This window comes from Acanthochromis polyacanthus, chromosome 19, assembly GCF_021347895.1.
Source record: "Acanthochromis polyacanthus isolate Apoly-LR-REF ecotype Palm Island chromosome 19, KAUST_Apoly_ChrSc, whole genome shotgun sequence".
Lineage (NCBI taxonomy): Eukaryota > Metazoa > Chordata > Actinopteri > Pomacentridae > Acanthochromis > Acanthochromis polyacanthus.
The window spans coordinates 19692285-19836463 of NC_067131.1; the positions used below are offsets into that span (position 1 = coordinate 19692285).

Below are 144179 nucleotides of genomic sequence, written 5' to 3' on the forward strand. Positions count from 1 at the left end.
AGCTCCGGCATGGATAATCAGCTCGGCGCAGATGGAATCATGCCCCGGGGCTTTTCCAGGCTTCAGTAGCTGGAGAACATTGGTAAACTCCTCCGGAGTGAAGTCTTCGGAGATAGTTTCACCAGGGGGCGTAGGAATTTTCCAGAGTTCGGTCACCTCTTTGTTCACGAGATAGACCGATTCGCGATCTTTTGTCCCGTACACCCTGTTCTTTACCAGTTGCGAAGCAATGGAATTAGAAGAGATGGGGCAAACACGTTGCAATTGTCTGGATCTGCCCGTTAGGTTATTAATGATATTCCATGCCAGCCAGCTAGAGTGCGTAAAGTTGATGGAGTTGACAGCCTCTGACCAGCGTTCTTTCCGCTTTTCATCCAGACGAGCATGCAGAGCAGGGGCAGCATTACTTGATTCCTCGTCCTGTGGTGCCCGTAGAAAAGCCTGATAGAGGTCTTCGCACTCTGCATCCCAGCATGGTCTGTAGTTGTTTCTACGACCGCGTGGGATCGATTGTCTGGCTGCTGTGAAGATGGATTCACAAAAGTCCTGGTTTGCCTCATCAGCATGGCTGGTATCAGGAGAGGGAAGGTCCTGAGCCAGCTTGTTTGTGATGAAGTCATACAGTTTCCAGTTGGCCTTGCGAAAGTTCCAACGCTTATATGGCTCACTTGGTACTGGGACCACCATTCTTGTGGCCATGATAAGCGAGGGTTGGTGTTGGGACCTCGGAAACTTTTCTAAGACACGTCTGTCCAGGTGCCAGCTGTTTGGACCAGTGCTCGCGAATGCCAAGTCTGGATTGGTTCCGATGTTCCAGCGACCAGAGAAGAAGCTAGGAGCATCCTTTGGATTGTGCAGCAGCACAAGGTCGCTCTTGGTTGCCCAGTCAACCAAGCATTCTCCATCTGGGCTGATAGAGTTGTAACCCCATTCGGTATGCTGGCAATTGAAGTCACCAGCATAGAGGCTGGGGTGTGGAAGCACCGGGATGGCTGATGGTATCAGTCGCGAGGGTGGTGGCTTGTAAACATTGACAATCTTGACACCTACAGCGAGCCACTCAATTGCTGAACTAGCACAAGACTGGTCAACAAGGGTCCATTTCAACTTTTCGTGGACAAACGTAGCAAGGCCATGCTTCCTGCTGAGAACCGCTCCAGCTAGTGTGAAATATAGAATGACTAGCTGGTCTGCATTAGTGCAGTGGGTCTCCTGGAGCAGGATGACGAGAGCTTTGTGTCTTGTAGCCAGTTGGCTTATCACACAGATCTTGCTTGCGTGAAGGCCCTCGACATTAAGCTGTAAAGTTGTGGGCAGTAATGGCCCACAAGCAGCATCCTTCGGTTTATCACCTCTTTGCTTTCGGGGCCGAGGGTCTATCCTTTTACCACCCCGAAAGCCTCTCCTGGTTATCATCTTTAGCCTGGACATAGAGCTGACATAGTCAGTTCAACTGGATCCAGTTACCGGGCTTCACCACGCGGAGGTAGATGACTTGAACCCCAAGACCCCAAGACCAAGAGTAACAGACCGAGAAACATGTGCCTGTAAAATACATGAAAATTTCACCAGCAAAGTGAAAAAATTGCACCAACTTGGAGTAACAAATACAATGTCGACAACTGATCTGGTGGCTTTGTCTGTATGTGACAAGGAAAATATTGAGTGCATGTATGGCAGATGTGAAGTCTGCAAAGATCATTCCTTGTGGTCATGGATCCTACCACAAAAAATAACACTGTGTCATGGAGTGAATGGGTCACGAGGTTGACACCTATGACAAAAAAACTGCAGAATGGCACAATCACTGAGTTTGAGATGAAAACCACAATTCTTGAGAAGAAAGTTGCCACCGTTGAGAAACTTATCGAGCTGACAAGGACAGATCTGCCCTGTTTCTGCACTCTTTTGTACAATATTGAGCACCAGTTCACACGTGTCAAGCAACTTAAAGAGACCTTGACTGAGAACGACGTTGTAGTCCATGTTGATTACAGTGAAAACTAGAAAAGCACTCGGAGAGCGCAGACCTCAGCCAGGCCATCTCTCAATTGTAGAGATGACCAATCGGAGTGTGTTTTTCTGTCTGTCTGTTTGTTTGTCTGTTAACAGCATAACTCAAAAAGTTATGGACGGATTTTCACCAAATTTTTTACAGAATGTCCGGAAGACCAAAAGTAACAATTGATTAGATTTTGGAGGTGATCCGGATCACCGTCTGGATCCAGGAATTTTTTGAAGGTCGAAGGACAATTGAGAGAGATGGTTCAAGGCGAACCAAATACCTCACATAACGAATTTCAGATCATTCCAATCCAACCCCTTTCAGTGGTAAGCATAAATAAACAAATAAATTAATTATTGGTTCCCCAAACAGGATTTACAACCAGCCAGAGACATATTCAATATTCTACTCCCCAAGAATGGAAGGCTCCATGTCACATGACACGAAAATGCGCACCACCCAGCACTTTTAAGGCATGCCATGAAAGCCGTTCAGCTTAGTCTCTGGAGGAGTCAACAGGCTGCAGCATCAGCAGGTAAGCGTGTGTGTGTGTGAGTGAGCGTGTGTGTGTGTGTGTGTGTGTGTGTGTGTGTGTGTGTGTGTGTGTGTGTGTGTGTGTGTGTGTGGCGCATCGGCGCCGAGTGTGCACCCTCGGACGCCGACCGCAGCCAGCACAAAAGTCCAGTGGTGGCGAATAGTTCATTAAAATAACGATGCATGATTTGCACAGGGAACGGCGGCGCACTCTCTGGCCCCGGCACTCACCGGCACGGAGCGAGAGAGAGAGACATGCGTCGCTGGGGAATGACGGAGCGTTCACCGGCGCTCCGTCACATTATCCCCTTCCTCCCCGAGGTTGGCGATGTGGTGCAACCTGGAAAGGTAATCTGCCACAACATTGTTTCTGCCTGCTCGATGTTGGATCCGGAACATGAATGGCTGGAGACTGTACAATTGAGAGATGGCCGCCGGCCATCTCTCTCAATTGTACAGAGTCCTTCAAAAAAATCCTGGATCCAGACGGTGATCTGGATCACCTCCAAAATCTAATCGATTGTTACTTTTGGTCTTCCGGACATCCTGTAAAAATTTGGTGAAAATCCGTCCATGACTTTTTGAGTTATGCTGTTAACAGACAAACAGACAGACAGACACACACACACACACACAGACGGACAGACAAACAAACTCTGGTGATTACATAACCTCCTGGCGGAGGTAATTAGCCTATGAAACACTTCTTGTTGCGCTGTCAAGAAGAGCTTCAGGAATCAAAAGGGGAATTATTTAGCTTGAAAGGTTATGTATAAAATTGAGGTAGCTGGAATCTATACAAGTTAGGGACCAAGATGTGAACAACAAAACAATTGAGGCACTGAACTTATATTTATGTACATTTATTAAACTAAGCTAAACAATAACAACAACAATAACACACATTAAGACGAACAACAACAACACAAAACGAATAAGATGGTGAGATGTGAATGATGGGGAAAAGAAAGGAAGATATTTCAATGTAACACTGGGATTAATGTTACACTTAAAATATGAGGTTCTGAGGGAAAAGGGATAAATAGACCACACCTGAAAGCAGCCGTCAATTTGATAGTAGGCTAATTTGTTAGCCTGTAAATATTATCTTTGAAAAGATAATTTGAGAAAGTTGCACCAAGTTCCAGTGACTGAAAGGTACTTGCGTGCCGTGATGATGATGATGATGCTGCCTTGGTGGATGGTCCGGTCAGCCTTGGTTGATGTGGGTCGGAACAACGGCGGACAGAGTGGAGCCTCAGAGTGATGGATAAGCAAGTTGACTTCCAAATTCAGTAGAACTCAGAGTGGTGCTTTCAGGAGAACTCTCAAAATTCAGGAGGACTCAAAAGATTCAGGAGGACTCAAAATGGTGGATTCAGATGTGGTCTTTTAAAGGGGTGCCTTTGCATATCATTAACTCAGTAGGGGTCTGGTACATCCCTTGTCAGGGGGGGCTGATGTCCAGATGTCCCACAGAGTTACATTTTCAGGAAATTTCTGTAACTTTCCAAAATATTAAAATTTGTTGAACATGGTTTATCTAGGAACATTACTGATAAATAGCTGATTAAAATGGTACCAAACATGCTCATATGTGATCGGCAAACATGTTAAAATTATGACATTGCTACTAATCAGGAGGAATAAAATATTAAAAGTAAGGCAAGAGGTAGATTAATCACAAAGTCATTGAAAAGTTCACTTGTTTGTTGGGTGTACATAAAAGGAGTTTTGTCCAGAATTGGGAGATGATTGTCTTTGTTAGTTTTGAGGGGAGTCCAGAGTTCCTTTGTTTGTGAATGGAATGTCTTTGAAATGGTCCTCCAGGTTTCTGAGCTTCTTCCTTTCTGTGGTTCAGGAATCAGTCAGAATTTTTATTCCCATCATTTTGGTTCTTTGGAGGCTTGGTGGTACTTGGGTGTTTTGAGCCAGTCTCTTGCTAAGACAGGTCCAATACACATCCTGGAGGTCTGTATTGGGGGGAATCCTTTAAAGTCAGCTCTCGACATCGCTTCCTGCTGACTTGGTGCTTCACGCCCCCATGCCAGACATGTCCCACATCTGGCGTGGTGTCCTGGTGTCCCTCTTGCTTCGCTGATCAAAAGGGGAGCCTTGTCTCCACTGTGGCTGTGAAGGTGTTAAATCTGTTCTTGTCATGTTCCACTGTTGATAATGGCTGGTGGATCTTACACTGTTAACATACAAACAGACAGACAAACACACTCCGATTGGTCATCTCTACAATTGAGAGATGGCCTGGCGGAGGTCTGCGCTCTCCAAGTGCTTTTCTAGTACTCATTTTGTCTTCTTTATAAACTATTGTTTAACCCTGCTGAAGCAAAACAAGAGTAAAGCTGCTTTTGTGCAGAGATGAGTGATGGCTTGTTGGACATGTTTAGGAAAGCTGGCACCGCGGGGGCAGAAGCATTTATGTGTTTGTCTAAGCTTTGAATGGACGTTGCTTTCCCCTCCTCTAAACTGTGAGACTGTAATGTGTCTTTACGTCAGGCCTGCAAGTTCAAAGAGCTCCTTTGATTTTTGTAAATGTTTATCCGTGTTTCATTCAGGAAAGCTTAGTATAGACTTCTCAAAACATGCACTGTGACTGTGAGAAAGTGTTTTCGGTGGTTAAATTAATCTTATGATAAATGGATGACGGGGTCAGGATTAGTTTGCTGGCACAGTTTACACACAAATGTCTTTGAATGTTTCAGAGCCTCGAGTATAAGTCATGAAGTAATTAGTCATTACTTATGAGACCTTCTAATTATTTCCACTGAAGTTCCTGAGGAAATGTATTATCCAGCTGTGTGAACATGATGAAAATGTGTTTCTGTAAACTTGCAGAGAAATGATAATTTGTATTTTGACTGTAAAAGAATTGTGTGTTTTCCAAATAAAGATCTGTTGGTGATTATCTACAGTCATGTCTAAAGACCACGTATGTAATTTTGCAGGTTCATTGCACGCCAAGCTCCATCAGTTGGGTCTCGTAAAGTCTTGATTGCAATTTGTGTCAGACTAAACAACATCAGGATATATGCAACAGATTGTACTATAAATGCCTGGTGATTTATAATTCTATGATGTAAAAAGAACAAACAACATAAGCAGAGACAAGTCGTCTGCTTGCATCAGTCGTGTTCGTACTAGTTACAGTGTGAGGATTTTGTTGAAAATGTCTGAACACTGATCTCCAATGGACTTGCGCTATCTGCATGAATAAAATATTCTGCAAAATCCCTCACTGAACATAGGTTGTTCAGGTCTAGTTTCTAAATAGTTGCCCTTTCTAAAGGTTGTCTGTTTGTCCTTTTGGTAAACTTCCTTTCTTTATTTTTCTTCAGCCTGCTCCTTTTCGAACAGGGGTGTGTATGGCATAACGTGTGTATGATTGGTCATCTGATGATCATAAATGTGTATTTCTGTGCTACACATCCTTGACAAAATAATTTTTTTGAATTGAATTGAAATTGAAAATATTTTAAAATCTACATTGTTTCGTTCTCTGTGGTCAGTTGGGCTCAGCGCAACCATAAACTATAGTATATATAAACGGATGTAAAAGTACATTGGATGTAGCCTCCGGTCTGGAAAAGCAAAATCAAAGCAAAGGGCCCTAAACCTTCATTCTTTCTAACAGCCTGCAGGGGGCAACTGCTTGGGCTGCAAAAAGAAGTCAGATTGTGTAGAAGACTATGCACAAATAACCGTAATTCCTACCTCAGTAAACATTTTCCAAATTGGTTTATGGCCTCAGCTGCAGTCTCCTTCAATACAGCATGATGTTGATTTTGAAAATCATCATCCTATTAGAGTAAAAGCAGGGTATGCTTTAGGGCAGGATTCCCCGTTGTGATTTGCAGCCATGTGGGTGTAGATAGTTTCCTCTAGTTCTCAGTCAGATCCTCCCCTTGCTTGTCACACCTAGTTCCAAAAAATCGCATAACTAAATCTTACTTTGCTTTTTCCTGCCACATCCTGAAATACTATAAACACTTGGTCTGTTGTAACAAATTGTACCAGTATGTTCACTACTGTGGGAAATTAATGCTTTAAGTGCCTATAATAATTAATCGTTATGCTTAAAGAGTAATTGTAGCACATTGACTTAAGTTATCTTTGCAAAACCATATATTAAGTGCCTATTATCTACATTTATTGCTTATACTGAGTGATTTCTAATACATAGTGTGCCTTTAACCTTTAGTGACAATACAATCTAACAGTAGTGGAAAAATGCTGGTTACTGTGTGACAAGTGGAAAGTACAGACTGTTGCAAAACAAATATGGAATGCTTGTTGTGTAGATCAGAATTTGTTTTGCAGGAGAAGACCTTGAAGCAGGCGGAGGAGAATCGAGTCAACCGAAACTGCACCAGAAGGAACGGAGAGTTGCTCCGTGCATCAAGACAATGTGACCTAGAGAGATGCAACATTGTTAGACTATAAAATACTGGGTCAGGGGAAGACCAGGCAGTCTTGATTCTGCTTGAACTGACTGAACACTTGTTGTTGGTTAAGGAAAGACATTTCAGACCCAGAGCTCTGTATTGCACATTCAATCTTGGTGTAATAAATACTCTTTGGACTTAAGAAGAAATCTCCTGACTACTCCATCAAAAGAACTGGGCGGAAATAGCCTAACACATAGTCTGTTTTACATTTACATTCATTAGGATAGACTGATTTCCAACACTAGCTAATTGCAAATTGTGTTTGTCTGTTGCTTGGTGCTGGTCAGGTGGAATTCAACAGGATTTTTAGAGCCTTTTCAGTGAAAACAGATGCTTGGTGTGGCTGTACCAGGTGCTGATGAGAGCCGTAAGCAACAGACAATAACATTGTTGGCAGCAGAACCAAAACCATGAGCTAAATGACACTTTAAAGGTCAGAAGACCTGAGGGAACCTGTGGTTTTGTTTCCATGATCAGGGATGGATTTTGAGACAGTCTGGCAAACACACATTGAAAGCCCCCAAAGGCAAGACACCCGACTGAGAGTAGGCGCATCAGTTGTGGTCATTCACAGTTACCGTTGTAGGTCATGTTTAGTCTTCTTGTGGTTGCTTTGTGGTTTTTGTAGTCCCTTAACTTTGCAACAAGAAGCATTCACAGGCCCCTGGTCCTGCACCCGGCAGGCCTGTGGTATAATCCTCCCATGTTTATGAGCAACAGCTTTTGTCATAAATGACACGCAGTTATTTGATCCATTAATATGAAACTTTTATTGAACCAGCTTTAAATAAAATACAATATGGGTTGAAGTGTTCCAAAGTGTACCACTAGATGAAAAGACAAGCAAAGCAAAGTCAGGGAAACCTCATTCTGACTTCATCCGTTTCATCATTTACAACTTTGCACCCCCATCACTTTTCTCACTGGCTACTAATCTTAAAAGTCATTGTAATATGATGTCATCACGTTGGAGAGCCCAAAGGGGCGACAGGCAGCCATCCGGTCGGCCGGCAAGTCTGAGCCTGACAGGATTTTTTTATTAGTTCTGCAGTTCCACAAAACAGCAGAGTGAATCATAGCACTGACAGATGACAGCAGACTAATAAATGGCATAGTGAAATGTCCCACCGGTTGCTGTATGTCTGTTAAACACATCCAAGTGCAAAATAAAAAGCGTCTGAAGCAGATGCCATCATCTACTACTATTATTAATGTGCCGAATCTTTCGAACTGACACATATTTATACTCCTTTAACTGACTTACAAAGGAGCAAACCTGCTGTCCTTTTCATTTTCAGAGATGCTCTGTCTGTTGTAACGCTGAAACAGAGTGAGCTGTTCAAACCGTCTGTTTTTTTCTGATGTTTTCTAGTCTTCGACTAGGAACTAAGGAAACAAGCAGTCTCCTTCCAAATTTATGAGCCGACTGACACACTGTGTATTTCTGGACTTGAAGGGACAATGAGAAATCTGGGTTAACTTGTTCACCCGCAGGACAGTTGACTGGTTCTTTTGAGACCGCAGTTTGTCTCTCAGCAGGAGTCCAACCCTCTGTCACTGTATTCCAGTGTGTTTTATGAAAAGCAAACAACTGGACGCCCTGTTGGGTTTGGACGCCTGTGGGCGCCGTCCTCATGGAGCCAGTTCAAGGCCTTTATTTCTTGTACTTACAGAAGGGATCACAGAAGACGAGGTCGGTCTTCCAACATGGACTGACCGTATGCAGGACACTGGATGTGTCTTACAGTTCGGAGCCTTAATCTAATTACTCCTTCCTGTGATTTCCACAAGCTAAAGTCTTTCATTATTCTGTTTTTTTGCCCTGAGGTCAGTGTAGCTATGCATTACTTTAACCACACAGGATATGATGGTTGTATACTGTGTGTTTACTATGCATTGTATTTCTATCGATGGAGATAGCCTGCATGAGACAGAAAGAGTGCAGACACACGCAATGGTCTCAGCTTTAACAATAGGTTTTGTTGGGCTGCTTTACTGGTGACATCAGTTGTTTCTTTTTTAAGGGAGCAAAGCCTGTCGGTTCGTACTTAGACAAGAAACCAAGCTTCAATTTCTCCCACACCTCCAAGCCGATCTATTTTTCTTTCCCCATACAAGCGTAGAATTTCTTTAACCTCCTTTCTCTGCTCTTTTTCATCCCTCTTTTCCTTCCTATGCCCCCATGCCTTTCCCTTTCAACAATCCCACCCACTGAAACAATTTAAAATTTATTTTTCTCGCTTATTATATTTTATTGCTATTGGACCACTTCCTTCCTACTGGCCTGCGTCTTTTTGTTAACTCCACGTGTTTTCTTTTTGGGTGAGACATTTTCATAAGACCTCCAGGGCTCCTTTTGTCTCACACACAGTGAACTTCCACTCTTTTCCTTTTCAACACTAATTTGGAGGGTGCAAGTAAACGAAACCTAACAGTTAAATCCACCCCTCTTTCATTTTAGCTCCTTCAACACCACAAGAGTAGTTGACACCCATCCACCCTGCTAATGGCTGCACTCCCTCATGTCTACTTTTTATGCCAGCATGGAGACGAAAATCTGAGCTTTACTCACAGTGTGATTAGTAAAGATTAACACTGAATGCATATTAATAACAGGTGAAAGCATGAGGATCAGTGTTTTGTAGAATCTTTTGCTATAGAGGTTAGGGCCCCTGACATGATAGCTTTTAATCCAAACCATCTCGTTTTCTTTCATGGAAGTACCACTACCGTTTTTTGTTTTTTGTTTTTTGGTCAAAAGAATTGTACTGGTGTCAGTTAAATATAACCAGATGACTTGTGTCAGACAGAAAATACAACAACTTTTGCTCCTAACCAACGCAGTCTCATAACATTACGTTAATATACAACTAAATTGCATTCTCAATTGTGTTTTGAAAGAAACATAACTTTTCCCAGTGAGATAAAAGCATGGGTTAGGAAGCAGGAAGACATTCCACTTTCAGAGAGCCACAGTGGCCATCTTGAGAGGTTGGAGAGGTGGGCTCAAGTTTCATTTTAAGTCACTGCTTATGTTTTCACTATTTGGTTAGGTTGAGGCACCCAAACTACTTAGGTTAGGTTAACAAAAATATACTTGGGTTCTAATTTTTACCGTTTCACTACTGTACCAACTTGTTAGAAGCTTTGTTAACTTTAAGCATCAAAAGTTCTTGATTAGGCTACAGAAACTACAATGATTTTTGCTGAAATACACCCTTGCAGAACATGTTTGCAGCTTCTCAATTTTATGAGTTACAAGGGTGATGAGTCCCATCCCATAAAATATTAAAGGTCACTTCAGAAATGTCTTGGCCTCACAGGAGAAAGACTGTTCTTGCATTGATTTTTAGCATAGTTGCTTTAACTTTAATGCACGTAGTCCACCTATGTTCAAGCTTCACTAACCCTTTATGGAAGAGTGTCACATCTTGAGCTCCAAGATTCTCCTTAAAAGCATTGATGACTTTATCATCACTCTGAAAATGGTGAACATGTAAGTTTGAATTTAGTTTGGAAAACCAACAACCTCACCCTAACTCGATGTCAGATGGTGCAGGTCAATGAGTAAGGTGCATGGGGCAACAGTTTTATACCACATTTGGCTGCTTCAGCCTTCTATCGTGTGAATGGACACGTTGTCATGGAGCAAACCAGCTCAAACCTTTCCTCTCCTTTTTTCTTTGATTGCTACAAACATTTAAGTTTTTGTGGACAGTGACATAAGGCTTCATAGTATACAGTTATGCTCCGAAATTGGAGTTCAACCCCTTGTTTGTGGGTGAGGCCGAAAACTTTTAATCCTCTTACACACGTGGACAAAATTGTTGGTACCCCTCAGTTAAAGAAGGAAAAACCCACAATTCTCACTGAAATCACTTGAAACTCACAAAAGTAACAATAAATAAAAATTTATTGAAAATTAAATAATCAAAATCAGCCATCACTTTTGAATTGTTGATTAACATAATTATTTAAAAAAACAAACTAATGAAATAGGGCTGGACAAAAATGATGGTACCCATAACTTAATATTTTGTTGCACAACCTTTTGAGGCAATCACTGCAATTAAACGATCATGTCACTCTGGTCAAATAGTTTTCAATCTTTTATAGAGGTACCATCATTTTTGTCCAGGCCTGTTTCATTAGTTTGTTTTTTTAAATAATTATGTTAATCAACAATTCAAAAGTAATGGCTGTTTTTGATTATTTAATTTTCAATAAATTTTTATTTATTGTTACTTTTGTGAGTTTCAAGTGATTTCAGTGAGAATTGTGGGTTTTTCCTTCTTTAACTGAGGGGTACCAACAATTTTGTCCACGTGTGTATGACTATTTTTGCAGAAAAGGCGCAAAAGCCAGAAAGCAATGCAATAGATGGCAAGGATATGTTAGGTAGAAACGAACCTCAAATGCTCTCTGGGAATGGGATTTAGTTCTAGGAACATAATTTCTGGAGACAGGGCTACCTTTAATATATATAGGAAAGCAGCCTCAATGTTTGTCATATTTAATCATTTTCACACTATACATTTCTGGATAATAATGTTGTAACAAGGGGACAAACATGCTACTAATGCATTGAGCTTATTACTACCATCAGCATGCTAATATGCTCAAAGGTACAATGCCAAAATGCCTGTGTTTAGCGGTATATTGATATATTGTTCATAATCTTAGTATAGCATGTTAGCCTGCTAATATTTGCATTCTAGTGCAGCTGAGACAGATGAGAATGTTATTAATTTTGCAACCTATGGGGAAAAAAATGAAATGTCACATAAGTGCCAAAAAACTGCAGTTCCTGACATGACCACTTGTGGTTGGGTTCAAAAATGAGTCCCTTGATTTCAGTTGTGAAAATACTGGCCTTAAACTGTCCAACTTCACAGCAGAAATAAACATGTTTGGAGCCTGGTATAAAAATGGTTTTGGTCTCAATAGCGAATTTACTTGTTGACATGACAAATGTACTTGTGGTGAATTTTATTATGAATCATCCGTTTATATTGCATTAAAGCTTAAAGTTAGGCATCAAGATCACTGGAGTCAATGGGCTTTTCCTCTGGGACCATGAATGTTTGCACAGTAATTTAAGGAAAATGTATCCACTAGTTTGGAGGTATTTCAGTCAGGACCAACGTCATCAACCAACCAAAGAGCCACCCACCTAGTATGACCAAAAACCACTTCTCTGGACACTACTGCTCACATCCACCTTCAGATTTATTTCACTAATTGATATACACTGTACAGCTGAAATGCACAAAATGAACACAAGCAGAAATGCTGGAATGTTGATGAATGCAGAGGTCAGTGGTGGGCAGAGAGGAAGGGCAAAGAGAGAGGAAGAGAGCACAGAGGCACAATTCACACACATGGTTCTAGTTAGCGGGCTCCCATTAAGGACAATGTGGTCTGGAAGAAACTTTACATTTCACAGTCTCAGGGCATTTTTATGACACTTCTACCCACCACCAAAAGGTCACTTTCAGTCACTTGATTTCATATAAAACATGCTGTGCAACTGAAGTGAACATTAGAGAGCAACAATGGAAAATTGGAATACTAAAAAATACAGAGGTCAACAGTGGTTAACGTTGTAATGTAATATACAGTTAGGGGAACAGAACATGTCCAAGTCTATAATGACCAGCTTGCTGAAGGAATCTGTTGCACATTTGCAGTTCTATCTAGAAATCCTAGTCCTGTGTTGTTCATTTTGTATTTATTGACACAAGATGTCCTCTAGTAGCCATGTAAGTTATATTGTTTACAATTAGACAAATTGGCTTTCATTGTATTATCTACCAACATGTCTTTTTTGACTAGAGATGCGTCTTTCATCACACTAACCCTATTTTATATAAATATAAGACAGAAACACATAACTAGCTAATCATAGTTGCCACAGTTTCTTAGAAAGTGGTTACATAATTCCAAAGCAAATGCCACCCACACTTTTTGTACGTACATGTGTTTTAGTCAAATCACTGTACTCAAGTGAATTTAATTATTGTCTCAAACTACATGTTAGATTAATAGCTGGTTTGGCTAATGTTTGACACCTGCAAATGAGGCAAAAAGGCACTCCGAGATGAATTTCAGAAGATATTTAGCAACCATGCAGCAATAAATTCCGGCTCCATCTGCGTGGATAACTCCAGATAGTAGAAGTCTTGGGGGAAGGGAAGGATCCGGTGCCTTTGCGTCTGGGTTTCAAGTTCACTGTTTTAAAAAAGCTCTCCTTTGCTTTTCCATGCTTGAATCCAGAGGATCATTAAATGGAAAAAGAGTCCAAAGTACTTTCACACTCTGATTCATGGTAAGTGAGAAAGCAAGGAGACCGTAGCGTAGGTATGCAGGGTTACAGCTAGTATGGCCTCTGGTTCTTATCTCCAACAACAAAATCACCTCAAGATTTGAAGTAAACTGTGACTGATGTTAATGTGAAACAGGCCAAACACCGGACTCAGTCTGTCTCCATTGGTAGATCAGGTGTCACAATTGTTTGCAGCTTTTTGGATTTACAATATGTGCCTTTGTGTGCGAGCCTGCGACTGTGTTTGGCCTTCGTGTAATGCCACCCTTGTATGTATGTATATGTAAGTGTGTGTTGCTAACAGCCTGTTAAGTTGACGTTGGCACCAGATGAAAGGCCTCGCATGGTCTCACATACTTGCCTGTGGGGGGAGGTCGGGGGGCTAATTGGTGCTTTAACATCAACTCTGTGGAGCTGTGGTCATTACAAACTGCAGCTTGACACACAAAAACAGACTGAGCACAGATGCTGTGAGGCACATAATGCTGGGAACACACTCGAACTAAGTCACATTTGATAATGCATTGGCTCACATTCATAACAACGGATGTCTCTAATTTACTTTGTCTATCCTTCATAAATCTGCTTTCTTTAGATGGGGTTTCCCACAATTCATTGCGGAAGCAAGTTAAATCAGCCTAGGAAATATCAAAGACATCAGGCTATCACAGGAACTAGGCATGATACACTAAATTACATTTTGCTGCTTACATTGAGCCTTGATGTACTACAGTTTAATAAAAAGCCAGCATCTAGGATACTGTGTATTCATGAGTTTAAAGGAGCAATTCAAAATTTTGGGAAGTAGCTTGGGTGGCAAATTGCTCATGTTGCCACATTAAATATAAGCTAGCTTAGCTTGGGACAGTCCCAAAGATTGGAAGCAGCAGAAACAGCTAAAGTTACAAAACTACACAGCTCAATGATTAAGTTAAAACACTGTATTTGTGGCTTTAACAAAGAGTTACTGCACATATCTTTAAATAGTAATGTTAGCCTTCTACCTAGCGGGAGTCAGGCTAGCTGTTTTTCTTTGTCTTTGCTCTTTATGGCAAGCTAATTAGTCACCTTGTGGTGGTAGCTTCATATGTTAAGGATATTTGTGGTTTATTTCATCCTGTTGTTATTCCCAACTCTTGTGGCTATTGTATCTCTGTGCTAACCTCTTATCTTCTGTTGTAGAGATTTGAGGTGGACGACACAGTTTTCTTAAAAAAATACAACTTTTACATGACTCATTTTAAACACTGGTTTCAGTCTCTGCTTAGAGAGACAGAAGGTAAACACAGGAATTATCCACCTGGAATGGACATTTTGTTAACTGGATAGGAATCTCCATCCATGGATACTTGCCGTCTGACCTAATCACCCTGCTCAGTCGTCCACACAGTTTGTTTCCAGAAACTCGACAGCTAGATAGAATGATGTATTTACCCAATGAATCAGCTTGAGAACAGTTGTAAGTCATTTCACTTAACAGGCAAGGAGCTGAGGCAAATGGGAAGTAGAGGTGAAAACACAGCAGGAACATCCTAAAACAACAGTGTATCTCCAGAAACTGATGATATTTCTGTGCTCAGTGCTCTGCTGCAGACTGAGGAGAAAATTGTTGCTACAAAATTGTTGATGGCAGACGCTGAAAATTCCATTCTGTCTAGCTGGTCTCGACAACAGAGGTGGAAATTGCAAAGTTAGCCTGACACGAGGAAGCAGCATCACTCTTGTCTATCACTTGACAAGAAATAGATTTAGTATATTTCCCAAAAGGTCCAATTACTTCTTTAAAATCAGAAATAGCCACAATATTCTGGAGAAACTTTGACTGTCACTGGCTGTTTTAACCGCACACCACAGGACTTTACCCTGCTGACATCAGGTTGCAAATACTACATCAAGTGCTGTATATCTGATCGGATCGATGAGGCTCAGCCAGCAAGTCTAAACGTCCAGTTTCACTTCCGATTGTCACAATGGACAAATCAGGTCTAAATCAGCATGAAAGTCTTCTAATGTGTTCTTACTTTACGCTACACAGGATTTAAACATGGGTGCAAAAGAAAATAGTGATACTCCAGTATAAAAAAACATGTCCTTCTGCATCTTGGTCTCATAATAGAAAAGTTATACTAAAGTTCATATAAAATCGTATGTACAATTGGATCATAAATTTCAGACATTACACATTTTCCCCTCATAAAACATTTGAATACAAAACAATACAGACTATAAATAGGCAATAATTTTTACAGAAGGCACAGTTATTAGTGGTGTATGCTTCTCTCATAGCTGCTGCTCCTCAAACAGTATCTGGGCGTACACTGTGCCGCTACATGATGCCTTGGCCTCCGGAATTGGCTTCACCAGATCCAGTTCCGCGTACGTCAAATTCTCCTCCACTATCTTCGGCTAGACGTGGCGGAAAAAGAGGGAGGGAAGAGAAAAATAATGATGGAGGAGAGGGGGAGAAGGAGTCAGTTGTGAGAAAAGGAAGGTTGAGAAAAGACGTTTATGTAAAACTTCATTAAGCTAATTACAGGGCTGCAGATGCTGTAGATTTACTGGGTAAATCATTGGGTTTGGTAAATGTGAGCAGGTTGTGGGCAGACGCCACCTTGCAGAAGTTCTCAGTTGAGGTTGCCAAAGAATCAAATACCTCATGTGGTATTTTGTGCCATTAAAATGCCGAGTTGCCACAGAGGCACTTCATTCCACTGACAATTACAACATTAAACTTGAGTTATGGGGTGCATTTCATGACATTTTCTGGCAATTTTTGCATACAGACATTCCTGTAACATGTTGGTTCCTTTTCATTCTATTTGCAACAGTAACTATGGTAGACAGTCACTATGAAAGCTTTGCATGGTATGGCAAATTTCAAATGCAAGACTCCAATGCGTGTGTGCTGCTAATAGAGGTTTTCTCCTCAGTGGAACACTACATTTATACAAAACATATGTGCCTATAAATAAAACAGGAAATATGATTACTGAAAGCAAGCAAAGTGTAAAAGGACATGAATGGTACTCACCAACACTATTTTCCTCGGTTGAGGTTTTAAAAGTTTGGGTTTGCGTGTTTTGTCTCCAATGGGAGCTGCAAGGGCAAAACAAAAGTTGATGGTTTGGAATGTATACATTTATATGCCCAACAAGAACCAGACTTCTTCATCACAACCACAAACTTCACCCACACTTCTATCCACATAGTCTTGACACAGATAGCTCAGAATCAGGAAGTCTTTGAAGGGCATCTCCTGGTTTTGAAATTCAAAATTCAGTCCTATTCCATTGTAGTGGTTGGTCGTCTGAATGAAGCCAAGAACCAGTCAACTACGTGACTTAAAGTTGCACTGGATCTTTGTTACTACTTAAACTACTGTTCTACTTAAATTATGGATCAGATAACAATGTGCAATGTAGATGGGATTGTCTCTAGTGATGAACCCTTGTACCTCCTCTCAGCTTTACAAGGTTTTATCTTCTTCCAATTCAATGTTCTGGTTTTATTATTATCATATATTATAAACCAAAGGGCTGCACAGTGGAGTAGTGGTTACCACTTTCGCCTTGCAGCAAGAAGATCTTCGGTTCAAATCCCGGCTTAGGCCTGGGATCTTTCTGCATGGAGTTTGCATGTTCTCCCTGTGCATGCGTGGGTTTTCTCCAGGTACTCCAGCTTCCTCCCACAGTCCAAAAATATGCTGAGGTTAATTGGTTACTCGAAATTGCCCGTAGGTGTGATTGTTTGTCTGTATATGTAGCCCTGCGACAGACTGGCGACCTGTCCAGGGTGTCCCCTGCCTTTGTCCGAGTCAGCTGAGATAACCCCCCCCCCCCCCACACACACACACACACACCACAACTGTAGTGAGGATAAAGCAGTGTATAGAGAATGGATGGATGGATAAACCAAAGGATTATAATAATAGTATTAACAGTCAGATATTTTGGAAAATACATTTGTTTACTCTTTCACTGCATGTTAGATGAGGACATTGAGACCACTGTCATGTCTGCATGTTAAATATAAAGTTAGCTTAGCATGAAGGCTAAGGTCAGGCTCTCTTCTGCCAATAAGAAAATCCACCCATCTGTAGCAAGATGTTTAAATATTTGATAGCTAAACTCAATATATATGGTAGATACCCATAATGTCATTCCTCCAAAGACAAATGACATTACTTTTACTATTCTTACGTATGGGGATATTACAGATATCTACACTCCAGTTGAAGACATCCAAAACTGGATTATGACTAGTTGTGATTCCAGTATCAAATGTCTACATTTTAATTCTGACTACTCAGAATATAATTGAAGATACATTAATTCCCCTCAGTTCAAGGTATTGTCATTATTTATTTACATATCTAAATTCAGTTTGAAGTCAGAATGATGTTCTAGATATCTTTAACTGGAATCATAACATGTCAAAATTTTGTTACAGGTGTGTGAATTATAGTTTTAGGAAGCAAAATGACCTTGCAGATATTTGTAGTTACATCAGAAACTACGGCAAATGGAAGGTAAAGGCGGAGGCAGCTTGCATTTCTAACATACTATAGCCCTGCAACCATGACAAGAAGTTTTCTAGTTAATTTCAACCACTAATCTCTAATGAATTAAGTTCTCCTTCTCCATACCTTCTTGCTCAAGAGCTCTTCCTAAATCACGGCAATTTCTGAACATTTTATCCATCACAGCAGCTGCCAATACTGCTGCTGTTCAAATGCTTTGTTCGAACAAAATGGCTCATGATACATACCAGAAATCATTTTCTGTGAACTGATTACCAAAGAAGACCTATCATGTTAATTAGTGAGCTTTACATGGCTTTTATGATGATATTTAGTGTTTACAGAGATTCATTTAAAATAATTGCCCTGCAAATTTTTCCAAGCACTCAAACCACAGTGTGCCCACTCACATTTTTAAATGTCTGCAGTCTAGTTGGGAGGAGTGGGATGTGATTAAGATGGTACTGAACTCGTAGTGACTTTAAAAATGTTCTTTGCTTTCAGTGGGAAAAGATGATGTATTGCGTTCCATTCACTAATTAAGAAGTACTTTTGGTGTGACTGAGCTGTGGTTCAAGAGTGACAAAGTATTCACTGTCAACTTAAAGAAGAAACGCCATAACTCAAATGTTGATATACATAATATATGTAATGCCAGCATGTGTTCAATTTTGGAGCCTTGCAGAATAAAATTAACCATGAGTAAACCTAAGTTTTGGATTAATGCCTGTACTCAGCTAGTTCTATTTTTGTTCTTCACAGAAAGAATCAGTAAAGCAAAATACCATGTAAGGGATTATATTTAGACTCATTCTGAGTTTTGGCTGTGGAAAAATGAATCAGAGTGAACTTTTCCTGCCTGTTTCAGTACATGTGAATGCACAACAGATTGTGTTTACCTTTCGCTGGTATCTCTGGTGGTATCTCCTCCTGGTAGTCTCTGCTCCTTTTCTTCCTGTACCTCCTCTCCTTCTTAGGTAGAGCAGGAGACACACTGATCACACTGGTGACGGTTTCTCCTGAGCTGGAGTGGACACAGATCAGCAGAGAGTCAGGACATTTGGGTGTTTGTTAGCTTGTATTTGGCAGGATATTGTTTTGAGGGAAGATTATTTGTTCGATAATCTTACCTGTTCTGTGGGCTTTTGACCAAGTGGTAATTGTCTGTTGAGATACAACACATACTAGAGTTTTTAGTGTAAGGAAACTAGTGAAATCAAAGACAGAAAGATGATTTAAAGAGGAGAGAATAGGATGGAGACACTAGAATATGGAAAAAATAAAGTTCAGAGGCCTGATGTTGACGTTGCTGCTGACCTTTTAGCCTCTGCTTCCTCTGTATGTACTGGCAGGTTACCGTCACGGTGAACATGCACATACACAGCAGACCCACTGAGCAGATCAACACCGCACACAGGTACACATCTGAAACAAAGACACACACACACATCAGTCCAGACCAACATCAGCCTCAGGCCTGTTGCTTCACTGCACGCAAAAATCTGATGGAAAGAAAAGCGGTGCATGTTTTACTGAGCTATTTTAAGACACTGTAGTGTATCCTTTGAGGTCGGCTTCTTTTTTCAAGCACTATACAGTGCCTGTTCACTGTCCACCACAAAAACACACACACTCAGACAAGCTGAAAATATTCCGACTTACCTTCAAACAAGCTCCACAGGCTTTCTTTGGCCTTGGTGGCCGGTAGGACATGCACTACACAGAAAAAGAAAGAGAGAAGAGAAACATGTGAAGTCTGTAGTCATCACTGTGTGGCTTTCCTGCCGCCTGATTACATGCTGGCTGGAGTTTAAATAAAGCTAACTCTCAAAGGACAAGAAGCCTTAGTTGGCCTCCCCGCCCCGCCTGATTGTGTCTCTGATTCACTGTCCACAGGGTTGAACCTTTGCTGGAAGAAGAGGATAAATATCTCATTAACTCCGGCGTTGTACACAGTTGGTTCAAAGTTGTGCACCGTCATAAATGTTTACCTCACACTCAGCCATATTCTGACCATAAACTTCTCATTCACGTTTACAACAAACTGTTGTGGTAGAAAAGTTCAACCTGTGCACACTTTGCTTGAAAAATATCCCACCTAAGACTTATTTGCTCTCTCATAACTTGTTAAATGTTGTCTAATCAGTGTAAATACAAATTAAGATTTTAGTCCAGTGTTCAAAACCAGAGTTTGCTAACATTAAGTAAAACACCACAGCACATAATCCCAAAACAACTTCTGTGTGTAACGCTCGACAGGGTGTATGTGTTGTGTTCAGGGTTCAGATTTTGACCTGTGCTGCACCTTGGTAGGCAGAGCCATTTGCTGTAAAACACTTCTTTCAAAGAATGTTAGATGTGAAAACATACTTGACTTTCTAGAACTCTATACCAAACACAGCTTCATATAAAAGCAGACCAAAAAAAACTTGCAGCCAAATTTTTACAAAAACACAGTTTAAAAGAAATGTAGCAATCTCCCGCTAGCCATGTTAGCATTGTAACTAAAATACAGTGTTTAGTACAGCACCACAACAAATTTTAGAGCAGTGAAAGAAACCATTTAACTGAGAACAAACAAGTTAGATTAGTGTCTACTGATTTGGCTAATTTAACTGTCATTGACAGATTGTATGATGTAGCTTGTAAGATAGTTACTATTAGCTCTATGGGCTGTTTTCAAATGGAGTCTCTGGTTGACTTTTTAACAACCAGATATATCAACCTCGATGATTGATATTTGATTTAAAAAAAACACATTACACTGAGTCTTCAATATGCATATTCATCCTCCGTACATGAGATCTAGTTATACAGCACTGCATAATGATGAAAACCAGACTAACATTAAGACCATCTCTAGTCTAATATGGGTATTTTGCAAAATAAAATTTTTTTCTGCACATGGGCCTCTCATTTTGACGCAAACAGCATTTTAGGTCACTCAAATGCCTTTGAAAGAACAGATTTAAACGAAAACATGACAGAATGTTTTATTGTTTAGGATGTTTTAAGTGTCACCTATAGTCATGAGTTCTGGCCAGTGACTGAAAGAATGAGGCCGTAAGCAAGCGACTGAATTAGTTTCCTCCGAAATGTGCCTGCATGGGCTCAGCCTTAGAGATAGGATGAGGGATTTGACTATCTACAGGGAGTTCGGAGAGTCACTGCTCTTTCACAGTTAAAGGCGGCAGCTGTGGTTGTTCGTGATGTGTTAAAGATGCCTCTAGGGCAGCTTCCTTTGAAAGTTTTCTGGACCCTTCCAACTGGGAGGAGACCGTACGGTAAAACAAGAACTTCATGGAGGGATTACATATCTCATCTGGCCTAGGAACATCTTGATCTCCCTGGAACTGGAGGAACTGGAAAATGTTTCTGTGTTGAAAAATATCTGTACAGGGTACCCGCGGATCCTTAAAAAGTCTTAAAAAGTCTTAAATTCGTGTATGTAAAATTAAGGCATTAAAATGTCTTAAATTCATTAGAAATTCCTTAAATACAGTAGTCAGTGGTCTTAAATTGTCGGGTCTGTTTTTTTTTTTTACTCAGGGGGACTTTGAGTGACGTAAAAGTTGCGCCGAAAGTTTAATTTTAGTCGCGCGCAGACTCCTTCTTTCCTTTCTTCCTCGTGTCACCGGTCAGTCAGGATGGGTAAGTGCAAATTTAAGCAGTGTTGGCTGGAGGACAGACGGTTTCAAAGCTGGTTGAAACCTGTTGCCAATCTCGAGGAGGCCAGGTCAGGGCTTAAAGTTTTCCGGCGCCGCGCCGGAAGTGTACCATTTAAAAAATTTCATTCATCTCCGTCCCGAAGGCTCCAAGCATGTGCGTCATTGTGCATTCAGTTGCTCCGCTTTAATCAACTCAATCAAACTCCAAATCCTACATTAAAAAATATACACCTTCTGTCCAGGCATGCGACTTTCTGATAGAACTTTTATCCAATTACAGTTTTCTAACTGCGAGTGCGCATCGACTGCTGGGCGCACGATATGCTGCGCCCTCTTGGTTCGGCATCGTCAGTGCTGCTGAGCCACTGATAAGAAATAACAGTATCCCACAAACAAAAATCCAAATTTGCAATATTTGTTGGTGTTTTTTGTAATTATATTTAAAGGGAATTAATGGAAACACATTGATATATATTGCAAATTATTTTATTTCTGCTTGGACTGTATACCCATTCCACGTGTCCCAGCCCTGTGGCTGCCTGGTCTCTCCAGAGCGCACGGAGCTCCAATCCAGAGTGGTGCAGTGAAGAATTGAGCAGCTGATCACTGGTCAGTAGCGTTGGAGCTTGTGTTTGGCCCAAAGACGCAGATACTAAAGTTTGCTCAGATTTTGTGTGACAGAGGAGAGAGGATGTGTCTCTGCTGATTAACAAAGAGAACAGCCGCTGCCGCGATCCCTGAGCCGCGGTGTGTTGACTCGCCCCATTGGCGTAAGTGCGTGCCGTGGAGAACTGCAGGTAGTGGCGATGCGCGTGCACGCCCCACAGTCCCCATGGTTTCGCCACAAAATAAAAACAAACGGGCTTAGGTATTGAATTTTTAAAAAAAGTAACAAAAACAGAAGGTGTTGATTTTGTTTGATTTCTTAATCTTTAAACATTTTCTATGTTTTACAACGGCAAAAGGAAAAAAGGAAACAGCTATTTAGTTTGCTGGATTTTATTTTGAAAGGAAAAAAAATCAAAGATCAAGCCATACGGATTTGTCCCATTATTCTCCTCAGAACATCTGTTTAGTTAAATATGCACAAACTGAATGTAGCTTAGGTGATATGAACTTCTTTTATTTGAGGACATATAGGATGTTTGTAATAATGAGTTAAATAGCTCTCAGCAGATTTTGTGACCTTATGCATCTGAATGATGTCTAGCCACAAACAAAAAGTCTCCAATCTTCAGCAAATATTATTAGTAAGAACAGGACGAACGTATGGGTTGTGTGAAATGAATAATGGATAGATAGTTAAATAAGAATGTTCTTAGCCTGCTTTTCACCGTTTTTTCTTCCCAAAATATAGATAAAAAATATTTAAATTGAGTTAGTTTTGTAGCAGTTTTGTTGTGGTTGGTGTTGTTTTGAGTTCTTGTTAAATCTACTGAAGAGATAAAAATTATTTAAAGGTATTAATAAGACATGTACTTGATTTTCATGATTTTTTTCCCCTTTACACTAAAATAAAGTTTTGCCATTATAGTGATGTGGTATTGAAACATCAGCACAAAAAAAATCTGACTTGGGGCACTTTCTAAAATGCCTTGAGTTTAAAGTAAGGTATGCCAAGTAAGGTTTTACATTTGAGCAACAATAAAATAGTGGGATCATAATGGGCATTATTTTCACCAGATGACCTCATATTTGCTCTGAATTAATAGAATCTCATATATATTGTGTTTTAGTGAGTTTTAAAACACATTTAAATATGTTTATTGACACTATAAATTGGATCTTAGAAGTTCAGGCTCAGGATTTTTTCTCACTTTAAGCCCTGGGCCAGGTGCATTCTTTGCAAGAAGGATTTCAAACTCAGCACCATGGGAATTAAAGCGGTCAAATCGCACATGCAGGGCGCTAAGCATAAAATGGCGACAGAGAGCCAAAAACAAACGCCGGGCATCTCTCATTTTTGTGTGGGTCCAGCGCCCCAGCTAACAACAACCGCCGCTGCTACCGGTGCTGCTACTGCCGGTGCTAGCAGCACTGACCTGACGGTTATCTTTGGTGGGACAGCAACACTCAAATCCGAGGTGTTATGGATCTTGAACACTGAGTGTGTGTTCAGTGTTTTGTCGTTGACATATAGTACTGTTATTGCACTTGTAATTTTATGTGTTTGACCAAATGCAATGTGCTTTTACTCACGCCAAGTCTCGTTGGCAAAGCAGTGTTTTGTATTGATCAGTATTGTATCAGTTTGTTTAATAAACTGACAATAAGTAAACTTGAATGATTGTCATTGAGGTTCTAGTACAGCGGGATCCCTAGCCATCGCTTGTATTTATAGGATTTTTTTTTTTTAAATGCAGTCTTAAATTTCATTCAAGACAGCATTAAAAAGGTCTTAAAAAGTCTTAAATTTGACTTGCTGAAACCTGCAGATACCCTGCTGTATTTTTTAGTATGTGGCCTTAAGCTTACAACAATTATACATTATATGTGAATAACAGATTTTTCCAGAGGAATTGCATTGTTTAGCTTAGTGTCATTATTTGGAAGAAAGAGTTAAGAAAATAAGGAGCAGGAGAAGCTCATAAAATATAGATGATAGGTTAACTATTGAACCAAATATAGTTTGTTCAAAGGCCCATCATCCTATGCCTTTATCACAAGCTCAAAAGTTTTAAAAATGACAGCTTTTTTCTCCATCCATCCATTCTCTATACACCGCTTAATCCTCATTAGGGTCGCGGGGGGGGGCTGGAGCCTATCCCAGCTGACTCGGGCGAAGGCAGGGGACACCCTTGACAGGTCGAGCTTTTTTTCTGAGAGTATTATATGAGAGTTGATTTGAACTTTGTCTTTATTTGCTGGTTTCAATCACTTACTTTGAAAACCAGCAGCAAGTTAAAAGGAAGGGTTAGAATGTGCAGCAAAATTGTAAAAAGTCAGAGCTCCAAGGAAGGCCCAGTCAGCCATGCCAGCCTCTCTCCCATTCTCTTCATAGTAAGTCTCTCTATAAATGGTTTACTCAACATCCCACGATGCTGTCAGCAGAGACCAACTGTTACACCCCAAAAGTCATATGTGAGGCCTGTGAATTCTGCCTCATGAGAGTCCCTGCAATGTGCTGTCTGTAACCCAGATCACGGATAAAATACCTTTCCCATACTCAAAGCGAAATTTTACCCCACACACTCACTCATTTCTCCACCCCATCTGACCGCAGGACTCTCAACACCACTGTACTCTTGCTGAGCTGGTGGTAGGAAGCTTGTGAAGTGACACCCACCAGTGCATCTTGAAATGCCCCAAACCACCAGCGGCTGACGACGGGCAGGCTCGCCACCACGCCTGCTGGAGACTTTCCCACAGGCAGACTGGCCGACTGACAAACCAGGAAGCATGGCAGCAAGCATGCCTGAAATAATCCAGGAACTACAATATCTGGAGGTGAAAGGAAGCAGAAGGTATTTCTGTGGGTTTATGGAGAAACTAAAGAATAGATGAAAGATAAGAACTGAACTGAAAACAAACTACAAATCACAACTTTTACTGGAGATTGGATGCGACTGGATTTACAGCCGGTGCTGTAAAGCAGAGGGGAGCAGCCTATGTGAGAACTAGGAGCTGTCAGACATCACATAAAGCTGTGGAATGTTTACTGCAAAGCCTTGTGTACTGAGAAAACTAAGAATAAATCCAAGGAAAGAGTTTCTGCAAAATGCTGCATCATGCTTTCTTATAGGGTAACATTTATTAAATCAATAGTTTATCGTACAAACATAGCTATAACAACAAATAGCATGCACATCCATCATCTGGTAATCTGGAAAATTGTCTTCAGAATGTTGTGAAGTTACCTTGGCATTCAATCCCCAGATGTTAATCCACTATCCCTATACTGACCATATGTGACCTACATTCTGCTGTTTGGAAACACTGCTCCTTATGATTTTTAAAGGGATGATTGGATTACCGTTGGATTATTACGTAAGCTTCCACTCAGTAAATAAAAGTAGGTTCACAGGTGAAATGATTTAGGACTAAGGCCTCAGTTTAATGTCAGCTTAAGTATAAGCCAGTGATGAAATCCAATAATATCAGAATTACTTGCATAGTCACCTTTATGCTTCATCTGTCCTTCACCTGGTACGTAGCTTAGCATAGATAGTCAAATTTCATTCACTAATGTTAGCTTAAGAAAAGGATTAATCCTGTAATGTTTCAAATTCAGTTTGTCTTTATTGAATGGTTTTGGCATTTTGTTTCATAACATTTAAAAAAAAACAGCACAAAAGCTGTTAATTCTATTTTTCTGTGAAGTGATGTTTGGGCTGGTTGTCACGAACTTTACTGGTGGCTTTGTGATAATACTTTATTAAAATGCAGGTGATGATATGTGGGCATATGTAAAAGTTTACTGTTATATTGGTTGACAACTCCTTGACAGTGCATCTCAGGTGATTGTTTAACCCGTTGTGCTTCAGTTGCGCTTCAGTGTCCCACCCACGGTACACTTTGGGATCTGCATAAGCAATTTGCTAAATGTCTGAAACTACAAAAACGATTATACAAACACTATACGCCGATGGAAAGCTTAGATTCTCATGAATCCACTGGTATAAACCACTTTCAGATGTGATTACCACAGCGGTAATATAAACACATTTGTCCGACAAACAACGAATATCCATCCATCCATTCTCTATACACGGCTTCAACGTACACAGCGCGACTCACATTTCCGGGTTCATTATTACACACAGATGAAAATGTTCCACAAAAAACGGCCATAATCCAACCTTGGACATCCAGACGAAACAAGCCAGTAAAATATTTTGTCCAAAACATGTCTTGAAGTCGGTATATGATCCACGAATCGGTCGTTTTCAAGGAAATGCACCTCGCGATGCGCGTCCAATATCCCCTGTATTTCTCGTCATATTTTTATTTCCAAATAGAATATTAGCGATTTTTTGTACTGAAAATGGCTGGAATTGACTGCAGCTTATTAACAAATTGCTTTCTACTGCAAGTAAATAAGTAAAGTTTTCTAGTTGTACTAAAATGTCAAAAACAACCAGATATCATTTGGAAAGATTATATCAGGCCTAAATATGGTTTAGAATCAGTGTTGGCCTCCAGTGGGTGTCTTCAACAATGATTTATTGGTGTTACTCTAACTAGTCAGTATTTATACTGTAGTTTGCCTGTTGTAATTTGCTAAACTTGTGTCCAAGGCAGATTTTATATGATAACGCTGGTGTTTTAGTTTTCTCTGTTGTCCTCACTACTCATGGGAATAAAAAACAACTAACGCTTGCATTCAAAAGCATCTGTGGTAAAACAGCAGCCAATACACCAGTGAACACAACCACAGTTTTACTGTACACTTACTGTGTGAGAGATTTAAAACAGACTTGCTCTGATTGTTTACAATGACAGATGATAGACCCGCCCTTCTTTCATAGTAAATTATTCACAGCTTAAATCTCAGGAACATCCTGTTACGATTTTGAGGATGGAGAACCCAAATGCAGACAAACAGACCAACTCAATGGTTATAATGAAAAAAAAAAGGGATTTTATTTAAGAGAAACTCAAAAACCAATAATCGGGAACTGAACTAGGGAAGCGGGACCGGAACCAAATTAAACTAATTAAATTAAATTAATTAATTTAAACTAATTAAATTAATTAAATTAAACTAATGCAGTAGTACAAAAATGCAAAACAAAACCAAACTAGAAAAGCACTCGGAGAGCGCATACCTCCGCCATGCTGTTTGTCTGTCTGTCTGTCTGTGTGTGTGTGTGTGTGTGTGTGTGTGTGTGTGTGTGTGTGTGTGTGTGTGTGTGTGTGTCTGTCTGTCTGTCTGTCTGTCTGTCTGTCTGTCTGTCTGTTAGTTAACAGCATAACTCAAAAAGTCATGGACTTTTTGAGTTATGCTGGTGGCCATCTCTCAATTGTCCTTCGACCTTCAAAAAATTCCTGGATCCAGACGGTGATTCGGATCACCTCCAAAATCTAATCGATTCTTACTTTTGCTCTTCCGGAAATCCTGTAAAAATTTGGTGAAAATCCGTCCATGACTTTTTGAGTTATGCTGTTAACAGACAAACAGACAGACAGACAGACAGACAGACAGACAGACAGACAGACAGACACACACACACACACAGACGGACAGACAGACAGGCAAACTCCGGTGATTTACATAACCTCCTGGCAGAGGTAAAAACTCCGGTGATTACATAACCTCCGTTAGGGGGGAAGCAGATGAGTCCAAAAACACACTCTGAAGGTCGTCTGGGGTGGCGAACACACTCTGAAGGCCGTCTGCGGCGGCGACAAACACACTCTGAAGGCCGTCTGTGGCGACCCGCTCTGGAGCTGCTGCCGGCGGCGACCCGCTCTGGAGCTGCTGCGGCGCCGGCGGTGTCGACCCACTCTGGGACGTAGGCGTCGGAGGCGGTGTCGACCCGCTCTGGGACTTAGGCATCGGAGGCGGTGTCAACCCGCTCTGGAGCTGCGCCGGCGGCGACCCGCTCTGAGACAAAGGCTGCAGAGGCGGAGGCGGTGTCGACCCGCCGGCGGCGAACCGCTCTGGAGCTGCTGCTCTGGGGCGTAGGCGTCAGAGGCGGTGTCGACCCGCTCTGGGACGTAGGCGTTGGAGGCGGTGTCGACCCGCTCTGGGACGTAGGCGTCGGAGGCGGTGTCGACCCGCTCTGGGACGTAGGCGTCGGAGGCGGTGTCAACCCGCTCTGGGACGTAGGCGTCAGAGGCGGTGTCAACCCGCTCTGGAGCTGCGCCGGCGGCGACCCGCTCTGAGACAAAGGCTGCAGAGGCGGAGGCGGTGTCGACCCGCTGGCAGCGAACTGCTCTGGAGCTGCTGCTCTGGGGCGTAGGCGTCGGAGGCGGTGTCGACCCGCTCTGGGACGTAGGCGTTGGAGGCGGTGTCGACCCGCTCTGGGACGTAGGCGTCGGAGGCGGTGTCAACCCGCTCTGGGACGTAGGCGTCAGAGGCGGTGTCAACCCGCTCTGGAGCTGCGCCGGCGGCGACCCGCTCTGAGACAAAGGCTGCAGAGGCGGAGGCGGTGTCGACCCGCTGGCAGCGAACTGCTCTGGAGCTGCTGCTCTGGGGCGTAGGCGTCGGAGGCGGTGTCGACCCGCTCTGGAGCTGCGCCGGCGGCGACCCGCTCTGAGACAAAGGCTGCAGAGGCGGAGGCGGTGTCGACCCGCCGGCGGCGAACCGCTCTGGAGCTGCTGCTCTGGGGCGTAGGCGTCAGAGGCGGTGTCGACCCGCTCTGGGGCGTAGGCGTTGGAGGCGGTGTCGACCCGCTCTGGGACGTAGGCGTCGGAGGCGGTGTCGACCCGCTCTGGGACGTAGGCGTTGTCGACCCGCTGGCAGCGAACTGCTCTGGAGCTGCTGCTCTGGGGCGTAGGCGTCGGAGGCGGTGTCAACCCGCTCTGGAGCTGCGCCGGCGGCGACCCGCTCTGAGACAAAGGCTGCAGAGGCGGAGGCGGAGGCGGTGTCGACCCGCCGGCGGCGAACCGCTCTGGAGCTGCTGCTCTGGGGCGTAGGCGTCAGAGGCGGTGTCGACCCGCTCTGGGACGTAGGCGTCGGAGGCGGTGTCGACCCGCTCTGGGACGTAGGCGTCGGAGGCGGTGTCGACCCGCTCTGGGACGTAGGCGTCGGAGGCTCTGGAGCTGCTGCTCTGGGGCGTAGGCGTCGGAGGCGGTGTCGACCCGCTCTGGGACGTAGGCGTTGGAGGCGGTGTCGACCCGCTCTGGGACGTAGGCGTCGGAGGCGGCGGCAACCCGCTCTGGAGCTGCGCCGGCGGCGACCCGCTCTGAGACAAAGGCTGCAGAGGCGGAGGCGGTGTCGACCCGCTGGCAGCGAACCGCTCTGGAGCTGCTGCTCTGGGGCGTAGGCATCGGAGGCGGTGTCGACCCACTCTGGGACGTAGGCGTCGGAGGCGGTGTCGACCCGCTCTGGGACTTAGGCATCGGAGGCGGTGTCAACCCGCTCTGGAGCTGCGCCGGCGGCGATCCGCTCTGAGACAAAGGCTGCAGAGGCGGAGGCGGAGGCGGAGGCGGTGTCGACCCGCCGGCGGCGAACCGCTCTGGAGCTGCTGCTCTGGGGCGTAGGCGTCGGAGGCAGTGTCGACCCGCTCTGGGACGTAGGCGTCGGAGGCGGTGTCGACCCGCTCTGGAGCTGCGCCGGCGGCGACCCGCTCTGAGACAAAGGCTGCAGAGGCGGAGGTGGTGTCGAACCGCCGGCGGCGAACCGCTCTGGAGCTGCTGTTCTGGGGCGTAGGCGTCGGAGGCGGTGTCGACCCACTCTGGGACGTAGGCGTCGGAGGCGGTGTCAACCCGCTCTGGGACGTAGGCGTCGGAGGCGGTGTCAACCCACTCTGGAGCTGCGCCGGCGGCGACCCGCTCTGAGACAAAGGCTGCAGAGGCGGAGGCGGAGGCGGTGTCGACCCGCCGGCGGCGAACCGCTCTGGAGCTGCTGCTCTGGGACGTAGGCGTCGGAGGCGGTGTCGAACCACTCTGGGACGTCGGCGTCGGAGGCGGTGTCGACCCGCTCTGGGACGTAGGCGTCGGAGGCGGTGTCAACCCGCTCTGGGACGTAGGCGTCGGAGGCAGTGTCAACCCGCTCTGGGACCTAGGCGTCGGAGGTGGTGTCAACCCACTCTGGAGCTGCGCCGGCGGCGACCCGCTCTGAGACAAAGGCTGCAGAGGCGGAGGCGGAGGTGGAGGCGGTGTCGACCCGCCGGCGGCGAACCGCTCTGGAGCTGCTGCTCTGGGGTGTAGGCGTCGGAGGCGGTGTCGACCCACTCTGGGACGTAGGCATCGGAGGCGGTGTCAACCCGCTCTGGGACGTAGGCGTCGGAGGCGGTGTCAACCCGCTCTGGAGCTGCGCCGGCGGCGACCCGCTCTGAGGCAAAGGCTGCAGAGGCGGAGGCGGAGGCGGAGGCGGTGTCGACCCGCCGGCGGCGAACCACTCTGGAGCTGCTGCTCTGGGGCGTAGGCGTCGGAGGCGGTGTCGAACCACTCTGGGACGTAGGCGTCGGAGGCGGTGTCGACCCGCTCTGGGACGTAGGCGTCGGAGGCGGTGTCAACCCGCTCTGGGACGTAGGCGTCGGAGGCGGTGTCAACCCGCTCTGGGACGTAGGCGTCAGAGGCGGTGTCAACCCGCTCTGGAACGTAGGCGTAGGCATCGGAGACGGTGTCGATCCGCTCTGGGATGTAGGCATCGGAGGCGGTGTCGATCCGCTCTGGAACCTGAGCGTAGGCGTCGGAGGCGACGTCGACCCACTCGGAGACGGCTGGTGTGGAGATGTCGTCCCACTCAGGGTCGTCGTCCCCACAACTCGGGTTCGTCGTCCCCCCACTCGGGGTCGCTCGCGGCGGAATCTCAGTGACGCTGGAGAGCAGTGAGATCTGAGCACTGGAACCTTGCTTCCGCCTGGATGACTTTCCTGCAGCCGGCTCATCAGAAGGCTGAAGGTCAGGTTTTGGGTGACTGTGGTCGAATGATTGCGTAAAAGCCTCAGGTGGTATCAGACGGTTCAGAGGGGGGGTCTACAAATTCAAAAACAAAGTCCAGCAGAGAGCGGATGAACCATGGCTTCTGGGCTATTTCCTGATATGCCATCGATGAGTAGTCCTTTTTAGGGAGACTTGTCGCCCCCTTGCATAATCCATAAAGACGGACAAGGGAGTTCAACAGGTCATTGTATTCCCTAATCTGAGCAGAGTCCTGTGGTGTAACGGGTGACTGGGGCTGGCTAACGAGGTCACTGTCCTGACCAAGGCCAGATGGGGCATTCCATAAAAAGTCACACAAGTCACTGGATGAAATAGTGATTGGAGGGGGCCGTGGGTTCTTGTGTCGGAGGACTCGTTTTTCTGAGCTGGGCTTGTATGCCAGCCTAGTTCCAGCGAAAGGAGACTTGCCAGCATTCTTGGCCAAGGGATCAGGGGAGAAGGAATATATGGGGTTTTTGGGTGGATGCGGTTTAGATGGAGTAGTGGTTGAATGAAAAGTCATGGTTCCGGTTCGAACAGTACGCGGAGGGGTAGCTAGATTAGCAGTGGAACGGGCGGAGGATTTATGAGAAGGATAAGGGGCATAGATAGGCTGGGTCATGTATTTCAATGGAGTGTGCATAAACTCCAGGATATGGTCCGGCAGGTGGCTCATTAGCTGGGGCATCTGGGAGGCCACCCTGCGGGCCCGAGAAGCAAGATCCTCTAAATGGTCTTGTTCCCGAGCCTTTGTCCACTCACGCCATAAACAAAATAAGGTGTGGTAGTACTGGTTGTTTTCCTTAGATGAAAAAAAAATGGCAAGGGATTCTGGGGAAGGGATAGTGATGGCCTGTTTGCCAGCTGGGTTCAGTTTTGGCCGGATCATTCTCTTACGATTTTGAGGATGGAGAACCCAAATGCAGACAAACAGACCGACTCAATGGTTATAATGAAAAAAAAGGGATTTAAGAGAAATTTAAGAGAAACTCAAAAACCAATAATCAGGAACTGAACTAGGGAAGCGGGACCGGAACCAGATTAAACTAATGCAGTAGTACAAAAAGGTTCTGTGTAGCTCTGTCGCGCAGCAGCTGTACACGCTGGAATAATTAGAAATTGGATAAATCTGGTGCGCTGTGTGCCATAAAACTGCCTTTCATCCTCATCTCTAAAATGTCTTCTTTTTAGTGCAACTTTTGAATGGCTGAAGACAGTGGAAACATTCATTAAACTCTTTTCTATCATCAGAGGCACAGAGTTGCATTCATTTCCTGACTGTATTTTAGACTTGTGGCTCTTTTTTTGTGCTCCAACAAACCGAACACTGTAAACATCAGTGTTCAGACATGGGCTGGCCTGAATAATGATCCTCTGTGAGTGAATCAGCCGATGCTCTAATGTACTGTATTCTAAATGACTGGAGATGAATGTAAGCACACAACCACACTGTGTGTCCTAGCAAAATTTTGAATAATCCACCCTTTCACTTCCTGTTGTCTCTTTGCATCTTCTGGGAATCGGTGTCTTTCTGTGCACTTGTTCACTGTGTCCTCTTTAAGACATAAACACAGACTTATTTTGTTGGCTTCTTAGTCATATGTCCCCTTTTTCTTACAGAAAAAACTCTAAGGAGACGTTTGTGGTTTTGATTTTTCATTTTTCCTTACTTACTATACTTAAATCTACGCCACATCCGTGTGCCATGTCCCTCGCCGGAACACTCTTGTTAGCTCCCAATCGCCCACGTGTGTTATAGAAAGACCTAAAAGTTAAATTTGTTTTTGCCAAGCGGAGGCTGTGTCCACACCGTGTGCTGCCCTCAGCTTGTCTAGCAAACCCTCTGACCTCTCTGGATGTGTTTAATACAACAGTAGTAAACACAGTAGTCCTATGAATCTGAGACAGATTGTGGAAACACCTGGTCACCTGATGTTATCCCAAAGCAGGAATGCCATTAGTGTGATGTCATAGAAACACACATAAAGTGTCAGTTATCTGCTGTGTCTCATCTGAAGTGGGGACCAGAAGCGATGGTCCCACGGGTGGTTTTAACCCCTCCAATGTGTAGCTGATGTTTATCATAGCTGTCAACAAGTAGCTTGGATGCTGGAAAGAAATTCCACTCCCTGTTGGTTGACTGGACAGAAATACGGCTGTTATTCTGGTGTTTTTAGAGCTTTGGTATGTACGCTGTATTTATTGTAATTACCCACCCCAGATCCTGGACTGCATGCTGGATTTCCAAAGTTATTGATCATTCTTCACTCAAATGGTAGTTGGATAGTTGTCCTGTTTGGTTAGGCATTGTTATTTAGTTTCATTTTAGAAGTAAAATATCAGTTTAAATCTTTTTTTATTCCAATTGTATATACCTTTGTGCACAATTGCATGTAAGATCAACAAAAATGGCATTATACCCCCCAGTCTACAGTTAGCAAGATGCTCTTGACTTCAGAAAATGAAGGAGCATCACAAGTAAGTACACTTACTGATGTACCGTACTTAAGTACAATTTTTACACATTTGTAAATTCCTCTCGTATCTCCACACTATGCTTTAGTTCAATATTAACAGTGTATAAGAAAATATAACGTGTTTTAACCTGAAAAACACACAGAGAAGAGGTACATCTCTAGCCCTGAGTAGTGTCTTTCAGGTTGTGTACACCCCCAACAACCTTAATGTAGTTAAAGAACAGTGTAACCAAAAGTACATTTACTAAAGTACTAAAGTACAGTATTTCAATACAGTTTTAAGGTCCGTAACCTTTACTTGACTATTTCCCTTTTGTGTATACTTTCACTCTTCAAGAACTCAGAGTGAAATATTACACTTTATACTCAACTACATTTATCTGACCACTGTTGTTACTTGTAAGATGAAGATACTATGCAATAAATAATATGACAAGCTCTAAAACGCAACACAAACTTTAAGATTAGCCAGTGGTTTCTGACCTTTGTGACTTCTTGCAAACAGCAGTTTGTAGTCTAAGTTACAGTTTAGATGTCTGACTGGGTAGCACCTCCTCAAAATAATGATTTTTCCTTCTAATCTTCAGTTTCATTACAGTAAACGTTCCAAAGATCCAATATCTATTCAAATCAAAGACTAGAAGAAAAGTCCAAATCTGAAAATAGATTGATGTATGAGAATTCATTTATTTTGTCCTCCACTATAAATCATGTGGTGACCTCTTAGATTTATTTGCTGTCCCTGTTTATTAAATTGTAAATAAAGTCATTCAAACCAGCTTCACCTGCAGCAGATACAACTGTAACAGTCTGCTGACACACCGATGCTCTATTATTCTTAGCCTAATGATTATTTTATGTGTCATGTGTAATAATATATCAGTTACTTATTTTACTTAAGAGGGATTCTTCATGGAGGACTTCATTTGTAATTGAGTATTTTTACATTGCTGTGTTGGTTCTTTCACTTAACTGAAGGATATGAAAGGAGCAGAACTCAATAAAAGTCTTAAAAATAACTTAAAGGATCTCAAAAGAGGAGATCCAATTAAAAGATTAAAAAAAGAAAAGATTTATAGCTTAAAATAAGGTCTGATCCTGCCTGGAGACCGGAGTTAGACATCTCAAGAGTGTATGTAGCAGAAGTTAGAATCAAACTAATGTATGTTAGACATTGCATTAGAACATTTGATGTGACTAAGATGAATGTACAGATGACACAGTTTTGGCAGGAGGTGTAGTTTCCAACAGCCTGCTAAACCAGGGAGGTATTCGTCATCGTTGGGTTTAGCTTCTTGTGACAGTAGTTGTATTTTCTGCATATTTTGACATTCATGTCCTAATTGCAGTATTCATCCAAAAATGTCACAGTAGGCTTTTTTATTATTATCACCAAAACCATAATGGACCAGCGCTTCCTTGGATGAAAATAGCTCCCCACATCCTCGACCACGAAAGGTTAAGAGCCAAACACGAGCCAGCTGCCCACTCAACTGTCACTGCAGACCAGCTTTGGAGCTTTACCTTCTTCAGCACAACTATCTCTTGTTACATTTCTGCTGAGTCTCTCTGGACTCTCGGCCTGCTCTACTTTCAGGAGGGAAACTCCACGTCCAGGCCAATGTCAACAGCTCTCAGTAGGGACTGCTTGTCTGCTCGGGCCCAGACTTGGCTGGGCTTGACACCCTGAAAGTCACAGACTGCAGGAACGGTTCCATGGAAAATGTGGTGAGCAGAGTGTGGGGAGGAAGACTACTACGTTAATAAATTTTGGGATGAAGTGTCCTCAGATTCTTGCAAGGATGAAACATTGTGATTCATTGATTATTTAAGCAATCACTCTTAAAGAAGTAATTTGTCATGGATGCCATTTGTAGTGCTCTCCAACCACTAACCAAAACTCATGCAAAGTTAAGACGAAAGGCAGACAGTTTCAGGTGCTATCCACTCCTGTTGACTGACAGCTGTGGACACAGGACACAGTAAATAACCTTTCACTGAACCCCAATAAATGTCTAATCATAACTTAGCAACCATAACTAGGCTGTAGGTCTGTCAAGCCTGGGATTACTCAAGTAAGTAAGAGTAGTCGGTTTATCATTTTAAGAAGAGGGTGGTATCTCTCTGGCCTTTCTGAAAGCAAAAACGCTAGCAAAAGTGTAAAAAGCAGTGCATTTATCCCATCAAAGATAGCGGTAGCCACCATGACGTCACCCATTGGTTTGTGGACTACCACTTCAAATTCTTGAGTTTGGAATTTGGTCATGGTTGTTTTGGTCTTTTGAAATGTGATAAGCAAAGGGTGGAAGTGGTTGAAGACTTAAGGACAGTACAGACACAAAAACAGGAGCATCTTGACAATCACATGGAAGCCCTGCTTTAAAACATGCAATGCTTCATGTTGTATTTTACTCTGAATAGACCATATTTTACTGAAAGAATATCATGCTGTACTTTAAAAGACTTGAAACTAGCAATTGAGACCATATACTCATCAGGAAAATGTTTACTGAGAACACAAATCAAGTGAGAAGTAGAGTCATTTTCTCATAGACTTCTATACAATCTGACTTCTTTTTGCAACCAAATAGCCACCCCCCTGCTGGCTGTTAGAAAGAATGCAGGTTAAAGCCACTTCAGCACTGACTTAACTTTTCAGGTCATCTTTTATATAGTCCATGATTGGCCTCCCTCCAACACAAGCTGCAGACCAACTAACCAGCTAGTGACAACTAACCTCCTGCTGTCATAACAATGCTCTGATTCCAAGGCTATCATTGACTAAATTGTGGGATTGCAGGTTCCATTAAAAGAATTTTCTGTTCACAACTAGCATGTCTATTGTGTTTAAGTTATCAGGCTAACATTAGCAGCTGTGCTTTTCCTTCAATGTGACTTTATACTCTAGCAAACTTTGCCAATGATTCCATAGAGAGGAATATCATTTGACAAACTCAGTCTGTTAGTCTTCATTCTAGAAGTTTTATGTAGAAGATTTATATATTTTTTCAAGTAATTTACAACACAGTTTTCATTTTGAAGTGAACACAGATTTCTACAAAGTATTCAATCAAGCAGTTCATTTAAAATATATTTAAAAAAAATATTACATCCATATTGAAGCCCTTTAAGTCAGTCAGTAGTGGCTGCACTTACAACACTGAGCCTTTGTAGATGGTCTCAGTAAGTCTTGCACATCGGGGTGCTCCAATTTTATCCCATTCTTCTTTGCAAAACTACTCAGACTCTGTCAGATTACACAGAGATCATGCATGAAAAGCCCTTTTCAAGTCCAGCCACAAATTGTCAATTGTACTGAGGTCTGGATTCCTGATTGAACAACTTCCATTAGATTTTGGACTTATATTAGACAGCACACTCTGCCACCATCATCAAAACACCAAACCAAATAACCTTTCAAGGCACTCTTCCACATTTTCTTCTGAAAGAATGCCATCTGTCACTCCAGTAGAGTTTAGTGATTGGAGAATCATTGGCAAGAAGCGCTGAAGTTGTTCTGGCTGCATGCGGTTCCACGACACCTCATTAAGATACATTATGTAGATTTTTCCTTTAATTTGCCACCCGTCTGTATGTGAAACCTGCTTCTTAGTACCTCTGTCTAGAACTCAGGACTTATTTATCCTCATTTGCTCTGATTTTGGAGCTTTAAATCTGCCACTATTGCCATTGTACACTGCATATGTGCCACATGTCGACTCGCTCCGCAATAGTAGCAACAATTAGCACCAAATTTGGTGACAAAAAGCTTTCTTCTGTTGATAGCCATTTGAACTGAAAGTCTGCCACAAGTCTGGTTTTCTGAAAGTGAAGGGATTTCAGTGCAGTATCTGGTACCAGTGGATGTGTCATCCATTCCGTTGTGTGAACGTCTCGGGTACCAGCGGTGGCATTGAAACCTCACGCTCTCTGCTCCTTCTCCAAGATCATTTATTTATTCACAGCTGCAACTTATTGAGATGCAGGATCCTTTTATCTACAGTCGTTCCTAACCAATGACATTTCCCTCCCAAATCAAAAGCAGGACAGTGCTTGAGCTCACTGGATCCACTTTAACAGCATCTTCAGCCAGATGAATTACATCATCTGACTGTGGTCAGAGAAACTGCTGCTACTGGAGACACAGAATTGTTCCCCCAGGACAAATAGTTAAAACAATTTGAGTTTACTTGCGCCTCTTTGGGGCTCTAAGTGTAGGAACCAGTGAACATCAGCTTGTTCACTTTAAGCTCATATTTGGGGGCATGTGACAGAATTAAACAAACATTATCTGCCACAGAGATGAGCTATGTTTCTTAACATATACAGTCCTTGATTTTCATGCCCACATTACTGACACACAGAGAGATAGCAACACGTCAGTGCTCTTTTTTGCCCGAATTGTTTAATGTTACGGGGAGCTACTCGGTATTCGTCACAGTTTTTTTCTGCGGGCCAATCTCTGCAGACAAAACCTGCGTCTGCTTAGACCTCTTTGTGGTTACACTGTTATCAAAACAGCATTTGTCATTGCTTCTGTTGTGGTTGGAGAAATAGCTGTCAAGTCTCCGCCCTGAAACATCAAAAGCAGTGATGTCATTCTGTGAGAAACTGTGCCACACAAACTAAATATAGAGTTCCCAGTTTTTTCTTCTGCTCTGCACTCCTTATTTTTTGCTCTTTAGGAAAATTTTCACCACCCCAGCAATTCAAGTAACACAAATTGTTTGCTATGAGATGCATTACAAGTGACACAAAGGTGGACTTCTGAAGAAATCTGAAGCACAATGTATGTATGTTCTTCTGATGTTCGTTAAGCCAATGTGGGTGGGTGTAGTTGAGAGTCTGCATTTTTACCCATCTATCACATCTACCCCGGACCACAACTTTATCCGCAAAGATAGAGTCTGTGCAACTTCACTGAGTACCAGAGAAATCACATGCAGACATGTCAAGGTTCATGAGCTTCAAAGGATTTACAAAATACATTACCATTCACCCAGACAATTTCATGTTTTCCATGGAAACTCACACTTTTATTCATGTGCTAATATAATTACACAAAGGTTTTCTAATTATCAGTAAGCCTTTCAACACCATTAGCTAACACAGAACACATGAATGATGGTTGCTGGAAATGTCAACGCAGACGACTACAGGGACATCTTGGCCACAAAAGTCCTGCCGTGGGTGAAAAAGATCACAAAGAAGGGAGACTATGTCTTCCAGCAAGATGGTGCACCAGCCCACACTGCCAAGGTTGTGCAAGAGTGGTTAGGGTCCAAATTGCGTTTCTGGCCGAAGGACATGTGGCCGCCGCAGTCACCTGACCTCAACTCCCTCGACTACAGCGTGTGGGCGCACGTTGAGGGTAAGGCCTGCAAGGTCCGGCACAGTAGTGTCGAGGAGCTCAAGACTTCCATCAACCTTGTGTGGGCAGGAATGAAGAAGGACTATGTCCGCAAGGAGTGCACAGCCTTCAGGTCTCGTCTGGAGCGTGTGATTGCAGCCGAGGGTGGCCACATTTCTGATTAATATTATCATTAACACATATATTGAAATATTTGCAAAATAAAAAGTTATGTTATTGCACCAAAAAATCTTTGTGTTCATTTTCGTGAATGTCTCAACAAGTGTAACAGAACTTTTGCAAAGCCTGGTAGTAGAAAGATATATAGTATAAAGTGCAGTATATCTTGATCAGTCGGTTTGTCTTGTGTATATGTGTCGTTTGTAGATGATTCTCCATAAGCAGCAACAGACACAAGATGCAAAGAATGTTAAATGGACAGAGGTTTTTTTTTTACTTCATCTTTTGTACGAAGTATCAGTGTCTGTATTGATATCAGCAATTCCTACCTGGATTTTACTTGGTTTGGGATTGGAAGAGAAACAATTGGTAGACTAAACAATCTCCTAGACAGTCCATGGGACAGAACTAAACATCAGATGTTGTGGTGGTGAACAATCTACTATTGACTGGTGACAAGTTCCTAGAATCTGTATCCTGACTGATTTGTGATGAAGTGTTCCTGATTGACTTTGAAGCAGCTGCTATGTGTCATTGTCATGTAGTTGCATTTATGATAGACTGTTTTTGTATTTTTCATGTATTATAATTTCATCAGAGTGACTCCTTCTTCTTCTACCAGCCAACAGAATTGCTGAGTAAGTGACTTTAGGAAATTCTGAGGAAGTCTACTTCATATTTATATGAAGCATTGCTTTATTCACATCTGTTAGCACTGGTCTTGTATATACAAACGTGTATGTTGTCGCTTGCCTTACTTCTATGTGGAAGAAGTTTTGGATTTGACTCTGCTAAGAAGGTTTTGACCAAAACCTCTTGTAATGCAAATCATCAAATATGAGACAGTGTGATCACAGAGCGCTTGCTGGGAAGGGAAAAGGACAAGAGAAAAACAAGATAGTAAATCAAGCCCTCACCTCTGAGCTCAGTGGCTGCTGTGCAGTTGGATGAGGCCTTCCAGCGGTCCTGGTGCTTTTTAAACTCCTGCACTCGACACATGTAGAGCCCCCGGTCATCCTCGGACACATTCAGAATGAGCAGCTCAAAGATCTTTCCCTGCTTCACCACTGTCAGCTTCATCTTGGGCCACGGGAAGCTCTTTGTGTAGTTGCCATAGAAACGGGCCTTCCTCATGTTGACGCGGGCGATGAGGAGTTCATCTTCCGGTTGGTCTGTTCCTGCTGGTAGAAAGGTCCATTTAACCACTGGTAACGCAGCGTTGCGGCGTCGCTGGGACACAACACAAGTGAGTGTGATGTTTTGACCCTCCTGGGCCACCGTGAAGGGGGAGGGAGTGATGGTGACATTGATGGCTGAACACAAATCTGGAGAAGCAAGTTACAGTTATGTCAGAATCTGTATTTGGAGAAATATGTAGCATGAAAGAGTTTGGATAATGTCTATTAGATGTCAAATATTTCATGTCTCATCGTCTTCCATCCATTTATAATAAACAGAAAAATATGCGAGAGAAGTGGATTCATGCTATTTCTTGACTTTGAAACCTTCCTCTTTCTTGTTTTGAGTGCATGCTGGTCACAGCAGCTGTGTGGTTATGACAGAGTTGAGGGATCTCTTTAAGCACATTCAGCTGTTTTCCTGTCTTCCCATTGTTTTGACCAACGCACAGATGGTTGACTGCACTGTAAAAATACATCATGTCAATTTAAGTGCAGAAACTAGAACAGAGTAGTTTATTTTATTTGCTTGAATAGTTGTTTTAATGCAAGAAAAGTTCAAAAAGTCACATGTAAACATTATCTGTTACCCCATTACTTCTATAATCTTTGAGTAATGAGGCAGTTACACATTCACTTTTCCATTTGACGGACAGCTGAATACTATTTACAATATCACATTTAGACTAGTGGTTTTAAGTATTGCAATTTACAAAGAGTTCGGGGGAAATGCTAATCACCACAATGGCTTTGTTTTCAACCATATTAGGAAAATGACCAGTTTACATTAAGCTGAGTAAACTTGGAAATAAAAATTGTCACAATACAGTTCATCAGCAACACTATGTCTTAACAGAGCTGAACAGAAACACTCTAAAAAGTGGATAAAACCTCCAAAACCCAGTTCTTAGATTTTACTGTAGGCCACCAGAAATGTTAAATGTCACACATAGCTACAGTCAGTTGACTATTTTATCTTTTGTTCCAAAGAAATACAGGGAGCAGAAGACGGTGTCAAACTCTAACCGAGTTAAATTCAGCAGCGTGCCAGAGCCAGTAGATGACACAAATTTGTTGTTTGTCAACTAAAACAGGATGCAGAAGATGTTTTCCTGCTTCCTACTTCGTTGTCAGCAGAGATCCTTCTGAAAATTCTAACCTCAGGTTATCTGCAGACAATATGTAAATGGCCATTTCAGATTTATGCACCTAAATGTGGACCTACCAGCATGCATAAAGCCTGTTATTTAAGGTTGACTCATGCAACCTTAAATAACAGGGAAAAAATGTCCCAATACAATCCATGCTTCGAGATATATAATAAAATAAGGCAGTTTAAAAAAAACTGTATGTATTTGATTAAATTTAGTGAGTCAGTGAGTGGCACATTTGTTCAACTCAAGACTTTTTATTGTAATTATTTAAAGTGGAAACTTGCATCAAGTTTTTATGTTGTAAGGTTGCAAAAGTACAGTACACAAAGTGAAATATGTACCTTTGTTTCGGGCTTATGGTTCAATTGATTTTTGATAGAGCATATAGTTAGGGCACTCAAATACTGCATACTGTCAATGTGCAAAAAATAAATGACAGAAATGAGGAACACATTCATCTGAAAACAGTCAGCACAATATAAATGAAATTTCAAAATATCCATTGAGACAAGTGCAATCTATTCATGATCAAGATAAATTAACTTTTAAAAGTGTAGTATGTGGGCTGCACAGTGGTTGATGGATAGCACTGTCACCTCGGAGCTAGAAGATCACCAGTTTACGATCTTTATGCGTGGAGTTTGCATGTTTTCCGTGTGAATGCGTGGATTTTCTCCTCATATTCTGGCTTCCCACTGTCTAAAAACATGCTGAGGTTAATTGTTTAAACTGTCCATAGGTGTGAATGTGAGTGTGATTGTTTGTCTCTAAGTGTAGCCCTGTGATAGACTGGTGACCTGTCCAGGGTGTCCCCTGCCTTCACCCTAAATCAGCTGGGAAAGACTCCAGCCCTCCAGAACCCTAATGAGGATTAAGCAGTGTACAGATTATTGTTGGATGGAAGTGTAGTATGTGATTCTGAAGAAAGACTGTTGATGTTTATGTCATTAGCATGTTTAGATAGTTAGCATGTAGCAGATTTTTCTGTCCCTCTTGGTCCCTCTGCCACTTTCCCCTCTGTCCTTTGCATGAGGACACACTAGAGTAGGGTTGGGTGAATTGGTTTGAGCCACTTTGTTTACCATTTGCAGACTCAGGATTTAATATGAACTTTAGAACAGAACAGACATCTAGTGGAGTGTGACTGTGAGAGGAAATTCACTGAATTGGACAAAAACTATGCCACTGAGTCTGCCTTTAAAGCCTCTGGAGTTTTTTCTTTGCAAACTTATGAGATTTGTTTATGATAGCTCAGTTTCTCAGGCCTTGTTTTTATCTAGTACTAAATTTATAGCATAATGGTTTACTGCTTTGTGTTTGTGGATGATATGTGACATTATTTTGGTATTGAAAATGCAAAAAAAATTAAGTCTAATTGATTGAGGTAGGTAACCAAAAATATCAGTTACTCGGTATTTTGTCTCTTTAGAAAATATTTAAGCGTACAGCTGGTGTGCATGGAAGGGTGTGCTCACAGTTCTCCAGGTGGAGGTACCCAATACCATGTTCTCACTCCCAGTCATTACTCTACAGACTCTGGTTTGAAATTACATCATTTGTGCAAGATGACTTTGTCAATTTCTGTCATTTTTGTCTAGAGTACAGTTTAAGGAAGTGGTGATGCGTCATCCATCTTTATATACAGGAAGCTCGGCACATACAGTCATGGAAAATATAATAGGAGTGTGAGTATGTCGACGTAACTAGACTTATGACAGTAAGTGTTTGGTTCACAGGGCGTACCATAAAGTCTCAGATAGAACTGGACATCACACACCCAAAGGTTTGGGATAGCTTGATACTATGATAAAATATTCGTAGTCTCTAATCACTTAAATTTAGTTTAACCACAGGAATTTAGGTAGACTAACCAACAAAAACACTTAAAGGGAAAGCTTCCACAGAGATATGTCTATTAATGACTGAAATATTGTTAAATAAATGGCTTTTCAATAAATAATATGATTTAACACAGAATCTTTGAATACTAGTTAAGTGCATGGTTGGAAACTTTTGCTCACTTAGATTTAACCTGACAACAAATCAATGGCCTAGTCACAGACTATCAGGGCAGGACAGGCTCAGCAGGCTCACATCACTGAACTGAATGGTGTAAGTGCAAAGTGCAGTCTGAAAATTCTGTACTGGAAATAGCTGACAAAACAGTGTTCATTCAACACAAGTTTTCACTGCAGCTACTTTGAACCTTTGGGTCCACAGTTGAAATTAAGCTTAGGGGAAATTATTTAACTTCCCCAAAGAGTGCCTGCTCCTAGGGTAGTCATTTCTAAAAGTTTAGGAACTCTGGGGTCTCTGGTGTGGAGCATTTCTGATCAGTTTACGTGCAGAATTTTACTTCTCCCAGTCTGTTTTAATCAGGACACTGTTGATCTCCACAGTATCTTGTAAAATGTGTTTACATTGATTTGAGTCTCCTACATGTTTACTGTTGATATCTTTTCTACCCCTTGCTTTATTTGGCATCATCATTGTTGTATAGTGAGTGATCTGCATTACTGCCACCTACTGGTCAGGAGTGGAACAGTTTGTTGTGTTTGTTGCTTACAGAGACGACATGCAGAAACAGCTGCCACTTTTGCATACGGTGATGGAATAATTAGCCTAATCTTTGGGAGTTTCTCAACCACAGTTGAAACCCAGATAAGGACTAAACTAGAGATACAGGTACTTTGGGTGAAAATGCAGTCATATTTGCTTGCTCCAGTGACTTTAGCTTCTGTTAGTTGCCTTCAAACTCAGGGTTTTCAATTGTACATTATTTTTATTATTCTTACCTCTGTCAGCTGCACTTCTTTTAAGGCTCAAAAAGTATTGAGTCCAGCTGTTCCTTTTTGCCAACATGAATGGGATCTCTGAGAAGTGCTTCAAGCATGGTAAAGTCATGCTATATTGTCACAGGATCTAGTTTGGGAATCAGTTGTGTGATTCAGATGAGTAGATAAGTGTGTTAATTGTGAAGAAAAAAGAATGAGCTCAGTCATGACCAATTACTAACAATTAGGAGGAACATCAGAGAGAGATTTCAGTCAAATTCTCCCAGAGCTGAGAGTGGAGCTCTAATTATGTGCAGAAACAAAAGGGATTGAAGTCATTTTTATTCCACTTGTAACCAAAAATGGCACAGCCACACTGAATACAAACTTACAACTAACTTGAACTTGTCTCTTGATAACAAAGGGACTGTGAAAAAACAGAAGTTGCCACAAAAGTTGAAAGCTACAGGTTGTTTCTGAAATCCATAGAGACGGAATGTATTGTTTCTCAACAGTCGTCCTCCCTCTCACTCTGTCAGCCGTGTTGTTTTTTGCAGTTTGTGTCACCATTCGTGGGATGTATTTTGAGGAACAAACTGTATTGCTACATATGCTGCATGACAATATATCACGCATCTGCTTTTCCAACCTTTGGCAACTCTATAATCCACACTTTCCACGATACGCAAGCATTTTGCTGTCACACAAGTCAAAACGAGCAGAGCACGAAATTAAGATCACTGCCTCCTTCACAATTTTGTCTTTCATTTGGTCCTGAATGACAGAACAAAACAAGGCGAATACAGCTCAGAGGCAGACAGAAGATCACTGAAATCACCAAAGATTAGTGAGGAGGTGAAACTGCAAGCTCTGTTTTACTTTCAAACACTCTTGGGAAAACCACCAATTTTCACCTTGGGATTCCCTCTCATCTCTGCAAACATGTGTCACTTTGATAAAGTTGCTCTTTTCTTACCAACCCACCCTACAATCTCACAAAAATGCATTCCAGCAGACTGAAATAAATGTTTCTTCATCAACCTAAAATGTTTTTCTCCACATCTTCACCCAACATCCCCCTGATTCTTAGATGTTTTCTGCAAAAATGAATCTGAAAAATGATGGAAAACATTTTGCCTCCACCACCATTTTGGCCTGAAGCAAACTAAACTTTTTCCTACCTCCAAACAGAGCTCGGGTCAGGAGAGCGAAGACCACAGAGGAGATCTTCATTTTCCAACGACTGCAGCCTCCATAAACTCCCAGTTCAATACCTCTGAAGAAAAGAAAACCCAGGTTTCCTCCTCCTCTTCTTCTTCTTCTCTTTTTTCTCCCCAGCTGAGGAGTGTAATATGAAACATTGGACGCTCTGTTTCTACTTAGAACCTCCCCCCGGCCCTCCCCCTAATGTCACACACAGTGAAAGCACGTTTGGCGAGCTCACGTGCACGCCCACATACACACATAAACACATATACGTGCACAACGAGCAGGCAGAAACAGACAGGTGACCGAGGACACACACACACACACACACACACACACACACACACACACATACACATGTTTGTTTTTCTATACCGGTGGGGACTTACCATTGACTCCCATTCATATCTAACTCCTAACCCTAACCCTAACCCTAACCTTAACCATCACCAAATCAATGCCTAACCCTAAACAAACGTTTTTGCACTTTTACATTTTTTATTAACAACAATATGGCCAAGAAAATGGTGTTGCCACCCGTGGGGACCTCATTTTAGGTCCCCACCGTAAGACAAGTCCCCACCTTTATAGCAAATAGTCAGGTCAAAGTCCCCACCGGTATAGCAGAAACAAGTACACACACACACACACACACACACACACGGCTCCTCGGCTGCTGGTGAGGAAGTGGGAAATGTAATTTCCTGTGCAGGATGGAGGGTCTGGAGCGGTGTGTTGTCGAGATTGACGCCGAGCAAATCACACTTCCAGCTGTGGAGGACGGCGGGCGCAGACCTCAGCCGGGGCTTTTATTTTGGAACACATGCTGACACAGGGGGGAGGGGCTGCAGTGTGTTTGTGTGTGGGAATCTCACATCTTATGGAGATTAATTCTGTAATTAAAGTTATTTACTCAAGTATTTCACTCTGAATGAAAAACCCCACGGCTGACATCGCGTCTGTGTGTGTCCGCATCTAACTCCCATCATTTCTTGTGTCGTGCAACAGGATCCCACAGCGAATCTTTGTTGCAGTGGTCTGTCTGCTCGGGGTTTTTGGGACACTTTTCTGACTTTTATCAAACCTCAGAGCAGCAGCGCACTTTTGATTTACAGATAAAGGCTGCTGACTGCTGGGGCCTCTTAAGTGCTCCTCATCTGTCGACAGTTTGACAAACATGGATGTCTCCCCTTGACAAAGAACCCCCACTTCACCGAAGGTCTGTGACCGTCAGGGCAAAATATGTTGTGGGATTCATCAAATTGGAGTTTCCTTCCTTAAGTATGTACATCAAAAAAAAAGTTCTATGTTGAAGCTGTAGTTTTCTAGTGAAAAACAAACTGTACAACAACCAAAACAAAAAATATCTAACATATCACTGCATAAAGTTGAAATGACCGGACGTAGTGTGACCTGGAGAATCTGATCCAATTATTCTCTCCTTTTACTTCTGTTTTGGTCTTCACCAACTATGACAAAACAATATGAAAAAAACATGCTTTTGTTAGTTTTACAGATATTGTGATGGTAATATGAGCCACAGTTTTAGTGGAAATCTGTGTGGGCAATGTCTTTTCCGTCTCTGTAGCACCACAGTGGTTCATTTAAAATGGCATGTTGGGACACATTCTGCCATCACCAAAAGCAGCTCCTGCGATTTGGTTATTACATTTCTTTATAATGCAATTGTGACATTGTCCATACATCCATTATCTATACACTATTTAATCCTGATTAGGGTCGCGTTGAGGCTGGAGTCCATCCCACCTGACTTACAGTGAAGGCAGGGGACATCCTGGACAGGTCACACTCACATTCACACCTATGGACAATTTAGAATAACCAGTCAACTTCAATATGTCTTTGGACTGTCAGAGGAAGATGGTGTACCCGGAGAAAACCCACGCGTACATGGGGAGAACATGCAAACTCCACACAGAAAAATCCCGGGAAGGCCGAGATGCAAAGCGGGGACCTGCAAGGTGAAAGTGCTTACCACCAACCACTGTGCAGCCCCAATAGCAAAATTTTTTTTGATTATTTATTTAACCCTACCGCCGACTCCTAAGTAAAATACTTGGCCAACTTCCTATACAATGACATTTTTGGTAAATGGTAAATGGACTTGCTCTTATATAGCGCTTTTCTACTCATCAGAGTACTCAAAGCGCTTTTACAACAATTGCTCCCATTCACCCAGACACACACACATTCACACACTAATGTGCAGGTTGCTAATCAACCTGCAACATCAGTCAGTATACATTCACACACCAGTGGAACAGTCACTGGTAGGCAATTCGGGGTTCAGAATCTTGCCCAAGGAAACTTCGGCATGCAGCACATGACGAGGCGAGAGCGGGAATCGAACCGCCAACCATTCGATCATTGGACGACCCGCTCTACCACCTGAGCCACAGCCGCCACCATTTTTGTCCCCAGAATGTTGCTAACTTTATCTCTTTTCCAGTTTTTGGGTTGTAAAACCAAAACAATGAGCTAAAAGAGGCTACAAGGCTAAATGTAGCTGAGAGGAACTAAGGAGCCGCTCCTAATTTTGAGCGGGTTTGTTAATATAAATTTGCTTATATTATTGTAGTTATTTTTTGTCAACAGAAGCAAACTGAAAACACAAAGAAAACTGTTGCCTATTTATACACCTAGCATACATTAAAAGCCCAATTTTCACCCTCCGCTAACTTTATTTTTAGTCTTCATCACTTCCTAAGGGAAATAATTGTCTATTTAGCTACGAAATTTTCAAGTAAGGCGACCAGTTCAGTATTAACTGTGGCTATTTGGTGTTTATCAGATATTTACGAAGTTTATCACAGATGTTTGGTTCTTTACAGATAGGCTTGCCTTGGCTGGAAATGATGAAGATGAGAGCAACCAAAACAGGCAATAAAACTAAAACTTTGGGCTCAAAGCTGCTAAAATGCCCTGGAAAGCTGACCGAAACTGAAGTGTTAATGCTAATTCATTACTACAAATGACCCCTTTTCGGATACCACGCATTGATTCATTGTTGACATAAATATATTGATTCTTGCAGCTTTTGAAATTTCTTTTTAGTAAACAAATAGAAAGTAAAAATGACTTCTACAGCTCTATATATCACCCAGTTCTGTTCACTGATGATGGAAGAGCTTAAATCAGCCATATTCTCATAGTGATGCAGATTTTTCTATGGTTTTCATCTGGAGGAAAGTGCAGATGTAGTTCAGCAACTGTAGTAAACAGTGAGACTTCAACAATGACCACATCTGCTAGTAATTATTCCATGTTTGCGTGCAGGATTACTAGGATATTAGAGAGAGTTTTTATTGGTTCTTCTTCATCCGTCTCTGGCCTGGAAAAGGGAGTCACTCTAACTTGGCACTCCGACTCCTAATTTGGATGATATAGATCATATGTTATGGAGGTGGAACCGTGCCAGAATACTGTGTTTACTGCCTGAGCACTATAGTGGCTGCAGTATGGCTTCTTTTTGAACACATTTTTGGCTGTAACTCAAGAAATAATGCAGTTATAATGTCAACATTTCACACAAAAGTCGGCCAGGATAAAAAGAGGAGGGGATGATGTTTCATATCCAAAAGGCCTGACTTTATGATGACAGTATGATGCATGGAAAATCACTGTTCTGGCTGTTATCCATTGAAACAGAAGGAGAGACTGTGATCATGTTTCACATTTGGTCACATACTGAGTTAGTTATGCTAATCTATGCTAGTTTTTTTTTTTTTTTTTTTGGGGGGGGGGGGGGGGTGAATTGTGTTTTGACAGAAAAGTTAGCACTTAGCATTCAATGCGGGCTCAAAAAGCCACTAAAATATAAAGTAAAAGTTCGTGGATGGGAATGTCTATTTTTTACAATTTCTTTTTCGTGACTTTTTTGAGAGTTTCTTGTCACAAGCAATAACGCTGTTCAGTGCTTCAGCCCTGGCTGGCAGAGAGCTCTCCATCCTCTCTGCCTTGTGTTTTTACAGTTCTGTAATTTGAAGTTGCACACTTTTTGCAAACTGTACTTTTTTTACTGTACCAAACAAATTTCCCCCTCAGAGATTAATAAAGTATTTCTATTTTATTCTTCACTCTGAGGTGCTGCTGTACAGTTCATCTAATAAAGTTGTAACATTACATATTATTACAATGTGAGGATTGTACAGATTTGCATTATCCTTTCACTTTTTAAGTGCATTTTGAACAAACCTAAAGCTATTTACGTCACATTATCTTGTACAGCTTGTTTGCTTGAAGTACTTAATTTGAAGAAGCACAGCATTCATTGACCCACATTGCTATGCTCAGAGGTGTAACTGGGAATAGATTTTGCCAAAAAAGCAGAAAATGTGCTACAAAAACAAACAATAGCTGCATTAAAGGTACAGTATTGTTTAAATCTCTTCATATAAAGGGCAATAGATGTTTCATAATAGGAAACAGGGAGATGCTGTGATTTTCTGTAATTGATCCATCAGTTGTTTTTCATCGAAACCTGACGTACTCACAATACAAGTACTAAAAGTGTAAAAATAATTTGTAAGGCTTGTCTGGTGCTGAAAACGCTGAGATCTGTTGGAGGTAAATATTGCCCTCTTGTGGAAAAGGCGTCAGCTGCTCAGCTTTCTGCTGAGTTGTGCTTTATGCAGTATGTGTGTCAGTAGAGCATTTTGTTTTTCTGGAGAATGAGTGAAAGAAAATTCAAATACAGCCACATATTCACGCTCCTAAATGGCCTAAACCTTATTTATTAAGTTTTTTTAACAAGACAACTCTCTACATCCAGATCAAAATGCATTTTTACAGATCCTCTACAGAGGATTATGAATTATGAACACTATAATGATTCACGATATTGAGGAGGCAAAAACAGGAAAACACTTCTATTTTTGATATTTTTGTGGCAAAACGTGAGCAGACAATGGGCCGCCAGGTTGACCTTTCACCCACATGCCTCCTTTGCAGGATTCACATCACTCTGCCTGACCTTTAACATCACAAGTCACTGGACACCCTCGTCACGTGACGCTCTGATTGGCTGAGGTGGCTCGGAGCACTCTGATGAGGCTGCGGTTGAAAGTAAATAAAGGTTATGAGAACCTGTAGCTCTGGATAGAAATACATTTTCTTTAGTCATTACGAAATATTTCAAGTTATCTTTATGTCTTGCTGAAGTGTCATTTATAAAAAATGGGCTTGATGTTTACATTAGTTGACAGTAGAAATTGTTCAAATAGTAAATTGCTGTATTATGAACTCACAGTCAATCATCTCACCTTTTCTGTTTCACACACTTGCTTCCTGATGATGCAGACCTTCATCAGAATGAATCCAACAACTAGGAACAGGCCGATCCCACATCCGATCAGAACGTACTTAATTTCTGGAAGGAAAACAGCCAGCTGCTGATAACAAACATGATGCAATAAAACACCTGTGACAAGACAGGGCTTCAGTTTGGGGAAAGCCAGCTCATGTTCAACTCCCCGACACACCAAACATCGTGTGTGTGTGTGTGTGTGTGTGTGTGTGTGTGTGTGTGTGTGTGTGTGTGTGTGTGTGTGTGTGTGTGTGTGTGTGTGTGTGTGTGTAAGTGTGTGTGGGGGTGGGCGGGTAATTATAGGGGTTGTGGGGACCTAATGTCCTCACAACCAGAGGAAAACCAAAAGAAATGTAATTTGTGGGGACCTCATTTGGGTAAGGGTTAGGGGTTAAATATGAATGGGAGTCAATGGTAGGTCCCCACAATGATAGGAATACACAGTGTGTGTGCATGTGTGTGTGTGTCTATTAGAGAAGGGAGAAGGCGGAGAGAAGATGTTTGATTTCACAACTTGTTTACTCTGTGAAAGATTCAGATCTCAGTCATGGTCTCATGCTTCTTTCTGCTAATGAAATTGCCCCATCAGTGTTTGCAATTTGAATCCTGAACGTTTAGGAATCTCTGAGAGTAGGGGTTACTGCCGGTCAATGTGACCTATCTCTCTTATGTAAATTTCTTCGATTAAATGCCTAAAAACTCATCTCTGCATATCAAAGTGACACATTTGACATTTTTTTTCATGGAAATGATCGACTCCTGCCTTGAGATGACCCTGCACTGTTTTTTTATTGCTCTGCCAAGGAACGTGACAATGTTACCGGACGATTGGCGTGCATTTGTCTTTTGTGCCTGTTTGTCTGTCTGTTAGCAACAGTACTCAAAAACAGGCAAACAGGTTTGGATAAAATTTTCAGGGAAGGTCAGAAATGACACAAGGATCACGTGATTAGATTTTGGCAGTGAAGCGGCTTATAGTCTTGATCCACGGATTTGTTACAGATTTCCATATCATTATGAGATAGCGGTACGGTGTCACTGTAACTATGACAACAAGTGAATACTATGTCAGCTGCCTGCAGTTGATCACATGATTGTGGTCCTACTACAAACAGACAGGGACTTATCGGGACATATGCATTGGAAATCATACAATGACTGAGCAGCCTTGGCGGACTACTGCGCTGCCTGAGTAGTTTTCTTGTTTGGAATGTGCAGATCTACGTAGCCCCTGCCTCTTTTTCCAATCACCCTTTTACCACTCGCTGCAGCCCGAGGACACCAGCTCACCTATAACTCTGCTCAAACACTGTAAAACTACTCTACACCATGCAATGGTAAGTTAGAATATTGGAGTAATTCTCCCATCCATGATTTGGAAAAATCATGATGCCTCCAGTCTGATAGTTGCCAAAATTTGTTAGTGCTTTAGTAATGATCCATAAGAAAATTTCTTTGAGACTGTAATTACCAAAGCTTTAAGGTTGAAGGTTGGGGCCTTTAGCTTCACACCGGCACTAAAAGATGGAGCAGAAGTTCTGCTATTGAAGAGCAAGACTGAGTGAAGATCTGGTTATCCAGCTGTTGAAAACTGACCTCTATACTGGCAAGGGTTTTAGATCAGTGATTCAAAAGTTCAAAATTAAGCCTGTCAAAAAGAAAGATTGTGACATTTTAAACTTACCTACATGAAGACAGTACGAACAACTGTTTCACAGCTTATGCCTTGTGCCTCATTAACTCTCTTTTCTTTGTGGTGCAGCTTATAGTGTTATGATCAAGCAAAATTGCAATTTCTCCTTGTATCATCAAACACACTATTACTGCAAAAAAGGGAGGGAGGAAATGTTCGAAAACTTTGCTTTCCTCTGATGGTAATTATCTCATGACGTCTAACCATCTTATCACCCTCTGTGGTAGTTTTGTGACAGTCAACATATACTTCTTGAACTTATTCATATCAATTTGATTAAGAGACCTAAAAACCATCCATGTTATCTCATAGCTTTAATGTTGCCAGGATTGTTATACAATGTAGAAAACCCCTTAAATTAGCATACACTACTATTCAAAAGTTCAGGGTCACTTAGAAATGTCCTTATTTTTCAAAGAAAAGCAGTTTTTCAGTGAAGATAACATTGAATTAATCAGAAATACAGTCCAGACATTGTCAATGTGGTAAATGACTACTGTAGCTGGAAACGGCTGATTTTTAATGGAATATCTACATAGGGATACAGAGGAACATTTCCAGCAACCATCACTCCTGTGTTCTAATGCTACATTGTGTTAGCTAATCGTGTTGAAAGGCTAATTGACGATTAGAAAACCCTTGTGCAATTATGTTAGCACATGAATTAAAGTGTGAACTTTCATGGAAAACACTAAATTGCCTGGGTGACCCCAAACTTTTGAACGGTATTGTATGCGCATAAACTTTGACTGGTACTGTTAAAATAGATATGTTTGAATGGGTGAACAAGAATAACTAAATAAATGCCTTTTTGTAATTTAGGTGACTTGGATCCTTTAAAGTTTGGCTTGAAAATGTAGAAAATTCACTCAGAGTTCAATAACAATCACTAAAGTATTACCGCTTGACAAATGTTTTTGTAGGAGCTTCATTCTAATGTAACTAAAATGTAAATCTAAATGTGAAACAGCTACACTTTACATGTCTCTAATCCACTTTCAAAGTCAACATTGTATGTTCGGTGAGCCCTTTGACCTACCTAGTTGTTCTTCAGAATCTGCTCCATCTCCCCTCACACTCATCAGCAACCAGTCTGAAACAACAGTTTCAGGTCAGAAAAGCAGGTTGTTGACACAGACAGGAAAGAGGTGACACCACAATACTGTTACTTCCATCAGATAAGTTCAGTGCAAAAACCTCACAAGAAACTGCTGCAAAGTACCCACTGATCAGATTCCTGTAGTGCTTTTAAAGACAAGGCAAGTTTTTTTGTATAGCAGAATTCATACACAAGGCAATTCAAGGTACTTTACAATGGCAAAGACATATATCACAGAACTTTAAAATTAATTATAAAGATGACTTAAAAGTACACATAAATTTCACACATTCAAATCATGGAAATAAAACATAAAAGTTGACTTTAAGATTGTAAAAGAAAACAGATTGAGCATCTTCGAGAAAGATGTGGTAAACAATGTGGTTTTCTGATTTAAAAGAGCCAGCAGTTTGAGCAGACTTCAGGTGTTCAGGTCGTTTGTTCCACAGGTGAGGAGCATAATAGCTGAATGCTACTTCACTACTTTTGGTTCTGATTCTGGAAACACACAGCAAACCTGTCCCTGATGACCTGAGGACACTAGATGCTTCATTTAGAAAACATTACTGGCACAATAGAACAATAAATGCTTTCCTGAAGGGCACTCCGGTTGGAGTCATTGTTACCAGTCATTTTGTAAAATGCCTTAGGTGCTTCAGGTAGCATACAGTACCAGCATACCTACAGTGGTATGCAAAAGTTTTGGCACCCCTGATAATTTTCAAGATTTTCCTTTATAAATCACTGGTTGTTCAGATCAGCAATTTCGGTTAAATATATCATATAGCAGACGAACACAGTAATATTTGAGAAGTGAAATGAAATGTATAGGATTTACAGAAAGTGTGCAATAACTATTTAAGCAAAAATAGGATACCAATAGCAATATTCGGATACCAAAATTAATATCCGGATACCGCCGTAGCGAACGAATATTCAGATATTCGGGATATTCGGGTCCCGCCCTAGTTTTGAGGCTCCCATGTTGCCACTCTTCAGAGAAGATGCAAAGAGGAGAACAACTTGCAATTGTCCACCTTAAATACCCTTTCTCATGACTGGCTTCACCTGTGTATGTAGGTCAAGGGTCAATGAGCTGACTAAACAAATTTTGTGTTCCAGTAATCAGTGCTAAAAGAATACAAATCAATAAAACAACAAGGGTGCCCAAATTTATGCATCTGCCTACTTTTATTTAAATAATTATTACACACTTTCTGTAAATCCTATAAACTTCATTTCACTTCTCAAATATCACTGTTTTCATCTGCTATATGATATATTTAACTGAAATTGCTGATCCAAACAACCAGTGATTTATAAAAGAAAATCTTGAAAATTATCAGGGGTGCCAAAACTTTTGCATACCGCTGTATATACACAGCTTGAAGCACACTTTCCAGTCATTGTATGAAACCTGCCCCATATTAGACAAACAGTCGTGATTGGTCCAACACTGTAGTCTGTTTGAGTGGGAGGCAGATTTCTGCCTGAGCAAATGAAACATGAGCTCTCAGATTCAGCTGGTTCCCAGGCTGCACACATATATATAGGTAAACACATACACTATGCATGCCTGTTTTAGACCCAGCTGGACATGTGCCTACTGTGTAGATATGTTGGAGGTGGGCGAGAGCTACACTTCTAATAGTTATACTGTGGTTTACAGTAGCCAGTGTAGTGACTGTATGGCGTCTTAGACTACACATACCACACATATACAGTAGTAGGTTTACAATAACCCAACAATTCTTGTCTGTTTTGGTGGTTTTGCCTTATAATGTTCTTCCCAGTGTCATTAAACCTTGCCATCTGGCACTGAAAATATGAGTGTTCAGACTAATTTAATCAAACTACATCACTTGTTTAGGTTGGAAAACAAAGCAAACATTTACATCTTTGATCCAACTATATGTGTTCCCCTGTGCACTTTTGTCTTTAGATTTAAGCTCATGAAATGCCAAAGTCCAGCCTTACAGACTGTATTTTAGACTTTAGATATATGGCATTTATGTGGCTGAAATGCCAGTTATTAAAATCCTGGGATTTTAGATAATCCATGTTCCGAGTCCATTTCTTACATGTGTATTTATGTATTTTTAAGCTCAAAACATGCAGGGCTACACAACAGAAGGCCATAGAGAGTCATAATTTATGACACCTTTGAGCCAGACACTCAGTCCCAAGCTGCTCCTTCAAAGGCCAAAATAAGTGGAGTGGTGCTGTGGGAGGTGAGCTATGATTGTAGCAGGGTGTTTCTGAAACAGAGCATGCATGCTCAGCAAGTGGCTATCTTACAGTTTGAACCCAAAGGTCACATTCCTCTGTGACCCGACCTGTTTAGTTGTTATTTACCAGCAAAATGGTAAATAAGAACTAAAATGCAGCAGGTTAGGAAGGACATGAGCGGAAGTTCGATCCATGCAGCGCTGGCTGTTGCTGGGGTCGAACCTGTGACCAGTCAGGACAAGATCTATGTGCTATGTTTCAGTCCATGGTAATTTCAGCTTAACACATCTTGAGTGCTGGAAGAGTGAGAGAGATAAAGTTTCCAGTGACCACAGTGTGACCTCTTACATAATGTGTCATCTGCAGCCAGCAGAGCTTGGACAGTCTGACCGCTCACTGAGGCTTTGACTTACAGAACAAGTCAATGTATAAAATCCAGTCTTGCCGTTTGGTAATAACCACTACTGCAAAACTACTGCATATACATCACAAACTGACACTAGCAGCAGGAAAAATATGTGGAATTCAGTGCATGGATAAGGTAAATTACACTTTCTACACAGCAAAGTTGAAAAAATGATGATCAGGCTAAACAGCAGACTGTAATATGCAGGAAGGTGGTCATTCCTTTTCTCATTACGCTGTGAATAGTCTACAATGTCACTGTGACTTATTAAAATGAGATGTCATTCAGTTTTGACTAGTCACACTGATAGTTTGGATATTTCATTATGACTAGTCTGAGTTAGTGTGCATAATACAACACATACAAAACTTCCCATCTGATATTGACCCAGCTCAGATTTTAACCTGCATTAACAGATGTAATGGAAATTCCTGTGGTGCATAGGATCATTAGAAAATGCCATGACATAGGAGCAACTTATCAACAAGGTGTTTGTAAAATAAAGGTCTTTATTATACAGTCTATGGTTCAGAATGAGAGTTTCATTAATTAGAAGCTTGCACTTCAAGTTTACCAGAATTTTGACCTATGGTTGCAGTGCCAAGGTTTGTTTGAAAAGTTTCACCTCCCACTTGCCATAGCTTCTGATGTAACTACACATCTGCAGTGTCATTTCGTCTGGTCAAAACTCAAATTCCAGGTGTGTTACATATTGCTCAGGCAGTTTTGTAGTCATATCTTCAATGCCAGTCTAACAAGATACAACTTAATCTAAGATATCTAAAACATACATTGTAGGCATCTTGGATTGAGGGGCTGTAAAAATATCTTCAATCAGATTTATGATCAGTCAGAATTTAACAGCTGATATCTGAAACTGGAATTACAGCTAGTCATAAATCAGCTGAAGATATCAACACTTCACGTTGCAGATATCGCAAGATGAATTGTTGAAACCCCAAACACATGAATGGTAAATGTGATTTTTGTACTGCGAAGAAAGACACTGTGGTCATCTGAAGTGTACTTTTGACGAGAAAGAACTGAATTATGGATAGAACTGATCTACAGTCCTGCTGTAAAAGTGGCCTGCTACATACAGACTGCTAAGGACAGGTACATGATGTCATGGTCATATGCCAGGGCTTCTGTCAGCTATACATACAGTATATGTCTCTTTATGTTGGTGGCGTCACCTCTCCAGTTGATACTTTGTATATTTCACACATTCATAGGCGTCAGTTTAGGGGGGGACGGTGGGGATGTGTCCCCCCCACTTTTTGTCAGGGGTCATTTTGTCTCCAACACATTCAAATTCTTCACATGTAAGCCGTTGTAAATCCAGTTATTTTCAGCAGTATAGAAAATTCCGACGCTCCTGAACGCACCATCTGCACTCGGCCGAGAGTTGCACAGACATGCAGCACACCTTCCTGAGGTTAAAAAAAAAAAGTACAGATGCTAAATTTGCGCCCGTGCCAAGTGGAAGCTCCGACCAGAGGTGTGCAGGGGCAAAATTTCGGCCTGGGAGAATTAGTACTATAATGGCCCACAGACCCCTCTACCTGCATGTACCGATAGCTCAACAGGTTGAGCCTCCGCCTTTGGTGCGGTGGTTGTGAGTTTGAGCCCAGCTTGTGGCATTTTGCCGCCGTTCTCCGACATTTTCTCAAAGTGCTGTGGTCTCCATCCCTCCCACTTTTAAAAACAAACTGACGCCCTTGCACACATTACTAAAAGCTCTGCTGTGCTTGTCTCTTCAAAAATACTCTGGAAAATGCAACTTTAGACCAGACTGTACTACAGTTTGGTTCAGAAAACAAAAGCTGCTACCACTACACTACTTTGAACTGTATTTCTTTTAATATTGCCACTCTTTGTACAGATGCTACTTCAAAAAACTGTAAAATTGAAAGTTCACTCTTTCAGCTTTATCACTTTCAATGTGTCTGTTAAAGAAAATAACCTTTTTTATATTGTTTACATTCATAGTATTTCTATATTTGAGTGTCTGTCTGTCATTCTCCTATTATTATGTGTTACCAAATTATTTCTGATATAATTTACATTATAAATAAGTTATTTAGGGTTAACTAAAACACCAGTCAAAAGCTAAGATGGCAGCTTAATAGCTTTAGGAAATGTTCTTTACTTTGGTGTCATGATTGATTTTAGCGAATGTCTTAATTAGGTATCTGGAAAAGCTGAATTCTTCTGAGTTATCAAAATGTTGGTTCATTAAAAAGGCATTTTTCAAATGTATTTATTTACTGCAACTGCTAAGTGAACTTCAAGTAATTTTAGGTGTAACCTTAGTCAAAGCTAGCCGTGGTTATTTCATTAGCTAGCTTGTTTCAGCTTGACAACAGCTCTGCAGATAACCAGAATTAAGTTACTAAAGTTAGCTTTTAAGTTACTTTTTGTAGTTATTTTAACAGATGTTATATGCTGATGTCATAGATATACTTTTTTATGGAGTAACATTTTTTGTGTGTCGTTCAAGAGTCAGATATGTTTTTTATGCTAACAATCGAAAGCTCCAATGCCTGCCTCAACCTCTGCACAGGATGTTGTACTCACTATCCACTTCATTATCATTTTTGTGCATTTTTAAATTTTATTTTTAGATCCCAATAGTGTAGTTCTGAGGAACATAATGTACTATTTATTACAACATACAGACATCCATTGTACTCACCAGTGATAAGAACAGCCCTGATGACAGCTGACAAACACCCATATGTCTCAAATGCTCTCATCTCTCTTGATGTCTCTGGGACTCTAACTGACTTCTCAGAATGTTAATGCTTTAAAGCCAAGCAATTTCCTGTTTGTGGGTTTCAAAGTTTTGCTGATTTAAAGATTACGTATTTATGTGACTTTTCCTGAATGTCACAAGAGCTGTAAGCTAAAGATCCCTCACATGTATTCATACCTGGAAATTAATAATTAAACATTAACAAAAGTATGAGTATGTCTAGAATATTTGTGTTAGTACAACAAATTAGTGATAGTTACAGCAGTAGTTTGTACTTAATGAAAGCTTTCACTTTGTTGTTTCAACCAACTGAACAAGAAGTGCTGTTTTTTATACTCACATGTCCCAAGAACTTCACAAACTTTTGTAGTATTTTTTATTACTTGTGTCTTCTGTTTGTAACATGAATTTTACTTTTATGTCACAGTCTATTTACAGATGAGCAGTATTAAGTAAATGGCAATGGTACTTGTTGACAGGTATTATAGGATGCCAGATACTGATCTTGTTTGAATGGAAAGTTTTGTGGACTAGACGTTAGCACAGCTGGCATGACGATCCTCAGATTTATTCCAGGAAAATATAGGTCAAGGTCTCCATTCAGACTAGACTGAACCTACCCTGGGGGAGAGATACCTTGGATGTGCCACGAGGTCGATATTGGGTTTGGCAGCTGATTTTCTTTCATGTGTTGATAGTGTAATTGTATTTCCAGCATCTTAAAGCTCTCCTCTGATTGGTCAGCTGTCTGCTCTATCAGCTTCAGAGTTATCTGTTGTTGTGGTCCTGTCATCACTCCCACTGCAGAAGGGAAACAACGGCTGTGAGAGTGATACAGTTGGGGTAGGTTGGAGTTGCAGTTTTGTCTGTGAACCGGAAAATAGATTTCTTCCAAGCAGATCAAAGCAAAGTCCCTATAAATTTATGACAAACTAGCACCTCTGTTAGGTTTTAAAATGTGCTCATTCACATGGCTTTATTTACACAATGACCTACTTTCCACTTTCATTTCACAATGCACAGGAAACAAAAAGTCATTGTTGGGGAGTTTTGCTCCGTTGTGAAATGTAGTTATCTCACCATCATAGTACAGAGTATTGGCTTCAATGTGTGTTGACTGTATCATTATAATAGACATATATTTCCTATGTTACAAGATGACATCCGTATGAGTGATCTTCCTAATCTGCCTTCATTCTGTAATAGATGTAGCTGCTAATGCTACCACAGCCTTTCTTGTTGCTTTGCTCTCTGCCTTTCTTGCGTGTATTATCAGTCTCAGCTGTCCAACAGCTCCCATACCTGGTTTTACTATCCTGACAGACCTGAAGGCCACTTACCCCCTCTGCCTGCTTGCCCCAGTTCAGTTGGCATGAAGGAACATGAGGCCGGCCGCTCACTACCTCCCTATGACTTCACAGCCAACCACAACACATGTGGGTGTCAGTCACAAAAGGCACAAACAAAAGCTGAACTCCTGACTCTGGAGGCCTGGGGCCTGTTTCACGAAGCAGGTTCAAGAAACTCTGAGGGTGTGTGACAGGTTCGCTGTCCGTGGGTCCACTCAATACACACACACCCAGGTTTGTCGGGGGAATATCGTGTATTCCTAAATTACTTAGCGTTCGTCACAGTCCGCTGTCTCTCAGCTCACGCAGTCTCCGCTGTCTCTCAGTTCACGCAGCCTCCGCTGTCCCTCAGTTCATGCAGCCTCCGCTGTCTCTCAGTTCACGCAGCCTCCGCTGTCTCTCGGCTGCTCCTCTCATTGCCCCCCTTCTTCTCTGTCCGCCCGACTTTTATTCTCCGCTCCGGCTGCTACTGCAGGGATAATTAGGTCAGCCGATTACCATCACCTGTGCCAATCACCTTGACGCTGCTTCCACGCTCCCCTCCACACCTCTCTCCCTGCAGCTGAGCTCTCCCACGCCCGTCGCCACAGGGTGCTTTCACACCTGTTAGTCCATTAGAGTGGTTCGTTTGGACCCAAAAGTTGTTACAATGTTGCTAATTTCAACTGGTTCGGTTCGCATTCACACCAGTGTTTTTGCAGTTGAACCAACTACGATGAATGTTATATCTCCCCCCCAGTCGTTTGGCGGCGCTGTTCAGAAAAATAAGGTGTTTTAGATGACGTAGGTGAACGCTGATTGGCGCAGCATGTGAAGAGGGAAAAATCCCGGAAGAAAACATTAGATGGATCGAGGTTTATTCGTAAACAACGAACTATGCTCTCCTGTTCGTTCTTGTTGCCATATATTCGTATCATTGCTTTATGCAGCAAGCACAAATAATGCTGTTGTTCCAACATGAAGCTGGCATTCAGTACGAGAACATTACACAGTCGTTTTTGGCTATGGAAGCTCCCGTAGACCAAAACGTCTGCTGCGCCATCAAGCCGGTCCGAATGGAGACAGGTTTGTGTTCTCACCAGGAGCGAACCAAACTGGAGTTCACATAGAAGCGGACCGAGACCATCTCTCGAAGGTGGTCTCGGTCCAGTTCTTTAGTCCGCACCAAAACATCTGGTCTGCTTTCACACCAGCCCAAACGAACCGTACTTGCTGGTGTTGCGGACTCCAGTCCGCTTTAAGTGGACCAAAAGGCGTATGTGTGAAAGCACCTTGAGTTTCTTCCTCAACTCTGAGTTGATCTACTCTGAGATAGAAAACTCTTGAGTTTTTGGTTTCACAACGGCTGGTTTGAGTTGGTTTAATTAACTTGGAGTAATTGACCCAGAGTTAAGCGCGTGCACCGCAACTCAGAAAAGACAGCATCAATGGAGTCCCGATTCGACGAGTCACCAATTTAAACGGGGAAGCGAAAGGCTGCATTTTTGAACAGGAAGTTTTTAACGCGCTCATATGGTGAGTTTGAACACGTTTTAAGAAAGAAGTGCAACACCGCTGCAGCTGCAAAAGAGCGGGAGACGGCGTGGACAACACTGCTGCCCAGATCAATGCATAAGTTTAAATGTAGTCCTTTGTAATCGTAATAATATTACAGGGAATAACTGTCTGAATGGTAGCCTAGTAAATTATTTCATTTAGGTGAAATCTCGCGGGGAGAAGCGTATGGGGCAGCAGCTTAAGATGAAATATAAAAACATTGTTCAAACAGGTCAGACCTCGGCATTATTTCATGGAGGTACTTCATGTTGATCATGTTTTACATTGTAAAGTAGCCTAAATATTAAGTGGCTGTTTGACTGTGCAGTTGTTTTATCCACACATAGCCTAAATGTCTGCATCCATATCATGTCCTGTTAAATAATTAAGCCTATTTAAACTAACACAGACTTCTGCTCAGCCAACAGAAAGAGAGCAGATGCCTGTAAAACGGTGGTATAAAAGGTCATGGATGCATATATATATATATATATATATATATATATATATACATATATATATATATATATATATATATATACATATATGATTATTTAGTTCTCTTTTGTGTCTTTTTCTTTGTCTTTTGGCCCCTTCACACCACAACAGACCTTGTAATTGTAAGTAGGCAACACTCCAAAGATTTATCCAAATGGGAGTTTAAATTAGGGTGACCATACGTCTTCTTTTGCCCGGACATGTCCTCTTTCAGAGGCTGTCCGGCCTGTCCGGCCGGCGTTTATAAAGTCCTTCAAATGTCCGGGTTTTTGATCCCCTAAATTCCACATAACGTGAAACCGCCGCGCAGCGCCGCGCAGCGTCGCGCTCTTGAATCGTACTGCGCAGCAATTAGAACCCATTCTATTCTATCAGAAAATTTCCACTGCACACGCTGCGGAGTGCCAGCGCCGCGTTTCTGAAGCGCCGGTGCGCGCCACGGCGCTGGAGATTCGCTTCCTCGCAGGCTGACAGGCAGGTAGGCACACTGCGAGAGAGCACTCGAACCGAAAGAAAACGCCGAAACGCAAATGTCATTTCACTGATGAAATGCGAAAAAAGTACCCCTGTTTTCGTCCGGGTCATGTCAAATGGGAGGCAGAATGTACAGTCTGCAAAGCTGGGACTTATGTTTCTGTAGCTAATAAGAGAAGGAAAAGAAGGAAAAAAAGGACTGTTGACTTGAGGCATTATTTCTATATTTTTTCATTTGCCATTAGACACATTATTTTGAAGAATGGGCTAACTGAACATTGAAGAATAGGCTACCTCTCTTTTTTCTTTTGTTTAATATTTTGAGGCATTATTTCTATTTTTACATAATTGATAATTGGGAGGTTATTTTGAAGAATGGTACTCTACCTCACTTTTCCTAACTAAGGTGTAAGTGTCAGACTTAAGAGAGATGATTATTTCTTATTTTGTTAAACATCTGAATACATGTGTTCCTACACAACTTGAGTCAATAACTATTAAAGACTAGAGCATGCCATATTTGTATGTGACTGATTATATTGTTTAGGAGAATTGCTTTAATTTAATAAATATACTATTTATAAAGCAACTGTTTGTGAGTGTTTTGGGCTATTTTTTGTATATCCAGGTAAAGTGTTATTTTCTGGGGAATTCAGAATATCTGTTTAACTGAGTTTGAAGCACAGAAAGCCCCTGACCCATGGAAAACCCCTAAAAATGGGGGGGGGACTGAAAATTTTTTGCGCGAGCTGGAAGTGTCCTCTTTTCAGAGAAACAGAATATGGTCACCCTATTTAAATGTACTGAAACATGTCACTGATCTAGGATGAAGAGGATGAAACTGTGTCTGCTGCCTTTACAGAGGGGGATCCAGAAAGGCATACAGAGGTATGTTACTGATAGTTCTCTTCTCATTCACATTTTGGGTGGAATATAGAGTGTGACATTTAGCCTACACTGAAGTATTGCACATTCTCATCTTTTTTTAACAGAGCATGGCTGGACAGCAGCAGGATGGTTCCTCAACTTTCGCTGCACAGACTGACACAGTCAGATGGATGTTCAGGAAACACCAGAGGTTCATTCTGTGGAATTCATGTGCAACTGTATAATTTAATGTCCTCGATGTATTCCCAGTTATCAGTAAAACAGATGTACAAACTGCATTTGCTGAGAAAAATCCAAAAACAGATTAGGAGGGCAGATCTGGAAATTGAAATACTGCAGCACAAGTTAGAGGTGGGTGATGGTCACAGGTGAATTATGTTAACTACTGGAACATTAACTGAACTATCTCTTTTATTTGTAGGAAATAAAGACGACCAAATGAAATGTGTATCATGTCTTTATTTGCTGTGGTGGTGATGATGGTGACTTAAACTCTGAAGTGATTATGGCATATGGTGTCTCCGACTGCTCTGCTGTCCTGGATAGCTGCAGGTGGATGGGGTCATCATCTGGGTCTTCAGTTTGTAGGGCAGGGTGTTGCTCTCCTCTAATAGTGGTAATATTATGAAGAACAACACATGCCACAGTAATATCACAGGCCCTCTCAGGGGTCACCCTGAGGAGACGTAGGCACTGGAAACGGGCTTTCAGCAGGTCTATGGTCATCTCCACCCGGGCTCTGGTCCTGCAGTGAGCCCGGTTGAAGTTCTGTTGGGGGCCTGGTTCAGGGTCAGGGTATGAGGTCATCAGCCTGGGTTGGCATGGTAACCCCTGTCACCCAGCAGAAGGCCATCAAACTCTCCTGTAATGTATAGAGGATACATCAGAGTATATTAAAGGAGGGAGACAAGAGAATTATATTGTGAAAATCTTTAGGCTGCTGACCACGTTGCAGTCTGTTGCTCAGGTTAGACTCTCCATAAATCCTGGAGTCATGAACAGACCCAGACCACTTGGCCTCCACATTAGAAATGATGTATGCAGCATCACATATGATCTGGACAGTGCAGAGAATAACAGATGTTGAACTATGATGCAGTCTTTAACATTTAGAAACAGTAGTCAGTCTACCTGTAGCCTACCTGCACATTTATGCTGTGAATGGACTTCCTATTCATGATGTGAGGGAGCTGTAATGGAGATGTGTGTGCATCTATGCAGCCAATCATACTGGGAAATCCTAAAAGAAATTAAAATGACTAATCCTAGTCTGACATTGCAGCACAATGTCATTAACAGAATATGATTTAAAATGAATTTAACAGATCTCTACATCATTCACCTGTAATCCTGTGGAACTCCTCCTTGATGTTCTGACAGGTTTATGTCCACAATGATGGTAAAAGTCGTTTCAGGGCCAGGAACACTTTTCTGAATGTCCTCCATACAGTTGCCTTACTCTGCATCTCTGACATTATATAAAAACTTCCATTTGCAAAGAACCGCAGCGCAACACACAATATCTGCTGGATGTGAGAGCATGACTGCGGTTGGTAATGTAAATGTAAGGACGGATTAGGTTGTTTATGTAGATTATGGACTTGAAGCGATTACGAAATGGTACCGCTCAAACAGATAATTGTCCGGAAATGCGGAACATTTATGCTCAGTCTGATAACAATCTACCGACGAATATTTAATTATCTGTGCAGTAATGCTGCTCCTTTATCCACTGGATCGTTAATAAAAGCTGTTCTACTCCAAAACTCGTTCACTTACTGACTGAATGAATGAGGAAATGAAACAGCGTGTGTGGCTGAAAGAGGAAGGAGACAGAGAGAAACTTGGGGTTTTCTCAGATAAACCTGCTGGTGACCAGGTTCTACTCATAGAGTCTGTTACTGCGGTAACTGACCGAGAGTTTAAGTTACCCCTCTTTGTGAAACAGGCTCGAGTTACCCCTCTGTCTCAGGGTTAAGTTACCTCGCTTCGTGAAACGGAAAACTCTGAGTTTCCCTCATTTCAGGGTTAAGAAACTCAGAGTTTTCAGTGAACAGGCCCCTGGAATCCATCTTTAGTTGTCTGTTGTCTAAGTTTTTGTCATTCTCTTAGTATCACATTAACCTGTTGCTCCCTTGTTCACATAAAACCAGGTGAAATAAGGTCATATAATAGAAACTGTTGATATATTCAAACCCTGGATATCATTCCCTGTACAGTGCAGTCATGTTTCTGCCAAAATGCAGTTTAATATACACTTCTATTTCTCTACACTTCTGTCTGAATTCAGATACACCTCTGACCTCCATATCCCTCTGTTCCATTTCACAGTGGAACAACTCTGTCCCAGCTCGCGAACTAGCTAGCCCTAAGTTATGTAATTGTTCCAGACTGTTTTTCTTGGATTTGTCTGCATTTCACTGAAGGTTCTTCAGTGATTCTGTGCATAAAACAATACACTCCCCTACAACAGTCAGTGAATTTCTATTTATCTATATTTATTGCAAAAAGTTCATAAGCATGACAATTCAATGGAACAAAATGAGACTTTGTGAAGAAATCATACAGGCACATTGTGACTTCCGCTACTGTTCAAAAGTTTGGGGTCACTTAGAAATGTCCTTGCATTTGAAAGAAAAATGTTTTTTTTATGAAAATAACATTAAATTAATCAAAAATCCAGTTTATGCACTGTTAATGGGGTACAGATATAGGGATACAAAGGCTCATTTCCAGCAACCATCCCACCTGTGTTCTAATGCTACACTGTGTTAGCTAATGGTGTTGAAGGCTAATTGATGATTAGAAACCTTTATGCATTTATGTTAGCACACGACTGAAAGTGTGAGTTTTCATGGAAAGCATATCTGAGTGACCCCAAACATTTGAACGGTGCTGTATGTTGAATTTTAAAAAAGGGTAGGGGGTGGGGGGTAATATTTGCGTGTCAATAAGAATTACTACATGAAGCAAACATAAATGCCATATTTTGAGAATTCTCACACGTCTACATTCATTTCTACCATGTGAGGTTTGATGAGCATTCTTTTGATTATGTTATGTTGTTGCACCCTCATCTTTTTCAGTACTGGCTGTTGCTATCTTGATATGCTCTGCCCCAACAGAAAGGCACAATAATTTACCCCTTCTCTAAGAAATTTTCTGGAGATTCTATAAAACTCTGCACTACATTGAGACGGCAACTAGTTTTGGAATACTTGAAAAATGTTTGCAGTTGCATGATTACTCAGTGAAAAATTAACTTACTTAAACTCAAACAGCAGAAGTAAATGAACTTGTTACTTTACTTTCTGTTACTCAACTGAGCTCAATAAAAGGTATCTTCTAGCAGCTCTGAAGCCACCACTGCCACTGGTGATATTTCCTGACCATAGCTAGGTAAATATCAACCCTTTCAAAAGTCACGTTTCTCTGTACCAGATCTGATTTGTGCATGATACAAGATTGCAGTAAAATGTCATAAAATGGCACAAAAGTCACACATGAAAAGTTCAGCTAAACCAGAGTGTTTAAATCGAGGGTGCAGACTCAACTGAAATGTAACTCTGAGACTGTTGACAGAGCAGACAGCACAGTGCTTTCATTTTTTTGTGCCTAGCTAGCTGCATGTTTTTGTAATATAGGTGAATTGATGCTACAACACTACAATTTTTGCTTCATCTCATTTTGAAGAAATACAGTGGTGATTATTTTAGGTTCTTCCAGTGTTCCTTCAGTCCTGCTGTGCTGTTATTAGCAGTAATCTTGTTCTGCTCGCACTGTTTGTCCCAAGACAGATGATGGATCTTAAGTGCAGTAAACTGTTTACACTCATGCATGCATGGCTCACATCCAGAAGTGACTCACACTGATTCGCAGCAAAGTCCTCACAGTAAAGCCTTCAAAACTTTGGACAAACCCTGGTCATTATAAATAGACTTTGCAGTTCCTAGCTTGCTTGTTGGCTATATATATCATATACCAAAAGAAGTTTTGGTACAGCCACCACGCTTCTAATCAGCAAGTTCGTACATCTTGAATGAGTCTTTCCTTTGAATACATAAAGTCAAAATGTCACCCATTCGACTCCAAACAATAGTAAACTTCTACCGGGATTAGTGATTTAGCATCTGAGTTTTAAACTTAAGGTTTATAAGTAATCATTACTGCCCAGTGTCCACAAATAACAGTATGTCTACAATGTTTAAATGTCATTTTACATTTCCATTCATTTCAGCATGTATTAGCTTTTTGGCTAGAACATACAGTTTTAACTCTGAGTAGCTGTCACTGACTCTATTTTGCTCTTGAACGATTGGACACAGAGAAAGGTTTGGTACTGAAGGGGAATGAGGTCCATGTGAAGACATATTCTGGGCTTGACACTGTTAAAAAAGAAATCCTGTCAGATGCAGAATTTCTTGTACCAAGATGACATCCCCAAACAAGTTAGTCTATCCCCTTACACAAATGCAGGGACTTCTTATTATTAGAATGAGCACACCACATTATACAAGAACAGGTGCAATAATCATATTGTTTCAGTGTTTATATCCGTTGCATATCATGACCTTTTAATGTGACTCTGGCTCAGACATTGTGTAACTGTACAGTACAAATGTTTCCAATGTGAAGGTCTTTTTTTTGTGTGCAGAAAACAGCATGTGTGAAGCCATTTAACTAACATGTACAAGGTCTGAATGATTAGCTGAAGTGTGAAAGGTGCAGTCAGCAGAGGAATAGCATGACAAAAAATAGACTGGCTTAAAAATGGCACCTTGATGGAGGATGACACAGTAGATGCTGAGGCCACAGGCAGAGAAGAGCTTTCACAGAACCTGTGATTTCATACTTTAAAATTTTATTTTGTGGCAGATAGTATTATAAAAGATGTAACAGATTATTGTGATGTGAGTGGTGCTTGGACGTTTTAGTAAAAATGTATATGAAGAGATGGTATGCAGCAGAATAACAGAAAATCTTTACATTTCCAGTAATATACAGGTATCTTAAGAGTATTGTACTCTTAAGATGAAGTTCAGCCTCGGTATTTATCAAACACTTGCACAGGAATGTACTTGGTCAAACTTTAAATGTGACCTCATCCATTGACATCCTGTGGTTCACAAAGGGTAGCAAGTCAACATAATGCCCCCTCCATTTCAACATAATCTCACAGCAACAACAGCTGCATCAGTCATAAAACACCCCAGCCTTGTAAACAGAGGCTGAACAACAAGAATTGGCTCCGTCCCACCATGGTCACATCAGTCAGCAGACGTCTGCCTCCTGCTACCAGTCTACACTCCAGGGACTCATATTTGGAGTTGTGTGATGCAATGAAGTATATCAGAAAGCTTGTTTCTCTGGGTAACAGAGGCAAAATGAGTCAGTTGCTAAATATTAGACAGTGGTGTAACCAGGTAAGAGCTCCCCTCTCACTCTGTTGTCCACTGCTAAGAAGATTAATGCCTTCTCTTTAGTGACATGAAAGCCCCTGTTGTGTTTTCAAAGGTGGCAAACAGTAAAGTTAAGGTAGCCTATCAGCCCTCACTGCTTAGTTACAAAAATAACCAATGACAGTGTCCATTTCATCCTGTTGCTCTGTCTTGCCTTGCCACTCGACACCTGCTGGTTATTCCAATGTGAGCTGGCTCGCTGGGTCCTGTGTTGCTGCTCAGTTTGGCCACACCGACTTGAGCATCTATTTTGGTATCTTTTGAGCTCGCTATCAGGAGCCCGGCCGCACCAGTGCATTTGAACATGGATCTGAGGGCTTGACTCACTTTGGTGAGTTTTCTTTGTTTCTTTAACTTCAATTTTAAAAAAAAATTCAAATGTGACTGACACACGCTAACTAGAATATGTTCTCAGCAGGCGGTACTGCACTGGATTCTTGGATTCTGCATTAAGGATTGTCTTTGATACCAGAGTCTGTGTTGGACCCTTACATTCAATATGGAAGAGTCATCACCAAGGTGAGGGAGCAGTGCGGCTTTATGAATGTTCACAAAGACATGAAAGAACCAGAATACTGGTTATAGGATTTTTTTGCATGAAGTTTTATAAGGTTTTAAGCTAAACCTTAATGTCCAAACAGATGAAGAGAATGACCACTCTGCATGTCTGTTTTCTTCTTATAAAATTATTACACATACATACTAGAATTATCTTTGACACTGATATTTATGTTAGTGAATATAAAGCTAAACTCCAAGGGATACACCTTTACACAGTATGGTGAACTGGGCTGCCTCATTCCTTTGGTATAAATACACAAGCAGATGCTGGGAAAGTACCGTGGTTGCTAACTGATCTCTGGTTATGAGAGCTGGAAGATTGCTGGCAAGTAAAGTGTCTTAGAAAGCCAAAGGATTCTGTAAAATAGACTTAACATACAGTAAAGTCACTCAGTTCTACCTATTCCATCAGTTAGGATCAAAATAAATAAAGAAATATTTTTGATATTAAAAAGATTTTGTCTAACTGCCTGTGGTAACCTTACCTACTGTTCATCAAACCATCCTGGACTGTGAACATGAAAGCTTCTCGATGACTGAGATTACTTTCCAATTGTACAGTTAAACTTAAAGCATTATTGATTCATGACTTGTCTTTGTTTAAATTTGTCTCAGTCAAGCTCTTCTTCTTATAAGGAGAGTGATGGTTGCGTGGATCGTTGAAGACTTGAGTTATATGGCGATGCTCCCAGGTCAGCCCATATAAATGGGTTAATGAGCTATTCTAAGACCTCACCCAGATAGCTAAAGTAAGCTACAGTAGAGCAGCTGCTGCTGAGGGGCTCTCTGACTAATGTGATGATTTACTTGCATTTCCTGCGCTCTGTGCTGTAAACGTTCTGGTGAGAATGTTGTTCAGCAACTTTGCAAACTGTATGCATATTAAATTAGCAATTATTACAATAGAAATATAATACAAAGACTGCTTGTGAAGGGTGCCATTGCCATGTAAGATGTTGGTATTTCCTTTGAAATGCACAAATGTTCATGTTTCCGAGTCTTTTTCCTATAACGGGAGCAGAAGTTGTTCTCATAGGCACCAACAGTATGCTTAGTGCTCACAGCTTCAGGCATCATAGGTGGCCTAAAATAGCCAAGCACATGCTATGAAGTGTTTGTCTACTGCCTGCATAGTGACAGCATGGCCGAAGCCGGCAAATGTCATGTACATAAAGGTCATCAGTACAACTACAGAGTTCAAAACCATTTTTAGTAAACATGACATTCAAATTAATTTGTTGTAAATGTTTGAGCTGAACAAATGCTGAAATGTATGAAAAAACATTTCAACACTGACACTGGTTTACTTTGCTTGCTTTTAGGAAATGTACATATCTCTCCACTTGCCCGATGTCTGCCTGAGCCAGAAGAGAACCGAAGGATCTACAGAGCTGCAGCAGCTACAGAGGAGGAAAGACTAGTGATGACAAGACAGAAAGACGCTGTCTTGTTGACATCATGAGCTGTGTGGAAAAGCGACACATAAGCCATCGGGTGGGAAGCATGCTCCACCATCGCTTCCCCAATGGCTTCACTGACCTGTTCATGGATGAGACTGATCGGGAGGTCAGCACTCTCACCGATCGAGCCTTCAGAAGCCTCTGTGTTGGAGATGACGCAGTTTACAACGACGATTTCTTGTACGGATACTCACCTTTCAGCTGCCACAAACCTTTGGTGGGGGAGCCGCTTAAAAAGAGTAATCATAAGGAATCTAAAAAACAAGGGCAAAACAAAAATGACAAAGCTGACGCCCAGCCATGGAAGCAGCAGCAGAAGAATATATCCCAGATGTCATCTTTCCTCAAGGCACTAAGCGCCACAGAGGAAAGCTGTGAGGGGATGTTAATCAGAAATGGAGGCACAACAGACTCTAATGGGGAATCGTGGGATAAGTCGGCACTTCGCAGTATCCAAAGAGAGCTTTCAGAATTCTCCGACTATCACAGCGGCCTCACAGATAGACATTACAAGAACCATCATCGACATCAGTCTGGCGATAGTTCATCTAACAAAACCAGCAAAGATCTTGGCCTTCCCTCAGGGAAATCTACAAAGACTAAAAATGGGAAATCCACTGTCAAACTAAGAAAACTGAACATCAAAAACTTTTTCCTTCACAGTGAGTTTAGTCCTTTTCAAACATGGACAGATTTTAATCAGTTCCGCTTTGGTCAGGAGGATACAGTCACTTCTATTCTCCCTACAGATAACGTCCCTAAATGGTATGACTTGCCGTTTTACAAGGCGCTCACTGAGGCACATAGAAAAAAGACTCTGCATACAGAGGAGGTACAGTCATGCCAGAAAGAAGTAGTTGAGCCCTCTCCCCCCACTGATTCTAAACCCATCCCTCCCCCTCTTCCACCAAAGGTCCTGCCAAAGCCCTCAGCCACTCCAGCAGAGAAAAGGTGCTCATCGGATGGAGGGGAAGGGCATGCTGCCCCCTGGAGGCGCACAAGGTCCAGGGCAAAAAGTGCAATTCCTGTCAATCAGGCTGGAATACAACCTCAAGACAACTATTCAAAAGCAGTGGATGAAAGCCTCTTGCTGGTCAAAAAGGAGGCTAAATCTGTGGAAGTGAAGGCAATAGCAGAAATCAGCTCTTTGGCCTCTACTCCATTTAGTATCTGCCAACTGATGACTCCCCTTATTCCCTCCAGACAACCGACAGAAACATCAGAAATCCTCCAAACAGTCCTCTCGCCCTCTGCTCTTGACCTTCCTCTTAGACCACACTCTGAGGCCAAGGTGACCCCTGAACCTCCAGTGAAGAGAGAGAGCTACAAATCACTCGCCTCCAGCATCCTCTTCAACCTGAAAGACAACAGGAAAAGGGTAAAGAGTCGCTACAGCCCACCAAAATTCAAAACTCTAGAGTTGCCTGAAGGTGGTGCACAATCTCCACTATCAGATCAAGTGAAACATTCACAAGCTGGTTCTGAGGGCAACACATCTGGCTTAAGCACTCCTGCCATTCTAAGAGATGGCCTGCCAGTTTGCAGTCCTATTCTGGAACCTACTGGATCTCCAGTTGTTGGTCTTACAAAATATGACTCTGACAGGCCTCTGTCAGATGACTATTTGCTGTCAAATCTACTGCAAACCAAAACAGGTGGTTTTGGGGAAGACACCACCATCTCCTCCCCCAGTATACACTCAAAAAGAGCAAGAGCCCCAGCGCTAAAAAGCAAAACTACCCCTCTCTGAATCTGTACAAGAAAGTCAGCCCTGTTGACGGTGATATGAAATATCTTCAATTTCCTCTGAGCACCAACACTCCTGCACACATAGATCCACCAACCACGACAAGTGAAGTTTCATCGCTCACATTAAAAAAAGGACTTTCTCCGAAGGCACTGCCAACAAACACAGAGCTTTCACCAAATGCTTTAAATGTCATCAAAGATCCTTCACCCATAATTTCACCTCACGCACTTGAAAAAGAGGGGCTGTCATCAGGAGTTAAAAGACCTCCGAATGTACCAGAGAAAACAAAACGGCCAGTGAAGGACACAAAAGACAAAGACTTTGGAGTGCAGCAAAAGGAAAAAGATACTGGAGGCCAAGCCATAAGCACAAAGGATGTGATCAGAGCAGCAAGGGAAGCGATTAATGCAGCCAAAAATAAAGCTCTATCAGCAACCCATTCAGATAGCATCAGTAAGGCCATCTTAGACCCAGATGAGCAGAGGCAGAAAGAAGTAGATGAGAATGTTTTGAAAGAAACGTTTAGCAGTAAGAGAGAGAGCCTGGTTCCAAAAAACAACATTTTAGCTCCAAATACAAATGACACGACCAGTACAACACTGGTTGGTGAAAACAGTAACATCAAGAAAGAACCTCCACCAGTTCCAAAGAGAAATTTTGCTAAATCTGACATTCAATTTGCTCTTGACAAACAGCAAACATATAATGTTGACAAAGTCTCCAGTGGTGATTCAGGAAGTGCAAAGCTAGATTTACCACCAAAAGAAAATGAGTCTGTCCAGAAACAAGGCAAGTACAAACATATATTTTCAGCCAGACAGAACAATTATATCAAATATCAGAGGTATGCAGTGACGGACGATGAACAAGTAGAGGAGATTGAGGAAGGTGACCCGAATGTGAACACAATAATGGATAAAGATGATGGGATGATGTCACAAAAAGAAATAAGAGATAGTGAACTGATAATTAGTGATTTGCAGGCTTTGAAAGAGCTGGAGAGAGCAAGGCTTGGGGATCGTATTCTTGAAAAGAACAAACTAGGGGTTGTTAACATAGATGAGGAGACAAAGGCTAAGAATGATTTGATCTCAAGGGAGCTGCGGAATATAAAGAGAGGCATGCTGTCGATGAGAGGAAACACATCTGCTAAGAGAGAAATACTCTCAAACAAAGAGAAGGAGCAGAGCAAGCAGGAGGCTTTCACAAAATTAGACGGTAATGTCATTGTGAATAAAGCACTTATAAATGACAATTATGACAAAGCCAAAATGGCACTTGAAGAGATCATCTCAGAAAGGCAGAGGAAAAAGAGTAAAACCACAGAGCAGGATGCAAATCCAGATGAGAATGTTAGTGATGAAAGTTTCGGAACAAGGCTACAGGAACGTCAAACAACAAGGAAAGAATATGTCACAGAAGTCATGGAAAAACACAATGATAACACTTTTACACTTACAGATGTAAGAGAGAGGCTTGGTGATCTGAGAGACCATAATCACCTGAGACAGATTTTGTCACAAACTGAACCCAGACTTGGTGAGACTCACAGAGCAGGTGGTTGGATAGCATTACCTGGCATGGACAAGACTAGCAATGAGCTGAACACACTCCTCAAAACTAAAGCTAAATATGTGAATTATAAATTAACGGATAGTCCTAGCTATGTTTGTGATAATTCAGCGGATAATTTGAGGCAAATAGCAAGACAGGTGTCTGAAGAGAGCCAAGAGTACCTGATGAATGAAACTGATGGCAAAAAGTTAAATACTCCTCCTGTTCCTCCAAGGAGCAGAAAAGGAGGCAGTAGAAGAGATTCAAACTTCACCATGGAGAAAGATGTAGTCGATGAAAATGACTTTAACAAATATGAGAATGATGAAAATTGTGACACATGTTTAAATGAGATGAGGACAGATTCAGAAACACACAAAGTAGACAGTGAAAAAGCTTTGCTCATGCAAAGCCAAATCAGTTCTGACAAAGACAAGTGGGATGAGACTAATGTAGCAATTTCAAAATCATTGACTGTAACTGATGCACTACGACATGAGCCTATTTCAACTTCAAACTTCAAGCCATCAGAGTTCAGAGAAAATGATAATATGTCAAGTAACGTACAGACATACAGCCCCACAAGGGAGGCCACATTTGAAAACAGCAGCGCGCAGGCAAAGGAAACATCCAAGATAAAGCGAAAGGCCCCTTCAAAACCAGACCATCTATTCACTCCAGATGACAATGTAACTAAAGGGCTAGTAGCAGAAAAAGAAGTTGACAAAATTGATAGACCTAGTGAGGATGTAAATTTGGATGCAGTTACTCTCAGTGAAACCCCCAGACACATAATATCACCGTTGCTGCTGGTAAATGGTGTTAACATCAACCAGAGCCCACCAGACCAAGCCAGCTTGTCCTCAAAGTCTTCCTACTTCTCTGTTGAGAGTGCACTGCACAGAAACACAGAGTCCGAGACAAATGTTTACCACTCACTGGAGAACTTGCTTGCAGAAGTGGAGGAGATTGACGAAGCAATGCAGAATGTTTCACGAAATACACTACCGGATTCCGACAGAACAGAGTTGGAATATTATTCTTTAAGTGATCATGAAAGTGAGCCGGAGGTTGTAAAGCGACCGATCAAATCTCCTCAAAAAGACACTAACGTACTGAAGAAGGTCACCAAAGAAAGTGATAATACCACCACAGATCCGAGTTTAAGTCATGATGACAATAACTCAACAACGATGTCACCCTCTAATACTTTCTCTCCGACTTTGGGGATCCCTGCCTTGTTTAAAGTCAAAGATAACACCTTCAGTAATAAGTTGATAAAGACTGTGCAACCCTGGTCACCAAGAGGAAGTTTGAATGGTTCAGAGAGGGGAGAGGAAGAGGCACATCAAGTAAAGGAAAATCCAGAACTCCCACTGGTGATTGAAACTCCCACTAGTAGCAGCACCTTAATTCCAGCAGAAATCTTTAAACCTGAGGAGATTTCAGTAAACCAATCGCCGCCCCTGCTGCTCTCACCTTCAAATCTCCAAAATGAAAACCTGAAGACACCCCAAGATGAATGTTTCCTCACTGTCCCACAGGAAGAAGACAGGTTTTCTGGGGTGAGTCCGTCATCTGAAGGCGTGGAGAGCTTACCAACCAGCACAGGAGACACGGCTGATGAGATGACAATGAATGCTGGAGGACTGGTGGAGCGTCAAGTGACAAAGTTACCCAGCGAATGCTCGGGCTCCACCTGCAGTGGTAACGACAGCCAAACAGGGCTGCCCAAGCCCCCAGCTGTCTTACCCAAATCTGAAAAGGCAGTTTTAAAAGCCATGAAATTGGCAAATAGAAGAATGAAGAAGGAAGAGGCCCAGAAGTCAACTCACAAGTCTTCTCAAAGCAGCAGCAGCAAACACAGATCAGAAAGACACAAAAATGAGAGATCTGAGCACAAAAGTAGCAGCAGTAGCAAAACTAGCAGGAGCAGCGAGAAAAAACATAGAGAAAAAACTGATGGTGGTCAAAGTCACAATGAAAACCACCAAAGCAAAAACAGCAATGACCAGAACGAGCAGCTACCGTTCAACAATGGAAGCCACCACCACCACAACCGGACGGAAATGAGATACAAGACTCGGAGGCAGAGCTACGATTCGGTGGACAGCAGAGAGGCGCCTTCCAGCGTGACATCAGAAAGGCAAGGGCGCAGCAGCGACCGACATGTCAGAGATAAACCAGAGCAAAGACATTACAGCAGCGACAGGGTTTTCAGTAATGTCCCTGTGTACAAAGCTCACGTCAGCGAGAGACCAATGTCGGACCGACCCTTCCAAAGGTCACAAAGTATTGATAGGTACTTGGGAGATAAAGTAGAGCGCAGACTCAGTGCCGATACGTCCGTCAGCGAGAAGCTTGACCCCAGGACCCAGCGCATTGAGAAATCCATCATGGACGAACTTCAGCAGAGAGGCAGAGCCAGAGACAAGGCGAGCAGAGACAACCTGCTGAGGAGGAGTCACAGTATTGATGCGTACAGCACCGAAGTACCTCATCCTTCACCCCTGTCCCGCCAGTCCAGCCACACCAGCCACACCAGCCAGCTTTCTCGCCAGTCTAGCATCGAACACACAATTGTTACGCAGTCCTTTCCTATGACTCAACGTAAGCTCCTCCAGGATCCAGACTCAGGGCAGTACTTCTTTGTAGATATGCCCGTACAAGTCAAGACGAAAACCTTCTTTGATCCTGAAACGGGAAGCTATGTGCAGCTTCCAGTCCAGCCACCAGAGGGCGCTGTTCCTCAGCCGTCCCCCATGGAGGTCTTGACCCCGCCAATGGTTGTTTACCATGGCTTTGTCCCGGTTCCTCTGTCCCCCATGGCTCGGAAAGCCACCATCCAAGCACCTCATATGAAACCGGATGAGTTTGAGCAGAGGCACCTTGAAAGGTCACGGCAAATGCTCTGCAAGGAGGGACATCCATATTTAGAGCCAGTATATGGTCAACACGACCACATGTTGGGGGAGTTTATGGGCACTGAGGAGCTGGACTGTCCAAGCTGATAGAGCAGGAGGTTTGAAAGGAATAACCCTCCCTTCCCTAATGCTGTTTTGTATCATCAAATTGTGGTGTTCATTGCATTCCAGGAGCTATTTTTGTGATGTTTTTGACATGGTATACCTTTTTTCAACAGATCTTATCTATGTTTACTTCAGTTAGTGATTTTCTACATTTTCCAGAAGGATTATAAACCAGCAAAAAGATATCAGTAATGGATTTCTCCCTGAATGAATTGATTTTTGAAAATTGGTATTAAACAACTCTAGGAAGGAGTCCTTGGACTTCTAAATATTTTCGGCTGTTAAACACCATCGCAAATATCTTCTTGTCATGTTCGACCTGTTATAGTCAGAATGAAAAAAGTGCACCAAAAATACCACTAAAGTGGTCCCAGAAATGCAAAGTACATCACCATCACTGGCTTTTGTTTGACAGTGCTAAAGTGTTTCAGGTTGGATTTTTTCTTCTTTTTTTTTTCTCAGTTCAGATGTTTGGCTCTGGTTTTGCTTTACTTGCCTTAAACTTTTTTTTAAGACACTGAAGCTATGCCAGCTTTGTGAAGCTACTGAGGCCTGTCCTGAGTTTGTAAAGACGACTGACTTTGACTTTAGTGTAAACTGACAAGAATAATGAATTTGTAGATGAATGATAGTGGTTGAATGCAATTATTTCAATGTGTATTAAAAGAATTCTGTAAGATAATGTGCAATTTTTGAGAAAGAACAAGAGAGCATGGATGATCCATGTACATAATGTATCTAAGTGTGAACAGAGAGGGCAAGACTGAATGTAAGATGTTTTTTTTATTGTAAATGCTGGCAGTTTGTTAAATATAATGGTGTTGTTGGGTCTCCACTACTTTTCAGGTATTGTGGCTTTTTGTTTTCTTACCTGCTAAGTTTGCCATCTTAAGATTTCTTATTTCATTTGACAGTTTGATGTCATTTGAGTTATCATATGAACTTGAATTAATACTAAATTAACTGAAGGAATTGTCCTTGTATGTTTATGATCTCAACTTGTCATGTCCACACAGCTAAATTTTAAAACATTTTGCAAGGAAAGTTAAAATTTCACCTGTTAAGTCTGTTTTGTACGTCCCAGATTTCATTTCTACTGTCTAAAAGCTTGAACTGGCATTATTGCAATGGCTGTTTTTTTAATATGCAGAGGACATGAAGGTGAATCAGTTTTGCAAGTGTGTTGCATTTGCATTTTTTCTAAACTAGAATTGAGCAGGGCTGTCTTGTGTCTGTGATCCATTCCAATAAAAAACAACTGTTGTATTTCTATTGTATCAGTGTTATTAATTTAATTGCACTGACACTCTTTTTTAAATAACTTTAAAAAATTCTATTTAAGTATGTGTTTTAACAACAAGGATTACAACTGTAGTGATTGGTGATAACACGATCAGTAAGTTGCAAACAACAGTGGCATTATTTTTTACATAATACTTGAAACACGCTCACAGTTGCTTAATTATCAGTTGGCAATTAAATTCTTTATTAATCAAATATTAGAATTTAATTCACAAGTGAACAATTGTCCTACAAGGACTCTTTCTAGTGTGGAAGTGAATCTATGATGGTCCCTGTTTCTTTTATATTTAGCAGGATCATAGCCTGTATAAGACACAGGACCTGCATAGGAAATATCTGACAGCTCTTCAAACACAAAGTAACTCCATTAAGTAGTTTATTTTATTTATTTGTTTGTTGTGTCATCCAAATTTTTTTTTTATAAATCAAAATGTGCTGATTGTTTTTAAATGTTAGAATCAAACATTGCATTTGGTCTTAGTTTAAAATGATTGTATCCAAAATATCCAGAAAGAAACCTAAAATAAATTATATAATTATTATATACAAATACTTATTTTAAATGGGGCTGCATAGTGCGGTAGTGGTTAGCACTTTCGCCTTGCAGCAAGAAGATCTTCGGTTCAAATCCCGGCCTGGGCCTGGGATCTTTCTGCATGGAGTTTGCATGTTCTCCCTGTGCATGTGTGGGTTTTCTCCGGGCACTCCGGCTTCCTACCACAGTCCAAAAACATGCTGAGGTTAATTGGTGACTCTAAATTGCCCGTAGGTATGAATGTGAGAGTGATTGTTCGTCTGTATATGTAGCCCTGCGACAGACTGGCGACCTGTCCGGGGTGTCCCCTGCCTTCGCCCAAGTCAGCTGGGATAGGCTCCAGCACCCCCCGCGACCCTAGTGAGGATAAAGCGGTGTATAGAGAAATTAATCTGTTTAGCTGCATATTAACATACACAGGCGTGTGCGTGCATCACCTAAAACCACGGCAACACAATGTGCCGTGTCCAGCTCCTATAAAACACCTGCAGACCTTCATTCGGTCCCTTTTTGCATCTGAACTTTTGCAAAACGCCCTCAAACACTCGATAGCAAAACTCTCTGGAGAACCGAATGCTTGGAAGAAAGAAGAACCTCACTGGATTCCTGAAAAGAAGAAGCAGCAGCAGCAGAAAAAGCAGCAGCAGAAGAAGAAGCCCTCTACCCTCCACCCTCCAACCTCCTTTGTGTTATGGTCCCTTCTTTTGATAATAGATGTTGGAAAACAATATTTTATAGTCTCAGATTCATCAGCATAGTTTTGTAGTTGATTCTTGGGATCTGCTTTTTGTCTTGTATCACCATTTTTGATGATCCAATGTAAACACGGCATGCAGGACATAAAATGCACACTACCAGGCAAAAGTTTAGACACATTTTTGTCATTCAATGTTTTTTTAAATTCATATTATTTTCTACATTGTAGATTAATACTGAAGATTAACACTTTTTTACAACATAATTCCATATGTATTCTTTTATAGTTTTGATGTCTTCAGTATTAATCTACAATGTAGAAAATAATGAAACCATTGAATGAGAAGGTGTGTAAAAACTTTTGACTAGTAGTGTAGAAACTACATTTTTATTAATAAATAAAACTGTGGAAATGTAAAAAAGAAAAAATATGTCATAATGAACAATTCTAATAAAATTAGGCCTAATTGTAAATCAAAAGTTGTCATAGCTATATATAATTTGGGGCTCAACTGTAGCTACTGTGATGCCAGGACAACTTATTATTCATCTTTAATAGAGGAGAACGAGAACAACCTTAGGTTTCTCTTTAGCACTGTAGCCAGGCTGACAAAGAGTCAGAGCTCTGTTGAACCTTGTATTCCTTTAGCTTTAACCAGTAACGACTTCATGAGCTTATTTACACATAAAATAGTTCTGATTAGAGATCAAATTAATCTGGCCCTTCCTACAAATGTCACAGATGCTTTTGAATTGGCTGTTAGACCTGATGAATATTTAGAATTCTTCCCTCCTATATGTCTCTCTGAACTAATTTCAACAGTTTCTACATCCAAACCATCAACAAGTCTCTTAGATCCTATCCCAACTAGACTCTTCAAGGAGATTTTACCTTTAATTAATTCTTCAGTGTTAGATCTGATTAATCTCTCTCTAGTAACAGGCTATGTATCACAGGCTTTTAAGGTTGCTGTCATCAAACCCTTGCTTAAAAAGCCCACTTTAGATCCAGATGTGTTAGCTAACTATAGACCAATATCCAACCTACCATTTCTCTCTAAAATTCTGGAAAGAATAGTTGCAAATCAATTATGTGAACACTTACAAAGGAATAATTTGTTTGAAGTGTTTCAGTCAGGCTTCAGAGTGCATCATAGCACAGAAACAGCTCTGGTGAAAGTTACTAATGACCTTCTCATAGCATCAGATAATGGACTAGTCTCTATACTTGTTTTGTTAGATCTTAGTGCAGCGTTTGACTCAATCGACCACAAAATTTTATTACAGCGTCTAGAACATTCAATTGGCATTAAAGGGACAGCACTGGACTGGTTTAAATCCTACTTATCAGATAGGTTCCAGTTTGTGCATGTCAACAATAACTCTTCTGAGCATACTAAAGTCAATCATGGAGTTCCTCATGGTTCTGTCTTAGGACCGATACTTTTCACATTATACATGCTTCCTTTAGGCAATATTATTAGGAAGCATTGTATTAACTTCCATTGTTATGCAGATGACACAATTGTATTTATCTATGAAGCCAGATGAAACTGATCAGTTAGCTAGACTGCAAGATTGTCTTAAGGACATTAAAACCTGGATGACTTTTAACTTCCTACTGCTAAATTCAGACAAAACTGAAGTCATTGTATTTGGCCACAAACATCTTAGAAACTCGCTTTCAAAGCAAATAGTTACTCTGGATGGCATCACGTTGGCCTCCAGTACTACTGTGAGGAATCTTGGAGTTATTTTTGACCAGGACATGTCCTTTAACTCACACATAAAGCAAGTCTGTAGGACTTCCTTTTTTCACCTGCGTAATATTGTAAAAATCAGGAACATCCTGTCTCAGAGTGATGCAGAAAAATTAGTTCATGCTTTTGTTACTTCCAGGCTTGACTATTGCAATTCCTTATTATCGGGTTGTCCAAATAGCTCTCTTAAACATCTACAGTTGATCCAAAACGCTGCTGCGAGAGTACTGACAGGAGTTAGCAAAAGAGATCATATTTCCCCTACACTTGCTTCTCTTCACTGGCTTCCTGTTAAATCCAGAATTGAATTTAAAATCCTTCTTCTGACATATAAAGCTCTTAATAACCAGTCTCCATCATATCTTAAAGATCTGTTAGTACCATATTATCCTAGTAGAACTCTTCGCTCTCAAACTGCAGGCTCACTTGTTGTTCCTAGAATTTCTAAAAGTAGAATGGGAGGCAGAGCTTTCAGTTATCAGGCGCCTCTCTTGTGGAACCTGCTCCCAGTTTGGGTTCGGGAGGCAGATACCCTCTCTATTTTTAAGACCAGGCTTAAAACGTTCCTTTTTGACAAATCTTATAGTTAGGGCTGACTGGGTGACCCACAGGGGTTCGACTTGTGTCTTCATTTGCACAGCTGACTCCTCTTGGACGTCCCTTCGTTCTGCCCCTAGTCATGCTGCTATAGGCCTAGGCTGCTGGGGGACTTCTCTTGACGCACTGAGCCCTTCTCTATCTTCCTTTACATTTAATATGTATACCGTTATTGCATTACATTCACTCTGTTTCCCCCTGTGCTATTTCTCCGAGTGTCCCTGGTCCCAGAGCTGGATGCTTCAGATCTGCGGTCGATGTTCCACCAACTGGTCCAGTCTCCACCATGTCCACTGTGGGATGCTGCTGCTGACCTTCCTCCAGCCCTCTGCTTCCAACTCCCCTTTTCCACCAGTCAACTCTGCATCGCCTTCACTATACTTGTGATGCTAACTTACATACTGTTTGAATTTTACTGCTAGCTATATATGGAGTATGTTTAATGTCAGAGCCATACATCATAAGAGTAAACTATGAGTCAGTTTTCAATGTTAGCTTATACTTTGTTTGTGTCACATATCCTGTCATACATGTATCCAAATGTGTGTTGCGTTTTCCTTGCTTTCCCACCCCTCCCTCTTCTCCCATCCCTCCCCCTTGCCCTCCTCTGTCCTTCTCAACCCGCCTGGCCAGCAGGCAGATGGGTCCCCCATATATAGAGCCGGGTTCTGCTCGAGGTTTCTTCCCTGTTAAAAGGGTGTTTTTCCTTGCCACTGTTGTCTTTGGCCTTGCTCTGGGGGTCAGGCATATGGGTTCTGTAAAGCGTCTTGAGACAATTTGACTGTAATTGCTGCTATATAAATAAAATTGAATTGAATTGAATATGAAATTAACATAGAATGAAATTGAAAGTTTCTTAAATACAGAGAAGAATAAACAGTTAAAGTACAGTCTATGTTTCAGCTATACTTCTCTGCTGCCTCCTGTTGGTCAGACATTGTAAAGACACACAATAAACGTTTCTGGCCGCTTCTGTGCTGCTTTAATGTCTGTATCTGCTCTACCCTAATATGTAGGACAAACTGGAAGATGCAAGCCAGAGGCTGTATTGGTGATGGACCCTTTTCCAGCAGCATTATTCATATTTTAAAGGCCAAGCAGTTAAATTGACAAAGAAGAAAGTACTTAACTTTTCCCTTCTCTGGTGGGGGGCCGGAGTCAGTTTGTAACAGAAACAGTGTGACGATCGCAGGGGTGCCTAAACGTAAACATTGTTCTCCAGAAAGCCACACATAACCAAATATTAATAATCCTTTCCGGGAGCTTCACAGAAAAAAAAAGTCAGGAAATAAATCATAACACTATTAATGACATAAATAACACTATTTATGAAGTAAATAATAACCAAATAACCCTCTCTAGGTTCTTCACAGAAAAAAGTCAGGAAATATATAATAACACTATTTATGAAATAAATAATAACCAAATAACCCTCTCTGGGTTCTTCACAGAAAAAAAAGTCAGGAAATATATAATAACACTATTTATGAAATAAATAATAACCAAATTACCCTCTCTGGGTTCTTCACAGAAAAAAAGTCCGTGGAACATTAATTTTCTGTTGTGCACAATCTTAACAGGTCAAAGTTCAGCTTAGTTGTCAGAGCAGAATCTCTGACTTAAATGACTCATATGAGCAGTGTCTCAAAGGTCTTCCAGGCTTTCCGCTACATTCATTCTGCAGTGGCAGCCCGCTGCTGCTAAAATTCCAGCGCCGCTCCTTTAATTTTTTTTTTAATCGTCGCAAATACTCCAGCGCCACATGTCAGCAGTCTTGCACCGTGTCGGGTGCTCGCAAGTACTACTACAGATAACTGTGGTGCTCTCAGTATGTACTCTTTGTATGTGTGTGTGTGTGTGTGTGTGTGTGTGTGTGTGTGTGTGTGTGTGTGTGCGGGGGTGGGGGGCGAGTGGTGAGCCTGCCGCCTACAGAAAAAAGTCCTAGAGGAAACACTGATGTAGGTTCCAGTAGAACAGTGGTTGGCAACTGGCGGCCTGCGGGCCAAAACTGGCCTGTCAGGAATAATATCTGGCCCGCCAGGTGATTTTGAAAATTTGATTTGGCACGGAGCCAAGCCAGTCCGTCACCGTAACACGAAAGTCGCGTGGTCGACTGCTGCCGGGCATTTCCGCGTTTGCGCTACTGGTCGGACACGGTTGTGCCAGCCAGATTTCACTGAGCAACAGATCAGCTGTAGAAGCTCTGCTGCTTGCGGTATCCCCCCCGCGGGATCAGAGCCCACCCCCACGCTGGTTGGCCCGCTGTTCGATTGTTTACAAACATTTTGGCCCGAAGCCACATCTACTTGCCGACCCCTGCTCTAGCGTATAGAGCCAGCGTATGAGGAACGTATGGACTTTTTGGGAATACGCTGACATACACTGAAACACGCTAGGGGTATGCTGGAATACGTTTCTAGTACGCCAGGGTACGTCGGTGTACGCTGACCGCCAAAAATTTTTTTTGAACATGCATAAAAATTTTCAGCGTATGCCGACGTATGAATTTTACGCTCCTCATACGCTGAATACGCTGAATACGCTAGTACGTTACTCATACGTCGAGTACGCTTCTCATACGTTGAAATTGAGTGGATCAGGAAACCTAGCATTAGAGGAGCGTATAATGAACGTGTGTCTGACGTGTGTCTAACGAATGGCTAACGTTATGATGGTAGTTCTAACGACAGTCTAACGTACTCAACTTATGCCTAACGTGTTCTGAGCGTACAGCCAACTTATCCCATGTGTATTACATGCGTATTTCCAGCGTATGGGGGGTATATAAAGTCTCACATTTCCAAATCTGTATCAGTTTGTACCAGCAGTTCAGAGATGGAGGTTGCTGTGCTGCCACATCACCAAGATTTGTTACAGTTGGCAGTTGAGTATGCTAGACACAGAAGAAGAAGGCCTAGAATGAGACGTGCAATCGGGGTGAAACCTTGGATTGGAAGGCGGCGTCAATTTGGCCTTTATGACCAGCTTATGGTTGAATTGAGAAATGAAGATCAGAGAGCCTTCAGGAACTTCCTACGCATGCCTCCAGAAATGTATGATGAACTGCTGGACAGGGTTGGTGTTGTGGCCTTTCCTCTTTCCTCTTCTTTGAAGGCCAATGAGCTGCGTCAAGGGTTATTAATCGTACACGAATAAAAACATGAGGTGTACTTCAGTTTAACTGTTTACTCAAGAAAAAACAAAAATAAACAAAGATACATTCCGCATGTTCATCCGGTAGAAAAAATTATGCTCCCCTTCTTTGTCACAGCTCTCATGCTCATATGCAAACGTATCATAATGACTCCACACAAAATTTAAAGGGGCATACACATACATTTTGTAACCAGGCAAACTAAAACCTATGCAGTTCAAAACTATCTATTAACTAACTGACTATATACTAACTTTAAAACTATTTACTTCCATTCAAAATTCCTATTTTTCAATTATGGCTCTTACATATCCGGCCCCTAATGATTAAGCGGGAGGATTAAGCATTATCAAACTCACCAAAATACAAGAGCCATAAACTGAAACTATTATCAAATTATGTCAAACAGCAACCGACATCAAGCATCAATAAAACATTATACTTTCAGAGTTACGTATCAGTCTTTTCTTTACATTTCTTCCTCATGTAATTTACTTGTCTTTATACTGCTTCTTGCAGCAAACACAGTTTGTTGACTGGTCTTTCCAGAATGGTGTTTTTGGTTTGCAGTTTCACTCGTCGAACTGTTCCACTGGCGTCAGGTAGGGTTTGGACAATCCGTCCCATTATCCATGTGTTTCGCGGAGTTGCGCTGTCAACGAGCAACACCACATCTCCAGGTTCGAAGTTTCTTCTCAGTCTAGGCCATTTTTGTCGTTCTTGGAGAAGAGGCAAATATTCACGGGTCCATCTGCTCCAAAACAGATCTGCTAGATACTGCACTTGCCTCCACCTCCGTCTAGCATACTGATCATCTTGGTTGAAAGTTCCTGGTGGCATACTGGGCTGAACTTTCATTAGCAGCAAATGGTTGGGTGTCAAAGGTTCAATATCCCTTGGATCATCAGATGTGGTTGTTATTGGTCGACCATTTATGATACTCTCAACTTCACACATGAGGGTTTGAATACTGTCATCAGTGAGAGTCTGTTCTTTCACTAGAGCAGCAAGAACCTTCCTCACGGTGCGGATTTGCCGCTCCCAAACTCCTCCTTGATGAGAGGCAGCGGGGCTGTTGAAAATCCATTTTATGCCTCTCTTCTGCATAGTCTTCTCTATGCTTGTCTGGTCCAAGTTCTTGATGGCTTCTCTTAACTCCTTTTCGGCACCAACAAAATTTGTGCCATTATCAGAGCGCAAGATATTGACTTGACCTCTTCTGCTTATGAAGCGGCGTAAAGCGTTTATGCAAGAGCTGGTGTCGAGACTGTCTGCCACCTCTATGTGCACTGCTCTGATGGTCAAGCAGGTAAAAAATACACCATAACGCTTGACAGTTCCCCGGCCCCGTTTCACTTCGAAGGGTCCGAAATAATCAACTCCTACATTTGTAAAGGGTGGCTTGTCTGGCAAAAGACGATCTTCTGGGAGACTAGCCATCTTCTGCTCTCCAACATGGCCCCTGGTTCTCCTAGACTTTACACTCTGATATGAGCTTCCTGATGACTGAGGTTGCCTGAGGTATCCAAAAATTTTGCCTCAACTGCGACAACATGTAATTGCGGCCGCAATGTCCAATTTTTTGGTGAATGTCTTGCAGGATGAGAACTGCAGCTCTGGAGTATTTTGAGAGAATAGCTGGATGTTTAGCATCCTGGGGCATGGCGGACTTGTCTAGCCGTCCTCCTACTCTCAAAATGCCATCCTGCAAAGTCGGGTCAAGCTTCCACAGATGACTACTTTTCTTTACAGGTAACTTATTTTGAAGAGCCCTCAATTCTTCAGGAAACCACTGTTTTTGACTGTGTTGAATGATTTCCATTTCTGCAGTTTTCAGCTCTTCAATGGTCAACACCTTCTTCTCCATAACAGATTTGTACCTGTCCATAGCTTGTTGCACAAGCACTCTCTGTTTTTCTGGATCTTGTTCTGACTAACTGATAGAGTCTTGTAATTCTTTTCTTTTGTCTTTCAGTGTGATCCATGTTTCTTTCGCTTTCAAAAGCCATGCCACTGCTCTTTTTAGTCTGTCCCAGCTTGAATAATATTGGAGCAACTTGTTGACAGGATTCTGTCTTTCTTCAGTTGCAACCACATTCACTGTGATGTTTTTCACCTCCAGATCATCTTTCAGATCTTGAGTGTCAATGCTCAGTCCTTGTGTCCATTCATCCTTTGACTGTAACAGAGAATGAGGACCATTTAACCATGTTTTTCCTTGAATCAGGCTCTCCACTTTCATTCCTCTGGTGGCCTGGTCAGCAGGATTCTCTGATGATTTAATGGCTACTAAGGTTCAGTAGCCTCTCGAATGAGATTAATCCTGTTTGCCACAAAGGTTTTGAAGTGAGCTGTCTCATTGTTGATGTACCGAAGTACTGTCATACTGTCAGTCCAAAAAAGGGATGGCTGAAGTGGGATCTGCATCTCCTCTCGCAGCATCTTGTCTATCTTTACTGCAATGACAGCTGCAGTTAACTCCAGTCTCGGAATTGTGATCGGCTTAAGAGGTGCAACTCGTGACTTTCCAAATACAAAAGCACAGTGGATTCTTCACTGATTATTCACTAACACCAAATAAGATGCGGTGCCATACGCGCTTTCGCTCGCATCTGAAAAATGATGCAGCTGAGCTTTGGTTGTCTGTCCAAAATCCAGAGGCTTAAGACATCTTCGTATGTTGAAGTCTGAGAGGTGAGTAAGATCTTTTAGCCACCTACACCATCGATCAGCATTTCCTCTACCGATGTCACCATCCCATCCTTGTTTTTCTTTGCACAGATCTCTCAAAAGAAGCTTCGCAGGAAGCACGACCGGTGCCAGGAAGCCGAGAGGGTCGTAGATGGAATTCACGACAGACAGAATTCCTCTTCTGGTCATCGGCTTGTCCTGCAGATGGATGCTGTATGTGAATGAATCATTCTCTGTATCCCACTGTACACCGAGAGCTCGTTCTGTGGGCAGAGCATCATGTGTGAGGTCTAGATTCTTTAGCTCATTGGCTCTGTGTTCTTCAGGAATGGATGATACGACCTTTCTGTTGTTGCTCACCCATTTTGTGAGGTTAAAACCTCCTTCTGCGCACAAGTCTTGCAGGTTCTTCACCAAGGCAATAGCTTTTTGCTCTGAACACACAGATTTTAAACAATCGTCCATGTAAAAATTACGTTGGACTGTTTCGACCGCTTCTGGAGCCGCAGTGTCTTTTCTGTCTTCTGCTGTCCTTCGTAACGCATAACAAGCAACACTAGGGGAGGAGGTTGCACCAAAAAGGTGCACGACCATCCAATACTCCTTCAGTGGTGCATGTAGGTCACCATTTGGCCACCACAAAAATCTCAAGAAATCAGCATCTGCCTCAGGAACTCTCACTTGATAGAACATTGATTCTATATCAGCCATCATCGCTATTGGCTCTTCACGAAATCTGAGCAACACTCCAATAAGCGAATTGGTGAGGTCAGGACCCTGCAGCAAAGCATCATTCAGAGACATCTCCTGAAATGTGGCAGTGCAGTCAAAGACCACGCGCATATTCTTTTTCTTGGGGTGATAGACCCCATGGTGAGGGACATACCAGATTCTGTTGTTATTCTGGCTAAGCTGTTCTGGTGGGACTTCCTCAGCATAGCCTTTGACCAGCAGACTGTTCATGAAGCCGTTGTAGTCTTCGCGAAACATGTCATTTTTTGTAGTTTCCGTTTTAGACTTGCGGTTCGCTGCGCTGCCATACAATAGTTGTTTGGCATCTTAACTGTGTTAGATTTCAAAGGAAGACCCACATAATAGTGTCCATCTTCATATCTTGTTGTTTTTTGCACTGCCAGCATAAACTGCTTATCCTCTTGAGAGAGTTCTTGCTTGTCATTGTAGCACCGTTCAGGAAAATCTGTGTTATACTGCTGGACCAGCAGCTCTTCTATTTCTGTCACAGAGGCTCGATTCACACTGTAATGAGGTGTCTTCTCCATGTTTGTGATTTCATTTACGGGTCCACAAACCATCCAACCTGGCACTGTTTTAATTGCATATGGCCCGTCATTTTGGCTATTGATTATTTGCCATGGTTCCATTGCTTTTGGGTTGTTTGCTCCTATGAGCAGACCAACACTGGCATCAATCTGTGGTAGGTTCACTTCACTCAGATAGGGCCATCTTTGCAGATGTTGCTGGGTGGGAATGTTTTCTTTTTGTACAAGGATGTAGTTGTGTGTGAAGACCTTTGGTAAGGCAATGTATTCTGTATTTTCCAGGCCACCTACCTCCAGGTCACACAACATGCAACTGTTCATCAGTTTCTGTTCACCAGGTTTCTCTTGGCTCATAGTGCTCAATAGGATCTGAGTTGATTTTCCTTTTGCGTTTAATTTCTTATGAAGCTCGTAGGTGCAGAAAGTGGCAGTGCTGCCGGGGTCGATAAAGGCATATGTCTCTACAGACCTTCCACCATGGCGAGCTCGCACCTTCACTGGAACAATAGACAGCAGGCACTCGGCTTCTCCGGCTCCGGTGTAGCCAACCACTTCCTGAGCTACAGATTTCTGAGCACTTGAGACGTCTTCACTCAGAGCATTAACATCTTTTGGTGACCCTGATGTATTTTCTCTGTCCATGTGAAGAATATCTGGATGTTTCTGTGAGCACTGTCTGCATACCATTCTTTTCTTACAGGTCTTGCTAAGGTGCCCTTGTGTTAGACATCCAAAGCAAAGTCCCTTTGTCTTCAGGAACTCCACACGCTCTTTGTGAGGCAGCTCTTTTATCGTGGTACAAGATTCAAACATGTGATTTTTATGGCAGAAGAGACATGGTGTTTCAAAGGCATTAACAGCTTTCAGTGTAGTCTGCTTTACTGATGCATCTGGGCATTTTGTCTCTACAGACATGTTGGTGACAAAGCTGCTTCTTTTCAAGCCTCCTTTTATAGTTGGCTTCTCCTTTTCCTTGTTTTTTCCTGCTAACGCAGATCTGATGTCTTGGAGATCTCCAAAGAGAGGGTCCATGGCTATTTTAGCTTGACGGTCAATAAACAGCAAAAGCTCTTGGCTTTTGCTGCTTTGATCACTGACACCTGTGATACACTATCCTCAGGGCTTACGTCGTCATTTTCATCCTTATCCATTGTTTTATCATCCTTAATCTTTTCCCCTTTATGCAAAGCATTAATCCATTTGTACGTTTTTTTCCACAAACTTAGTGATTTCCAACTTCCTAGGTTTAACCCAGTGATCATCTGCATCCTTATCTTCCTCTGACAGAAGGTCCCACACTTGTTCAGTAATCTTTTCAAACTCGGTTGTAAGTCCACACAACTCATTTTCCATGCAGTCTTGCACCTTTTGCACATTGTCAGCATCGTTCAAATTTTCAATTTCTTTCTCCTTGCTATGTGTGGCGAGCGCCGTAGCAGCTAGGAGGGCTAACTTCTAAGTAGAGCTTGACAACGCCACCTTGGGGAGAGAGCCCCCAAGGAAAGTCTTTGCCTCTTAAAAGCACGTTGAGGCACACAGGTTCATATATCATGAAACGAGAGACGTGTTGTTCCCGTACAATAATCCAATTTTATTTACACAACTAATTAAAATCAATTAACACATGATAAAATAAGGATAAAAGGGGTGCAAAGGGTCAGAGGTCTGCTTACCATGTGGCGGTGTGTCGACGGAGGGGAGGAACAGGGCCCAGGGAGGTCACCAAGTGAATAAAGAAAAAAAAAAAAGATCACACACACACGTGCAAAACTAAACCAAAAAAAAAAAAAAACAGGGTTCACACGGGGAGGGGGACCACCACCACCGACGACACCACGTTCCGACCACAGGTACACAGCCTCTGAAACATAGAAGGGAATCAGTGGAGAACACAGAAAACAAACAAAAAAACTAAACTAATAACCAAATCAGAATGAATATTTTAACCTAGAAAACAAATATCCAAAAAAAACAAATAAGACTCAGAATAAGAACAGAAAAAAACAAATCAATACTAGCTGGACATTAAACCAATAAGGGGCATAAGGCAAAACAGAAAAAAAACAAAACCCAACGAATAACACTGTGTCCCCACTGTGGGCGCAGATAAAAAACAGACAAGACCACAATTAAAATCACAGAGCTAAACACAGTTAAAAATAACCCAGTTCATAACTTGCTTGGTCCAAACCCAGCTGACACCGGATAGAGGTAGGCCAAGCGAGTGAGGCAGAGAGATAACAGCAGCTAGCCCCAGTTAGCCGTGTAGCAGGCCACAGATACACGGCCGGGCGAAGCGAAGCACAGCGGTACACATGCAGTACACAAAGCAGCGAGCAAAGCAGCAGCCGAGCAAAGCAGCAGCCAAGCAAAGCAGCAGCGGGTCCTTGGTGCTGCCACTAAACAGCATGGGAAAACAGAAGGGCGGTGTTACAAACAGGACAAATAGTTCTGCTCAACACAAAAGAAACTGAACCTACCTCTGTTACAGCAGCGTGACGCGCACACACACACACACACACAGGACAAGGAGAGCACGTCAGAAGCCGGTCCAGCCGCTATGGCTTCCTACAATGGTAAAAACATTTACCATACAGGCAGGCTCCTGACCATAATAAACCAGACAAGAGGTAAAGACCCTACCTTTAGCAACCCAAATGTGGTTACACAACACCAAGCAGAGTAACGCGCCGAATGTTTTTGAACGCCGGTGAGAGCAGCAGGGCGAGCAGCCGGAAGGGGCGTGTCTTCAGCCTCAGGAGAAGAGAAAGAGAGAAAGAGTACAGGGACCCCTCTCAGCTTTTTATGGGGATGGCTAGTAACTACGTCATCGTGTCCAAAAACGTCACTTCCGTGTCCTACCAAACCAACGATATAATGGTGCTGTGTTGTGTCCTGTGTTGCAACAATAGAAATGATGTAAATAAAACGATATCTTTCAACCACTTTCCTCTGGACGAAAAGGAGAAGAGAAGATGGCTGACACTGATAAGGTAAGTCGGATTTCTAATCTTAGAAAATACATTTAGCGCCGGGAGCTAACGTGCGCTAGCTAGTATTAGCCGCTTGAATCATGTTATCTTTTTGTGTTATGAGGAGTGTTTGGGCCACATTACAAAAGAAACTAAAAGTGGTCGAGATTAAAGTCTCTGATAATAAGTTTATACTTTTAATTTATAAGAATAAAGTCTGCCGAGGGAGACTTTTGTCCCAGTTTTGGGGACTTGGACTTGCTTGACCAATCTGCCCAAAATACTCGACTTGACTAGGATATGGGTCTATGTGACTTGGATTTAATTGAGTCCAATACTTGGACTGACTTGCTAAAAATGTTTGACTAAGATTGTTTTAACTGTTATGGATTCATGATTAGTGTAAAGAGATGCGTAGTTATTTACATATGCAAATTAGCCATGTGCTCCCGGCAGAAGTTAGCGCTGGAGTGTGCTGCTGGGAATCTTTAGAGTATACTTTTCAAATCTAACATAACAACTCTAACAAAGCCAAGTAAACGACATTTAACCTCACACAGATAATAAAGCTAGCTTTATTTCTGACATCCTGTGTTTGTTAGCTTACACTACTTAGCTACTCACCTCAACACTGTACGTTTTCCTTTTCATTGACGCCTGCACTTTCCCTTTAAAACCACCTGCCAGCACACTAACTCTTACAACTCTGTTTGAGTTGTAAGAGTTAAGACCTCGCTTTACCGACTTCGGAAAATCCGCAAAATAAGATGTCACAGTGAAAAAGGTGACCGGTTCTTTCGCTACTGCCATTGTGTTTTCATTCGGTACGCCGCGGCTTGGACACGGAAGTGGTCCATGACGTCACACTAGCCATCCCCATAGTGGGTGGGCGTGTTCCGATTGGCCCACAGCCCAGCACTACCTGAAAGGACACAAAATGTCCTTAAGCAGAACTCATCCTGCTACATATGTATTTTGGCTAGCGCGCCTCTTCTGACTCCAGTAAGTCTGCGCAGCTTCTCCTGCAGCGCTTTCTCTGTCAGCTTAATCTGTCTCTTATTTTCCATGTCTGCCGCGTCAATTAAGTTCCCTTCTTCTGCCATTCTTCGGCAAAGTCATGCATAAATTATGTGCAAATACGTAAAGCAACTTAACACGTCAACTTCACACATCCAATTGTTGCAACATAACTTCTAAATCAGGGGTCGGCAACCCGCGGCTCCGGAGCCGCATGCGGCTCTTTCAGCCCTCTGTTGTGGCTCCCTGTAACTTTGGAAAATAAATTGTTCTGCCTTTCAGGCGCGTTTCAATGCATTTTAATGTAGAGTTTTATTGTGAAATTACCGCTCTTATTTTGCCGTGTCACTCCACCGGATGTGTTGCTGGGGTTTTCCCCTGTGACATGAGAGCGCAAATTGATGCAGAGAAACAACACGGAGCTTCAGATTCCCACACGTTTCATGCCTTTTTTTATTTTACTCCTGGAGAAGCAACACCTGTAGTTTCACATCGTTTTGTACTCAAGAATGGCAAGCCTGTATATTAAAGCTCCACTCCAAGAAAGACACGTCTTTGAGTCAAAAGTACTCATGATAGGGTAATACACGTTACTCGCAAGAACAGGGCAGCAGGTCAGAGAGTCAGAGTGTCGTCTTGGAAAATAGGGCAGCGACTTACCAGAGAAAAGTTATTAGCTTAGGATAAATAGATTTTACAAGTTAAATAGACATTCACAAAATATTGATTTCTAGCTAACATTACGTAACATATGAGGTCCAGGAGCAAAAATGACATTAACCAAGTAAGATAAATATTAGTGGAAGGACACAATTTTAAAAAATGAATCTATCTAATTAGAGGCTTTGTAATTAATTAATCACGACTGATTAACAAAGGTATAGAGGTAAAAAGCCATATATGTAGTGTTGTCTTCATTTTAAATGCCAAAAGGATTTTGCGGCTCCCGGTGTTTTCTTTTCTGTGGGAAACGGGTCGAAATGGCTCTTTGAGTGTTAAAGGTTGCCGACCCCCGTTCTAAATCATGCACGGACTTCGAAGGCTTTCGGCGCGGAGAACATCACTGCGAGCCAGCATTTCTGATTGAAACTCTTTACCGTCAATCCTCATTCCGTTCCGACGTTTGCGTCTTCTTATTTCTTCATGTCGAGATGTCGCTCCTTTTCGGGTCGTTCGTTGCGAGCACCCCTTTTTTCTACTAATGTTGTGGCCTTTCCTCTTTCCTCTTCTTTGAAGGCCACTGAGCTGCGTCAAGGGTTATTAATCGTACACGAATAAAAACATGAGGTGTACTTCAGTTTAACTGTTTACTCAAGAAAAACCAAAAATAAACAAAGATACATTCCGCATGTTCATCCGGTAGAAAAAATTATGCTCCCCTTCTTTGTCACAGCTCTCATGCTCATATGCAAACGTATCATAATGACTCCACACAAAATTTAAAGGGGCATACACATACATTTTGTAACCAGGCAAACTAAAACCTATGCAGTTCAAAACTATCTATTAACTAACTGACTATATACTAACTTTAAGACTATTTACTTCCGTTCAAAATTCCTATTTTTCAATTATGGCTCTTACAGTTGGTCCCAACATCACCAGCTGTGTACGCTCCTCATACGTTAGGCTGATGTTCCGCATACGTTTCTCATACGTCGGAGGTACGCTGATATACGTTACTCATATGTCGGTATACGTCCAACTCAAATACACATCACATCACATACGCTCACATACGCTGACATACGCTATGCATACGCTACTCATACGCTACTCATACGCTGACGGTACACTAGGCTCACGTTACTCTAACGGTCATTAACCGAAAATCGACCTCATACGCTGAAAAGTTGTGCGTATAAACAATTTTTCGAAATATTCGATACGTTCCTCAGACGCTGGCTCTATACGCTAGAGCAGGGGTCCCCAAACTACGGCCCACGGACCGGATACGGCTGCCTCCACATTTGGCCCGGCCCCCTGAACAACACCAGAGATGCATTATGATTTTTTTTTTCAGCCTGGCCACACGATCGAGAATAATACACGCATAGAACATGACATTCTACTGCAGGGGTCGGCAAGTAGATGTGGCTTCGGGCCAAAATGTTTGTAAACAATCGAACAGCAGGCCAACCAGCGCGGGGGTGGGCTCTGATCCCACGAGCGGGGGGGGGGGGGGGGGGGGGGGAATACCGCGAGCAGCAGAGCTTCTACAGCTGATCTGTTGCTCAGTGAAATCTGGCTGGCACAACCGTATCCGACCAGTAGCACAAACGTGGAAATGCCTGGCAGCAGCCGACCACGCGACTTTCGTGTTACGGTGACGGACTGGCTTGGCTCTGTGCCAAATCAAATTTTCAAAATTACCTGGCGGGCCAGATATTATTCCTGATGGGCCAGTTTTGGCCCGCGGGCCGCCAGTTGCCAACCACTGCACTAGAGTGTGACAGGGCCTTTACATGGGGGAAAAAGGTATATTTAATGGGACTTCCTATGCTGTGTAAACAACATGGACAGTCACTGAACTGAGACAGCTGTCCAAATTGTTTGTCTCTATTTGCATATATTTATTAGCAATTTTGTCAGTTAAATATCAAAAACAAAATAGTCTGGGATCCTTGGATTACAAAGGGTCAGTGATCAATAGCTGTACATCTTTTATTTCTCAAAATAATACAGTATTTAAACATATGCACGAAAATACAGCAAATCATCACTATCCCATCCCTCACAGTCCCAGTGTTCAAGAGTGCAGACAGCCGAGTCTCAAGCCAAAATGTGTGACATCTACACTGGTCCACGGCACCAAATATGTTATTTTCGCCAAAAAAGCAGTGAAATTGTGGGACGCGTAAGTTTTCAGAGGCTCATTATTGTGTGTTTTGAACCAAATCTTGACCTATGGTGTCTAAACTTAATCTATGTAGCTTTGTAGCATAAACCAAAGCAAATACTGACTAAAATTACTGACAAAAAATGGCAACTACCACAACAAAGTGTAGCAGGACAAAATAATGGGACTTAGACTCTAGTCTCCTGGGGGAAAGTCCTATGTTTGGTAGTTTCCGCTAAATGCAGTTATGTTGCTATTTTTATATGTAAAACTAAAGAAACTTGCGATGAGTTTCACCAGACAAGAAATTTGTAGGCCATATTTCCGTAAGAGAAGTGCAGGCCAAAAAAATAGGTATCTTACAATCTTACCGCCTTGAGTAACAGATATTCTGTGCTGCAAACCAACATAGCTTTTATGTACACTACCGTTCAAAAGTTTGGGGTTACCCAGGCAATTCACACTTTTATTCAAGTTATATCAAAACTACAGAAGGGTTTTCTAATCATCAATTAGCATTTAAATACCATTAGCTAACACAATGTACCATTAGAACACATGGTTGCTGGAAATGTTCCTCTGTGCCCCTAGGTAGATATTCCATTAAAAATCATCTGTTTCCACCTAGAATACTCATTTACTACATATACTATGCCTAGACTGTGTTTCTAATTCATTCAATGGTATCTACCCCATGTAGATACTCCATTAAAAAGCAGCCATTTCGGGCTTGAAAAGTCATTTATGTCTAGACTGTCTTTCTGATTAATGTCATCTTCATTGAAAAAACTGCTCTTCTTTCAAAAATAATGGCATTTCTAAGTGGCCCAAAACTTTGGAACAGTAGTGCATGTTGTTGTTGTGACAGTGCATTCATACAGGAGGCTCATCCAGTCAATGACAGCCGCAGCTTAACGCCACCATGTCGTCATACTGCTTCAAAACCACGTTCTCCTGATCATCAAAATATAACAGACTGATAGACTGGAGTCTGTCGGGCACACAGCAGGGAGCTCCCACTTCATTGCTAGAGAGCTTAAGGGCGTGCATGATGGAGCGCACCGTGGCGTGGTTGGTGGCACTGAGGCCTCCGCCAAGAGGGAATGGACAGGAGCCTTTGCAGTGGTAGGCGTTGTATCCGCGCGGAGAGATGATCCAACCCGACCAGCCAATCTCGTCGAAGTCAACAAAGAGGGGAACCCGCTGGCAGGACAGGGAGCCACCTTGGGCCACGAAGCCTGAAGATGCACGTCGCCTCCTGCTGCGGATGTGGTGAGGATCAGGTACTGCTGCAGCAGGTTGAGCTATGGAGGGAAAGTTTGGGTTAGGATACTGAGATGTACTGTAAAATCACAACTGAAAATCAAAATGTACATTTTTAAAACCAAACTACCAAAAATGCACACTCACACACCCCACACCATCTTACCCAGGTATGACTGGTTTGATGCTGCTGTCCTCCCATCATGTGAGAATATGACCAAGTAGGCGTTTGTGTCTGACAGCTCTGCATTCTTTTTAGATGAAGGCACCACCGAATCCATCCAGTTACCAGATGGAAGCGTTGTCACCACCAGGATGCCGTTGCTCTCCTGACTGTTCCGGATCCACCTAGATACCTGAAAGTCAAAGCATGGCTCATAATCTATACACTGATGAATCTTCATTAGGGTTGCAGGGGGACTGAAGCCTATCCCAGCCAACTTAGGGTGAAGGTAGGGGACACCCTGGACAGGTCGCAGGGCCACATACAGACAAACAATCACACTTCCTGTTCACAGCTATGGACAGTTTAGAATCACCAATTAACCTCAGCTGTGGGAAGAAGCCGGAGAAGCTAGAGAAAACCCACGCAAGCACAGGGACAACATGCAAAACTCCATACAGAAAGGGAAGGCCGGGATGCGAACCAGGGGATCTTCCAGCTGCAAGGCAACAGTGCTAACCACCAAGCCACTTTGCTATGATTAAAACTAGTTTAACAAATAATTTGAACTAGAAATGACTAAACAACAGAATAGTGCCTTAACAGAAATTGCAACATTTGAGCAATGATAGGGAAACAGTACCGAGCCAGAGAGGATAAAAGCAAAAATCTCTGTTAAAATATGAATTCAGATATTTCACAAAAAAACCTCCTCCAAGAAATATCCTAAAAAAGTAGAAAAAATATAATAAAAATGCAATTAAAAAATAGGACAAAATAATCCTTACAATAGTAAATTAATTATTTAAAGAAATTCACCAAAAAACTCCTCCAAAAAATATCCTAAAAAAGAAAAAAGTAGGAAAAGTATGATAAAAATGACAATTAAAAAAATAGGACAAAACATAATCCTTAAAATATTCGATAAATTATTTAAAGAAATTCACTGAAAACACTTCTCCAAACATATCCTCAAAAAAAATTGAAAAAAAATGAAAAATTATAATTAAAACTTAGAATAAAAATAGAAACTAGAAAAGCACTCGGAGACCGCATACCTCCGCCATGCCGTTTGTCTGTCCGTCTGTGTGTGTGTGTGTCCGTGTGTCTGTTTGTCTGTTAACAGCATAACTGGCGGCCATCTCTCAATTGTCCTTCGACCTTCAAAAAATTCCTGGATCTAGATGGTGATTCGGATCACCTCCAAAATCTAATCGATTCTTACTCTTGCTCTTCCGGACATCCTGTAAAAATTTGGTGAAAATCCGTCCGTGACTTTTTGAGTTATGCTGTTAACAGACAAACAGACACACGGACACACACACACACAGACGGACAGACAAACAAACTCCGGTGATTACATAACCTCCTGGCGGAGGTAAAAAGATACTAAATATGTTCAATAAATTGTTTAAAGAAATTCACCAAGAAACTCCTCCAAAAATACCCTTAAATAATTGAAAAATTAGAATGAAATTATAGTTTAAAAATAGGACAACCAATCCTACAAATATTCAATAAATTATTTAAACAAATTCACAAAAAACTCCTCCAAAAATATCCTAAAAAATTTGAAAAATTGTAATTATTTTTTTTAAATCGGACAAAAAATAATCCTAAAAATTTTCAATATTTTAAGGTAGTGTGTTACCATTTGAGTGACATTGAAGACCTCCCATCCTTGTGTGTACATGGGCACCAGTCTGGAGGTGATGAGGTTTCCTCTCCATGGCTTCACTCTGCTGTCCAACACCTCATATAGATCCACCTGCATGGACAGTCAGAACACACTGATGTTAGTCCACTGAACTGCATCCAGTCAATCTCTCACCAAAACCTTCAAATCTGTGTGAAAGTCCTGCAAGTATTAAATGTTCCCACTGATGCAGGATGACTGATCTTAGTTGTGCTCTGTGTCATGGAGCATTACTGTAGTCTCCAAAATACTGAATCAAGCAACATCAAAACTTCAGTCAAAATGTTTTAGATTATAGAGCATTTTGTGCTCTAAAATCAACACTAAAATTTTTTTAAACATATCTACGTAATCACAGATCTAATATATGCTCCCTCAGACCAGCTGACCTTATAGAAATGTGGGCCGTGTGACTTTCCGAGGTAAAACTTCTGTTTCTTTCTGAACCAGCGGAACTCCACTTTGATCATCCTCTCCTCTCTGCCGAAAGACGACAAGTTGAAGAAGTGAAACCTCTCTCCAGCATGACCTGCAGACGACAATATATCCAATCAACATCTTTAGAGAGATAAAATAATGTCTTATTAAAGGAACAGACACGTTCCCTTGCGCAAACGTGCGTAAACGTAACTTTGGGTGATAATTACGCACACTTATTCACAGTATTAAAGGTTACCCTACAAACCTAATGATGTCTTTTTCTAAGAAATGATAATATTTTCTTCTGCTTACCTTTATCTTCAAAACTTCGCACTATGTTTCCTTCCAGAATCTCCTTCTGGCTTTTTAGGGTCCCATCGGAAACTGACACTGCGATAAAAAGATCCAGCATAAACTGAGGTGCTTTCTTCCGAGGAGCCGTCGCTGGTCCACGGGGTAAATTTTTCAGACTGAACAACGTGTTCAGCTTCTGACTCGCTGTATTTGTGACATCCAACCCGTTCTGCTTCCCTGCCGTCCCTCTGTGCTGCGGGATCACCAGCGGGGTGACGCATCTCAACTGGAGAGCGAGAAGGACGCAGAGGCGTAGAGCTGCTGCTGTCATTTCTGGAGAGGGTAGACTGAGCTCTACACCTGTGGGACGGTGGGAGATAAGGGCGCTGCTTGTGATGACAGGCTGTCTTTGTATTTAGCTAACAGCAAGAGATGATTGGGGCGTGATTGATGTTGGAAAAAAACACGAAGGAAAGGTGAAAACGACCCGAGAGTCAGCGATAAAGATTTTTTTTTAAAGTAAAGACTAATTTCCCCTTTATTTGTATGTCTTAGTTAGAGAATCTCAGAGGTCGGTTCGCTTACTTAACCTTTTAAATAGATTTTTATCAGAAAATATAAGCCTGGGAGTGCTTGTAGAAACTTCCACTTAAGCATCATTTAATATCGTGTATGATGTTAGTTTATAGTGTTATTATCATAGATTTTATGCTAAAATAAATTAATTTAGCATAAACATAGTAAACAATCAATCTTCTTCCCTTCGGTGCCATGATTCTCCAACAGGCACCGATTAGAGGCCAACCAAATAAAATTATATTATGATGTTTTGTCGTCGTTGTTCCACATCATGTGTTTCTCTGTCCAGCTGTCTGTTATCAGTAGAAGGCCAGTCGCTGGAGAGCAAACGAAGCACGAAGCCGTGACGCACATGAAGCGCGTTTTCAAAAGCTCCCCCGTTAATGTGCACATTTCCACAAAACGCAAGACGTTCTTTGCTGTTTGGACAGTGACTCAGAGTTAACACTCAGATCGATGTTTATTCCTCTATTAGGATTAATCTGAGATGATCTCGAATCAATCAGCTCCAACAAAAGGGATCAAATTCCCAAGATCGTCCTGCTGATGAATGGCTCAGTGTCCCCCCAGCTGATGATCAGATTCAGGAATGATGATCCCCTCATTCAGAGGCCATTACTCACGTTTAGGGCCACGCACTAAATGAGTCTCTTTCTGATCTCTTTCAGTAGGAACACTGTCAGATAAGGCCCAGGATAGATTATAGCCATAAAGACTGTCAACAAGAAGACACCAGAAGATCAAATGGTGATTGAATTTGCTGAAACAAAACGTTTATTGTGACTTTATTTCAAGCAGGTTTAAGCTTCAGTCAATTCCAGCCGTTTTCAGTACAAAAAAATCGCTAATATTCTATTTTTAAATAAAAAAAATTACGAAAATACAGGGAATATTGGACGGGCATCGCGAGGTGCATTTCCTTGAAAATGACCGATTCGGGGATTTTATACCGACTTCAGGACATGTTTTGGATAAAATAGTTTACTGGCTTGTGTCATCTGGATGTAAAAGGTTGGATTATGGCCGTTTTTTATGGAATCTTTTTTTTTGTGTGTAATAATAAACCCGGAAATGTGAGTCGCGCTGTGTGCGTTGAAGCCGTGTATAGAGAACGGATGGATGAATATTTGCTTTTGTCGGACAAATGTGTTTTTCTCACCCGCTGTGGTAATCGCATCTGAAAGTGGTTTATGCCGGCGGATTCATGAGAATCTAAGCTTTCCATCGGTGTATAGTGTTTGTATAATCGTGTTTGCAGCCGTCGGACATTCCTGAAATTCCTATGCAAATTAGTAGGTGTACCGCCGGCGGTACACTGAAGCTTAAGGGGTTACTGTAAAAGTTTAATCTGGGATATATCTGATTATGTAAATACTCATGACAAAGTTTTGGGTGTATATCCAGAAAAATTAAATGTTGCAGACTATTGTGTATCTTCTTTTGGTTTGTTTTAAATTTAAATTTGCTGGTAATTGTGCAGGGGAGAGCTGAGAACCAGGCGCTGGCTAAGGATGACTCACATGAAGGCCCAGCACATATGTTCCAGTGTTCACATGCAAATTGTATGTTTGTGACGTGTGGCATGTGAGACAGCTGGTGAGTGTGGGATGTCCTCAAATGTTTACAGTGACCATGTGCTGATCCCTGATAGACTTAAAGGGAAGCCCTCTGACATAGATCCTCTCACAGCACTTCAGGACATGTGTCCCACAGATGTGTCAAATGTGTCCCACATTTGACCTGACTGATTACAAATACACAGTAAGGTGGGTGGTATGGGCTGTAGCATTTATCTTCTCTGTAAAGTAATAGTTTAACATTTTATCACACAATGTAGAAACAATGGCCATAATCTATGTGAATTAAGTGTCAATTGTCAATAACAGCCAGCCTAATTTTGGACCACAAATCTACATCCAGTGGTCTCCATGGTCTTTTCTCAGGTTGGGAGACTGGTGCCACTCCTACATCATCACCTTAATATAAGAGACAGTAAACTGAAAGCATGAAGGTGGAAACAGCCAGACTGGCTTTGGCCCAAACAAGCTTCCAGGAACTTCCTTGTATGTAAAGCTGGATTACCGCTCCATCACTTCTCTAATAGGTTTCCCCAAGTGATTTTGAAGCTCAGTAGGTTTGCTGTACCATCTCAGCAGTGCCTGACTCCTCATAACTTCCACCTAATCTAGAAATAAGCAAACAGGTGGAGCCTGAGTGGAGTTCATGTGGGTCATACAAACGTCTCTGTCTCTGTGTCAGTACCAACCTGTTACTTTTAGCAGACACAGCTGTAATTATGCTTAACTTTAAGCCTTAATAGAATTTAAATGCATGGATTATGAAAAATTAACTCCTTTTATAGATGTCATGAAGGGATGAAGTGGTTACAGTATATAGACAATAGGCATTGTTTGTATGTTGTTCCCTTCTGTGGTAAAGCTGGAGATTTTAACATGGGGGTCTGTGGGGGGGCTGCACAGTGGAGTACTGGTTAGCACTTTCGCCTTGCAGCAAGAAGATCCCCGGTTCAAATCCTGGCCTGGGCCTGGGATCTTGCTGCATGGAGTTTGCATGTTCTCCCTGTGCATGCGTGGATTTTCTCCGGGTACTCCAGCTTCCTCCCACAGTCCAAAAATATGCTGAGGTTAATTGATTACTCTAAATTGCCCATAGGTGTGAATGTGAAAGTGATTGTTTGTCTGTATATGTAGCCCTGCGACAGACTGGCGACCTGTCCAGGGTGTCCCCTGCCTTCGACCGAGTCAGCTGGGATAGACTCCAGCACCCCCTGCGACCCTAGTGAGGATAAAGCAGTGTATAGAGAATGGATGGATGGATGGGTCTGTGGGGGTTTGACTAGCTTTGTGGTGCAGCCTCAAGTGCTCATGTGAGGAACTGCAGTGTTTGTCACTCCCAGTATACAGAGATGGAATTTTTTTTTTTAGATGTCCTTAAAATTTTACACAATCTCAAATCTTGTCATTAAATGTTTGTTGAAAAATCTTTTTTGTGTTTCAAAAGGTGTGGCTGCATTAGATAGATGTAAATAAATAGAAATGATAGTTTTTTTTGTTTATTGTTTACAAGAAAAATCAGCAAAACTAAATTCTCGACAATTTTGATATGTCAGTTCTCAACATTGTTGGTATCAGAGTCAACAAATACCAGACAATGTTTAGTTAGTTTAATGTTTAGTAGTCCTGCCATTAGCACACAGTAGAGCTCTATTCCTGGCTGGCATGTTCCTCACATGCCTTTCACACTGTTGAGGGGTAATCTTGTCCCCATTCTTCTTAAATTACTGCTTCTATTTCTTATAAATTCTTTAGTTTACACTTTGAAACAGACCTTTTAATGATCCACCACAGATTTTCAATGGGGCTCATGTCCGGGGATTGAGCTGGCCACGCTGTGCTCCTGCAGCCATGTTCTACTGGCCCTGGATATGTGGCAAGGGGAATTATCTTGTTGAAATGTCCAGTTTTGACCCTGACGGAACAGAGCACGTGCAGAAGGGAACATCAGGGTTTAGAGAAAGGCACAGTACCTGGCAGAGTTCAGTGTAGCACCACAGACTGTGAAATGACTAACACCAGCAGCACTCATGCATCCCCAAACTATGATGCTGCCTCCACCATGCTTGCCACTAGGTAATGTACATGCTGGAGATAATGCTTCTCCTGGCCTTCTGCATACCCTCACAGTAGCAGGAGGAAGATAAAGCTGAAAACTGAACTCATCTGACCACAGAATCCTCTTCCAGTTCCTGGCTGTCCAGCTCTTGTGTGCTTGGGCCCAACAACACTAGGCAAACCTCTGTTTCTCATTGATCAGGGGCTTCTTGACAGTGTTGTAGGACCTTAATCTAAAAGTCGGCCAAGTACAGTGCGGGTGGAATACTGGACACCAGTTTGATTTGACCACTGCTGCAGAAGCTCCTGTGATGTCACTGGGTGGTTTTCCCTGCACATGTGGGTCAGGATGTGACCATTTCTTGCTAAAAAAACAAAACAAAACAAAACAAAGCAAAACCCTTGGACACCCGAGTCTTGGTTTGTCCTCCAAGCTGTTGGTTTGTCTGTATTTCTGCAGAGTGTATCCAAGTGTTGAAGGACTGCATCTGCACTTCCTGGCTGTCTGGCAGCTGTACCCTTCCTGGCTGAGAATCTGAATCTTCAGGCATATTTCCTGCATTCGGTTCCTTGTTTCAGATTTTTTTGTTTCTGAAAGAACTTTCTAATGTGCTGACTCAGGTCTCACGGGGATTCGTGAAACTGTCACGTAAGTTTTAGTTTCGGTTTCGTGCGCACCAACACGATTTCGTCATGTTTTTCGTGCCGCTCACCACGAAATGTTTTTTGCTGTGGTAATCACATCTGAAAGTGGTTTATACCGGCGGATTCATGACGATCTAAGCTGTCCATCGGCGTATACTGCTTGTGTGATCGCGTTTGCGGCCGCCGGCCGCCGGACATTCTTGAAATTCCTATGCAAATTGGTAAGTGTACCACCGGCTTATGGTTAGGTTATGGTTATGGTTATGGTTAGGGTTATGTTTAGGAACGATGTCATGCAAAATATAGCGTTGGATTCGCCACGGTTTTACATTAAAATATAATATACACATTCTTTTGAAATACGTTCTGAGTGGCACGAAAAGTCCGCCGTTTAAAATACATTGGTGCGCATTTCGTGGTGAGCGGCACGAAAAACATGACGAAATCGTGTTGGTGCGCACGAAACCGAAACTAAAACTTACGTGACAGTTTCACGAATCCTCGTGAGATCGGGCTGGCTGACTATAGACATAAAGCATGGCAACAAAGACTGTGTCTTTAAATACAAGCAGGACCTTCATTAGTGGATCACTGGTACCAAAATGACCCAATACTCAACATTTCTTACGTATTTTTACAGAACAAATCAATTTAAAGTTTTTAATGGCTTTTTTAATTTTTTTTTTTTTTTTTTAGTATTTTGGTTGTGACTGTACCAAAAGAAATAGCACTTGAAGACCTAAGAGTTACTCTTAATGCAATATTTCACAAATGCATGGGGTGTCCAAAAACTTTTTTCCACCACTGTATGTAAAGACAGATAACCTCTATGATGACATCTAATTGTTTCCTGCAGAATGGCTTTGAAGCTCAGTGTGGTAATGTCTGACTGGTAACTGTGGAAGCCCTCAACTCCTGGATAATCCTAAAATGAGCAAAGAGGTGTAGTGTGAGTGGAGCTGAGGTGGACCATGCAAGCACCCCTAGGCCATGGACTGTTCTGTGATTGTACCCATCCGTCACTCAAAGCATCCACTCCCTTAAAAAAAGCATAACTCTAAGACTTCATGCAATTTAAATGGGTCAGTTATATAAAATTCACCCCTGTACATTTGTCATGAACAGGGAAATTAATTTTAGAGACTGTAAACATATACTGTAAGGACTAACTCACTTTTGGAGCAGCCTCAACTTCACATTTGAGGAACTACAGTTTTTGGGACTTCTCCCAAGACTTTATTTTTCAGCACCTGAAGTTGTTGTTTGGGACTATGCAATTCCACATCACTAGTGGTAGCTACTGCTTACAGGTACATAGAGTTCTGTGACATCACACAACTTCAACCTGTATCTATACTGTAATAATAATAATATAATATACATACAAGTGACAGTAATAGCCACAAGAGCAATTCTAATTTTGTCAGAGTGAACTGTATCTGGAGAGAATCAGTGTGGGAATATGAGCTGAGCTGTGTTTCTATGGGACAAGACCTGAAGAACTCTGTAGCTACAATCATTAGTACTTGGAGAAACCTCTAGATGCTGAGGTGATAGAGAAGATAGCAGACAGTCTTGGTGTTTGTGAGTGAAGAAGCAGAGCTCAGTTGCACTGAAACTAACTTCTTCACAGTTCTTCTTCTAGGAGCTGCTGTACAAGCTGCTGCTACACAAAAACCCTTGACTGCAAAAAATATGTGGCAGGGGGTTTCAAAAATCCTAAAATGTTGACAGCATGAATGCCGAATGGTGACGCTAATCCATGACTTATCTGTGCAGTACCTTGAATGTGCATGAGACAAGCTGGAACAGAGTTGAATGAAGAAATCTTTTTTTTCCTATTTACACAGTCAGGGTGAGCACCAGATTTTCTTTCAGCACACAGACAGCCTGTGGGCCGTGAAGAGGTATTCACTGAATATGGCAAAAGGTGTTATAAATTAGAATAGGTTGTTCCACCTTGAAAGTCATGTTTCACATAGACATGCACACAGATACCAAGAATGCTCAGCTAAGTCACCTTGTACTCATTATTTCAAGATAACGCCAGCATGGAGTATCTATCTATGCGGACTGAAGGATGCACAGAAGAATAATTTAGGTTTTAGACATAAAAACTAAACCAAATCATGTAGACTTCAGCACCTGGATCTCCTTGTCTTTTTTGTCCTGTTGTAGTATTCTGATGGCCAGTTGAACTAGAACGTGAACATGAAAACTGTGTTTACGTTTATTGTGTAGCCTCCATTCCCGCCTTGCCTTTCTGCCAAAAACATACTGATTGATTGTTTCAGTGTGTCTGAATGGAAATTACAAATATAGAGGACTAACATATATTTATTGCTGAAACAGATTTGAAATCAGAAAGCTAAAGAAGAAATAAATCCATGTGCTAATGTTCTAAAACTATAGGCCATCATGGGAAATGAGAGCTCATGAAAAGAGACTTTCAAGACAATGAAAAGGACTAAAAAGTGCTGATATATTTTTATGGTTTAACATGTAACAACTATCCCATAATCATTATTTTAACCAGTTAAAGAATAAAATTATACAAAAGATCAAGAATGGGAATGACATTACGGTTTAGTTTAGACAAATGATGTATGGTATTATTTAGAACTGCAGACCAACTTTACAAAACGAGGAGTCTTCCATGTAGGTTTCTCTCATTTTTTCTTACTGAAGCGACCTGTGGAGAGCCTTCTGTCTTCTCTGGTGCACTCATTCAGTTGTGCTGGTAGAAATGGAAGCTGACCTTTGTTGGGCAAGCAACTGCGACATTCTGCTGGTAGTAGCTAACAGTGTGATATTGTTGCATATTGTCCTGTGTTTGTAACTGCATTTGGTCTCTCACTCCTGTGGTCCTTTGAAGGTTTAGGAATCACTGCATTTAGGGCATTGAGATCTTTCATAACTGGCTTAGAATTAAAAATACTGCTTTAATAAGGACTGGTCCATTGACTGTATTAAAAAACTGAATTATTTCTAACAGCCAGTAGGGGGTGATTCCTCCATCCATCCATCCATTCTCTATACAATGTCGCGGGGGGTGCTGGAGCCTATCCCAGCTGACTCGGGCGAAGGCAGGGGACACCCTGGACAGGTCGCCAGTCCGTCGCAGGGCTACATAGACAGACGAACAATCACTTTCACATTCATACCTACAGGCAATTTAGAGTCACCAAATAACCTCAGCATGTTTTTGGACTGTGGGAGGAAGCCGGAGTACCCGGAGAAAACCCACGCATGCACAGGGAGAACATGCAAACTCCATGCAGAAAGATCCCAGGCCCACCGGGGTGATTCCTCTGAATACAAAATACACTGCTTGTCCAAAACAAAGTTGCCACCTGGATTTAACAAAGCAAATAGGTAAAAGCCTTCCATTGGATGATTATTGCAATGATGAATATGTTTCAAGTGCAACATCTTATTTAACCCTACCTGATGCATTGAGGAGCTTCTCATTTCTTCAACAACTGTGTCAGAAAACATATCCTGTGGTTGTGGAAAGGTTGTCAATCTGTCTCATAATGGTCAAATTATTGGCCTGCATCAAGCAAAGAAAACAGCCAAGGAGATTTCTGAAACTGCTTAAATCAGGTAAAGAACTGTCCGACGCATCATTACAACCAGAAGGATAGTGGTGAACCATCATCTTCAAGGAAGAAATGTGATCGGAACAAACTATTGAATGATCATGATTGGAGATCATTTAAATGTTTGGTGAAATCATATAAGAAAACAAGAAGAAGAAGGAAAAAGTCTTCAGTTTGCGATACAGCATAAAGATTGGACTCTGGAGCAATGGAAGAAGGTCATGTGGTCTGATGAGTCCAGATTTACCCTTTTCCAAAGTGATGGGCACATCGGGGTAAGAAGAGAGGCGGGTGTGGTTAGGGTTGTGATCTGGGGTTGGTCAGGTTCAGCAACATTGTGTTATCAAAGAATGAGGTCAGCTGACGACCTGAATATACTGAATGACCAGGTCTTTCCATCAATGGAGTTTTTCTTCCCTGATGGCAGGGACATGTTCCAAGATGATATCAGTATTCATGGGGCTCACATTGTGAATGAGTGGATCAGGGAGCATGAGACATCATTTTCACACATGGATTGGCCTCCACAGAGTCTAGACCTCAGCCCCACTGAGAATTTTTGGGATGTTCTGGAGAAGACTTTGTGGAGTGGTCCAACTCTCACATCATCAATACAAGATCTTGGTAGAGAATTGAGTCAACTCTGGACAGAAATAAAGGCTATGACATTGCAGAAGCTTAGCAAAACAATGCCACAGTGAATGCATGCCATACTCAAAGCGAAAGGTAGTCCAGTGAAATATTAGTGTGCGACTCTTTTTTTGGACGGGCAGTGTAAAATCTGATTACGTCGAAGTCTATGGGAAAATGAGCCTACTTCTCACTTGATTTGTTTCCTCAATAAAGTTTGTTTTAGTATGTTTATGACTCGACAGCAAGTTTCAAGTCTCCTTAAAGACAGAATGATGTTTTTTTTAAAAAAGGAAATCACAATTCCATTTAGAGTAAAATAGATGATAAAGCAGGGTATGTTTTAAGGTGAGGCTACCTTGTGACCATATCATTTCACTATGCATTGTATTTTTTGGGTTCCCCTGACAGATTTTAAAAGAGCAACATGGCGACGACCAAATTCCACACTCTAGACTTCAATATAACAGTCTATAAACTAACAGGAGATGTCAGGGTCACTTTGTCTATTTTTTCTATACAGTCTATAGGCTTGACTCAGAAGACATCTAAAGAAAAGAATGGCAAGTTGGAATCCAACCCTGACCCAACCACACCAAGCAAGTTTAAAATATCTGAGTCAAACTTCCAAACACCTTGTTCACTGGATAAAAGTTTCACACATACACATCAATAATTACTATCATGCATTTATCATGTAAATTAAAAAGCTGCAAAACAACGTTGACCATACAAAACCTGGTAGCCAGTTCAATCAGGACGTAGCTCATTTCATAGTGCATTTTTGTTCTTCATATCCTGAACTTGAATGTTCAACAAGCTCTCACAGCCAAATTTAAGTGCCGATGGTGCATCAATAGTCTCTTAACAAATGCAGGGTCAGCATTCAGTCCGTATGGCCTCAGCCATCCAGGCTGACCTGGCCACCAGTAACCTCAGTCTGGCACCTGAAGACTGGATCAGCTCCTTCCCACTGACAGAGACAAAGAAGTGAAAGGGATCTGAATTAAACTTGACTAAAAATGTGAGTTTAAAAGATGAGACATTATGGTTTTCTTACCTCTGGTAGTCCAGTCCAAGCAAACTGACTCCGTTAACAGCCAGGATCCTGTCTCCTGGTACGAGCTTCTCACAGCGTGCTGCAGGAGAGTCTGGGACGACTGCACGGATGAAGATGCCCTTCACCTTTAATGAAGTGTCCTGGAACACAGGGTCAAAATGTCATGCTCTGGCTAGGAATTTCACACTGAGATGACACTGTATGTAATGTAGGTAAACAATCAAAACACAAAAGATTTGATACATTTTATATATATCATATATAACATAACTTTATTTTATTTTTTAAATTAAATATATATTTTTAAATCAACACCAAAACAGTAATGCTGGTGGAATATGTGCCTTGCCAGGGCTGGGTTTGTTTAATGGTTTTTGAATACTTTACAAATAGCTAATTGTCTCTCAATTAAATATTTAATTGTTCATATTTGTGTTGTTATGAACGTAAATTACTTAGTATTCTAACTTTCCATTCTTGTGTTACGTGGTGGTAACCTGCATTTAGTCACTGACCCAGTCGTGCAGTCACATTATATCTTATATATCTGACAATGCAATTATCTATCTGCAACATTATTTGATCCCACTGTGGTTTGCTCAGTTATCTGTTGAATATGCGTCAGAAAATGAGGGTTTTTCAGGTATTTTTTTTAAATCAAAAAAAGGCTCTTCAGCCTCTCTGTAAAACTGAGCCTCATGAAGAGAATCACCTCTCTACCCCACAGAGACCTAAAAGCTTTTTCCTCCTCAAAGACCACTACAAAAGAGTCATCTGTAGAACTGTTGACAGGACTCATCCAGCTGTAAACAAGCTCAATATTTTACTCTACATTATGCCTTTTTAATTCTGGCTTTATATTTGTCCCCAGAGCTTAGAAAAATGTATGTTTTCATGACATCATCTCAATCTAACTCCACTCTGGACGATTAGTTTTTGTTTATGGATTTCATCAGTCACTGAAGTCTAACTAGAAGCATCTCTCACCCTTGTGTCAACCAGAGCAAGACCAAGTCCTCTTTCACCTCGCTCCAGCTCCAAGCTAAAAACCTCCTCATTATTGGCATCATAATGGTCATCTGGCTCCTCTTCCTCCTGCTCCTCTTCCTCTTCTTCTTTTAGCTGAACAAGTCTTTTCATACCACTGCAATCTGATTTCAGACGGTCTACTTTCAGTGCTGACAAACATTCAAACACAAATCCGCCTGCGGAGAAGGAAAAGTACATGTTCAGTTTAATTTTGTACAAAAGACAAAGAAGAAGAAAACATGACTTAAAATTTCTTTCTGTACCTTCATTGTGTGCATCAACTGTAGAGGAACAAGGAAGTGTCTCATTGTCAGCCTTCATCCATTTCTCCTGGTCTACCTTCATCAGATCTACGTGATCTATGAACTGTGGGGTGTTAGGTGGGGTGAGGAGACAGGAGGGGTCCAGAGTCGACCTCTTCACCTCACTGCTCTCAGTCTCTCTGCTCTGCAGCTCTAGATTTTTTAGCTTTTGGGACAAAATGTCAGCGCCACAGGAGCTGAAGTCATCCAGGTAGTGTGTGAAGAGAGGAGAAGGGGGTGATGGCGGTGATGGAGGCAAAGCAACAGAGGTAGTGGAGGAGGACAGGCAGTGCTGGACGGTAGCCTGAGATATGATCACCTCAACTGGAGGTGAAGTCAAAGTTTCCTGATCGGCATTGGGAAGGATAGTCAGTTTATCCTCCATCTGAATGTCGTCACCCTGGGAGAGAATTACTATTATCACAAGAGGAATACATTTGAAAACCATATTTAAAAACTGGCTAATTTAACACAACACTTTGGCATCTTGCAATTTATTGCTGCACTTTTACCGCTTGGGGTCATTGTGTTAAGCTGTAAATCCAACAATGACCTATTATCACCTCATCGAGTACATGAGGGAAACATGCAGATATCTGCTGCTTCATATCTATTGATATGGAATAACATAAATATTCATTTTTAGTTTCTGACCACATGGTCAATTTTCAGTCTCATTTATGAGCTGTTTTTGTATCATTAACTCCTGGGGGAAACTTCTGCCTCTGTAGATGATAATTGTTTTGCTGTCTTTACTGCAAGCGACAATCTCTGGTGCTACAAAAATGAACCTGACGAGCAGGTGCCAAAAACTGCAGTTCCTTGAAAAACCACTTAAGGGTGACTCCAAAAGCAAGTCAAGCCCTATAGACCTTGATGTGAAAATGTCTGACTTTACAGCAGCAGAAATAAACATGTTTACAGTCTGGTTTAGAAATAGTTTTGATCTCCATAGCTAATTTCCCTATTCATGACACCTATATGAATGTGAATTTTATATACACATACTATAAATTTGCATGGACTGCCAGTTTACATTGAAGGATACTGACCCATTCAGGCTTTCACAGAATATTGAACATCTCCCAATTTTCATTTCTGCAAGACTCAGGTTGTGTTCCACTACCCATACTTCCACTCATATATCATGTCTGAAAAACATTCAGTATGCTCCAATACATGGAATTTTGGATGCAGTACGCTAAAAAATATCAGCATCGACAGCTAAAGGCAGCTGCGTTTTTCAGTGCAAGCCAACATGCTCTTCCAGCCGATCTGATATAATATCTCTGCCCATTCAAACAAAAAGTCGCTCACTCTAATATTTTGTTGGACCACCTTTAGCTTTGAGAACGACACACATTTGCCGCACATTGCTTCAATATGCTTCTGCAATGTCACAGCCTTTATTTCTGTCCAGAGTTGCATTAATATTCTGCCAAGATCTTATACTGATGATGGGAGAGTCAGACCGCTGCAAGTCTTTTCCAGTACATCCCAAAGCAGGGCTGAGGTCTGGACTCTGTGGAGGCCAATCCATGTGTGAAAATGATGTCTCATGCTCATTGATCCACTCATTCACAATGTGAGCCCCATGAATCCTGGGATCATCATCTTGGAACATGTCCATGCCATCAGGGAAGAAAAACTCCACTGATGGAAAGACCTGGTCAGTCAGTATATTCAGGTAGTCAGCTGACCTCATTCTTTGGGAACATAACGTTGCTGAACCTGACCAACCCCAGATCATAACCCTAACCCCCACAGCCTTGTAGGCACTAGACATGATGAATGTGTCACTTCATCTGCGTCTGTTCTCACCCTGATGCATCCGTCACTTTGGAACAGGATAAATGTGGACTTATCAGATCACATGACCGACCACATTTGTTCCTCAGAGAGGATGGTTCATCACTATCCTTCAGGTTTTAATAATGCGTTTGACGGTTCTTAACCTGATTTTAGTCATTTCAGAAATCTCCTTAGTTGTTTTCTTTGCTTGATGCAGGCCAATAATTTGACCGTTCTGAGACAGATCAACATCCTTTCCACAACCACAGGATATGTCTTCTGATAGGGTTGTTTAAGAAATGAGAATTCCTCACTGCATCAGCTAGGGCTAAATAAGTTGTTGCAGCTGAAATGTACTCATCATTGCAGTAATTATTCAATGGAAGGCTTTTACCTATTTGCTGAGTTAAATCCAGGAGGCGACATTTTTTTTGGACAGGCAATGCATATTAATGTGTGCTATATGACCAAACTGTCAAAGCTAGGTTGCAATTATATTGTGAAGCAGTGTCCCAGTTGTATGAATACTGCACCAAACAGTAGACACTTTGTTAGGGCAGCTGCAGTACATACTAAAGGGAAAAGAAAAGGTACGTGATTTAGAAGGGTCAGTGTTTCTGGGATGCTCTTCTCGATTGGTTTGTGGTATTGCAAATCATAGTTTGCATGATTTGCAAACATTGCATTAAGTTTTATTTTTTAAAGCATCCCAACGTTTTTTTGGAAACAGAGTTATATAGAGTATATAAATATTATGTATATTTAAATTTGTATAAAAATCTAAAATCGTTAATGTCATTTTTTGTACCTGTTGTTCCCCAGCAACATTGACATTTAACTGGGAGTCAGAAAGAGTGGAAATAAACAGTTTGAGCTTGTCCAGCTGTTTCCTCAGGCTGGAATCTGTCACTGGCCTCCTCAGCTGGAGACAGTAACCGTCATCAGGCAGCACCAGTGGATGGTGGGTGTCAAAGCTTTCCAGGATGTCAGCTGAAGAAGGGATATTGCAAAATTAAAAGAATTTACAGGCGAACAAATCTAATGAGAATCTTGCACATCATCATATTCATGGTATGCCAACCAGTTTTGTGTGCTGCTGTTTGGTCCTGTGCTGATGGAGTCCACATGTGTCTGCAGGGAGACGCTGGACTGTACAGACTCAGCAGGTGGTTCAGCTGAGCGAGACTCAGGGCAGGATGGTCGGAGCGCAAAGACACCCAAGACGTCTGCACACACAAATATTTGATCTATCAATCAATTATAATATTTTAAGGACATGTCCCCCCAAAACTAATACATATTAATCTTATTTCGAACTAATTATTTCTCTGTTGGAAAATTGTATGTATGCAGTATTATATATACATTTGTAACGCTTTCCCTATGTGTTTATGTTTTCTATATTTTTCTTCAAGGAAATTGTGGAGAGGTCTCCCTTTGTGAAGGAACCACGAATCTATAGAAGAATAGTACACTGGTACAAATAAAAAAGAATAGCAGAAAACTAAAACAGACAAAACTGTGAGATGGGTAATAAAAATAAAGTGCAGGTAATATAAAAATGCATTGCAGGAGATTTACAGTTTTTTAAAGGAGCACATCTGTCAGGTAGGACACAGAGGAGAAGCCATTAAGGCCAATTAAAACCATCTCAAAACTGTTCAGCAGAACAAAGAAGTGAAGCTGTGTCTGCATTCAGACACTAGAAAAGTGGAAATCTTCTTATAATGTAATGTTCTGCTGGAAAACCTTGAGTCCTGACATTCAAGTGGATGTTTGACATGTACCAACATTGCAGGTCAAACAACCCCCACTACCCATGACAGATCAGTCCTTGATGGCAGTTGCCACCCTCAGCAGGACATTGAACCCTGACACACTGCAAAAATTGCTCAAGTGCTAAGGTGTTCACCCAGGTTCCAGACTCCCCAGCTCCAAATCTTACTGAGCATCTGTGGGATGTCCCAATATAATGGTCGTCCAGCCAAACTGAGCAATCATGGGAGAAGAGCCTTGGTGAGAGGTAAAGAAGAACCCAAAGATCACTGTGGCTGAGCTCCAGAGATGCAGTCGGGAGATAGGAGAAAGTTCCACAAAGTCAACTATCACTGCATCCCTCCACCAGTCGGGGCTTTATGGCAGAGTGGCCCAATGGAAGCCTCTCCTCAGTGCAAGACACATGAAAGCCTGCACAGAGTTTGCCAAAAAACACATGAAGGACTCCCAGACTATGAGAAATAAGATTCTCTGGTCTGATAAGACCAAGATTGAACTTTTTGGTGTTAATTCTAAGCGGTATGTGTGGAGAAAACCAGGCACTGCTCATCACCTGCCCAATACAATCCCTACAGTGAAACATGGTGGTGGGAGCATCATGTTGTGGGGGTGTTTTTCAGCTGCAGGGACAGGACGACTGGTTGCAATTGAAGGATGGATGAATGCGGCCAACTACAGAGATATCCTGGAGGAAAACCTCTTCCAGAGTGCTCAGGACCTCAGACTGGGCCGAAGGTTCACCTTTAACAGGAAGATGACCCTAAGCACACAGCTAAAATAACAAAGGAGTGGCTTCAGAACAACTCTGTGACCGTTCTTGACTGGCCCAGCCAGAGCCCTGACCTAAACCCAATTGAGCATCTCTGGAGAGACTTCAAAATGGCTGTCCACCAACGTTCACCATCCAACCTGACAGAACTGGAGAGGATCTGTAAGGAAGAATGGCAGAGGATCCCCAAATCCAGGTGTGAAAAACTTGTTGCATCATTCCCAAGAAGACTCATGGCTGTACTAGCTGAAAAGGGTGCTTCTACTCAATACTGAGCACAGGGTCTGAATACTTATGACCATGTGATGTTTCAGTTTTTCTTTTTTAATACATTTGCAAAAATTTCTACATTTCTGTTTTTTTCTGTCAAGATGGGGTGCTGAGTGTACATTAATGAGAAATAAAATGAACTTTTTTGATTTTGGCAAATGGCTGCAATGACACAGAGAGTGAAAAATTTCAAGGGGTCTGAATACTTTCGGTACCCACTGTATACACTGTAAGTTATTATGAACACTGTTCTGTTAATTTGACAGAGATCAGAAAATACAGCAGTAGGTTGCAACAAAATGATAAGTCGATGATATACACATCATATTTGAGGTCACTCCTTTTGTAAAAATGTATCTTTTCCAGTGCCTCTTCCTGTGGTTGTGTGTGTCGATGGAATTGGCCGTGTTCAACTTGCTTTCCGTCTGCCGGAAATCATCCAGCACACCTCAGGTTCGTCAGCAGGATATGAACTTTGGATCAACTCTTCGTTCTCCACCAGATTGTTCTTCCTGCTCATGTGGTTTTGACTCCTAGTCACCAGCCAGACAAACATCCCCTGAATCCTCACACTGGAGAATCTACCTACAGCTCGACGCCTCTAAGCTCCACTCCACAGTCATGTACAGTCCGTAGAGACACATAACACATTCCTCACTGCACCCAACACTTCAGCCAATCAGTCTCAGCCACCCAATTAGCTGACCTACCGGGAAGTTCACTCAGATTGTGCTCGACACCAACCAGATGCTCTCCGATGTTCTGAGATCCAGGCTCAAGAATACAAGAATCATCATGATCAGCTCCTACCCTCTGGAAGAGTTTAACTTTTCATAGAAGAGCTGCTCAGACTTTGACACTAAGTCATCGCTGCACTTCTTCTTTTTGACATTTGATCCAGTACTGATCTCACCATGACTCCCTCACTTTCTTCAAACACTCATACCATAAACAAATTTTTTAGACATGGTATTTTATAGTTTTATTTTGTATTTATTAGTAAAGTATCTTGGTATGCTTTATATGGCTTTTTGATATTTTGCATGATATTTTGATATAATGTTAAACCAGTGGAGACATGACAGTACATGTTGCACTTCAACAGTCAATCAGTCAAGTGGCATGCCATTCACTGCAGGCGATCATTTCTCTACATCTAATCTGATCTTTTGGTTTCCGAATTGTGACTGCTGCCCGTTCGATGTGTAGCCATGATGCCAGTCCATCTATTTTTTCATTCTCTGTCTGCCTCGTCCTCTCTTCTATTAATTTTTCCAGTTGTGACAATATGTTCCAATGTCTCTTTCCTGATGATGTGTCCAAAAAAATGTTGCTTGCCATTTCCTAATTTTGTTCAGTAGCGTATAATTTGTGTTTTGTCATTTTAAAACATCTTTATTGCTTAACTTCTAGAGTGAGCAGAACCAAATATTTTAAATTAAAACTGTGTAGTTTTTCCTTTTTACTACCAAATGTTGAGAAGTCATTTCTGCTCAATTGAGCCTGGAGAGGGAGTAGACTGACAGAAGATTTACAGAGGGCCTTTAGTTTCTGCAGCACTTTGAATTCCCTTTTTTAAAGTGCAAGATCTGAGCAAGGAGTGAAACCATACCATCAGCTGCTGTACGTAGTAAGACAGGAAGCTGTAATTTTCAGGGTAGACTGCAGTTCTGTTCAACCAGATTACATTTGAGCATAAAAGTCTATTTGTGGTAGACTCCAAAAGACAAGCCAGACAAGCATTAAACTTTCAGGATATCATTTTTTGCCCGCCTTGTAAAAACTGCATCGTTCAACCCTCAGCTATGTGTCTGCTGATGATTTATAGTGGGATAATCATAACTCTGCAGAAGGTATGGTGTGTGTTTATCTCTTTACCTGCAGTAAATTCTTTCGAGGTGTAGCCAGCAGATTGATAGCAGAAGAGAGGGTGTGCGTGTGCTCGGAGGCCACTTCCCCCAGTCCAGCTGCATGGGCCCAGTCTAAGAGTGAGTCCAGATTGGCCCGCATTCGCACGCCTCTGGACCACTGGTAGAAGCCTGGCTCTGAGCCTGTGTACACATCAGCAGAGAGTCATCTCTGAAATGAATTCTTTGTTCATCATCATTTAGCAACACTACAGGAACAACATTCATGTGTTTCTCACTGCTGCAGACAACTTGTTCACATTAGGATGTATAAAAAAAAGCTGAGTTTATCAGGAGACATGTCCATAATCAAAAACTGGAAGAAACATCATGGCAAAACAACAATCCAGAGGCAGATTTAAAGTCAAGTGTACAGTGCCTATCATAAGTATTCACCCCCTTTGATGTTTTACCCTTTTATTGCTTTCATAAATCAATCATGGTCAATAAAATTTAGCTTTTTTAACAAAAAAAATTATTGGAAAAAATTCTTTAATGTCAAAGTGAAAACAGATTTTTATAAAGTAATGTTAATGAAAGAAAATTATATAAATGAAAAAAATGGCCAAAAAGCTCAATTTTGGTCTCATCAGACCAAAGAATCTTTTTCCACTTGACCATGGAGTCTTCCACGTGCTTTTTGGCAAACTCTAGTCAAGATCTAATATGACTTTTCTTCAACAGTGGCTTTCTCATTGCCACTCTCCCATAAATCTTTGACCGGTGAAGAACCCGGGCAGCAGTTGCTACATGCACAGTCTCTCCCATCTCAGCAGCTGAAGCTTGTAACTCCTTCAGAGTAGTTGTAGGGGTCTTGGTGGCTTCTCTCACTAGTCTCCTACTTGCACGGTCACTCAGTTAACGAGGGTGGCCTGATCTAGGCAGATTCACACAAGTGCCATATTCCTTCCATTTCTTGATAATTGATTTCACTGAACTCCGGGGGATGTTCAGTGCCTTGGAAATTTTTTTGTAACCATCCCCTGAATTGTACTTCTCAATAACCCTTTCCCTGAGTTGCTTAGAGTGTTCTTCTGTCTTCATGGTGTAATGGTAGCCAGGAATACTGATCAACCGCTCTCTGGACCCTTCAGTCACAGGTGTTTTACAACTCAATCACTTGAAACACACCCACACCACTCAGGTGATCTTCATTTCACTAATTGTGAGACTATCGGCAACAATTTGATGGACCTCTATTGAATTAGACCATTAAATTAAAAAGGGGGTGAATAACTATGCAAACAATTATTTCTATTTGTATAATTTTCTTTCATTAACATTATTTTATAGAAATCTGTTTTCACTTTGACATTAAAGAGTTTTTTCCAATAAATGTTTTTGTTAAAAAAGCTAAATTTTATTGACCATGATTGATTTATGAAAGCAATAAAAGGGTAAACCATCAAAGGGGGTGAATACTTATGATAGGCACTGTACCTCTCACAAGAGGAACAAATGTGCATGAATCACCAGTTAAAATAGTTCCCATACTTATTTACCAAAAAAATAATGGTGACATATACACCGATCAGTCACAACACTGTGACCACTGACAGAGGAAGTGAGTAACATTGATCATCTTGGTGTAATGTGTAATGTTCTTCTGGGAAACCTTGAGTGAATGTTTGACATGTACCACCCACTTTTTTTATTTTTGAAAAAGATTTTTTTTGGGCGTTTTTCAGCTTTATTGATAGAACAGCAGTGAGAGAGCGAGATGGGAAAGTGGGGAGAAGAATGGGGGAAGGACCTGCAGCAAAGGGCCATGAGCTGGATTCAAACACATGACTTCTGCATCGGGGAATAAAGCCCTACAACCTGTTGAGCTATACCTGACCGCCTTCATGTTGATGTTTGACATGTACCACCCACCTAAACATGACGAGCAATCCCCCCAGCCCCTGACTTCCCGATGGCAACAGCAGTCCTTGATGCCAATTTCCACTCTCAGCAGGACAATGCACCCCGACACACTACAGAAACCTCTCACCAGTGGCTCGGGGAACACAACAGAGCTAAGGTGTTCACCTGGGTTCCACACTCCCCCAGAGCCAAGTCTTACTGAGCATCTGTGGGATGCTCCAGGAAAAGCCTGATCTAGGTCCCACCCTGCAACCCACAGGACCCACAGAATCAGAGGAGTTTTTAGAATCATAAAGGAGACCAACACAATATTAGGCAGGTGGTCATAATGTTATGCCTGATTGGTATATATTTGTAGAAAACTATAACATTTAACATACTGGATAGTCACAGAGCTCAGAAACATACTGAGCCAATTAACATGTAGATATTGACATGTAGATGGAGATATTTTAACTCCCCCAAAGTGGTGGTGAGTTCTTTTGAAAATCTTCAGACTTCTGCATACTCACCAGTGTGCAGAAGTCTTGAATAGCGAAATTTATTAGTGCGATGTTTCAGTATTGTTATTGGACTTTCACCCAGAACAAAAATCTTTGCCTCCTGTTTGAGTTGCCTTTGTGAAAATCTACAGAACCTGTTGTTTTAGAAAAATGACCAAACCTTCAGTGACTACCTATTAAGAGCTTCAGTTGGAACCATTCTTCTTGGAACTGATTGGGTTTTTGTTTTGTGAAAAAAAACATAAAAAGATAGAACGCATGCCGCATCATATAACTTGGTGTCTGCTTACAGCTTCTTTTTTGACAGCAGAAGTCCTTGTGTTTCACTGTTCACTCTGCACACTTCAGAGGTTTTACACAGGAGAGGCCAAATCTCTGTACTGCCACTAGGGAGCAGGGCAGTCACAGCTAAACATCTATGCGGTCGAGCCAACACTTGTGGTCTTGAGCACTTACATGCTGGTTTATGAGCCTGCAGGTAGTAGACCAGAGTGTCTCACGTCAGAAAAATGCCAAAACACACCGTGTGCTTAACTCACACTCGATGCATCACAGTCTACTGAGCCAGTGCAGAAGGAAATTGAAGAAGCTAAAGTTTATACACATGTCAGTGTGATTGTTATTCTTCATGTCCAAACATGACAAAGTTATAGCAAAACCTCCACTGGTGTCATATTAACAGTATGTTCCTCATGGTGCACCTGCTAAGCAGGGGTGGAAGGTATTTAGTCAGGTACCTCATGTACTTGTTTGTGCTCTACTGAGGTACCTTTCCTGTTGTCGTACTTTACTCTCCATTACATATATCTAAAGATTTTAGGTACGAGTTACTTTTAGATTTAGTCTGATAATACAACACATAAACAACAATTATGATGTTAAATTATGGATTAAATTAATATTGTATTGGTCTTAGGAGAATTTCACAAACTACCCAACAGATAAACTACATTAAAATGTCAAAATTCCCTTTGTTAACTTCAACATTAAAGTGATGAACAGATTAATTCATCACTATTAAAATCCAGTGATGCACATTATTCTGAAATATGCCCCTCTTTAAAATGAGTACTTTTACTTTAGGTAAATTTAAATGAATGACTTTATGATTTGACTTGTAACAGAATATTTCTACACTGTGGTGTCAGTATGTTCACTTCTGGTGGTAAACAGTAGAAAGCATCGTTGTGATGGAAGACGTTGCCATAAGTCAGACGTCACTCAGAGCTGCAGTGTTGAAATGAGAGTGTAAAAGCTATCAAGAACATTTCCAATATGCAACTGTAGAGTATTATGCATTATGAATTTCATGTGGTACCCTCACTCAGTGTCAGAACTCTATTTAAACCAAAAGAGGACACATAGAAGACCTAGAAAAGCACTGCACTTTTCTGTCTAGGATCCTGCATCAATGATGACAATTATTTCAGTGATTTCATTGGTCAGTGGTCAGAGCAGTTTTAACGGCTTTAGGTCTTATTAAAGCTAGCTGGGCAGTATAGATAGTGATATACTCTAATCAAAGGTGGGCCTAACAGTGTAAAAATACTTAGAATGAAAAATAAGTGGATAACCTGCTATTCTTGATCTGTGATAGGGGCCCTAATGCTTTGTAAAGGTCAGGCACCATATATTCACTAACTAGCCACCACATTAAAACCACTGATGAGTAAAGTGAATTCCATTGATTATCTTGTTACAATGAATTGTTCTGCAGGCAAATCACAGGTCCTGGGTATCATATGTTACTTCAACACATACCACACACGTAAATATTGTTGCAGCTCAAGGAACATGACCAAGGATCCACGAGGTAGACCCAGCCTCCAAAATCCATGGATCCCAATTTGATCAAGCCTCCAAATAAATCCCAGAACAAGCCTGATCCAATGAGGCCCTAGCCTGCAACCCACAGGACCCAAAAGGTCCACTATCGATGTCTCCAACAGGTCAGAGCAGTTTTGGCAGCAGAAAGTGGAGCAACACAATATTACAGGTGGGTTTATGTTATGGCTGATTGGTGTAAAGTACATTTAGGTTTAGATACTGCATTTTTATATGTATATGTACATGAACATATAGTCAAATGTTTGGAGACACTGTTGTAATGCTACTTAGAAGGTTTATCAGAGCTCTGAGCAGAAATTGAGCTCGTGATAAAGATGCAGGTAAACCTGAGCAAACCCAGCAAGAAAATAAATAATAAAGTGTGCCTCAGTGTTAGAGGAGTGAATGAATTCCTTGCTTGGGAATATGAGGGGAGAAGGAACATTATTTGGATTTTCAGTCAAGCGTAAACTACAACAAAGGCAGAAAAAGTTCTATAGGAAACACTTGTTTCTTTTTAATGTACAGTCAGAAAGGGTGAGGTAAGAGAATTAGGCCAAAGCTGATTAAGACATGTAATGTGAGTTACCACGTCATACAAGATTAACCAAACTTGCCCAGCTCTAAGAGCAGGCCCAGCCAGTGTACGATAGCTGATAAACAGGTGATGTGCTCTAGACTCTGATGCTGTTACCTCTCTCCATTAGTGAGTTGAAGAGTGATGCGTTGATAAAGTAGAAGAGGTAGCCGATGAGCTGACAGGAGATCTCGTGATGGACCTGACAGTCCGACAGTAGCATCCAGCTCTCGGTCAGGACCTCCACCACCTGCTGGATCTCCAATGGGACCTGCAGTCCGGCACCCAGGACCTGAGCACTCTCTCCAGCCCCCTTGTGACTCTCCCTGAATGGATTGCAGTTCAGAAGTTCGGGCAGGATTGGGTAAAGGACCTGGCAAGTCAGAAAAGCAAATGTGTAGCTGAGAATGACTCACTCATCCATGTGGAGCTGGAGATTGTTGACAATTCCTGTGGGTCAGTTTGAGGTTGGAAAAGCTAACGTTGTGTGGTGGATGTTCTGATCACTGGGATAAACTAAAACATGTAACCCTCTAATGCAGACTTCAGACCACCCATACAGTCTCTGCATGTCTGTCCCTCACACTACAGTATAGCTGATATAAGATTAGTTTGACACAACCAGCAGGCGCAGCATTAAAGGAAGACAGAGTTTCTAACATTTCCTCCCTTTCAGACAAAGGTCCTCGCTTTTCTTCAGGGCGAACCCGGACAACGGCCGCTTTGTTCGGGCTAATTGTACACAGACATCCCCCTTCCCCTTCAATCTCGCTCTTACACCCACCAAGCATCCGAGGCCAGCGCCAGCCGTAGATCCACATTCCTAAAAAGCTGAATATGGCTCATGTGGGCTTGGCATGGTGTTGCAACAAGGACTGCTGAGTGAAGAGTTCTGAAGGAATCCACCCTGAGCAGATCAGTTTACATTTACTGTAGGCCCCTCCAGGCAGGCAGGCCGAACACGAACAGGAGAACATAACAGCCACGGCTCCCATCACACATGAGGCAATGGATATGGCCGAGCATTAAACCAAATCATCTTGCAAGTGTTGTTGGTTGGAACATGTCGCTCAGCGGAGCCAAGCCAGAGAGGATTCACTCACTCAGCAGTGATTCTAGGATTACCACATGCATCTATGGCACGTATTAGGCTGGAGACAAAATATAAAATGCATTGTCTGCTTATTTGTGCATTCATTGTGACGGACAAATAAACACACAGTCTGCCCGCAAGCCTGTTAAAGTACGCCGTTTATTCATCACGACATGTCATCAGCTGCAATAGCTGCTCACCAGTGGCGCCTTTTGTTTTCCATCCCACAGCAATAACCCTCGCATCGCATGGACTAGCATAAAATATCCCAAATAAACAGAGATTTAAGAAAATGTTACCACGTCTGTTGTGCTTTTGATCAGGATTGGCTGTCAAGACGGTAGAATTAGTGTCACTGTCTGTGTCGTTAAATGGAGGTTGAAGGTGAGCTGAGGGAAAAATAAACTGTGTGCTCAGTGTTTCTGTCTGTTGTCGAACGTTAATTTCTGACACTACAGTGAGTTTTGACAAATATCCCTCCGTCTGCTGAACCCTGTGAACCTGCTAGTGAAAGGACAGGATCACTGCTAATCATTAGGCCTTAGATGAGATAACTGTGTGGACTGACACCAGCGAAAACACAACATTCCTCGTAGATCAAAACTGTCTGCGGAGTGACAGTCATGATGGATGACACGACACGCATGGATTAACAGGCAAGACCAAAAAAAACTGAGACCATGTCAGAAGAAGGTCAGCTAAATGTGAAAAGCAGAATGGCCAAACAATGAGAAACCAGATTCTACGCCCTCCTCATTCAGACAGCAACCAAAGCTGTGTATTACAGCCAGTGTTGGGCAGAGAAACATTCCTTAATAATGATTTACAGTAATGTTTCCATTGTTCACAGATGAGTACAGTGGTGTAATTACAGCAGTGCTGGAACTGAAGTACAATCTTGAGGTTCAAATTTTAAGCTTCTTATCCTTTTTTTTACTTTTATATTTAGACACCACATTCAATTGATTTACAATTTTACTTACAGGAGAGACATGGATACATGACTAATGATATAACGCACATATTGTATCTTTTACTTACACAAGTACATTTAGCTGAATTTCCTTCAATAGTAACATTTTATAGAACTTTCACACTGTGATATAGTAATTTTTTCAGAGGTAAACATTCAGAATTCCACTTCTGTGTTACATTTGTTAATCCCAATAAAGCTTCAACTAATATTACCATCATCTTCATTTTTTTTTCTCTTCCTATAAAACGTCAGACAATAGGGAGAAATGGCTGTTATATGTTATTCCCATATGTCAAGATAAAGACAAACCATTGGGAAGTTGAAACAAACCAAAGTTCATCACTATAATGATTATCAAAAGAGTTTCAAATCAATTTACATCAATTAAGTAATCTTGGCAGCTCACACTCAAAGTAATGCAGTGTTACTTCAACATTTTGGAGGCCAGTATGTTTTTAATCTGAATTTAGTTTGTTGTCTATTTTGTAACTGTGTGTCAAGTGGATAAAGTGATAATGACATGTTAGCTTAGCACAGAGGATGGAGGTCATAGACTGCATAACAAAGATGGTCCAATGTCTGGGTTTCAAAAATGGAAGCCAAAGTGGAAGTTCCTCAAACCTGCATTCATTCTAACAATCAGCAGGGGGCGACTCCTGATAATTAAAATGTTTTGATTGTATGGAAGTCTATGAGAAAAATACTTTGTTGTTACTTGTTTTGTTACCTTAGTAAACATTTTCCTAATGAGTGTATGGTCTAAAATGTTAGTCTGAAGTCTCCTTCAGTGCAACATGATGTTCATTTTGTAAGTTATGGTCTCATTTAAAGGAAAACAGATGATAAAGTGGGATGAGCTTTTGTGGTGGTGATACCTGGTTACTGGCAGATTGCTGCTGTATCAGTGTGTATCATGTCCATGAGAAGAGCAAGATGGTGGTTTAAGGTTTTAAAAAGGAGTTCATAAATAAATAGGTAACGTCACAGCGGCTACATCCATCTACATCAAACAGTCTAATGGAGTTAGAAGGACTTGGCAACTTTTGCAACACGAGAAAAAGAACACTGCAGTAATAAGAAGTTGTCTAATATCCACTGGTAGCACCAATATGCAGAAGTGACCTGGGTTTTATCCACAGTCTGAGGATGTTCCTGAGGTTAAGCCAACTGTCGCTGCTGGTGATCGTGAAAACTCATGCTGGCATGTGAATGCAGAAGCTGGAAGCTGTTTAATGGAAGGAGTAATGGAAAGTAACAAGTAACTACTTATATCTACTTTGCAGTAAATAGTGAAGAAATTGCATTTATTTTTTTAGTTAAGTAATTTGATATTTTTTCCTTTGTTGACTTGTCCAGCCTCTCATCGGAGGTGGAACAGTGTTAAACAGTTGAGTGTAAAATCCAATGCAAGCACAAATGGTCATCTTCATGATAGGCTACAATGACAAAGGTAAAGCAATGCATAGCTGGACGTTACACTTGTATATTGTAAGTTGCAGTCATGAATGTCAGATTTTTAGATTATTTATGGTTTTGCTGACAAAACCACATCTGGAAGTAATTTGATTCGTCAGGCAGATTTGCTTAGAGAATGACTGCTATCTGAGAGTAGGTAGTTAGATAACCACATCCTACTGCACTGAGCAAAAATGTGCTGTCTCAGACTTACAGGACAGCAACTACTGACGAACGTCTATAGTTTCCTCTTTGGAGATCCACTGTGATTTCACTGACTGCCTGCATGGAAAACCGATAGTGAAGAAGACTTAAACGAAGCGCATCAGGGACAAAGTCCATCTAAGTTCCAGCTGGCTGGACATGTGAGACCTGGACTTGGCTGCTGCAGTATGTCAGTTCTGTGCTGCATTGTGCTGTCTCTGATAGGTTCAGTAGTTGACATGACACATGGACATGGATCTGTGCTCTGTCATTCTTCAGCTGCTGATCTGGAGCATGAAGGCCACTGGAAATGGAGATTGTGTTATTTCTGATTCAAGTCCCGATTGAGGAGGAAGAATTTTTGAAAAAAGAGTAATTTATATGTCATTGTGTGAACCTAAATAGGCCAATCTGTTCATTAGTATTTTCTGGATGCTGTTTTGACCCACACCCACACAGCTCAAGTGGAAATTTGTCTGAAACTTTCCTGGGCACAATTCCATGGGTGTGGTGCTTCAGTAAGAATGCACACAACTGAATACTGTGGCTACAATGAAATATTATTTTCTCTTTTTCCAATGAACACTGTGCGTGTAAAGCACAATTCAGCCCAATGCAAACACACAGTGTGTAACCCTGCTTTTTAAGGTGCAGTTTTAAGAGGCCTTGGTAGTTTGGGAAAGTATTGACTTTCCTGTTGAGAGTTAAACGAGAAGGTTGATTTCCTCACATGTATGTGTGTCGAGGATGGAACCAGAACAAAGAGGTAATTAACTAGCTTAGTATAAAGACTGAGAAGCAGGAGTCTACCCAACATATGATGATGCAAAAAATCTTTAAAATAAAAAAAGGCAAATTTGAAGGATGGCCATTTTCCACATATCATGCGGGGTCATTAAACTGTTCCTTAAGACTTGTGCTCTCTTGCGGATGCACACATGGCCATCTGTGGACACCCACTGTTGGAACTGTTATACTCCTTTCTAGTCTGCTTTGAGAACACGTTTGATACATCTGTAGTAGGTCAACATTTGCCAAGCATTCTGCCAAGGACATGCATAACTGCCCTTGTAGTGGAATCACTTTACAGACGTGTATACTGAGGGTATTAGTATGAATATTAGCAGATCTGGGCAGATGATAAAATTCACATCAGCTGGACCCTTATTGAAGCGGTTGTTGAAAGTATGACATAAAAATAGATGTTAAGCACAAAATTTATTTCAAATAAACAAGTGTCAATATTTTTTGGGCACTTAAGGGCAGTGTAACAACCTGTATGTGATAAATCAACATATTAGTTGTCAGGAATGAGCTGCTTTTTTACACATTCAGGATAGTAAACAATGGAAAGATGAGAATTTTTTGGAGTCATGTTTCTGGACATCCCATTAAGGTATGTCCACAATTTTTTCACTCTCCTTTCAGCTCTGGTTTGGATTTCTTAAGAGGAATGTGGTTATTTAGTTGATAAATGCTCTCTCTTGTCAGTGGGGAAGAGCATGCTGTAATTTGATCCATTGTTAATGTAAAAATATTGATTAGTGCAGCTTTAACATCTTGACTTATACAGATTTATTGGCTGAGGAGCAGCTGCTGCTCCTGTTTTTTGGTTTTCAGTGTTTTAAAGGGCAACACATGGGCCTCGGCAGTGCACTTGACATTGATGAATCTAAGACGGTGCAATGCGAGGGTTCCTTGCCAATATGAATGGCAATCATCCTCCCCCAACACACACACACACACACACACACACACACACACACACACACACACACACAGACACACACACACACACACACACACACACACACAAAAAGGTTCTTCGTGCCCCGTCTCTCTCCTGTCACAAAGCTCCCAGTGTGGTCTGGTAGTGTGTCTGCTCTAACCATCAGAAAGCTAACTGACTAACGAGGCTCTTTATTCTCAGCATGTCTCTGATTATTTTCATTTCTTAAGACCACACATCATAATCATTGGTGAGTGGACCAGACAGAGCTGCTACACAAGTCTGTTGAGACTCTTCTCTGATGGCCAAAATGGTTGCCTTTAGTGTAGGTGATGATGATGTTTAGGTTCCCATGCAAGACAGCAAACACAACCATTACTTGTTTGTTGTTAACATACGTTTGTTACCTTGGTAATGTAGTATACACACTGCTGGAAGGCCAGCATGATGACCTCCTCTAGGACAGTCATCGTCTCCTCGCTGGGTGAACGGACACAGGACAGACGAAGCTCCAGCAGGGCTGAAACACATATTCACAAACACATGAATACCTATGAAGTGATATGGGCTAGAACAGAACTTATGCCAATAAAATGTGTTTCAGAGATCAAATTGCCAGTGTCTCATCCATCATGTATAGCCCACTTAATCTTCATTAGTGTCGCGGGGGGCTGGAGCCTATCCAAGCTGACTTAAGCTGAAGGCAGGGAACACCCTGGACAGGTTACTATTACAGGGTTACATGTAAGACAAACAATCACACTCACATTCACACCTACAGACAGTTTAGAATCACCAATTAACCTCAGCATGTTTTTGGACTGTGGGAGGGAGCCAGACTACCCTTGGAAAACCAATGCATGCACAGGGAGTCAGTCACTGTCATCACATATATGACTAACCCAAGTTCTCTGCTTCCTTGCTCTCATCATCTTCCCTCTCTTCCTCTTCCTCCTCCTGTCCCTGCTCCTTTCGGGTTCTCCATTCTAGAATAAGAGGCAGCTGATACTGAATGAACTGCAGCAGCTCCAGATTGTTGGACATCCAAGCCACCAGGGGGCGCAGTCCTGAGATCATCTCATGCACGTTCAGACCCTCTAGGTATTCTGGGTGTGGGCCTTCACCACTGAGACTGCAACAGAGGAGAAAATGATCTGCAGTGTTCTTCAGAAACTTTATTATAGGTGATTGCTGGAGAAAAAAAGTGGAGAGTGTGCTTACGCTTCAGGCTGAACTGCAGCAAGGTCCTTGGTTTGCTCCTGCATGAGAAGATTACACATTGGTGGCTTAATGGAGGAAGTGTGAGTCAAAGCTGTTTTAATGTGAATGAGAATGACTGTGGAATGGGACATAAAGTTGAAATGCATAATAAGAGTTAAATAGGCAGCAGACCACAAAGTGAACCCGAAGATCTGAACCTCTGGGACGCCGGTCCATTTTGCTGGTAAATGCGATGGTGCAGATTCCAACAAGACTTGCAGAACTCAGAATATTTATTAAACCCTAACTCAAAGGAACTCTTCACACATGTATTTCATGAGACAGGTGCATAGGAGAGAGACGGCTACTTCCAAAAGTGTCAGACTGCAGCACATCAAGTCAAAATTGTATAAATACATTTATTCGCAACATCTTGGTAGACCAAAACATCGCAAATAAATGAATTTTCATAAATAAAACACTATGCAGTGGCCTGTTTGAAACATTACCATAACTCACCCACATGGCACTCTGAACTCCACTTGCAATAAGCAGCAGGAGTCTGCGGAGGTCTGCGGTTTGAAGACATGCTGATGAATACTGAACACACATGCACAACAAAAAAGAAACAGTCAGCGGTGGACTGTTGTTGATGCTGCTGTTGTTTCCCATGGCAAAAATCTCCTTGACAATACGATCCTGATCCTCAGCCTCATAGTTCAGAGTCAGACTGTGACCTTCAGGGGAACTTAGGAATGGGGGGCCTCTGCTGGGGGGCTGTTTGCTGCTTGTATTCTGGAAGTTACTGCAGGTTGAGATGCAGGTGTTGCAGAGGATCATCTGTCTTGTGTGACTTGTTGCAACTGGAGAGGAGGTGTGGTCGCGTGTCCACGGAGTAGCAGGGAAGCTGGGATCAGGAGCAGCACTATTCATGTCCTTATTTAACAAGAAACACAAGGAGGAATTTGCATACATGGAAAATTGAGAATTAATGAAAAATACAAAATGTTTCATCTTATGAAGGGAAACTAATCTATCTGTCATATTTAGAACACACTGATGTCTCACCTTTTGCGTCACAGCTAAGGGATCTTTGAAAAGAAACAGGTAGTGTTGCCCCAACCCAATAACATCACCCGGGCTAAGTTGTGTGTCATTTCTCAGCACTTCGCCATTCCTTGTGACCACAGCGTCCTGACACAGGCAGAGCATGGTGGGGCCACCGGCGCTGCAGCGATGGAAGCAACAGTGTCTTGGCAGGATATCAGCAGCACACAGAAGAATGTCAGCCTTTGATGCATCTTCATGATCGCTTTTCTGACCAATAGCAATGTTAGGGCCCGCAAGTAGGTAGATGACAAAGTCCTGAGTGCACAGATACATGACAAGTTAAAATACAATCTGCAACAATTCAACATTTTTTGTCTGCATCCCCTGATAATGCTTCAAACTCTTTGCATCCAGTTTTGTAACATCTCTTTGAATTTTTTGTTGATATGTTCCTGTAGGTGGCGATCTTGTCTTAGCGTATTTATACTCATAGTAGTTAACCATTCCCCTGTGTTCCAAATAAACATGGTGAAAAACAATTAAATACACTTACAGGAATAATGCATTTCACGCTGCACTGACGTTTGCCACTTGAGGGCAATATGATAAGTTGCTAACATCCCAACATGATAGTAAATTATACGAGTTTTTATGTGTTACCAGGTGCCAATTTACTATGGAATGTATAAAAAAATGGATGTTGCCAATAGGTCTGAAAAGTAAAGCCAATGGGGAACTATTGTAAACCTTAATTCTTTCTTACAGCCAGCAGGTGGCAACTCCTCTGATTACAAAAAAGATGTGTAATTGTATACAATTCTGTGAGAAAATGACACAACTGCTAACTAAATTTGTTACTTCAGCAAGAATTTTTCTTATGGGTTTATGGTCTCAGTCACAAGCTTCTAGCCTCTGCAAAAACAGAATGATGTTTACTTTATAAATATTGGTAAAATACACATTAAAGTAGGGCATATTTTAAGGTGGGGCTACCTTAAATTGAAAGGTCATTAATGTATTGCTGTGTGTAATGTCCTTGAATTCTCAGTCACATCTACCCCTCGTTCATTACATCTGATTTCAACAGAAGAAAGATGGCCAAATTCCAAACTCAAAGCTTCAAAATGGTGGTCCACAATTAACGGGTTACATCAATATTGCTGAATCCATCTTTTACGTACAGTCTGTACTATTTATACATCAGTAAATGCAGAGAAACGTTGGCATTCATTTGGAGTCATGTTTCCCGCCACTAATTGCTAACTTTTTAAAAACAGTTTGCCACTGTGTATGGAAAAGATGGCAGTGAGAGTGAATCAGAAAATTAAAGTTGCAGGCTTTAAAATCAAAACAAGAAGCTTCAAGATGCTACAACAGACTGTAGTTGAGGGGGACTGCAGAATCAAGAAAGAATTCTTGGTGGGTTTGTCACTATTGGTGACACTGATTACATAAAACATTACCATTTGATGCACTGGTTATACAAATTCACAGGGAAAAAATATTATAGATTTTATGACAGCTATACAATTGAATTTTTGGTGTCACTATTTTACTGCATGTAATAATCAACATTTTAATGGATGCAAACCTGCATAATGATTGCTTTTCTTTTTTTTTTTACTTTTGATGCTTCAGTTAATTTTAAATGCAGTACATACCGGGCTTTGCAAAAGTTCTGTTACACGGTTTCATGATCTTTAGAGACGTTTACATGTCGGAGTGAAAAATCCCATTAAATAAACTGAAAGTTCTACCTTATAGGCAGGTGTCCTTAATACAATTTTTTTTCTCCGGTGAAGTTGTATCAAGATGGAAGTCAAAAGAGTTGAGATATCTGCTCTCCTTCATGCTGGCCACAACAAGTCTGACAGAGCCAAGCAGCTGAACATCAGCCGGATGACCGTCCACAGAGTCACGGAGAGGCTCAAGAATGGTGAAGATCTTTCAGTGATCTTTCAAGAATGGTGAAGACCTGAAAGATCTTCACCATTCTTTAGCCTCTCCGCAACTCTGTGGACGGTCATCCGGCTGATGTTCAGCACAAAGGAGAGCAGATATCTCAACTCTTTTGACTTCCATCCTTATACAACTTCACCAGAGAAAAAAATTTGTATTAAGGACACCTGCCTATAAGGTAGAACTTTCAATTTATTTAATGGAATTTTTCACTCCGACATATAAACGTCTCTAAAGATCATGAAACCGAGTGTAACAGAACTTTTGCAAAGCCCGGTATGCTTGTAATAGTTAATATTGCCATCTTGTCAACAGGACATATGTCTAAGTTTTTATGATTTTTGTTAAGGATTTACAGAAAGCAGGAACTTTGATTTTTAATTTAGTGCTGACATTTATTGCTTCCACCATCGACCCTGTAACAACAGACTCTCACAATGAAAGCTTGGTTGTCTGATTATGTGGGTCTGTTAGAATTACAGTCTTGATCCGAGAATAATTAGACAAACAATGTTTCATTAAACCCAGCGAGTGGCACAATGTGCAGGGATTATTATGTTTGACATTCCCCTTGTGATGCCTGTTTTCCAACCAGAGAGATTTAACCAGCTGAATGAATACACAAACCTCTAAACCTTGTTCATAATAGTATTTTGGGATCTTTTGGGAAAACAGTTATGACGCAGAGTCATAATCACCACAGTGTGAGAGAATTACTGTGTGTGTGTGTGTGTGTGTGTGTGTGTGTGTGTGTGTGTGTGTGTGTGTGTGTGTGTGTGTGTGTGTGTGTGTGTGCACCTGCGTGTATGTGGCAGTTGTCCACTGTTAAAAAACAGTAGTAATCAGCCAGGAAGCAGTGCCAGGGCTGTCGTTTTCTGTTTCCTGATCACTGTTTTGACACACAATTTTTCTACGTACAGTTCACTGACCTTACACATAGTGATCTCTCCTCTTTACACTGAAAAAACATACTGGTTTTTCTGTGTATTTTACTGCTAAGTAAAGGGCATAACCCTGTATTTACTTACTGAACTTTAAGTTTTGATCGTAATCCAATGCACATGGGAACATGTGCATTAGATTACATAAGCTAAAATCAGCCTGCATGCACTCAAATGTGTGAGGGAGCTGCTATGTCAAGGAGGTAGAATTTACCGTTAGCGATCCCTGTCCCATTTGTTAGCTGTCTGTTATCGCATGCCACATTGGCCTTTCATATAGATAACAATGGCAGTTACCATTGAAATACAGGGTGATGTTTAACGCAAAGGGTTCTTGTGTCAGACAAAGATGAACAATGTAACCATCGATTGTCAGTTTTGCAAGCAGACATGACAACTGTAGAAGTTAGCCAGCCAGCTAATATGGCTGACTAATTACGATGCCTATGGACATATTTACCGTTGCTTCATAGTTATAGCCAGAAGTACTGATTTACCAGTGACTGGACCTTCCGTATATAGGTGTCTTTTTACTACAATCACTGAGATACATTCACTACACTCAGAGGATCTCCATTTCACTCATAAATAGAAGCTTTCATTTGTCATTGTGTAAATCCAACGAAAATGTCTTTATTCTATTATGTATTATTTATTTACATTACCGTTAGAAAATTTGGGGTCACTCGGACAATTTCATGTTTTCCATGAAAACTCACACCTGCTAACATAACTGTACAAGAATTTTTCTAATCATCAATTAGCATTTCAACACCATTACCTAACACAATGTAGCATTAGAACACAGGAGTGATGGTTGCTGGAAATGTTCCTCTGTACAGGGTGACCCAAAAGTTTGGAAACAAAGTTTAACTGCAGTGTCTGTTTGAGTTGGGGGTGCATGAATTCACTCTTATTTTACCCATTTTTGTTATAGCATAATAAAATAACTTAAAAGCATAGTATTTGCCGAGTGCAATAACTCAGAAGAAAATTAATAGAACCATAAGGTCCAGGTATGCTGGAGCATAACTTCAAAGTGCAGGCCATCAGTGTCAGATTCAAAATTCTTGATGGTAAAGTATCTGACAGTTTAAATTTCTTTAAACATCCAAAAGTACTATGAGGCAACATTTACTGGCAAGTTTGAGGAACCTTCACAAGCATGAATGAAGATGCATTCAAGAAGATACCAGTGTAACCAGGTGGTGGAAACATTCACAACTTTGTATAAGAAACAAACATGAACATGTCTAAATATGTTTGTTTTACACTAATCTGTTACTCTTCTGAATATATCTGTGGTACTGATTTATTGAAACAACATTATATTATTTGGATTATAGACTTTTCATTTGTTTCCAAACTTTTGGGTCACCTTGTAGATATTCCATTAAAAATCATCCGTTTCCAGCTAGAACAGTCATTTACCACATCAATAATGTCTAAACTGGATCTCTGATTAATTTAACATTATCTTCATTGAAAAAACTGCTTTTCGTTCAAAAATAAGGAGTGACCCCAAACTTTTGAACATTAGTGTGCATATTATTTATTGTGTGACTACTAGCATCAACTGGCTGCATCTGTGTTTAGTTATATCACTCATCTTAAAGAGGATGAATACTTCATTCAATATTATTTGATTACTTATTATACGTTTTATTTATTTTTTAAAATAAATTTACATTTCTTTGTTGGAATCTGTTTTCACTTTGACATGAAAGAGTCTTTTTTGTAATTTAAAAAAGATAAATTAAACTGACCATGATTCAATGTTGAAAAACAGAAAGTGGAACTTCTTAAGAGGTGAATACTTTTATAGACACTGTTCACTCCTGAGTTTTAAATGTCACGTCTTGTTGACTTTGTGTGTGTACCTGGGAAAGACTGGTAATTGCAGGTTTAAGTACAGTTTTGAGGTTTCCTATTTATACTATGTGACCAGTGATTTTCCTACAAAAAATAAATAAATAAAAAATTAAAAGAACTCCCTGCAATATTCTGGCAATAATGAGAAGTTTACCACTACTGGCAAACATGTTCACCAGTGGTTTGATTCCACAGTTTGCTAGTAGTGTTTAACTTTAGTAACCTTAAAAACATTGCCATTTGTGGAGAAATGTCAGTTTATGTGTGCCATAAATTCTGGCATTAATGGTTTCTGTCAGAGCTGTAGTTAACATTCGGCAATGTGCAAGGTCATAATTTTATAGGCAAATTAGATTTGTGGAAAACTTGCAGTAGATTTTTGACTAACTTTGTGGAAATCTCATGATAGGTTGCTAGAATGTTTACTGTGTGTTTATTTGTATAGAGCTAATGGATTAGACTGTTTGACATACATTTTCCACACATTGGTATTGCAACATGCTGTATGATAATATAAAACATTTTTTAAGGTAGCAGATATGTAGTTGGTGAATGAAGATTTGCAAGCAATGCTAAGTTACAGCTGTACATTATGAGCAAGACATGCTAGCGGTTGCAGCATACAGTAGAAGAAATGAGGCACATAACCACAATATCCATGGTTTGATTTCCATTTCCACACTCTCCACAATCTCTGCTGGCTGTCAAATGAGGAGAAATCACCAAAAAATAAGCAGATAAATGCACCATTAATTCATTCCATTGTATCTATTATTGTGTATTTAGTTTTTACCTATTAAAGGCACTACCTCCCCAATTAAACCCTTTTAATGCACATTTCTCTCCTAATAGGGCCCCACACTGTAACGTGTGGAGAAAGTCAAAGCTGGACAGGTCTAACCTGCCTTGCTGCTGCTGCTTAACTATGCTGGGACAGTTGTCTTTCAGGTCAGACTGTGTGTTTACCTGTGTGAGGCTCCAGCCCTGCAGCAGCAGCAGGTAGGGACAGTCGTGAGGAGGGTGAATGGAGTACTGTGTGGTGTTATCGTCACTGCTCTCCGTCTCCTCTCTCTCCGACTCCTCTCCTTCACGCTCGCCCCTCGGCCTCGACAGACAGAGGGTCTCTGTTTTGGCCCGTGAACCACTGTCCCCCTCAGATGGAGCTGCCAGGCTGTGAATGTGATTCTGTTCTAAATCTGCTTTGGGGCACTGCTCTGAAGCATGATTCAGGCTCTCGCATCGACCCTTGACACATGTAGTATGATCCGTGTCCTGTTTGCTCTCAGTATCTAAGAGGTCCATCTCACTTTTGCTCCTCGACAGTTTCTGAGTGCGACCCAGAGTCCTGTCTATGAGGGTGGAGGTCACTCTGGAGCGGCTCTTCTGCAGCTTACGAGCCTGGGCGTTGATGCCTAACAGAGTGATGAATAAACAAATTAGAGAGCTGGAAATGGTGTTAAAACTACACGCAAATTGAACTGCTATATAAATACATTAAGCACAGGGCTAATGGAACGTGGTGATAGAGTGACACCCATTTTTTTCCCTCTGAAGCAAGGTGAGGTGCACATTTGTACATGCTGTGTTTATGCCAGAGTCAACACAGAGAAGTCCCATACAGGAAACAGACCTCAGTGGAAAGAAAGACAGAGCTCATGGAAATTTAAAAAAAAAAATAACAGCTCACCCCCGCAGCAGGCATCCACAAGCTGACACTGATAGAAGGCTATCACAAGCTGCACCATTCATAAAGCAGAACACATAACAAGACACACTCCTACACCACAACCCCAGCTGTGTCAACCACAGCTGTGTCTTCAGTAGAAATGATAGAGAAAGGTCCACCCTGCACCTTTACAGCACCATGCAGTGTCAAAATTTGTGCAAAGTTCTGGTAATTTTTCTGTCACATTGTGCTTTGTCGGAATGACTGGATCAGATGTTTTGCAGAGTGAAACATTTATAGCTGCTAACAGTAAAACATTAAAGGGTGTGTCACTGGTACAAGTTTAATTAGATCACAGTGTGTCTGCAACATTAATCAAATTTACAGTTTTAAAGAACATTTTAACGGGAGTAAGAATGAAACAGAAGTCCAAATTTGTGACAGAAATTGAAAAGGAAGAATAAAAGAAATAGTAGACCTATTAAAATATAGTTTGGTCTGTGTGGCTTGGCTGATTTTCACTGGAAAAACAGAGTGCCAGCAAACCACATTTTTACTGTGAGAACTCTAAAACTGCATATAATACTGACAATGCTTCATTTAATGGTGAAGACTCATAGCTCAGGACAGGCAGACACCCTGATGCAGGATGTGGTGTGCTGGGAAGCAATCACTCCCTAAAGCACAAAAGGCTGAAGCCTACCAGCAGTGATGGTGTCCTTCTCTTTGGATGTCTTCTCCTCCACAGAACTTCTCTTCTGGATTTCAAACCGTCTTGCCAAACCCTCTCTGGGTTTCCATAGTGACTGCAAGAGGAGGGGCTTCTCGTTGTCACCGACAACTCTGAACCCTTCTGTTCTCCACTGCAGATTTCCAATGGAGCCAATGGTGTCACAGAGAACATAGGACTCAGCCTCTTCCTTACCCAAGCCATATCTAGATCACACAGTTCACACAAAAGTAATTGTTAATGGAAATTACTGTGTACAAAGAATGATCCAATTACTGGAAAGTTAAAGTCAGAAACCTAGTTAATGTCAGCAAACGTTCTCGTAGGCTCAGTCGGCCATTATCACCTCCTCTAATGGTGATGAAACCATGATTTAGCATTTAAAAGTCAAAATACTTTCACCCAGGAGAATTGTGTGATCAGGGACCACAATTCCCATTTTATTTTTTAACCTAAGTCTTGTTTTGACTTTCCCCCATCACTTCCTGTTTTTCACTCAGTGTTTGGTTTAATCACTGAAATTACTTGGATAAGTTTTGATAGGATACTTGGTTTCTGTTCATGTCACTACATGTACCAGTTGTTATAAAGCTCCATTTTGTCCAGTGCAGGTAAAATCTCAGTCAGTTCATTGAAGTTGTCATGGTTACTTTCCATTTCTCAATGATCAGAATGGATGATATTGTACCTGCTGAGTCTATTAGAAAGTGGAGGAGGTCCTTACTGGCTCATGTGTGTTGCCATTTAATGGGCTGATCCAAATCAGGTGCTACCTAAAGGCACCACAGCAGCTAAGTATAACAGGCATATGGGCCCTTTTAATAATTGGTATATACCTGTTAGGAAATAGCTGATATTTACCCAAAATAATGCTACCATTCATTGTGAATAGTGTTTTTTGTCTGTTTAATGAATGTAAGTACAATATTTACTCTACTTTCAGCTCTGTTTTGGTCTCCACCTGTAGCACCTTGGAAATATCTGTCTTTTTATATACTGAAAGAAATGAAATGTTGTGTTCACCAGCTAGTTGCGAACCTTGTCTGTCTGCTGTTTGGTGCAGAGCAGGTATACTGCATAGTAAGTTTTTAAGGCGGATATTATGTTGAGGGAAGTGAACCAAAACAGAAAAGCTGCATGCCAACAAACCAAATTAATGAGCTACAAGAAGCAACATGCTTGAAGTAGGCTTCCAGATAAAGGATAATCCTCTGTGGGCTCCTCACTAAGTGCAACATTTTTCACATTAAAGATAGCAATATGTCCTGTAGTTGATGTAATAATATTGATGAATGCAGCTTTAATGTTGTTTCAGAAGTAAACAAACCCACTTTTGTGTTTCTACAAACTAATAATTGCAAAGTGTATGAATATTTATTTCTACCTGCACGCAGCACACAGATAAAGTTATCAGGAGTCATAAAACTGCCATGTGTTTAGTGCTAAAGCATCACTATATGTATGATGTAGGAATGACACAACTAAATGTTACTGCTACAGTGTAGATTTGTTCACATAAAGTAAAGAATAATGGTTGAGTCTTTCCTCTACAAGCTGAATACCACTTGCATTAATCATTCCATTATGTTTTCGGCTGAAACATAAGCAAAGACTGACAGACACTGACTCTCTGGAGACGCTGCCTCAGAGCTCGTGCCGACATTGGCTGTCTCTCACACAAGTCTGTGGTTTGCTTTAGACCTTTTCAGAATCACTAACTGAACGGTTTGGCACACACACACTGTGAGCACTGTAATGGAATTACAATAAACAGAACAACGGGTCAAATCGACTTTTTTCATCTGAAATATACTAATCAAAACAACATGAACGTGCTAAGCTTCCATCAGCCGCCAAAGCTTCATGCGTAAAAAACTGGTCTGACTGCTTTGATATACAAATGATGTAGCACAGAGGTAGAGTGCAGCAGGGGAAACATGTGGATGGACATAACTCACCCTGAGCAGACACACAAGGACACACATACAAAGTTGACACATATGGCAAGCAGGCAGACACATGTGGCCAGAGAACACATGGTCTCACCGTTCAAGGGCCTCCTTGACGAGCTCTTTTGCGCTAGAGTGTGTGGTGGCCAGAACGCTCTTATAGTGAGCTCCTTCACAGATTTCATTTCCAAAGATCTTGAGGATTCCTGGAGCAGTTATCTGATTGGAAAGCTCCGCTGGGTCGTCCACTATTAGAACATCTGCAGAGATCACTGCAGACATGACGAGACATGGAAAGAAGTTTTAATGTTCGGGTCTCAGTTGTGGCTCATGAGCACTGATGCAAGACAATACTCCCTCATTTGATTGCAAAGGCAATCAGTGGAAGCCCAAACACTGTTTGGCAATGAGTATACAATAAACAAGAGCCTGTACTAACAGGAGATGATGCAAGACATGCACTGATGAATGTAGCATAAACTGGTTCCACAATATCTGTTGAGTAGTACTGCCATTAAAAACCAAGCAATTTAAGAATGTATGTAGGTATTTGTATTTTTAGTTCATCTTGACAATTTTGCAGAGTGAAAGTACAATTTATAGTCAATATTTACTGTACAGTATGCACTAGTCAAACAGGCAATGTCCCCACTATTTAAACGTAACAAAAAATGCAGGCTAGCTTCCAAAAAGGCCATCAGTTGTCTTGATAGTGGTAAACCAGTAAAGTTTTGCACTTTTGTCAAGTTGCACTTTTATAAAGATTAGATGTGAGCAGAGTGGCTGTCTTGTTACTGGAAGGTTGCCGGTTCGATCCCCCAGCCCGTCGAGCTCATGTGGAGGTGTCCCTGAGCAAGACACCTAACCCCTAATTGCTCCTGGTGGGTCGTGGTTAGCGTCTTGCATGGCAGCTTCCGCCATCAGTGTGTGAATGGGTGAATGTGTCGTATCATGTAAAGCGCTATATAAATACAACCATTTACCATTTTAAAGTGGTTAAAAAGAAAATGACACAGGTAGAGATTTCAGGCTTCAAAACTGCTTCATTCTTCAGGTTTCTATAATGCTACCAGTTACATCTTTTAGGCCATTATCCACTGCAGGCTCGAATAAGGGTGGCCCACACTTTTGAGCATGTTCCTATACAGGAGCGGCTCCCATAGAACCTCTTTCAGGACTGTTTTTGCAAGAGAAAATGTAATTACTGCAGGGCAGGTACGACCTGCTGTACAGGTCTTAACTATGCTTGGTTAAACTCAGAGAAGACAAGAAGCACCTTTGTACTGTTCTCCTAATGTCCTCATTGAGTAGCAGCCTTCTCCTCTCTAAAATTGCTATCTTCAATGTAACATTTTCCACATAGGCTAACACAGCAAACCTCCATTGTTTCATTTTCCTAAGTGTTCAAAGAACTGGAGTTACATCCAGTAACTACTATTTGTCTTTGGTTTGGTGCACTCAGACTTTTCCCCCCAAAGTTGACGATGAAACAGGGCTGCACTCTCAGCACCACCCTGTTTAACATCTTTATGAGGAACTGGCAAACCACTAGAACAGTCAGGTATCCCTGGTTAACATCACGGTTGAAGCTGTCAGATCCCACACCACAACGGAAACAGAGAGGCTGGGAGGGCAGACTACAGGGAAGTTCAATCCACTGTGTACCTACACTGAGTTCCTGCTGTGGAAAGATGCCTCTTGTCAGATGTTCGCTGCCTGTTAAAGGCTCATGTCATTCAAATGCTTAGTGATGCAAGATTTCGTGCTTGAAGTGCGAAGAATCAAAGCCCAAGCTTTATCACTTCTTCCAGAGCCACAAACAGCATTAAATTGTTTCCACAGTTGCTTCTGTGACTAGTAAATGATCTTTATGAGTAAAATCAGAGGCTGCTTTAAAGTAAATGATATTTAAATGTCAGGACAGACATGCAGGGAGAAAATAACATCATTGTCACGTACTGCTGGCCTTCCTGGCTTGGACAGACAGTGATGACTTGAGTCCTGCAGTCAACGCCATGGAGCCTGAGCTGGAGGTGGGCCGGTGGAGAAAGACACCTGAGAGGCGGTTGGTATGGCGACGGATGTGGCTCTTGCTGGGCTGTCGGACGGCGACGCCCTCGGCTGACCTGCAGGTGGATAAACTGCCAGTGGATGAGGCTGACCTGGTGAATGAGAGAGAAGATAATGGAACAGGTTCAGTTGAATGACAAACAAAGCAGTAGCATTAGAAAAAGGAGAGCCCAAAAAAATTAATGAAGAAGCAAAACTATGGACCTAATGAGACAAGAACAAAAGAAAGTTTTAGCAGAAAGAATGAAAAATTAGCAAACACTGTATCTTTAAAAAAATAAATGTGTTAAAAAATTGTAAAAATCTGGCAACAAGGGTGCAAGAAAAATATGTTAAAAAGTTGTGGAATACTGCAGTGCTCATAAATTCCCAAAACTGTGAAAATGATGGCAAATACCTGTAAAATAATTGTATTTTAACTGATGAATACGGATAAACAGTGCAATTTTACAGTCATTCAGAAAAGAATGTATGACAATTTGTATTTTTAATTGTTTACAATTTGATGTGAACATTATCTACAGTTTTGTCCTTATTTATTGTTTACAGTCAATGTGAAAATTTATCTTTTTTCTGTGATTTAATTAGATGTTTTCTGTAATTTAATAAACAGGAAAAATATGTAAAATAGCAGTTAAAAAAGCAACCTTATATTCATATTTTTAAATAACAACAAATATCTGTAAACAAGCCTTTTTTTTCCCTTTTTTGTTGATTTGAATGCAGTAAAAATAATGTATGTGATTTTATGGTCAAACATGGAAGCCGAATGAATTACAACTATAAAAATAAAAATTACACTTTTGACTTGTTTTTGTTATGACAAACATCTAAATTTATGTTTTCTCTCTGAGATTTTGCTGATTTTTGTCTGTAATTTACCAGAACATGGAAAATCTGTCAAATTGCAGTAAATTCTGAAAAAAAAAACCTTTTTTAAAACTATGTAGTGAACCCTACTTTTATGTTGCGGGTCAAATTGACCCATTTCAAAGTTTATATAAAATGAAAGTTTTTAAAACTTCTCTTTTTTGGTATGAAACTTCTTCTGCCTGGCTTAATAAGTGTAATCAACATACACAAAGTTCATTTAACATATTTGCAAACCCAACCTGAACAGAAGTCTCATGTTAATTTATCAACTCCATAAAAATAAAAAATCTAAATGTAGAGTAAATAAATAAAAGCAATCTATTTAATGTAAAACTATTGTATTTTTATGTAGATCTTTCCAATGTACATAAAAAAGTTTTAACATGCATTTTTTTAATGAAAAACAAGTGAATTATCCTTTGAACCATGATCTGTGAGAGGTAAAGAATGCCATTGCATTAAACATTGTTAGTTAATAATGAGATATAAACAATGTTTATTGGAATTCTTTATTTTTTTTGCTTTCTGCCATTGTTGGACAATTAAACATGACCTAGGTATTGTTCCTGAGAAACTAACCTAACAGAAGGGTTAAATATACACTGTGAGGCGAGGAGTTTCATATGAATTGTGTCTTCTTAATGTACTTTTTCAAGCACAAATGAGAATTTTAAATTTCATGTTGTATGTGCATAAAGCTCTCTAGACAATCTTATACAGGCCATAAAGTCGGAAAACATAATTCAAAACTGTATACAAATAGCAAGTGATAACACCGACCACTATTCTGTTAAAATAGAAAAAGAAAATATGCTTTAAAAATAGCAGTTCAATCAGAAAATGTGCAGTTATTCCATATATCAGGACTGGCTTAATAAATCGCAAAGTAATGCAGCATATACATACGTGTCTGTCCCCAGCTCTCTGCCCTGGCCTCCTTCACCATGCCTCCCTCAACTCTCCCAGAACACTAATGAAATAATGAAGGTGCTGTTTTGCTCTGACCAAGCTTGTAAGCTTCTTATCACTATGGTTCAAAGGTTCTCTGCAGTTCCGCCAGCGCTTGGATATGAAAGATTTTCAATTTCAGATGAAAGAGTGGAATTGGTGGAAGTTTGTAACAGAGAAGCATTACAAAGATATGGCACATGTGGGATAGTAGTTTGAGTGCAGCATCCAGCTGCGTTTAGAGAATAATGAGATCTACCTCAAGCTATGCTGCCTTCAAATGTGTCATCCTTTTAAAATAAATACAATTTCTGAGTTTTTTTTTGTTTACTGTTCAAATGAAGCACATAAACGCACTCTTACAATACAAGAGTATGCTGCCTTTTATTGATAATAATTCTGAAATAACTTGTGTATTTGGTTGATACTCACTGCTGAGAGCCATCACTAGTCTTCCTTCCCAGCCTGACAAACCGTCTCTTCGGGGAAGCTGCAGGTAAACTCTGAGGTCTTGGTGGAAGAGAGCGCAGCTCCTCAGAGGAGATTTTCATCTGATTCATTCCTGTCTGATCCTGTCGGGTATTCCT

General features: G+C 41.4%; 4 protein-coding genes across 5 annotated transcripts in view; all 4 read right to left on the bottom strand.

Moving 5' to 3' along the window:
* Positions 1–12210: 12210 nt before the first annotated feature.
* vstm4b (V-set and transmembrane domain containing 4b) lies at positions 12211–45510 on the bottom strand. The gene is made up of 8 exons (XM_022217258.2): positions 45340–45510; positions 39970–40377; positions 19506–19559; positions 19161–19268; positions 18974–19007; positions 18743–18867; positions 16356–16420; positions 12211–15730 (listed from the first exon to the last, which is right to left on the bottom strand). Exons 1-8 carry the CDS (start codon positions 45389–45391, stop codon positions 15605–15607), a joined length of 972 nt encoding a protein of 323 aa, XP_022072950.2. The 5' UTR covers positions 45392–45510; the 3' UTR covers positions 12211–15604.
* Positions 45511–50156: 4646 nt separating this feature from the next.
* LOC127531161 (transmembrane protein 273-like) lies at positions 50157–58885 on the bottom strand. The gene is made up of 4 exons (XM_051939867.1): positions 58816–58885; positions 53423–53476; positions 50647–50753; positions 50157–50437 (listed from the first exon to the last, which is right to left on the bottom strand). The coding sequence occupies exons 1-4, from the start codon at positions 58874–58876 to the stop codon at positions 50366–50368; spliced, it is 294 nt and encodes a 97-aa protein (XP_051795827.1). The 5' UTR covers positions 58877–58885; the 3' UTR covers positions 50157–50365.
* A 37198-nt stretch (positions 58886–96083) lies between these two features.
* Positions 96084–100508, bottom strand: LOC110970694 (bone morphogenetic protein 2-like). The gene is made up of 5 exons (XM_022220997.2): positions 100131–100508; positions 99788–99927; positions 99354–99470; positions 97706–97895; positions 96084–97580 (listed from the first exon to the last, which is right to left on the bottom strand). The coding sequence occupies exons 1-5, from the start codon at positions 100441–100443 to the stop codon at positions 97171–97173; spliced, it is 1170 nt and encodes a 389-aa protein (XP_022076689.2). The 5' UTR covers positions 100444–100508; the 3' UTR covers positions 96084–97170.
* A 6920-nt stretch (positions 100509–107428) lies between these two features.
* LOC110970692 (ras-associating and dilute domain-containing protein-like) overlaps positions 107429–144179 on the bottom strand; it is a 37206-nt gene continuing 455 nt past the window's right edge. Inside the window, exons 1-18 of one of the 2 annotated variants that reach the window (XM_051939865.1) lie at positions 144025–144179; positions 141661–141863; positions 139799–139973; positions 137726–137958; positions 136323–136768; positions 130603–130899; positions 130054–130470; positions 129556–129593; positions 129237–129466; positions 128742–128854; positions 122995–123250; positions 118076–118248; positions 114464–114608; positions 114191–114372; positions 111553–111991; positions 111248–111465; positions 110261–110400; positions 107429–110173 (exon numbers count right to left, since the gene is read on the bottom strand). The exon at positions 144025–144179 is cut by the window's right edge and continues 455 nt beyond it. In XM_051939865.1, the coding sequence (XP_051795825.1) occupies positions 110080–110173; positions 110261–110400; positions 111248–111465; positions 111553–111991; positions 114191–114372; positions 114464–114608; positions 118076–118248; positions 122995–123250; positions 128742–128854; positions 129237–129466; positions 129556–129593; positions 130054–130470; positions 130603–130899; positions 136323–136768; positions 137726–137958; positions 139799–139973; positions 141661–141863; positions 144025–144152 (3927 nt within the window). In that variant the 5' untranslated portion in view covers positions 144153–144179 and the 3' untranslated portion in view covers positions 107429–110079. Of the gene's footprint in view, positions 110174–110260; positions 110401–111247; positions 111466–111552; positions 111992–114190; positions 114373–114463; positions 114609–118075; positions 118249–122994; positions 123251–128741; positions 128855–129236; positions 129467–129555; positions 129594–130053; positions 130471–130602; positions 130900–136322; positions 136769–137725; positions 137959–139798; positions 139974–141660; positions 141864–143550; positions 143664–144024 lie in introns of those variants that run through there. The other variant, XM_051939866.1, reaches the window with a different exon arrangement.

Excerpts from the sequence above, each read along its gene's own strand:
- vstm4b (XM_022217258.2), bottom strand. The coding sequence starts at position 45,391 with ATGAAGATCTCCTCTGTGGTCTTCGCTCTCCTGACCCGAGCTCTGTTT. Across the intron at positions 19,269-19,505 it reads CCTGTGGAGCTTGTTTGAAG|ATGTGTACCTGTGTGCGGTG; the intron begins GTAAGTCGGAAT and ends TCTTTGTTTCAG. Across the intron at positions 16,421-18,742 it reads ACCAGAGATACCAGCGAAAG|CTCCCATTGGAGACAAAACA; the intron begins GTAAACACAATC and ends TTGCCCTTGCAG.
- LOC127531161 (XM_051939867.1), bottom strand. The coding sequence starts at position 58,876 with ATGAGAGCATTTGAGACATATGGGTGTTTGTCAGCTGTCATCAGGGCT. Across the intron at positions 53,477-58,815 it reads CAGGGCTGTTCTTATCACTG|ACTGGTTGCTGATGAGTGTG; the intron begins GTGAGTACAATG and ends CTGTTGTTTCAG. Across the intron at positions 50,438-50,646 it reads AAGTGTGTGAAACAGAAAAG|CCTCATCAGAGTGCTCCGAG; the intron begins GTGAGATGATTG and ends TTTCAACCGCAG.
- LOC110970694 (XM_022220997.2), bottom strand. The coding sequence starts at position 100,443 with ATGACAGCAGCAGCTCTACGCCTCTGCGTCCTTCTCGCTCTCCAGTTG. Across the intron at positions 99,928-100,130 it reads GCGAAGTTTTGAAGATAAAG|GTCATGCTGGAGAGAGGTTT; the intron begins GTAAGCAGAAGA and ends TGTCGTCTGCAG. Across the intron at positions 97,896-99,353 it reads TCTTCAATGTCACTCAAATG|GTATCTAGGTGGATCCGGAA; the intron begins GTAACACACTAC and ends TTTGACTTTCAG.